The sequence below is a fragment of the Trichomycterus rosablanca genome, chromosome 4 (genome assembly GCF_030014385.1).
Source record: "Trichomycterus rosablanca isolate fTriRos1 chromosome 4, fTriRos1.hap1, whole genome shotgun sequence".
NCBI classification, from domain to species: domain Eukaryota; kingdom Metazoa; phylum Chordata; class Actinopteri; order Siluriformes; family Trichomycteridae; genus Trichomycterus; species Trichomycterus rosablanca.
Window position 1 is genome coordinate 46,687,256 of NC_085991.1, and position 136,347 is coordinate 46,823,602.

At 41.7% G+C, this 136,347-nt stretch overlaps 7 protein-coding genes across 14 annotated transcripts; 3 read left to right on the forward strand and 4 right to left on the reverse strand.

Moving 5' to 3' along the window:
• The first annotated feature begins 4,561 nt into the window (after positions 1-4,561).
• On the forward strand, positions 4,562-8,718 carry LOC134311964 (lactose-binding lectin l-2-like). Its single transcript, XM_062993616.1, has 5 exons — positions 4,562-4,568; positions 4,679-4,815; positions 7,395-7,529; positions 8,448-8,556; positions 8,648-8,718. The coding sequence occupies exons 1-5, from the start codon at positions 4,562-4,564 to the stop codon at positions 8,716-8,718; spliced, it is 459 nt and encodes a 152-aa protein (XP_062849686.1).
• A 2,570-nt stretch (positions 8,719-11,288) lies between these two features.
• On the forward strand, positions 11,289-38,786 carry gpaa1 (glycosylphosphatidylinositol anchor attachment 1). 2 transcript variants are annotated; one of them, XM_062994411.1, is made up of 13 exons: positions 11,289-11,358; positions 14,959-15,087; positions 16,849-17,028; positions 18,430-18,541; positions 19,970-20,117; positions 22,347-22,448; positions 22,597-22,793; positions 23,722-23,918; positions 25,692-25,845; positions 29,739-29,810; positions 30,793-30,989; positions 31,373-31,543; positions 34,975-38,786. In XM_062994411.1, exons 2-13 carry the CDS (start codon positions 15,014-15,016, stop codon positions 35,216-35,218), a joined length of 1,848 nt encoding a protein of 615 aa, XP_062850481.1. In that variant the 5' UTR covers positions 11,289-11,358; positions 14,959-15,013; the 3' UTR covers positions 35,219-38,786. The 2 variants fall into 2 exon arrangements, with proteins under 2 accessions (XP_062850481.1, XP_062850480.1); XM_062994410.1 differs by having other exon boundaries at positions 11,301-11,387.
• Positions 38,787-41,284: 2,498 nt separating this feature from the next.
• Positions 41,285-67,600, forward strand: sharpin (SHANK-associated RH domain interacting protein). 2 transcript variants are annotated; one of them, XM_062993398.1, is made up of 8 exons: positions 41,285-41,618; positions 46,237-46,441; positions 48,916-49,005; positions 52,423-52,564; positions 57,224-57,314; positions 60,359-60,656; positions 61,898-61,998; positions 65,793-67,600. In XM_062993398.1, exons 1-8 carry the CDS (start codon positions 41,388-41,390, stop codon positions 65,919-65,921), a joined length of 1,287 nt encoding a protein of 428 aa, XP_062849468.1. In that variant the 5' UTR covers positions 41,285-41,387; the 3' UTR covers positions 65,922-67,600. The 2 variants fall into 2 exon arrangements, with proteins under 2 accessions (XP_062849468.1, XP_062849469.1); XM_062993399.1 differs by having other exon boundaries at positions 46,237-46,411.
• A 3,892-nt stretch (positions 67,601-71,492) lies between these two features.
• Positions 71,493-75,766, reverse strand: LOC134311744 (retinitis pigmentosa 1-like 1 protein). Of its 2 annotated transcripts, none has more exons than XM_062993402.1 (13): positions 75,394-75,766; positions 74,357-75,058; positions 74,163-74,270; positions 73,836-74,051; positions 73,506-73,604; positions 73,313-73,423; positions 73,102-73,206; positions 72,888-72,992; positions 72,705-72,776; positions 72,528-72,629; positions 72,062-72,166; positions 71,807-71,986; positions 71,493-71,707 (listed from the first exon to the last, which is right to left on the reverse strand). In XM_062993402.1, exons 1-13 carry the CDS (start codon positions 75,743-75,745, stop codon positions 71,562-71,564), a joined length of 2,403 nt encoding a protein of 800 aa, XP_062849472.1. In that variant the 5' UTR covers positions 75,746-75,766; the 3' UTR covers positions 71,493-71,561. The 2 variants fall into 2 exon arrangements, with proteins under 2 accessions (XP_062849472.1, XP_062849470.1); XM_062993400.1 differs by having other exon boundaries at positions 73,313-73,426.
• Positions 75,767-80,681: 4,915 nt separating this feature from the next.
• LOC134311745 (myb-like protein X) lies at positions 80,682-84,985 on the reverse strand. 4 transcript variants are annotated; one of them, XM_062993405.1, is made up of 13 exons: positions 84,613-84,985; positions 83,596-84,276; positions 83,384-83,494; positions 83,051-83,278; positions 82,721-82,819; positions 82,528-82,641; positions 82,317-82,421; positions 82,103-82,207; positions 81,908-81,991; positions 81,731-81,832; positions 81,265-81,369; positions 81,010-81,189; positions 80,682-80,910 (listed from the first exon to the last, which is right to left on the reverse strand). In XM_062993405.1, the coding sequence occupies exons 1-13, from the start codon at positions 84,962-84,964 to the stop codon at positions 80,765-80,767; spliced, it is 2,412 nt and encodes an 803-aa protein (XP_062849475.1). In that variant the 5' UTR covers positions 84,965-84,985; the 3' UTR covers positions 80,682-80,764. The 4 variants fall into 4 exon arrangements, with proteins under 4 accessions (XP_062849475.1, XP_062849474.1, XP_062849473.1 ...); XM_062993404.1 differs by having other exon boundaries at positions 83,387-83,494; positions 83,581-84,276; XM_062993403.1 differs by having other exon boundaries at positions 83,581-84,276.
• Positions 84,986-89,584: 4,599 nt separating this feature from the next.
• exosc4 (exosome component 4) lies at positions 89,585-93,712 on the reverse strand. Its single transcript, XM_062993407.1, has 3 exons — positions 93,467-93,712; positions 91,489-91,695; positions 89,585-90,161 (listed from the first exon to the last, which is right to left on the reverse strand). Exons 1-3 carry the CDS (start codon positions 93,635-93,637, stop codon positions 89,802-89,804), a joined length of 738 nt encoding a protein of 245 aa, XP_062849477.1. The 5' UTR covers positions 93,638-93,712; the 3' UTR covers positions 89,585-89,801.
• A 6,903-nt stretch (positions 93,713-100,615) lies between these two features.
• prkacbb (protein kinase, cAMP-dependent, catalytic, beta b) lies at positions 100,616-129,243 on the reverse strand. 2 transcript variants are annotated; one of them, XM_062993408.1, is made up of 10 exons: positions 129,053-129,243; positions 109,936-109,997; positions 106,778-106,906; positions 106,592-106,690; positions 104,001-104,083; positions 103,781-103,907; positions 102,961-103,056; positions 102,756-102,878; positions 102,436-102,600; positions 100,616-101,062 (listed from the first exon to the last, which is right to left on the reverse strand). In XM_062993408.1, exons 1-10 carry the CDS (start codon positions 129,096-129,098, stop codon positions 100,937-100,939), a joined length of 1,056 nt encoding a protein of 351 aa, XP_062849478.1. In that variant the 5' UTR covers positions 129,099-129,243; the 3' UTR covers positions 100,616-100,936. The 2 variants fall into 2 exon arrangements, with proteins under 2 accessions (XP_062849478.1, XP_062849479.1); XM_062993409.1 differs by lacking the exon at positions 100,616-101,062 and adding an exon at positions 102,005-102,272.
• Positions 129,244-136,347: the final 7,104 nt, after the last annotated feature.

A 136,347-nucleotide genomic window follows, 5' to 3' on the forward strand; every position in this document is an offset into this window, starting at 1 on the left:
TGATCCTTCACTGCAGACAAGAATAAACCTCATTTCTACTTACAATCCAGACTTCAGGGTAATGAAGACCCACCGCTTTAAGACTCAAGCACTTTAATAGCAGATTTCACATCTGTGTTCTGCTTGCTGTACTAATGTAAGAAAATGTTCACTGAGAAAAACACAAAGCACTGTCTCTGGATAAAAGTGTGCGTTAATTACTCACTCACTTTCTAAATCGCTTATCCTAATTAGGGTCGCGGGGGTGCTGCCAGCTCTCAATGGGCGTAAGGCACACAGTAACACCCTGGACAGGGCACCAGTCCTTGGACTGTGGGAGGAAACTGGTAGAAAACTCCACACAGAAAGGAACCGGACCGCTCCACCTGGGAATCAAACCCAGGACCTTCTTACTGTGAGGCGACAGTGCTACCCACTTAGCCGCCGTTTATTTTGCATTAAATACTGTAAATGTAAATTAAATCTAAATTAATTTAGTTCCAGAACCCAGTCAGTCTTTTAATTACTAGTTCTGTACTTTATATATAGTACAGTTCTGGTAGCTGATTTGATCAGACCTTATACTGAACAAATCTTCATTTGGTAAATTTGCTCTTGAATGCTGGGAGTTTCCCCAGATCACCTCAGATAAACCGCTCTCTTCACACAGTTTCACAATAATGCACCACAGATACTTACCCAGCAGGTACGGCTTCATCTAATTCCACTACATTTTAGCATGTGACCTCTAACCTTGCATTTATCTGAAGTTTCTGCTTTTTACTGCAGGAATCTCCTAAATCAGTTACAAATTAAAATAGCAACTATGTCCTGCCTGATGTTTCTTATCTTCATGACTTTAACTGCTTTTGGTAAGTTTCATTTCATGAAGTTTTACTATAAAATAAAATGTAATGAATAGCCATAGATTTTAAAATGTGGTGGATTATTGTTAGTACCTTTAGTTTGTTGGGTCAAGAAATATTTTATGGATGGATATCAGCGTTTAGGAAAAAAAGATTTAAAAGACATTATTGAACAATGCTTCACCACCAAATTAATAATCTCTTAATTGCTTAGTTGCTCATTTTATGTGAGATTTTGATTCATTTTCTATTAAATCTTTAAAGGAACATGAAAGAAGAACACGAATGAAAGTGTTTCAAAGAAAAGTCGCAGAAATAATTGAAATGATCTCATGCATGTTCATATGCATCCATTCCAAAAACACAAATCTACAGCATTTAGGTGTTGAACAAATATTCTGCACAAATCTAATCATTTCTTTCTTTCGTTTTTTATTTTAAGCTCTTAATGAGACGTCTGTAACAGGTAATATTAAATATTAAGAACTTGCTGACACTAATTACTACCAATTATATGTAATGTATTTTTTGTTTATTGATTGATTTAACTTTCACTGATTATTTAGTTTGTTTATTAATTCTGGTTTGTGTGTTTATGGACTGTTTCTGACAAAACGAATGTATACAATAGCTATGTATAAAGTACTGTGTATAATAGTGATGTGATATTAGGTACAAATCTTTTGAAATAACATATTTTGGGCGGCATGGTGGCTAAGTGGGTAGCACTGTCGCCTCACAGCAAGAAGGTCCTGGGTTCGATCCCCAGGTGGGGCGGTCCGGGTCCTTTCTGTGTGGAGTTTGAATGTTCTCCCCGTGTCCGTGTGGGTTTACTCCGGGTGCTCCGGTTTCCTCCCATAATCCAAAAATGTGCAAGTGAGGTGAATTGGAGACACTAAATTGTCCAACACTGTGTTCGATATAACCTTGTGAACTGATGAATCTTGTGTAATGAGTAACTACCGTTCCTGTCATGAATGTAACCAAAGGTGTAAAACATGACGTTAAAATCCTAATAAACAAATAACATACTTTTGTAGGCATGTACATGTGCAAGTGTGTATGCATTCTTTGGCCCCTCTGTATAAATTGGTGAGAGAACTCTATCACATTTAAGCTCATCAAAAAAAGACATGACTTGAACTTTTGAAACTGGACCTAGACAAAATGTAACCTTTACTGATTATTTTTTGTTTATTGGTGTATTTTTATTCAATTTTGGTTTGTGTGTTTATGGACTGTTTCTGACAAAACAAAAGTATACAACAGTCATTTATATTGTACAATACTGACGTGATATTGTGTACAAATCTTTATAAATAACATATTTTGTCTAACCCATTTTGTCTTCAAGCTCTTAATGGGACAGCTGTAACAGGTAATGATGGACATTAAAACATTAAATGAACCTTGTGGATTGTATTCTGATTTTATGTTTTGTTTGCATTTAAATCATATAACAAATCATATAACTGAGTCTTTGTATGCATGTTTTTACCCTCTTTAAGCTCTTAATGAGACATCTGTAACAGGTAATAGTGGATATTAAGATCTACCTGACACTGCTTTTACAAATCTTGTTTACTGAATGTGTTTCAACTTTTCATTATTTATTGTATTTTGTTTTGTATATGAAAGTTTGCACTTATTCCACCTAAAATCATAAAGTTTAAAAATCTAATATATTAAGTAGATATTTTGCTAATTTTTTGGGAAAGGTTTAATCTTTTATAGGGTCGCCTGTAACGTCAATAAAAAAAAATCTTGTAAAGTTGAGTGTACATCAGATATTGTGTACAACTTAAGTTTACAACTTCATTTGTTTTTCTCATTTTTTCTAAGCTCCCAGTGAGACATCTCCAACAGGTAATACTGAAAATTAGGAGCTCTCTGATAGTTTATTTTGTTTTGTACAAATCTATGTTTATTTGATCTTTTGTTGTAATGTTTAATGCACTGGCTTGAGATGAGGGGGATGTTATGGTACTATAATGGTACCATCATCTATTTTTCAAAACTATATACAAAGAGGGCATCAATGTACACACACTTTAATAGGTGTCTATATTGTCTATATTATCTGTGGATTTTTTCAAAGTTAAATCGAGTACTGTAGTAATGTGTGGTAAAATGTTCAAAAGTAACTTATATTCATTCCTTAATGTTTGTATACATTTAGTATTAAAACTAACTCTCTGGGCTCCTCTGTAAGAATTGTAAATGTTGGTGATGGAGCTCTGTCAACTTTAAGCACATCACAGTTCATACATAGGGCAGTGGTAACCTGGTGGGTAGAGCTTTGGGCTGTCAATTCTAAAGGTTGCTAATCCAAAGGTTGCCATGCAGCCACTATTGGGCCCTTGAGCAAGGCCCTTAACCCTCTCGTTTCAAGGGGCGCCGTACAATTGCTGACCCTGCGCTTTGACCCCAGCTTTCAAAAAAATGAGCTGGGATACACGGAAATAGAATTTCGTTGTACTGTTCACCTGTACACTGATCAGCCATAACATTAAAACCACCTCCTTGTTTCTACACTCACTGTCCATTTTATCAGCTCCACTTACCATATAGAAGCACTTTGTAGTTCTACAATTACTGACTGTAGTCCATCTGTTTCTCTACATGCTTTGTTATCCCCTTTCACCCTGTTCTTCAATGGTCAGGACCACCACAGAGCAGGTATTATTTAGGTGGTCGATTGCTGCTGTTTGAGTTGGTCATCTTCAGACCTTCATCAGTAATCGCAGGACGCTGTCCACGGGGTGCTGTTGGCTGGATATTTTTGGTTGGTGGACTATTCTCAGTCCAGCAGTGACAGTGAGGTGTTTAAAAACTCCAGCAGCGCTGCTGTGTCTGATCCACTCATACCAGCACAACACACACTAACACACCACCATCATGTCAGTGTCACTGCAGTGCTGAGAATGATCCACCACCTAAATAATACCTGCTCTGTGGTGGTCCTGTGGGGGTCCTGACCATTGAAGAACAGGGTGAAAGGGGATAACAAAGCATGTAGAGAAACAGATGGACTACAGTCAGTAATTGTAGACAGGTAGTTACTCATTACACAAGTTTCATCAGTTCACAAGTTTATATCAAACACAGTGTTGGACAATTTAGTGCCTCTAATTCACCTCACTTGCATGTCTTTGGACTGTGGGAGGAAACCGGAGCACCCGGAGTAAACCCACGCAGACACGGGGAGAACATGCACACAGAGCTCCACACAGAAAGGACCCGGACCTCCCCACCTGGGGATCGAATCCAGGACCTTCTTGCTGTGAGGCGACAGTGCTACCCACTTAGCCACCATGCCGCCCCATTCATCAGAAATAGACAGCATTATAAATGCATTTCGCCACCATTTTCACCGCTATTAAAATCATTGGGTTGGTTCTATATTTTGGGAGACCTGAAAGCCACTGGGGTCTGTTGGAAAGCCTGTTGTATAGTATTCTGTTTTGTGCACATTTCTTAACAAGACTATTTTTTAAATATAAAAATAAATAACAGGTATTGTGTACAAATGTATGAACTAATATACCCCCACCTCTCTTTTGGTATTTTGTTTTGTTTAGCTATTAATGAGACATCTACAAAAGGTAATGATGGACATCAAGGGCTACATCAAGCTCACTTTGTTTAGCATTGACCTGTAAAAGCCTTAACAAGCTTCTTCTTTATATTTTTCAGTATCTAAATGGGACACATTTATGAGAGGTACAATTAAAAAAATGTAAAAAAAAAAATTAACAGTAGGATCTATAATGAGTTTTTTATTTTATTAACATTATGCTTGTTTTGTATTTTTTTTAATTATTATTTTGTAGAGTCCTTATCAGGTCGGCTTGAATATTTTGCTTTGGACAAACCAACATGCTTATCTGATCTCCACCTCGGGTGGGTGACTTACGAAAAACGCTCCTTTAAGTACGTTGCTGAAAGCATGAACTGGGCTTCCGCTGAGGTAAACCTCATTATTTACAACATTTTACTGTTAGCCATGGATATATACACTATATGGCCAAAAGTATGTGGACACTTCTCTTAATTATAGTTCAGGTGTTTCGGACACACGGTTAGCTAATAGGTGTATAAAATCATTGACAGAAAATTAATGTATTTTATGATTTTAACTCAATTGGCAGTTTAAAGGTTTAATCAGATAACATCAAATGTATTTAACACCCCTTATGGAACAGATTATTATCTCATCTACAGCAGGCTGTAAAAACCACAAAGATTTAACTGAAACTTTAAAAGTAGATATAAGAGTATTATGGGATGTAGCTGCTTGTATCTGAAAAAAATTTGTAAGAGATAAGCAGGAAGGTGTCAACTGCCCCAGTAGTGACCAATCTAAATTCTGGGACAAATAAATGCCCTGTATCAGAGGATTTAAGTGTTCGGGGAGGGCAGTAAGAGTGCAGGAGTTTAGCTACAGTGGATTCAAAAAGTATTCAGACCCACTGACTTTTCAATTTTCTCTTCTTGTACACTTTGGGATTATTTGTAAATATTTCTCAACATCACTTGTTGGAAAACTGCCTCAGTTAAACGCTGATGTGGAAACACTGCCATCCAGTGGCGGGATGCGGTCACTTTGCGCGTCACAAATCGGCATTCATTGTGGGAGATGCAGTTTCTGTACGATTTTACAGTGTATTCTAAGAAAATTGTACGTCTTTTAAGCTCTCGCGGGCCACATAAAATGGCGTGGCGGGCCGGATTTGGCCCGCAGGCCTCGAGTTTGACACATGTGATTTAGACCATTTACCTTTGGCAGCAATTACATCAAAAAATTTGGACCTTGACTGGACCACTGGACCATGGTTGGCTATGTCTGAGTTGGAGATGGCCAAACACTGTATATGGATTGGCGCCATGTGTATGGTATTCCTACTTGGCGTCTGGTGGAAACAAACTTGATAAACACAGAAGTTGATAAAAAAAAAAATTAAATAAATAAAAGCAAAATATCTAGGTTCTTTTTTACATTTACATTTTCAGCATTTAGCAGACGCTTTTATCCAAAGCAACTTACAGTACTTTTACAGTACATTGTCTAAGCAGTTGAAGGTTAAGGGCCTTGCTCAAGGGTCCAACAGTGGCATCCTGGCAGTGGTGGGGCTTAGACCAGCGACCTTTCGATTACTAGTCCAGTACCTTAACCACTAGGCTACAACTGCCTTTCAAGCTTTTAAATTTAAGCTTAAAGAACCTTACATTCAGAATGACAAAGATTGACAATTATTTCTTTACTTATTTTTTCCTAGATTAGAAAACATTAAGAGTTTTTCTCCTCCATGTGGAATAAATTATTACATTTATGCTAGAAGTCTACGAGGTTAAAATATTTTTTTTTCAGAAGAAGAACGCATCACCCCACTGCTGCGTTCTGTTCACTGGCTTCCTGTAGCTGCCCGCATTCAGTTTAAAACACTTATGTTCGCCTACAAAGCCAAAAATGGACCAGCCCCAAGCTACCTTCAAGGTCTAATAAAACCCCGCTTTGTACCACGCAACCTCCGAGCCACTAGTCTTGCTCGACTTGATCCTCCACCCAGGACTCGAGCTGGCACCCAAGTGGTGGAACGAACTTTCTCTGTCTGTCCGAACATCCGAGTCTCTTGCTGTCTTAAAAAAATTATTAAAAACCTTCATCACCTCTTTACTGAGCACTTAAGCTGACTTGTACTTACTTACTCCTATTCATCTCTTGCACACACAAAAAAAAACACTTTGGTGCTATCAGGTTTTCAGCAGATTTGTGTTCTCGTACAGTTGTCAACTTAAACTAGAGTAAGGTAATGTTCACTATGGAAGCACTTCTGTAAGTCACTCTGGGTAAGAGCGTCTGCTAAATGCCGAAAATGTAAAATGTAAATGTATTCGTCATGTATACATATACACATGTACAGTATATTACAATTCTTTTTCTGTGTATCCCAGCTTGTTTAGAAGCTAGGGTTAAGAACGTAGGGTCAGCCATTGTATGGCTCTTCTGGAGCAGAGAGGATAAAGGGCCTTGCTTAAGGGCCCAACAGTGATTGCATGGCAGAAAGTCCAGAATTCTAAACACTGAGCTACCACTGTCCCATTAGCCCTAAATGGATATACACCAACGAGGCATAACATTATGACCACTGCCAGGTGAAGTGAAAAACACTGATTATCCCTATATCACGGCACCTGTAAACATTTCATCCTCAATATTGATGTTAGATGCAGGAAAAATGGGCGAGCATAAGAATTTGAGTGAGTTTGACAAGGACCAAATTGTGATGGCTAGACGACTGGGTCAGAGCATCTCCAAAACTGCAGCTCTTGTGGGGTGTGTCCCGGTCTGCAGTGGTCAGTATCTTTCAAAAGTGGTCCAAGGAAGGAACAGTGGTAAACCGGGGACAGGGTCATGGGCATCCAAAGCTCGATGATGCACGTCACAGTTTGTTGCAGCAAAAAGGGGACCAACACAATATTAGGAAGGTGGTCATAATGCTGTGCCTGATCAATGTAATAAAAATACTCTTTTTGTCGTCTTTCCAGCGTCACTGTGTAAATCTTGGTGCTAACTTGATCTCAATACACAGTGAAGATGAGTATCAGCTTGTCAAGGCGCTCATCCGTGCTCACGACCCCAGTGAAAATCCAACATGGATTGGCCTTAGCGACTGTCAGGAGGTATGAAGCAACTTTAAATGTTTTTTTTCTCATGATCTTACGCACAAATCATCTGTTGATATATCTGATGCTTTCAAATATTGCTAAGTTTGTAGTATGTCCGTGTGGATTTGTGCTCATTTAGTCAAAAGTCTGAGGTCAGGCTTGTATACTGGACCGATGTTAGTCATGAATCCCAAAGATTTTTATTGTGGATTCTAATTTAATTCTTATTTTCTCTCCATTTAGTTATTTCCCATTCCCAATTATAACTACACCCACCTCACCCCCTGAAACATAGAGCCGCCCAACCAGGTTGATAGCACCAATGAGATTCAAACTCAAGAGACCCCAAGCTCTCATTGGTGTTGGGCTACTGCATAAAAATGCTGCACCACCCAAGACCCCAACATATACACTATATGGCCAAAAGTATTTGGACACCTGACCATGAGCCTGTCGGACATCCTATTAAAAAAAAACAAATGGTATTAAAATATAGTGACCTCCATGTGATCTTTACAGCTATAACAACAGTTCATTCCAGAGCTGTTCAGTGGGTCTCTGGAGTTTCTTTAAACTGAGATTTTTCATGTCTTTATAAAGCTTGCTTTGTGCACAGTCATGAAACGGAAACGCCTTCCCTAAACTGTTGCTGCAAAGTTAAAAGCACATCATTTCCAAATAAAATTGATTTATTACAGCTGTTAGCAACTGTGGTGGCTGAAACATATGAATTCAAAAATTAGAAGTAGTGTCCCAATACTTTTGTCTATATAGTGTATTTCTAACAACTATGCACATTGTGGCTTACATAAGTATTAGTTTCACACAGCAAACAAATGTTTCTCCCCAAGGACTAGATAATTTAAACTAAGCACCCTAGGAAGGGAGTCTAAAATTTAATAAATGGTCTAAATACATTTTTTAATGTTACAGCTTTATCAGTGGGTCTGGTCTGATGGAACCAAATTCAACTACACCAAATGGAACCCCAATGAGCCCAACGCCTTGAATAAGGAGTGCTGTGTGCATATGAACTTTGCTAGTGAGTATGAGTTAGAAGCATCGTATGTGTTCGCTGGTTTCTAGCATATCAATCTGGTCTAGCTTTCAAATAATCCTATATTTTTCTGCAGAGCAGAAAAACTGGAATGACATTCCATGTGAAATTAAGTATCCCTTCGTCTGTGTCAAGAAGCTTGCCTGAAATCCTGACAAACTCCAACAACTGGTATATACTATAAACTATACCACATAAAAAAGCACAGATCGGGTTTAATGTAAATGTATGTAGCTGGTAAGTGATAATGATACATATTTTTATTATGAATACTACTACCAATATTAATAATCATTGGAATAATGGATGCTTGGGTGGCCTTAGCAGTCTAGCCCGCTACCAAAGAGGTCTGGGTTTGAATCTCAATGGTGCTATTGGCAGGCTGGGCATCTGTATTTGCTCAAGCCCTGTCCAGGGTATTCCTGCCTGGTACCCTGGACTTGGATTAAGCAGATTAAAATGATAAAATATGATAATAATAATATTATTCAAAGTTTTTTGTCACATACATAGTCATATATGTTACAAATGGCAGTGAAATGCTTTCTTAACAGCTCAGCTGCACGAGTAATTAAGTAAAACCAAGTACATTAATGACTATATACAGTAGTTAAATGTAAAAAAAAAATGGAAAATTTAAAATAGAGTTTTAAATACAAGTAGAAAAACAGAAGCTCAGTGGTTAAGATATTGGACGTTTGATTCAAAGGTTGCTGATCAAGCTCCACAGACCACCACAGTTGCCACTGTTGGACCCCTCAGCAAGGCCCTTAACCCTCAAGGCCCTTTATCTCATTGTAAGTCAGGTTCAATTAAAGTATCTGCTAAATGCTGTGTAGGTAATTGTGTCATTATTTTGATGTACAAACAGTTATATATTTCAATTATTATTTTGATTTTCTATTTCTGATTTCTGTTTAGATTTAATTATATGTATGATCTAGTTTACATTATTTTGTTTTTATTTTACTATAGAGTTTAAAATAGAATTGGTTTTATGATTGCCTGTAGGTTTTCCTTCGATGTAAAGTTGTTTGTTTGCTGTACTGAGTTAATCTTATTAAATTGTATTATTTGACATTGTGTAATGTTCAGTTCAGTTGTTTTTTTATCCACATGTAAGAAACTAGTTCTAGTGATCGATGACTAAAAATAAATAAAAATATGTAGTAAACGATATCATCTACCATCACTGTCACTGTCACTGTATTCATAAAAACATGTTGGAAAAATATGATAATAACATTTAGCTGTAAATGTGCTTTATAAATAAAAAGATGTATTAACAGGTCACCTCGTGTTTTTGTGTTCTTTAGTGTAAATCAACAATGTAAAAAGTACATTTTTTACTTTTTACATTGTAAAAAGTAAAAAATACCCCCCCCCCTTCCCGATCAGGTTCAAACACCTATCCTGGAAACTTCAGCCCATTTTAGAACTTCATGCGTTCAATAATTGATTAACACTCAAGCTTTTGGTAATTAAAGCATTGCCAGTCAACTTACTGGCATGTTTTTGAGTAGTAACCAGGAGGAAACCTGTAAACATAAGAAGAAACTACCGAATTCCACACAGACATTTTAGAAAGATCAAACACAGGTCTTGGTAGATATGTGGAATTCAATAGCACAAATGTGCCACTAAATTGAAATGAAATATAATACTAAAATACTATTAAAAAAACGTAAAATAACAAAATTAGAAAAAATGTTAAAGAGAAATCAAGGTCAGCTCTGATTTAGGTTTCAGGAATTGAAAACATTTTTTTAAATACTGTCACATGTAGCGTGTTTTTACATTCATGTCTCAACATTATAAGCAAGAACAAGGCTTCCCTTCATTTTTAACTAAACTGTAAGAAAAAATAACAGCAACAGCAATATAAGTAAATAAAAAAACAACCAAAACCGCAAGAAGTATATAAACAAAACAAAATGTCAAATGAAAAATTAATTTAGAAACATAATAATAATAATAATACATTTTACATAAATTCTTTTTTATTAAGCATTAAAAACAAAACAAAATGTCAAAATGTCAAATAATAATAATACTTATTATTATTATTATTATACACATTATTTTATTATTATTAAGTATATAAAAACTAAATATCAAATGAAAAGTTAATTTAGAAACATAATAATAATAATAATTATTATTATTGTTATTATTATTATTATTATTGCTGTTTTTGTTATACTACTACTACTACTACTACTAATAATAATAATAACTACTACTACTACTACTATTAATAATAATAATAATAATAATAATAACTACTACTACTACTACTACTACTACTAATAATAATAATAATAATAATTATTATTATAATTACTACTACTACTACTACTACTACTACTACTAATAATAATAATAATAATAATAATTATTATTATTATTATAATTACTACTACTACTACTACTACTACTACTACTATTACTACTACTACTAATAATAATAATTATTATTATTATTATAATAATTATTATTATAATAATAACAATAACAATAAATAGTGTTTTTTAGAAAGCTATGAAACGTTTCGTCCCAAAATTACAAATTACAAACTTAATTGTTACGTTTAGTCGTGAACACCTCCCTGTCCGTCGCTCCTTGGGATTGCTGAATCTATAACTCATACTTTACCAGAATTACTTCCGCTTATGATTTGTTAATCTGCTAACCGGAAGTAACCGCACTTTTGTATCTCGGATGAAATCGGCTGAAAATGAATGTACCGCTCCTTCACATTGTTGGATTTTAAACTTTATACGGAGGTGAATAACGTGTACGCATTTGTATTAAGGTATAAAAGTGATAAATGTTGAAATAGAGTTAAAACTAAATGTAAAAATGGCTCTACGCTGTAATTCGAGTGCAATGTGACAGCTCTCAGTGTAGACATGCAAGGCTAGATGCTAAGCTAACAGCCATCAGCACATCAGATTGTGTTGATGGTGGAGATAATTATTACTGGTTTAATTAATCGATATTTAATCATGATCCCTCATTTATTCCGCCAGTAAAGCAGCAGAGCGTCCAGACTGTAGAAAATGAGCTTTACTAGGAGCAAAAATCCATTACATTCTACTACAATAGAGACTAGTGAGGAGTAGAACCACCAGTTTCCATCAGAACAGGTTTTGTTCTACTCCTACTGCTCTCATACAAGTCCTGAATGGTTTTTGGAGAGATTAAAGAGGGCATCCACCTCACAGTCTGCTGTCCAGACATTTCTGTTATAGCATTAAAATGTTCTGTTCCTGTAAACTCTCATATATGTTGGTAGTCCATAGATCAGTGCTAGCTCAATGTATTGAACCAGTAATCAGAAGGTTGCTGGCTCAGGCCCCATACATTTTACTGTTGGGCCCCTGAGCAAGGCCTCTAACCCTTGATTGTTTGCAGTGTATCTGCAGTTTTGTTGCTTGTTATACAGCATGCAGTTGCAGGGATGAATACTGTCCATTATATGCTGTCCATACCATTAGGGAGTTGTATTTTGTTTCTAGTGCCCAGTATGAAAAGTGCTACTCGTATACATTTTATTTGACCTGATTTACCATCATATTTACGCATCAGTCAGCAGCAGACATTGTGGGCTGAAGACATCCTTTGGACTACTTAAAATGAACTGTTAATTCCGTCAGTTTTTAAATCAAACAGTCATTTAGACATAAAGTCATGTGAAGAAGTTAGGACACCCCATGAGAACCTTTGTCTTTTTGGACATGTTTAAACATGTGAACATTTAAGCTTCATTTGAACAGTATTGAGAGATGGAGCTTATACCATTACTTTTAAACACAAGCTGTAAAATGTAATGAACAAAAATGGAACACATTTATTACTACTTAAAATGTCTAAAATTAGAATCCGGCTGCAATGATTAGACCATCGTTAGAGAAAGTTGGAGTTTCATTTAAACCTCAGACATGAGTTTGGTTTGCTCTTGATTGTTGAAGTGAGTGTTATCACCATGGTGGATTCTAAAGAGCTCTCTGAGGCCTTCAGAAATAAGGTTGTAGATGCATATGAGTCTGGGAGGGGATTTAAAACGATTTCAAAACAATTAGAAATCAGCCATTCCACTGTCCGGAAAATCATTTACAAGTGGAGAACATTTAAAACAACTGCAAATATGGCCAGGTCAGGTCCGTCCTAGCAAGTTCAGCCCAAGAGCAGACCGCAAGATGCGTAAAGAAATCTCCAATAATCCTACAATGTCATCACGGGACCTACAGGTAGCTCTTGCCACAGTTGATGTCAAGGTACATGCATCTACCATCAAAAAGAGACTGCACAAGTTTGATTTTCATGGGAGGTGAGCAAAGAGGAAACACTTGCTGTCAAAAAAAACCATCAGGACAAGACTAAAGATGACCAGAGAACACCTAGACATAGACCAGGACTTCTGGAACAATGTGCTTTGGACAGATGAATCCAAAGTTGGATTATTTGGGCACAATAACAGAAGACATGTTTGGTGCAAACCAAAAACAGCATTTGAGCACAAGAACCTCATACCAACTGTGAAGCATGGAGGTGGAAATGTCATGGTTTGGTTTGGGGCTGCTTTGCAGCAGCAAGGCCAGGCAAGCTCTCCATTATAGAATCACGAGGAAGTCTTCACTGTATCAGAGGGTGCTTGAGGAAAATGTAAGACCATCTGTCCAAAAACTGAAGCTGAAGCAGAGGTGGACCATGCAACATGAAAACATTCCAGTAAATCCACCAAGGAATGGCTCAAAAGAAAGAAATGGAGAGTTCTGGAATGGCCAAGTCAAAGCCCGGATCTTAATCCTATTGAGATGCTGTGGGGTGATTTGAAACGGGCTGTGCATGCAAGAAACCCATCAAACCTCACACAGCTGAAGAACTTCTGCATGGAGGAGTGGGAAAACTCTCTCCCAGTCGATGTCGGAGACTGGTAGATGGTTATAGGATACATCTAATTGAGGTTATTTCTAGAGATGGACCGATCGGGGTTTTTGGCGCCGATTCTGATCTCCGATCTCCTTTCAGGGACATCGGCCGATAGCCGATTCTGATCGGGGGGGGGGTAGCAGTAAATAAACTTAAAAAGAGCCTCACAGTAAAGATAAACCGGAGCAGCGCATGCGCGCGCGCGTGTGTGTGTGTGTGTGTGTGTGTGTGTGTGTGTGTGTGTGTGTGTGTGTGTTTGTGCCTTTAGAAGATACGCTTTGTTCACAGTATTGCTATAAGTGATTCATTGATTCATGAGTTGATTCGTTTTTATGTGAAGCGTAAGTTTCTCTTCTCAGTTATCTCTCCGTGTTTACTGTTATTAATTAAATGTCGTGGTTTTAAATAAACACCAGCTACTACAGAACATTTTGTGTGACTCTCTTACATTAAAAAGCTTCATTAAACTGCTATTACCACAGATCTGTAACCGAGTCAGACTTGTTCCGTCTAAGGAGCTAAAAGTTTTCTAAAAGTTCAGCAGATGATCCTGAACTAACGAATTTGGTAATGAATAAACTTTTGCCTCGGATTGGCTCTGTAACGTCTTCTGTTCTCATCTACATCACAAGTAAGAACCGCTTACGATTTACCAAAGTGAACCAGGAGTTTATATAACGTGCTGATAGAATCGACTCAGATGTGACCGGGTTGAATTATCTTTTTAAAGTAAATATTACAATCATCAAAATTACATCGTAAGAGCTTTCCCGATGGTTTCTGTACGATTGTTGATGAATGGTGATGTGATGGTTGGTGCTTCGTAGCTCAAAGTCTGGATCAATCCACTGAGCTGTTAACTTAACGTGATCTTTATATATCACACGATCGGATCGGCTACTTTTAGGAAATATCGCCGATCGCCGATAGCATATTTTGATTAAAAATCGGCCGATACCGATTCGTAGCCGATCGATCGTCCCATCTCTAGTTATTTCAGCCAAAGGAGGAAACACCAGCTATTAGGACATAGGGTGTTTTTAATTTTTTTACTCACAATAAATTTCCATTTTTCTTCATTACATTTTACAACTTGAGTTTAAAAGTCAGTTTTATTTGTTTAATGATACTCAGTACTGTTCAAATAAAGCTTAAATGTTCACATGACTGTATACAGGTGTACAGTACAACGAAATTCTTTTTTTCTCATTTGAAAGCTGTGGTCAAAGCACAGGGTCAACCATTGTACGATGCCTTGGAGCAGAGAGGATCCAACAGTGGCTGCATGGCAGAACTGAGATTCAAACTCTCAACCTTTGAAATTACAGTCCAAACTCTACCCACTAGGCTACCGGGTTTATTTAAATCAGTAGCACTTATTCACATGTCCTGATTTAATTTGTTGCTTACCTGCACTGTATCGTTGTCAAAGTAAAGCATTGTATTTACAGGTTTCATTTCATGGGTCTCTCCAGCTACCAGTGTGTGCAGTGATAGTGAGACAGCATGGGTCTGTTATCCGACCCGAACCGAAGGAAGGCCCTGACCAGTCTCCTCACCCGCCTTAACACACCGATATGGTAAGTGATTAGTCATCTGACCGAGTAAACTTCAGTCTGATTAGTGCTATGGATTGTTGGTCTGAACCTTTAGCATGAAAAGAAGGAAACCGAGCCTAAAATCATCCACCCAGCAGTGACAAACAAGCACTGATGTGCTGAATGTAATCTGCTTGGCCCAGGCTTCTAAATAGTACGTTGTGGATGCTGAACTGGTTCTGCTCTCGATGTTTTTATTCATCTTGTTGTTCTTCATTAATGCCATGTTCAGTAGATAGATAGATAAATAGATACTTTAATAATCCTGAAGGAAATTAATATGTAATATGTATTAATATTAGGGCTGTCGAAGTTAACGCGATAATAACGCATTAACGCAATCTCAATTTAACGCGATTATAAAAATTAGTGCCGTTAACGCAAATTCTAGTTCATGTTGAGACTTGACTGGTAGAACAAACGTTTTAATGTCGGACTTGCCACCGTTTTGTATTTGCGGTTTGTTAACATAATGTTACCGAGCGTGGTAGTGTCGTAGTAACGCACTTGCATAATAAAGAAGCTGCCAGTCCTCCATTCACGTAACGCTAGGACGGACACTTAAAAATCCTCCTTTTGGAGTGAACTGGTTTCATTTTTGATCAATATTATTTACCATTGGCTCAGGTACATGTCGAAACAAATGCTTTGTATATCATTGGTTTAACAGCCTCATTTGACTCCTTATAGAGCTACCACTGGCCAATCGGAGAAGGTCCGCCCTCTAAATGCTAGTCTGTGATTGGGTGGTTGAATTTCGCCCGCCCTCTCTGTTTTGTAAACACCGCGCTACCTGAGTCAATCACTCAGCTCTCATGATCAGGAACGCGGTGAAAATGCCAAAAAGTAAACTTTTGAGGCAGCGATGAACGGACCTAAATATGAAAAGACACAACATTTAGTGAGTAAAACAGTCATTTGTTATATGATTCTTGCTTAAATTGGTCAAAAACTCTGTTATATGGGTTCTGGATTCATTCTGTGTGTTGCAGTAGCATGTCCCTCTGTTCCTAATATGATGTCCGGCTTTTTGGGGTGTAATGTCCTCCTTTTTGTTACTATGAATCTGGCCACCCTAGTCTAAACACACTCAGTTCGTGTAGAAACGTCCATTAAACCACTGGATAGTATTACTGCCTAGTATGTGAGTGAATAAAACTCCCTTACAGTTTTCTCTTGTCCCAGCAGTTTTTAACATTAGTACATTTAGCATAAAATGTGTTCACCATTGTAATTGTAACATTTCACTTACAAATCCTTGTTTTCTATAACATTTACACAGATTTTTTTAAATGCGATTAATCGCGATTAACTATATGAAATTCTGAGATTAATCGCGATTAAAAATTTTAATCGTTTGACAGCCCTAATTAATATGTGTTGTGTTTTATACTTTGATGTGTTGCTATAAGCTTGTTGGTTATTAGTTAACAGAATTTGGTGAAATTCGCATCCATAATTAATACTGCATACAGTGCAAGCATTGAGGATTAAATGCATTGCTCAAAGATCCAACAGTGGTTAACTGCTGATAGTGGAGCTTGGACCAGTTCTATTTCTGATCACTTGTCCATTACCTTAACCAGTCAGCTACTACAGCCACCGTTAAATAAACACTCATGACAGTCAGTTATTGGGTAACAGAATTTGTCTGAATTTTCATGCCTTCGTTGATAACTTGCATTCTAAAAACAAACTCTTTTGTGTGTCCTATTAATGCTCTGTGTCTTCCTGTCGACCCAGTGTGGTGTGTTACTTTGCGAGCATCGCCTGGTTCATGGGCTTGGCTTTCGAACCGTTCACCTTGCGCACGTACATGTCAGAGAATGCAATGGGTTCCACCATGGTGGAGGAGAGGTTTGCTTCAGGTGAGAAAGCCATGGCCACTGCACGGGAGTTTGCAGGGCACAAAAAGAAGGTTGGGTAAGTAGAATCAAAAACGATGTACTTGTCATACACCGACGAGGCATAACATCATGACCACTGATAGGTGAAGTATAATAACACTGATTATCTCTTCATCACGGCACCTGTTAGTGGGGGGGGGGGGATATATTAGCATACCTGTCAAGTTTTGTATTTAAAAAATAAGGGAAATTTTCCGCCGCGCGCTTCGAGCCGTCCCACCAGCCCAACTGAGGTTCAGTATCCCTTACATTTTAAGACAGGTTTACAAGAAATCTTAAATAACCACCTGTGAACCACTTACAAACTGCAATTAGATGATCAGAATCTGATAGGCCTACCTTTGTTGACACTGAAATGCTGTGGACATTCCTACATATGTCATTCTTATAATACAGCCTAAATGAAAACACAAAAGGGAATTGAAGCACATTTATTTATTTTACATATTTTCAGCATATATACACATTGCTTGTCTTAAAGTGAAACACGTTTTATTTTCTTCTCCTCTTTAGAAAGGAAAATTCGTCGTCCCATTTCTCTAGATATTTACATGCAGTCTTTACTTTTTTGGCAGGAATGCCCTCTCTCTCCTTGCATCCATCCATCTCTCCCTGTTCCAGGTTTGTTCCCGCTGTCCACACTAACCTCGCGAGAACTGCCACTTGCAGCAGCCTGGGTGGCAGTTCTCACGAGGTTAGTGACATTTCAGTTTGAAGAGGCACAGGAATGTTTTTTAAAATTATAATATAATACGGGAAATTTACGGGAAAATACTAATACGGGAGGACGGCGGGAAAGAGGGGTAAAATACGGTAGTTTCCCGGCCAAAACGGGAGACTTGACAGGTATGTATTAGGCAGCAAGTGAACATTTTATCCTCAAAGTTGATGTTAGAAGCAGGAAAAATGGGCGAGCGTGAGGATTTGAGCGAGTTTGACGAGGACCAAATTGTGATGGCTAGACGACTGGGTCAGAGCATCTCCAAAACTGCAGCTCTTGTGGGGTGTTCCCGGTCTGCAGTGGTCAGTATCTATCAAAAGTGGTCCAAGAAAGGAACAGTGCTAAACCGGCGACAGGGTCATGGGCAGCCAAGGCTCATTGATGCACGTGGGGAGCGAAGGCTGGTCCGCGTGATCCAATCCAACAGTTGAGCTACTGTAGCTCAAATAGCTGAAGAAGTTAATGCTGGTTCTGATAGAAAGGTGGCAGACTCCATGTCTCGATGGGTCAGGGCTGTTTTGGCAGCAAAAGGGGGACCAACACAATATTAGGAAGGTGGTCATAATGTTATGCCTGATTTGTGTATATGATTATGATTTTTTGTGCATATTTTCTTATCTGTTAACCCCCCCCCCCCCCCCTCTCTCTCTCTCTCTCTCTCTCTCTCTCTCTCTCACTGTTACTGACTCGTTAAAGAGGCATGCCAGTAGACTGGTTGGTGGAGACCATGAAGGCCAGAGGGCTGGAGGTTTTCACTCAGAGCTTCTCACACACTCTGCCCTTCCCTGACGAGAACAAGGAGCGTTATGTGAGTTCATTTATCTATACACAAACACACTTACATCCATACTATGGCCGAAAGTAAGTGGACACTTGACTGTGGGTTTGTTGAACATCCCATTTCAAAACAATGGACATTATTATCTAGTTGCATCTATAACAGCGTCCTTTGGTTTTGGGAGTGATTCTAGGAGAATTTGTGCCCAATTAGTCAGAAGAAGGCCTACTCAAACTGATGTTGAAGGCCTGGTTTGCAGTCGACATTCTACTTTATCCCAAAGCTGTTTGGTGAAGGTCAGGGCTCTGTTTGTTGCCACACAACTGAAAGCATCTTGTTTATTTTCTATAAATGATTTTGTACACCTGTTAGCAGTGTGCCTAGTTGAAACTCCTGAACGCTGTAATTAGGAGCCATGTGTAGTGTGTGTGACAATTACAAAAGCACTATTAGAGAGAGGGGGAGAGGGGGGAGAGGGGGAGAGGGAGAGATGGATGGATGGATACTTCATTTATCCTGAGATAATTTCTTGAAATAATTAGGGCACTTATATCACAGAGGTATAATGTTTATTAACATTTATTAAAGCATTTTAACTAAGGCTGTCGATAATCGAGATTAAAATTTTAATTTAAATGATTTTATTGGGCTGTTTGTGCCTCTTTAAACATACGTCACTGTGGTAATTTGCGCTGCTTTAACACAGTAACATTGTGTTTATACTGTAAAGTTTATACTGTTTTTGGTCTTTTTCCAGTGAGTTACAAATTACTCGAGCTGCTGCTGCTACATATTGTGAAATATAGGGGTAATTTAAATGATCATTTTTGTTTTTAACAAGTGTTAAATCCTCACTATACAAAATGACAGTTATTCATTGACGTTTCAATATCATTTTTGGTCAGAGCAGCATTTGTCTCGTCAGGCGTCTGCGTGTACGAGTACTTGTTACAGGCTAAATAAGCTAAGACTCAGTCTAACTTTATTTCAGAGGAATTTGGATGGAAAGCCCTTAGTACCCTGAGCTCCTGTTTTCAGCGGCAGGGTTATGAACAGGAAAAGATCCTCACTTTTGTTAGATAATGTGAACAGACTTGTGTTTTAAATAACTGTCTGAAAGATGGGTGGCTGTTAACAACTCTATATAGGCATTGGCTGGCTTTCTAAAGATAATTTAAATGTAATAATTTTAAAATAATTGTATAATTTTTAATGTTTTTTAATGTTCTTGCAATAAAAATGTGCATAACTTCACATTTTGTTTAGTTATTTTTGCAGTCGATTAATCGCGATTAATTTGGTTCTTTAATTGCGATTAATCTCGCATGACAGCCCTAATTTTAACATAAATTGTGTTACAGTGGACAGGCAGCTCATGTGAATTTGCAGATCAAAATCCTATCACATAGCTGAGTGTATATCAAATCTTTGTCGCTTTTTTTTTTACTCTCTCTGCAGATGGTTCGAGGCACTAACGTGTACGGGATCTTGCGCGCTCCTCGAGCACCACGAACAGAAGCTTTGGTGCTCAGTGCCCCCTGCAGCCCAGACAACGAAAACAACCAGGCAGTGGGTCTTCTACTGGGCCTGGCCCAGTATTTTAGAAGTGAGATTTAACTTCTTTAACTTGGTGTATGTTGTTTAGAATCCAGCGTTTAAAATGTTCGTACAGATTAGATTAGTTTCTGCTTTCACATCAACCTGACAGTGTATAAAACCTTGGCTTTGTCCTGGTTGGCCAACTGTTCTTCTCGGCTCTTGTTGCTAAACTGACCTGATCATTCCTCTCTATGTCCACCATCAGACCCTTGTTACTGATTAGAAAGCCAAAATAGTGGGACTCCACGACGCATACCTATTTATTTATTAGGATTTTAACGTTATGTTTTACACACTTTGGTTACATTTACAGTGCCTTGCAAAAGTATTCAGCCCCCTTGAACTTTTCAACCTTTTGCCACATTTCAGGCTTTAAACATAAAGATATGAAATTGTAATTTTTTGTGAAGAATCAACAACAAGTGGGACACAATCGTGAAGTGGAACGAAATTTATTGGATATTTTAAACTTTTTTTAGAAATAAAAAACTGAAAAGTGGGGCGTGCAATATTATTCAGCCCCCTTGCGTTAATACTTTGTAGCGCCACCTTTTGCTGCGATTACAGCTGCAAGTCGCTTGGGGTATGTCTCTATCAGTTTTGCACATCGAGAGACAGAAATTTTTGCCCATTCTTCCTTGCAAAACAGCTCGAGCTCAGTGAGGTTGGATGGAGAGCGTTTGTGAACAGCAGTTTTCAGCTCTTTCCACAGATTCTCGATGGGATTCAGGTCTGGACTTTGACTTGGCCATTCTAACACCTGGATACGTTTATTTGTGAACCATTCCATTGTAGATTTTGCTTTATGTTTTGGATCATTGTCTTGTTGGAAGATAAATCTCCGTCCCAGTCTCAGGTCTTTTGCAGACTGCAACAGGTTTTCTTCCAGAATGGTCCTGTATTTGGCTCCATCCATCTTCCCATCAATTTTAACCATCTTCCCTGTCCCTGCTGAAGAAAAGCAGGCCCAAACCATGATGCTGCCACCACCATGTTTGACAGTGGGGATGGTGTGTTCAGGGTGATGAGCTGTGTTGCTTTTACGCCAAACATAACGTTTTGCATTGTGGCCAAAAAGTTCGATTTTGGTTTCATCTGACCAGAGCACCTTCTTCCACATGTTTGGTGTGTCTCCCAGGTGACTTTTTATAGATATCTTTGAGAAATGGCTTTCTTCTTGCCACTCTTCCATAAAGGCCAGATTTGTGCAGTGTACGACTGATTGTGTCCTATGGACAGAGTCTCCCACCTCAGCTGTAGATCTCTGCAGTTCATTCAGAGTGATCATGGGCCTCTTGGCTGCATCTCTGATCAGTCTTCTCCTTGTTTGAGCTGAAAGTTTAGAGGGACGGCCGGGTCTTGGTAGATTTGCAGTGGTCTGATACTCCTTCCATTTCAATATGATCGCTTGCACAGTGCTCCTTGAGATGTTTAAAGCTTGGGAAATCTTTTTGTATCCAAATCTGGCTTTAAACTTCTCCACAACAGTATCTCGGACCTGCCTGGTGTGTTCCTTGGTCTTCATGATGCTCTCTGCGCTTTAAACAGAACTCTGAGACTGTCACAGAGCAGGTGCATTTATACGGAGACTTGATTACACACAGGTGGATTCTATTTATCACCATCAGTCATTTAGGTCAACATTGGATCATTCAGAGATCCTCACTGAACTTCTGGAGTGAGTTTGCTGCACTGAAAGTAAAGGGGCTGAATAATATTGCACGCCCCACTTTTTAGTTTTTTATTTCTAAAAAAAGTTTAAAATATCCAATAAATTTCGTTCCACTTCACGATTGTGTCCCACTTGTTGTTGATTCTTCACAAAAAATTACAATTTCATATCGTTATGTTTGAAGCCTGAAATGTGGCAAAAGGTTGAAAAGTTCAAGGGGGCTGAATACTTTTGCAAGGCACTGTATGTTCATCACTTCAAGTTTTCAATGTCAAACACAGTCATGGACAATTTTGTATCTTTAATTCACCTGACTGAATGTTGGAGGGGGCGTGTGTTAGTCACGGCTCTCCTCATTGGTAGAGAGGAAGAGAAATGCAATTGGATGTGACTAGATTGGGGGAAAATTGGGCGGAAAATGTAAAAAAAATAATTAAAGCTTGTTGCTGCTGGTGTGAATGTGGGGTAACATGTATATTCAAGTGTGTGTGTGTGTTGTGTGTTGTGTGTTGTGTGTGTGTGTGTGTGTGTGTGTGTGTAAATACACATATATTCTTATTCCAGGTCAGATTTACTGGGCGAAAGACATCATATTTCTGGTGAATGAGCATGATCTCATTGGCATGCAGGCCTGGCTGGAAGGTTACCATCACACGAACATAACTGGTGTGTTTTATATAATTCTATCATCATTTTAATGGTTTGAAGTTTATTATTATTGACCTGAACAGATTCTGATGCTTCTGGTGCTAGTTCTGTGGAGTCTTGTGTATGTGAATATGTTCATGGCTCTTCTGTCCTGTGTGTTGTTAAGGTATGGAGTACTCACCGCTCCAGGGTCGAGCGGGCTCCATCCAGGCTGCTCTGTCACTGGAGCTCAGCAGTGACGTCGTCACCAGTTTGGACCTGGTACTGGAAGGCCTTAATGGGCAGCTCCCCAATCTAGACCTGGCCAACCTGTTTCACGCCTTCTGCCACAAACTGGGTGTCCTCTGTACAATCCAGGGAAAGGTAGGAGAAATATGAACGATTAGACTCCACCGAACCACATGAGCCATCATATCCAAATAACGGGGAACGAGGAAATAAAAGCAGTGGCCAAAATAACAGAAACCAGTAACTAAATGCAAGGCACAAAAACATCTGCAGCCTGCGACAGAGAAACTGGATAGAACAGGGATAGTGCAGAACTAAGAACTGGTTCTCACAATGTGACCGGCTGCTTAGTTGCACCTTTAAAAACCAAGTTCTCAGAAGAAGAGGAAAGAAAGGAAACCCAGAACAAGCCAGGGACGAAAATGCATGAACGGCACCCCACCAATGGGGGGATCAATGGGGTGACTGATGTCGCAGCCAGTTCGTCCTCATGCTCACGTCCAGAAATTGGCACCTCCCAGTCGGGGAATCGAACCCCGGTCTTCCGCGTGACAGGCGGAGATACTGTCCACTATACTAACGAGGATGTCTATACTGACCATGTCTGCCTCATCACACAACAGCTACCAATCTAAACGTGGCTCATGTCATCAAGGGGGGCAAAAACAACATTTAGGACTGCCACACAATAGGATAATGCTTTTTCTGTTGCCCCACCCATGAGCCATAATCACCATGTTGTATTGTACCACAAAAAGAACAAATAATGCAATTAATTTCACAAATTATGAAAAAATTGTGTACAAAAAAATGCTTCGCATCACCTTAAACATAACACAGAGCGGCACAGTGGCTCGGTGGGTAGCACTGTCGCCCAACAGCACGAAGGTCCTGGGTTTGATTTCCAGGTGGACTGGCTCGGGTCTTTTCTGTGTGGAGTTTGCATGTTCTCCGCGTGTCTGTGTGGGTTTCCTCCGGTCTCTTGGGGATCTGAAGTTAGGCGATTCTGCCATCATGGAAAACCAAAATCTCTTTTAGATTCACACATTTTTTCCCTCTGTAGCTCCAGAGGAGTGACTGGGACAGTGTCGAGGGCTACACCCACGCTGCCCAAACCATGATGCTGATGGTGCTGAAGCAGGCGAGCGGCCGGTCTTGGGGTGACCATGGTCTCTTCCTCCGCTACCACATCGAAGCTGCCACCGTCCGTGGCATTAACAGCTTCAGGCAGTACAAGACTGATGCCAACACGCTCGGCAGGTCTGATATGTTTTCATCACAGTCTGCAGGCTTAAGTATTAAACCAAGGGGCAACATAATACTGATCAGCCATAACATTAAAACCACCTCCTTGTTTCTACACTCACTCTCCATTTTATCAGCTCCACTTACCATATAGAAGCACTTTGTAGTTCTACAATTACTGACTGTAGTCCATCTGTTTTTCTACATGCTTTTTTTAACCTGATTTCACCCTGTTCTTCAATGGTCAGGACCCCCACAGGACCACCACAGAGCAGGTATTATTTAGGTGGTGGATCATTCTCAGCACTGCAGTGACACTGACATGGTGGTGGTGTGTTAGTGTGTGTTGTGCTGGTATGAGTGGATCAGACAAAGCAGCGCTGCTGGAGTTTTTAAATACTGTGTCCACTCACTGTCCACTCTATTAGACACTCCTACCTAGTTGGTCCACCTTGTAGATGTAAAGTCAGAGACGATCGCTCATCTATTGCTGCTGTTTGAGTCGGTCATCTTCTAGACTTTTATCAGTGGTCACAGGATGCTGCCCGTGGTGTGCTGTTGGCTGGAAATTTTTGGTAGGTGGACTATTCTCAGTCCAGCAGTGACAGTGAGGTGTTTAAAAACTCCAGCAGCACTGCTGTGTCTGATCCACTCATAGCAGCACAACACACACTAACACACCACCACCATGTCAGTGTCACTGCAGTGCTGAGAATCATCCACCACCTAAATAATACCTGCTCTGTGGGGGTCCTGTGGGGGTCCTGACCATTGAAGAACAGCATGAAAGGGGGCTAACAAAGCATGCAGAGAAACAGATGGACTACAGTCAGTAATTGTAGAACTACAAAGTGCTTCTATATGGTAAGTGGAGCTGATAAAATGGACAGTGAGTGTAGAAACAAGGAGGTGGTTTTAATGTTATGGCTGATCAGTGTATGGTCAAGTGAGACAAAATAGGTGAAAATCAGTGTGACCCCAAAAGCATATTTGTTTGTTTGTTTATAGACGTATACACTATACGGCCAGAAGTATTTGGACACCTGACCATGAGCTTGTTGGACTTCCCATTTCAAAAGCATGTTATTAAAATACAGTGACCTCTATTTTCTTTAGCTATTAGAAGGCTTCTCACAAGATTTTAAACTATGTCTGTGGGAATTGGTGCCCATTCAGTGAAAAGATGAGAGCATTTATATGGCTGGGCACTGATGTTGGTCATTAAAGCCTCAGTAGATGTTCCGGTTCATTCCGATGCTGTTTAGTGGGGCTGAGGTCAGGATTCTTTAAACTGAGCTTTTTAGAGTTTGGAAAGGGCCTTCCCTAAACTGTTAAGCAAAGTTGGAAGCATATAATGTCTTATTTATTGGTATTGGAGACGTTAAGAACTTTGAATACTTGGGTGGAGCAGCGCTCTATAACACTAGCCCACAACCTCAGAGATCTAAGTTTAAATCTCATCTGTGCTACACAGACATGGATGTGGCTGTGTCTGATGGGGTTGGGTGACCAAAGCCATTTTCATCAGCTGCTTTATTTTGGTCAGAGTCGTGTGGGTTACTGTTTCAATGGGAAACACTGGGTGCAAGGCAGGAATACTTTGGACAGAATGCCAATCCATTACAGGACTTTGGCCACCCCTCTCTTTCAGGCATTGCCACTGTATAGATGCCTGGTTGGTTGATAGTACCACTCAGATTCAAACCCAGATCTTAGCAGTGGGCTAGAGTAATAGACCGCCGCACCACCCGTGTGCCTGAATCTCTTCACTCTTTATGCTTTTTTCAGGTTGTCGGAGGGAATGTTCCGGAAGCTGAATAATCTCCTGGAGCGTCTTCACCAGTCCTACTTCTTTTACCTGATGCCCTCACTCTCTCGCTTCGTCTCTATTGGCTACTACATGCCCGCGTTTGGCCTGCTGGCGGTCATTCTTCTGCTCCGTGTATCCTCCCACTGCTAGTGACACGATTCTGTAGGCTTGCACTAATCGTGTAAATGAGTTTGTGTTCCCAACCGTTTCTGAGAAGGTTCCAGATAAATAGCTAATTCTTTAGATATTCAGTACTATTTATTCAGTCCAATTCGACAGTCCTGAACTTTTACTTTTTTTCAATATTCAGTAAGACACAAAAGTATGTAGACGCCTGAACATGAGCTTGAATTTGGAATCTGCTTTTCAGGCTGCTGTTTCAGTGTATCCCAAATGTGTCCTGTTATTACACGCCTGTTAGCAACTGTTGTGGCTAAAACAGCTGAGCTCAATAATTAGGAGAGTGTCTACATACTTTTCACCATGTAGTGTATATTCCTTGTTTTAATGGATTGTTTTTCTAGGGATGTAACAATACACTGTACCCGCGATATATATGGATGGATGGATGGATGGATGGATGGATGGATGGATGGATGGATGGATGGATGGATGGATCTATATTAGATAGATAGATAGATAGATAGATAGATAGATAGATAGATAGATAGATAGATAGATCTATATTAGATAGATAGATAGATAGATAGATAGATAGATAGATAGATAGATAGATAGATAGATAGATCTATATTAGATAGATAGATAGATAGATAGATAGATCTATATTAGATAGATAGATAGATAGATAGATAGATAGATAGATAGATAGATAGATAGATAGATAGATCTATATTAGATAGATAGATAGATAGATAGATAGATCTATATTAGATAGATAGATAGATAGATAGATAGATAGATAGATAGATAGATCTATATTAGATAGATAGATAGATAGATAGATAGATAGATAGATAGATAGATAGATAGATAGATAGATAGATAGATAGATCTATATTAGATAGATAGATAGATAGATAGATCTATATTAGATAGATAGATAGATAGATAGATAGATAGATAGATAGATAGATAGATAGATAGATAGATAGATAGATCTATATTAGATAGATAGATAGATAGATAGATCTATATTAGATAGATAGATAGATAGATAGATAGATAGATAGATAGATAGATAGATAGATAGATAGATAGATAGATAGATAGATCTATATTAGATAGATAGATAGATAGATAGATCTATATTAGGTAGATAGATAGATAGATAGATAGATAGATAGATAGATAGATAGATAGATAGATAGATAGATCTATATTAGATAGATAGATAGATAGATAGATAGATAGATAGATAGATAGATAGATAGATAGATAGATAGATAGATCTACTGGGTGGGCCATTTATATGGATACACCTAAATAAAATGGGAATGGTTAGTGATATTAACTTCCTGTTTGTGGCACATTAGTATATGGGAGGGGGGAAACTTTTCAAGATGGGTGGTGACCATGGCGGCCATTTTGAAGTCGGCCATTTTGGATCCAACTTTAGTTTTTTCAATGGGAAGAGGGTCATGTGACACATCAAACTTATTGAGAATTTCACAAGAAAAACAATGGTGTGCTTGGTTTTAACGTAACTTTATTCTTTCATGAGTTATTTACAAGCTTCTCTTTGTTTACAGCCATTGACATGTCGCAGAGGTTAACACGTGAGGAGCGGATAGAAATTGTGTTGATGTCTGGTGAACGCAGTACCCGGGTCATTGCAGCAGATTTCAATGCAAGACACCCTACGAGACCACCCATCTCCCATGCTACAGTTAGCAAACTGCTTGCCAAGTTTCGTGAAACTGGTTCAGTGTTGGATTTGCCAAAATGTGGACGCATGAAAACTGTCACTAATGAAGAAACATCAGTGGCTGTCCTAGCTTCATTCAGCAAGAGCCCACAGCGTAGCACTCGCCGCATGTCACTGGAGAGTGGCATCAGTCGAACATCCCTTCGGCGGATATTAGCTACTCACAAATGGCACCCTTACAAACTCCAGCTGCTGCAGCATCTCAACGAGGATGACCCAGATCGGCGCACTGAATTTGCAGAATGGGCAAAACTAAAATTGGAACAGGACCCTCAGTTTACACAGAACATTTTGTTCAGTGATGAGGCAAACTTTTATGTGAATGGTGAAGTTAACAAACAAAACCACCGCTATTGGTCTGACACTAACCCACATTGGATAGATCCCTCCAAGACTGTTGGAACACAAAAATTGATGGTATGGTGTGGTATATGAGGTACAAAGATAGTGGGGCCATTCTTCATCAATGGAAACCTCAAGGCCACTGGATATTTGAAATTGCTACATGATGATGTGTTTCCCTCTTTATGCATTGAAGCTGGCACGTTCCCTGAGTTTTTCCAGCAAGATGGTGCACCACCACATTATGGGTGTCAGGTCCGAGCATTCCTAGATGAACAGTTTCCTGGAAAGTGGATTAGTCGTCGTGGGCCAGTTGAATGGCCCCCAAGGTCTCCCGATCTGACCCCCTTAGACTTTTATCTTTGGAGTCATCTGAAGGCAATTGTCTATGCTGTGAAGATACGAGATGTGCAGCACCTGAAACTACGGATACTGGAAGCCTGTGCTAGCATTTCTTCTGCGGTGTTGCTATCAGTGTGTGAAGAGTGGGAGAAGAGGGTTGACAATCCAACACAATGGGCAGCACTTTGAACACATTTTATAAGTGGTCAGAAACTTGTAAATAACTCATGAAAGAATAAAGTTACGTTAAAACCAAGCACACCATTGTTTTTCTTGTGAAATTCTCAATAAGTTTGATGTGTCACATGACCCTCTTCCCATTGAAAAAACTAAAGTTGGATCCAAAATGGCCGACTTCAAAATGGCCGCCATGGTCACCACCCATCTTGAAAAGTTTCCCCCCCCTCCCATATACTAATGTGCCACAACCAGGAAGTTAATATCACCAACCATTCCCATTTTATTTAGGTGTATCCATATAAATGGCCCACCCTGTAGAATATATCAGACATAGGTATGGATGAGTATAATAGTGGTAATATACAGATTATAATAATAGCAATATATGTACATTAAATAATATAGATTATAACCGGTATATACATACAGTTATGAATACAAGAATTTAAATATCAAGGAGGAATATGTAGTCTTGGAAATGGCCGTACAAATGTGTGTTTGAGTTTGTTGATTCAGTTTAACGACCCCGTCATTGTGTGGTGTTAAACAGTCTGACTGCCTGGGGTACAAAAGACTTTCCCAGCCTGTCTGTAGAGCAGGACAGAGACAGCAGTCTATCACTGATTCACGATACTGGGTTCACAATACGATTTTTTTCTGATTTTTTAAACAAAATGAAATTGAAGACAAATTATGACAAATGATTAGTTTCATTTTATTATTTCACTTTTTAAAATAATGAATGTCCTTTTAATTCTGAGGTACAAACTATGCAAAACAATGCTGCACATTTCCTTTTTTGTGTAAAAAAAAATTTAAACAAATCCCACATAAATAAACTAAGACTTTGCCTGTTCTCCTTCCAAGCTTGGAATGTACATGTTTTTTAAAGGAATATTAGCATATCTACATTTTCAGGCAGAAGCAGAGATCTCTGAGCATTAACCACCCCGCAACCTTTAAATGTTCACCCATTTTGAATTAAGCCCAATTTGGCTGGAAAACCCCAGTGCTCTCTGCTGTTTAAAGTGAATATGGATTCCTTTTACATCTTAATCGATTTGAGTCGCGGCATATTTGCATTGATTATTACCTTGTGTCTTGTGGTGCATCGTTACATCCCTAGTTTTTTTTTATTCTGTCTTGCTGTCGCTGTTCTGAAAACATGATACATGTATAATCACCAGAAAATAAAGTTCAAGGCATCAGGAATAGTACAGAATCATTCAGGTTTCACTGCTGATGTGTGTTGGGATCCTTGACTGTATAACAGGCGTTGGATCTTTGGGTTCATATGGGGACTCCAACACCAATAACGGAGGATGGAGTCGGCGCTGTAGAACCGGTCAGTATCACTTCCAATTGACGCTCAGTGTTATATATTATGCTATATGCTCGTGACTGGCTTTGCATGTCTCAGAAGAAAACCTTAACCTTTCAAACTGGTATGTGTTAATGGTAAGTGTAATGAGGCATAAAAGACTGCTGCTCCACCCAAACGCATCGTCTATATTAAAATGTACACAAATGACTCAAAACAAAGCTGCACCAGACTCCATAGCAACACAGCAGCCGCCCTTCTGAGAAGGCTTACACAAGACGTAGAAGAAGCATGTCTGTGGGAATTTGTGCTCATTTAGAGCATTTTTATGGCTGGGAACACACTCCTGGGGGGGGCACACTCCTGAGGACTTTCTTTGATAGTGATGCCATTCTTTATGGAGTGGTATGCTGGGGAAGCAGCATCTCTACGGCAGACAAGAAGAGACTAACCAAACTCATTAAGAAGGCCGGCTCTGTCCTGGGGAGCCCCTTAGACCCAGTGCAGGTGGTGGGAGACAGGAGGATGTTAGCCAAGCTGGCGTCCATGCTGGAGAATGACTCCCACCCCATGCATGAGACTCTGGCAGCACTGGGCAGCGACAGGCTGCTTTATCCCTAATGTGTGAAGGAGCGGTATCGCAGGTCCTTCCTTCCTGCTGCTGTTAGACTTTACAACCAGCACTGATCCCAGCAGATCACGTACACACACACACACACACACACACACACACCTAAAACTATACCCACATTTTTCACTTTCCCATGTGCAATTTAAGAGTTCATGTGCAATCATTTGTACATAATATTTATCATGAATTTAATGATTAGAAGGGGTGTCCCAATACTTTTCTTCCATATAGTATATTTCTTGCTTCAAGAAATGACTGTTGTCATCAAAGTGTGTAACACTTTATGTTAAAGTCCTAATAAGTAAATAAATAAATTGGACTAAAATCTTATTCTTGTTCTCTTTGTCATTCGTCTGTTTATCTCTTTTTATCCAGCCATCCAGTCCGAGTGTCCTGTCAATACTGACCCCAATAGTGATCAGTCACTTGACTGGCGTGGCTTTGTACACCCTCCCCGTCCTGTCCCAGGAGACCGCGGTAGAGCACTTCCCTGTGTCCGAGACCGAGGCCGTGGTTCTCACCGTCATCGCCATCTACACCGCAGGCTTTGCGCTGCCACACAACACACACAGGTACGCACGCCTTCACGTACAGTGCAGACAGTTCTCTTAATGTTTGTCTTTAGTCACGGCAACGGTGGCTCGGTGGGTGGCACTGTCGCCTCACAGCAAGAAGGTCCTGGGTTTGATTCCCAGGTGGAGCGGTCCGGGTCCTTTCTGTGTGGAGTTTGCGTGGCCTTTCTCTCAGTCGTATCCCCCACATATTTTAAGCGACACTAGCAAATAATCAGCATTTGTATGTTTTATGTATGTTAGCGCTGTACAGGATCGCTGCTGTGACCTAACATGAGCTTCTGGTTTTGAAATAAGCATGACTTAATGTGTCTAGGGAAAGCACAATGAAGCAAAGTCATTAATATCTGGCCATTCTTTTTTCTTTCCCCTTCTGTTTTCAGGCTGATCAGTGGTGAGGGTACCGAGCAGGGCTGGAGGGTGCTGAAACTGGTGGCTCTGCTCTACCTGGCTCTGCTGCTGGGCTGCACGGCTCTCATCAACTTCTCCCTGGGCTTCATCCTGGCCGTCACGCTGGTCCCTGCAGCCGCCAGCGTCACACCACACGTGCCCAAGTAAATACAACGCACTTTTCACACTAGGGGAAATGTAGTGAGTATGTGCACAACACAGATCTGTGGTCTGTCTCAAAAACCTAGTGAGCTGCCTTGCTGACCACTGCTTACCTGGGCTGGTGCCTAATAAGCACTGGTTACTCTAATCTGACCACATTTTTCAGTAACGAGTAATCTAACGCGTTACCATTTCCAATCCAGTAATCAGATTAAAGTTACTTATCCAAGTTACTGTGTGTTACTATTTTTGTCATTTTCCTTAGTAAAAAGATATATATTTGCTTTCTTCTTGCGTCTCGGGGAGTGACGTCTGGCCTATGCGACAATTAAGTCACGGGCTGCGTCCGGAATCGCATACTTACAGAGTCTGTACTAGATTGGAGGAAGTATGCAAAAAAGGAAGTATGTAAAAAAGTACATCTTACCAACGTCAAGTGATGACGTGGGGACGTAATATCACCATAGTTACAGACTCATTACAAACCCCACTCGCCAAAATTTAGGATATTTATCGTCTTTTTGTTAATTATTTGTCTTTAAAAAATTTTATTTTATTTATCTTACTTACACTTGTGAAGAGAGGACTCCGTTTTCCGCTGTCTTTCTTGTTTCTTATTCCGCTTCAATCGCCTACGCAGCTCCAGTTGCATTATGGGATACATTAGCGGACCGCATTATATAACTAATAAAGTAACTTGTAATCTAACTTAGTTAAATCAAGTAATCCATAAAGCAACTAAGTTACTTTTTAAAGAAGTAATCAGTAATCAGATTACTTTTTCAAGGTAACTATGCCATCACTGCTAATAAGAGAGGTTTCTAACTGAGATAGAGTTTATACCTTGAGTCAATATACTTTTAGAAGGTTTTTGAAGCCTTCTTTCTCCACCGTAGTAATTAGGCATCATGTCTTTAGTCATGAAATAAGTGACAGCTGCTGTTATGTCATGGTCTCTCTTCGACTTGTTTTCGTATGGGGTAATGGCAGAAAAACACGCCACAACCGACTGTTTTAAAAGAAAGTGTACTGCCTGACGGCCGACTAACAGCACTGCTAGATGGCTGGTTAACAACACTTGAACGCCGTTTTATTATACTTTTTTGTGTGCTCGACTAGGTAGCATTTTTTCAATTGATGAAATAGATTGGTAGTTTTCCCCGACTTAGTTAGTACTGAATGGTGACATATTTTGTATTTTGGGGTTAACTGCGCTGTGTCAGAATTAAGAAATCCGAACCACCTTTCTTTGGAACAATGTCATCGAAATCAGACGTCTCGCCTTCACCTTCGCCCTGTCTATCTTCCCGTAGCTTGCTACTGTTTAAGCGCTATTTCTCGTCTCGTGCAATTCAGCGCGCAGTCTGATTGGCTATTGTGCCAACTTAATGCCTAGTTCACACTAGACGATTTTTGGTTGGCGCTAGATTTGCCGGCTCGGGAGCAAATCGGCGTTCACTCGGCGATGGAAACTCGACTCTCAGTCGCTGTGTGTGAACTACTCAACTCGATCCGAGCGGCTCGACCAAAGCGAGATTTCTATCATGTCAGATATCTGGATCAGAGTTGCCCGACTGGCAATGAGTGCTATGTCGAACAGCCAGACAGGGGCATAATATAGTTTATATCAGAATACATCAGCACACACACACGTTTTACAGTAGTTTTGACCTTATCAGTCTCTACAAAACACCCACGCTGCATTGCAACAAATATTTATTAACCTCCAACTCACTATAGAACAATCCCTGCTGGTCATGTAGCCAAATCCACTCAGATTCATTTATTTTTTCTCTTTGATTTTACGCTGCACATCAGCGCACAAACTTTGATCTCTCGCTACTTGTTGATGTGCATTTTTGGACGTGGTATCATTAAACCCCTCGTCACTTCTCGCGTGTGTTTTCGTGACAGAACGTAGTTTGGGAGACCAGAGAAGCTCGCCTGCGATTCCAGTTGGTGATAGATGGTGTAGTGTGAAACCCCCTATCACCGATCAGTCGTGTAGTGTGAAAGCCACACCGACTTGAAAGACTCCCGATTACAAGAGATCCAGTCGTGTAGTGTGAACTGTACAGCGACCTGACGACTTGGAAAGGCGTGTAGTGTGATTTTGGCATAGCCTACGTGCTGCGTGATTAGGCTGCTTTCTGTGCTGTTGTGCACTAGTGTGGAGGAAAAATAGAATCGATAATATGCCCAGCTCTACTTCTTCTAGTTTTTCCTCTTTTTGGACATTTTGTGATTATTTGTAGATAGTTCTCATTTCCACTTGTCGGAAAAGCACCTTAGTTAAACGCTTATGTGGAAACACTGCAATCTAGTGGTGGGATGCGGTCTCTTAATGGCTTGATTGACATGACTTGTGTGTAAGTCCAGGATTTGTTGTGTTTTTGTTAATTTAATTTGTAGGATTTGTTGTGTTTTAAACACTTATGCTGTTTTTTTTCTGGTTTTAGTCCAGGATTTGTTGTATTTTTAAAGTTTTTGCTGATTTAATTTTAGGATTTGTTGTATTTTTAACGTTTTTGCTGATTTAATTTTAGGATTTGTTGTATTTTTAACGTTTTTGCTGATTTAATTTTAGGATTTGTTGTGTTTTAAACGTTTTTGCTGATTTAATTTTAGGATTTGTTGTATTTTTAACGTTTTTGCTGATTTAATTTTAGGATTTGTTGTATTTTTAACGTTTTTGCTGATTTAATTTTAGGATTTGTTGTATTTTTAACGTTTTTGCTGATTTAATTTTAGGATTTGTTGTGTTTTAAACGTTTTTGCTGATTTAATTTTAGGATTTGTTGTGTTTTGAACGTTTTTGCTGATTTAATTTTAGGATTTGTTGTATTTTGAACGTTTTTGCTGATTTAATTTTAGGATTTGTTGTATTTTGAACGTTTTTGCTGATTTAATTTTTATGCTGGTTTGTGTTGATGTAATTTTAGGATTTGTTGTGTTTTGAAAGTTTATGCTGGTTTGTGTTGATGTAATTTTAGGATTTGTTGTGTTTTGAACGTTTATGCTGGTTTGTGTTGATGTAATTTTAGGATTTGTTGTGTTTTGAACGTTTATGCTGGTTTGTGTTGATGTAATTTTAGGATTTGTTGTGTTTTGAACATTTATGCTGGTTTGTGTTGATGTAATTTTAGGATTTGTTGTGTTGTGAACGTTTATGCTGGTTTGTGTTGATGTAATTTTAGGATTTGTTGTGTTTTGAATGTTTATGCTGGTTTGTGTTGATGTAATTTTAGGATTTGTTGTGTTTTGAACGTTTATGCATTTTTTTATCTGGTTTAACCCCGGGATTTGTTGTGTTGTGAACTATTTAGAGCCTGTCCAGTCTCTTAAGGAACTAAATTTGTTCAGCCATATCTAATGTAGCCACGATTTCACCCTGCATTAATTTGTTCTCTCTCTCTCTCTCTCTCTCTCTCAGACTTCTGGGTGCCTTGGCTCTGGTGCTTCTCAGTCCAGGCTGCGTACTCCTCTACTGCATCATCCTCTTCCAGAGCCTGCAGGAGGCGCCAGTTACGCTATCAGAGTGCTTCATGCTGTTCCTGTCGGTCATCTCTCAGGGCATCCTGGACCACGCCCTCTACGGCTCGCTGGTCTACCCCTTGCTGGCACTGCTCATTTACCCCTGCTGGCTGCTGTTCTGGAACGTCCTGTTCTGGAAGTAAAGGGGCGTGAACTGATCCCAGTGCCTACATGTGCCAGTCAGGAAGATCGATCAAAAGCTGCCGACTGGCCGGATCAGCCTGAATAGTGGTGCATTAAGAGGGGCGGGGCTCGGTGTAAGTCCATGGAGTGAGTGGTCAGAAATGTGCTCGGGGCTACTGAAACTAAGGACAGTTGAATTTAAGATGTAAGGGAATAAAAAAGGGGGGATGCTGGGGGTGATGTTTCCTCCTGAAGAGATTTCTTTCTGTTATCATATTTTGTTGGTAAAGCTGTTTGAAGTGGCACGATGTGCCCACAAGCAGGATATGATACCCAGTCTGTGAACCAAATTAGATTCACTTGGCCCAAAATGTCTAATATGCTACCAGTGCAGTGCCAGAATGGCAAATGGCATTTTCTTCTTTGTTTTTAGTCAATCTAGTCATATCCAATTCCCCAGTCTACAGCAGAACACTACCCTGCCCTAGCAGAGACACGTGTACAGGGTTCACACTGTCGGCCAGGTGGCGCCCAGGTGGTGCAGCAGGATATTCCGCTACAGTCCCCGGTTCGAATCTCAGCTCTGCTCCCGGTCGGCTGGGCGTCATCTAGCGTCATCAAATTGGCCATCGAGTCTGCTGGGTGGGAAAAAGGCCGGACTAAAGTGGGTGGGGTCTTCAAACGCTGTGTAAGGACCCTGGTTAGCAGACTGATCCGCCTGTACAGAAGTGGAGGAGCCTCATGGGTGAATGAGGAGGGTCGAGGGACTGCGCACGTGTCTGAGGGGGCGTGGGGCAGGCTAATGTGCCCTCCTCAAATGCAACTGGGATCTCCAGCAGGGGCGGACTAATTGGCTCTGCTAAATCGGGAGGAAAATGGAGAAAATGCATTACAAAAAACAGCCAGAAGAGGACGCCGTGGCAGCTGCAATGAGGAATCCGTTCCATCAGAATCATGTCTGTGTAAGTCGGCCGCTAGCAGAGCTAAGATTCGACCTCGAGAGCTTGAGAATTCGGCAGTGGTGGCAGGTGATAAGAAGGCCAGCGTGTTGTACCGTGGCACCACCCAATTGCTCGTAATATTGTTTTTTTAAACAGTGACATAGTTTGCATGTGATCCAAATAGCACCGACAGACAAACGTTCAGTCTCATCCGGATGGAAACCGCATATTGATGTCAGTGAAATTACACCACCGTATAGAACAGAGTCTTTCAAACCCTGGGCCCCGAAAAAAGTGAGAGAAATAGTCACAGAGAGAAATAATTATAATTAAATAAACAAATTTTTACCTACACACGAACACCTCCTTGTGGAGGCTTTATGTTTTAACTTGTAAACCACAGTGGGACTAGTTTGGTACCAGTTTCATTGATGAAGTATATTTCGTTCTGTGTTTTGTTTTGATACATTTTACTTGGTCACTTGAAAAAACCCTGGTATAGATCACTAAGGTCCACTTAACGCCTGGATCGTTTTGTGTGTTGCCTGGGTCGCGTAAGAAATCATGGACAGAATGTGGGTTGCTTGAAAAAAGGCATACGCTAGCACACCAGTGCTGGGATTTGGAATGTATTGTATCGAATCTCGGCTCTGCCATCCGGCTGGGCTGGGCGGCTATATGAGCAACGTTTGGCTGTTGTTCATCCAGGGAGCGAGCCGGATAGGGACCTCATAACTGATGCAATTACGACCTCTGCTGGCTGATTGATGGCGTCTGCACACAGTAGAGGAATAATGCTGATCAGGGTGTGGCTCTCCCCATGCACAAGGCTGTTCGGCATATAAACTCGCCTCGTGCAGGTGAAAAGATGCAGTCGGGTACTGCTCACATGTCGGAGGAGGCGTGTATCGGTTCGCTCTCCTCAATTGGGGCAGGGGTCAGCACCAGTAGAGAGGAAGCATGACGCAATTGGGTAAAAATTGGACGCGCTAAAATCGGGAGAAAAAGCATTTTAAAAAATAATAAAAGGAAATAATAATAATTAAATAAACAAATTTTAACTTGTACACGAACACCCCCTTGTGGAGGCTTTACGTTACACCTTGTAAACCACAGTGGAACCAGATTGGCACCAATTTAATTAATGAAGTATATTTCGTTCTGTGTTTTGTTTTGATAAATTTTACTTGGTCACTTGAAAATACCCTGGTATAGAACACTAAGGTCCACTTAACTCCCGGATCCTTTCTGTATGATAAACCATCAGTAGTGGTAATCCATCCGAAGATGTGAAAAAAAAAAAAAACTGCCGTTTGGATTTGTTTTCGGTAGGAAATGCAATGCCAGATGAAACTGAAAGTCCCTTTCTATGCTGCTGCAACAGCCACGTCTTTACACAACCTGGTGGAAGAAATACAGAATGCATAGCGTGTTCTTCTTTTTGTCTTAAAGCTTAATGTTGGAAATTCGAAACAGAAAAAACGGTCACGGCTTTACAGGCGTGTAAGACGTGTGCTGTCTTGCCGACTTTCTTGACCAGTGTGGGTGTGGTGCATGAGGTGGAGGTCACAAAGGTGGAAGTGCAATAGGGAATTTGAAATGACTAAATTTGGCGAAAAAGTGGAAATCTATAGCAAGTTAGCAACAAAAAAGTTAAACGTTATAATTCTAACACAGCAAGAGTAGTCAGGACTGAAACTGGAAGTGTGCGTCCTTGTTTACATTAAAAAATGACCAGGGGGATCCATACGGTTCCACTTTAAATCCCCTCATGGGGCTAGACCAAATCACTATGATTGTACACTGCAGACAGTATTTAAGCAATAGAACACAAGAGGTAATAACACACAACCAACCTCGAGTGTTCTGTTGCTTTTATTAAATTTTTTTTTTAAATAAAGAAACACAATAAATAAAAGAAGCTCTGACTTTCTCACTGAATTTGTCTTAATACTGACGAACCTTCAGTCAAAAAGTAGTTCCACAACACAACAATGACTTGTTTCTATGCAGCTGTAACACTTTGTTAGCTTGGGTTTAGTCACATGGAGCTTAGTATGGTTCTCTGTACACGATACAGCTCAGTGTGGGAACTTAACACTGGTAGGTGATGAGAAGCGGTCGCAGACTGGACACAATCAGATTCACAATCGGGTTTGGAAATGACTATATTGAGAGCTAGACCAAAATATAAAGACAAGATGAAATAAACAGACAGAAACATAATACCTGTTTGCCATTGTAAGCCACATACGTGTTAAACATGGTGTCAAAACCCAAATAAATAAATTAATTAATTGGGAGATTAAGGGAGAGGGGGTCCAGGAAAAATACCAAATAAGTGTATTATAATGGCATGTTTATACTATATAATATGCGTGCACACACAAACACTAAACAAACTTAATTATTTGGAGCATCTTCAGTAAATGAGGTTTGGGAGCAGGCGCACATCATGCCGGCTGTTAGAGTCGTGGTCGTGATGATCGAAGGTCGATCACGTCTCATATTGATGTGAATGTCCAGAACTGCTTACCAGGCCAGATGAACTAATTTTGCTAATTTTACTGATATTTTTACTAATTATTTATGTTGTCCTGTTACTAATGGATGAACTTTTTAGTTAATAAACTGATTAAAAACAAAATGTGTCTGGTCATCAATTGCTATTATTTTAAAACATTATCCTCTAAGCAGTGAAGCTTCTACACTGTTATTTCAATTCATTTTTATCAGTTTCAGGGTCATGGCAGGCCCAGTTGTACCTGGAAAGACTGGGAGCAAGGTCGAAATAGCCTAAACAGGGCGCCAACCCATTGCAGAAACCTCGGCCACATAACCCCTCTCCTTTCCAAAAGACATACAGTATCTGTGTAGATGGCCAGACATGAACCTGGGAACTGACGCGGGAACTTAACACTGGTAGGTGATGAGAAGTGGTCGCAGATTGGACAGAATCAGATTCACAATTGGGATTTGGAAATGACTAAATTGAAAGATAATCCAAAATATGGATTTTGCCACAATATCTATTTTGCCATTAAATGTCACGAGGTAAACATGGTGTTAAAACCCAAATAAATAAATTGGGAGATTAGGAAACATTTTAGTGTATTATAATGGCAGGTTCACACTTTATAATACACACACACGGACACTAAACAAACTTGAAGCATCTTCTTCTGGGAGCAGGCGCACATCAAGCCGGCTGTTGAAGCCGTGATCGTGATGATCGAAGGTCGATCACGTCTCGTATTGATGTGAATGTCCAGAACTGCTTACCAGGCCAGATGAACTAATTTTACTGATAATTTTACTAATTATTTATGTTGGCTTGTTACTAATGGATGAACGTTTTTAATTCTTCATTTAAAACATATTTTTAGTTTATAAACATTAAAAACAACATGTGTCTGGTCATTAGTTGCTGTTTTTTCAAAACATCATTTTCTAAGCAGTGAAGCTTCTACACTGTTATTTCAAGGTCAGGGTCATTGCAGGTCTTACCAGGAAAGACTAATAGCAGGGAAGGAATACCCTGGACACTAGAGCCGTAAATCATGTCTGTGTAGATGCCCGACTGGGTGACAGAACCACTGAGATTAAAACCTGGATCTCAGTGGGGGTGGGCTAGTGTAATAGACTGCTATGCCAATTGATTGAACTTGAGGGGGCGGCACAGTGGCTAAGTGAGTAGCACTGTCGCCTCACAGCAAGAAGGTCCTGGGTTCGATCCCCAGGTGGGGCAGTCTGGGTCCTTTCTGTGTGGAGTTTGCATGTTCTCCCCGTGTCTGTGTGGGTTTCCTCCCACAGTACAAAGACGTGCATGTGAGGTGAACTGAAGACACTAAATTGTCCATGACTGTATTTTATATTAAAACTTGAACTGATGAATCTTGTGTAATGAGTAACTACCGTTCCTGTCAAGAATGTAACCAAAGTGTAAAACATGACGTTAAAATCCTAATAAAATAAATTGTAAATAAGTAGTTACATCTCAAATGCCGAAGAGCTACCTCCTACGGGTAAAAGAGCAAAATGCTTCCTTCCTCCTTGTCGACGCCACAATAGTAAATAATGTGTTTGACATTTAAACCTGAACTGATGAATCTTGTGTAACCAGTAACTACCGTTTCTGTCATGAATGTAACCAAAGTGTAAAACATGACGTTAAAATCCTAATAAATAAATAAATACAGTATATACACTGATCAGCCATAACATTAAAACCACCTCCTTGTTTCTACACTCACTGTCCATTTTATCAGCTCCACTTACCATATAGAAGCACTTTGTAGTTCTACAATTACTGACTGTAGTCCATCTGTTTCTCTACATACTTTTTAACCAGCTTTCACCCTGTTCTTCACTGGTCAGGACCCCCACAGGACCCCCACAGAGCAGGTATTATTTGAGTGGTGGATCATTCTCAGCACTGCAGTGACACTGACATGGTGGTGGTGTGTTAGTGTGTGTTGTGCTGGTATGAGTGGATCAGACACAGCAGCACTGCTGGAGTTTTAAAATACCATGTCCACTCACTGTCCACTCTATTAGACCCTCCTACCTGGTTGGTCCACCTTGTAGATGTAAAGTCAGAGACGATCGCTCATCTATTGCTGCTGTTTGAGTTGGTCATCTTCTAGACCTTCATCAGTGGTCACAGGACGCTGCCCACGGGGCGCTGTTTGCTGGATATATTTGGTTGGTGGACTATTCTCAGTCCAGCAGTGACAGTGAGGTGTTTAAAAACTCCAGAAGAGCTGCTGTGTCTGATCCACTCATACCAGCACAACACACACTAACACACCACCACCATGTCAGTGTCACTGCAGTGCTGAGAATGATCCACCACCTAAATAATACCTGCTCTGTAGTGGTCCTGTGGGGGTCCTGACCATTGAAGAACAGGGTGAAAGGGAGTTAACAAAGTCAGTCAGTAATTGTAGAACTACAAAGTGGAGCTGATAAAATGGACAGTGAGTGTAGAAACAAGGAGGTGGTTTTAATGTTATGGCTGATCGGTGTATTTAAACACACACCGGTTTGTAACTGAGGTGAGGTGACAGACACGGTCACTTTATCTCTCCTGCACAGTTTTAAGGGGAAGTAAATATGGGACGGACGCGCTTCCTGTTTTGATGAGGCAGCGGTGTGTGAGATGATGGTGACAGCAGCTTGTTTGTTTATGTTCCTGTGATTTTATTGGGTTTATTTTAGCCGCTCGAGCCCGTTATAGAGCTTCATTATGGCTCTGAGTTCAGGGCTTTGGGCTCCGGCGGTACAGCCGGGCTCCGGTTCGGGCTGCGGCACTGTGCTGATGTCAGTGCGGGTGTCGGTCTCCTCTCTGCGGGCTCTGTTCCCTCCGTCAGCCGGACACGATGAAGCTGCTCTCCGCCTGCAGCTCAGCATGGACCCGCACTGCCCGGGAGAGTTCCGCCTCACCCTCAGAGACACCGGCACCAAGGGCCGGATCCTGGTACGAGCTCCGGTTCTATCACACACACACACACACACACACACACACATCTGGTGGCCCAGCAGGGAGTAATGTAACAGCACAACTTGTCTTCCGGTTTTTGGTTCAGTGAGTTTAGTATGTTCTCCTCGCACTGGATTCCTCTCGACCTTTTAAAGCATGTCAGTAGGTGTGCTGGGTACTGTTGCCCCTAGAAGTGAGTAAATAGATGATAGATAAGTGAATGAATGTGTGATGGGTAGATAGGTGAGTGAGTGAATGGATGTATAATAGATATGTGAGTGGGTGGATGGTAGATCAATGAGTGAGTGAGTTAGTTAGTGAGTGAGTGAGTGAGTGGAAAACTAATAGATAGGTGAGTGAGTTGGTGGATGATAGATAAGTGAGTGAGTTGGTGGATGATAGATAGGTGAGTGAGTGAGTTAGTGGATGATAGATAGGTGAGTGAGTGGTTGAGTGAATGACTAACAGATAGGTGAGTGAGTTAGTGGATGAGTGAGTGACTAATAGATAATTGAGTGAGTTGGTGGATGATAGATAGGTGAGTGAGTGAGTTAGTGGATGATAGATAGGTGAGTGAGTGGATGACTAATAGATAGGTGAGTGAGTGGATGACTAATAGATAGGTGAGTGAGTGAGTGGATGAGTGGATGACTAATAGATAGGTGAGTGAGTGAGTGAGTGGATGAGTGGATGACTAATAGATAGGTGAGTGAGTGAGTGAGTGAGTGGATGACTAATAGGTGAGTGAGTGGATGAGTGGATGATAGATAGGTGAGTGAATGAGTGGATGACTAATAGATAGGTGAGTGAGTGAGTGAGTGGATGACTAATAGGTGAATGGATGAGTGGATGAGTGGATGAGTGGATGACTAATAGGTGAGTGGATGACTAATAGGTGAGTGAGTGGGTGAGTGAGTGAGTTAGTGGATGATAGATAGGTGAGTGAATGAGTGGATGACTAATAGATAGGTGAGTGAGTGGATGAGTGGATGACTAATAGGTGAATGGATGAGTGGATGAGTGGATGACTAATAGGTGAGTGGATGACTAATAGGTGAGTGAGTGAGTGGATGACTAATAGGTGAGTGAGTGGGTGAGTGAGTGAGTGGATGACTAATAGATAGGTGAGTGAGTGAGTGGATGACTAATAGGTGAGTGAGTGGATGAGTGGATGACTAATAGATAGGTGAGTGAGTGAGTGGATGACTAATAGGTGAGTGAGTGAGTGAGTGAGTGGATGAGTGGATGACTAATAGGTGAATGGATGAGTGGATGAGTGGATGACTAATAGGTGAGTGGATGACTAATAGGTGAGTGAGTGAGTTAGTGGATGATAGATAAGTGAGTGAGTTAGTGAGTGGATGACTAATAGGTGAGTGAGTGGGTGAGTGAGTGAGTGAGTGGATGAGTGGATGACTAATAGATAGGTGAGTGAGTGAGTGGATGACTAATAGGTGAGTGAGTGAGTGGATGACTAATAGATAGGTGAGTGAGTGAGTGGGTGGCTGATAGGTAAGTGAGTGGGTGAGTGAGTGAGTGGATGAGTGGATGACTAATAGATGAGTGAGTGAGTGAGTTAGTGGATGATAGATAAGTGAGTGAGTGAGTGGATGACTAATAGGTGAGTGAGTGGGAGAGTGAGTAAGTGGATGACTAATAGATAAGTGAGTGAGTGAGTGGATGACTAATAGGTGAGTGAGTGGATGAGTGGATGACTAATAGATAGGTGAGTGAGTGAGTGGGTGGCTGATAGGTGGGTGAGTGAGTGGATGAGTGGATGACTAATAGATGAGTGAGTGAGTGGATGACTAATAGATAGGTGAGTGAGTGAGTGGATGACTAATAGATAGGTGAGTGAGGGAGTGAGTGGATGACTAATAGATATGTGAGTGAGTGAGTGAGTGAGTGGGTGGCTGATAGGTGAGTGAGTGAGTGGGTGAGTGAGTGAGTGGATGAGTGGATGACATAGATGAGTGAGTGAGTGGATGACTTATAGATAGGTGAGTGAGTGAGTGGGTGGCTGATAGGTGAGTGGGTGAGTGAGTGAGTGAGTGGATGAGTGGATGACAGATGAGTGAGTGAGTGGATGACTAATAGATATGTGCGTGAGTGAGTGGATGAGTGGGTGGCTGATAGGTGAGTGAGTGAGTGGGTGGCTGATATGTGATTGAGTGAATGGATGGATGAAAGATGAAAGTGAGTGGATTGGTGATAGATGAATGAGTGAGTTAATGAGTAAATAGATAATAGATAGATGAATGAGTGAATGGATGGATGGTAGATAGGTGAGTGAGTGATATATAGGTGAGTGAGTGATAGATAGGTGAGTGAGTGATAGATAGGTGAGTGAGTGAGTGGCTGATAGATAGGTGAGTGAGTGATAGATAGGTGAGTGATATATAGGTGAGTGAGTGAGTGGCTGATAGATAGGTGAGTGAGTGATAGATAGGTGAGTGATATATAGGTGAGTGAGTGAGTGATAGATAGGTGAGTGAGTGATAGATAGGTGAGTGAGTGAGTGATAGATAGGTGAGTGAGTGATAGATAGGTGAGTGATATATAGGTGAGTGAGTGAGTGATAGATAGGTGAGTGAGTGATAGATAGGTGAGTGATATATAGGTGAGTGAGTGAGTGATAGATAGGTGAGTGAGTGATAGATAGGTGAGTGAGTGAGTGGCTGATAGATAGGTGAGTGAGTGATAGATAGGTGAGTGATATATAGGTGAGTGAGTGAGTGGCTGATAGATAGGTGAGTGAGTGATAGATAGGTGAGTGATATATAGGTGAGTGAGTGGCTGATAGATAGGTGAGTGAGTGATATATAGGTGAGTGAGTGAGTGGCTGATAGATAGGTGAGTGAGTGATAGATAGGTGAGTGATAGATAGGTGAGTGAGTGAGTGATAGATAGGTGAGTGAGTGATAGATAGGTGAGTGATATATAGGTGAGTGAGTGAGTGGCTGATAGATAGGTGAGTGAGTGATAGATAGGTGAGTGATATATAGGTGAGTGAGTGAGTGATAGATAGGTGAGTGAGTGATAGATAGGTGAGTGATATATAGGTGAGTGAGTGAGTGGCTGATAGATAGGTGAGTGAGTGATATATAGGTGAGTGATATATAGGTGAGTGAGTGAGTGGCTGATAGATAGGTGAGTGAGTGATAGATAGGTGAGTGAGTGATAGATAGGTGAGTGATATATAGGTGAGTGAGTGAGTGGCTGATAGATAGGTGAGTGAGTGATATATAGGTGAGTGATATATAGGTGAGTGAGTGAGTGGCTGATAGATAGGTGAGTGAGTGATAGATAGGTGAGTGATATATAGGTGAGTGAGTGAGTGATAGATAGGTGAGTGAGTGATAGATAGGTGAGTGATATATAGGTGAGTGAGTGAGTGGCTGATAGATAGGTGAGTGAGTGATAGATAGGTGAGTGAGTGAGTGATAGATAGGTGAGTGAGTGAGTGATAGATAGGTGAGTGAGTGATAGATAGGTGAGTGATATATAGGTGAGTGAGTGAGTGATAGATAGGTGAGTGAGTGATAGATAGGTGAGTGATATATAGGTGAGTGAGTGATAGATAGGTGAGTGAGTGATAGATAGGTGAGTGATATATAGGTGAGTGAGTGAGTGATAGATAGGTGAGTGAGTGATAGATAGGTGAGTGATATATAAGTGAGTGAGTGATAGATAGGTGAGTGAGTGATAGATAGGTGAGTGATATATAGGTGAGTGAGTGATAGATAGGTGAGTGATATATAGGTGAGTGAGTGATAGATAGGTGAGTGAGTGATAGATAGGTGAGTGATATATGAGTGAGTGAGTGATAGATAGGTGAGTGAGTGATAGATAGGTGAGTGATATATAGGTGAGTGAGTGAGTGGCTGATAGATAGGTGAGTGAGTGATAGATAGGTGAGTGATATATAGGTGAGTGAGTGAGTGATAGATAGGTGAGTGAGTGATAGATAGGTGAGTGATATATAGGTGAGTGAGTGATAGATAGGTGAGTGATATATAGGTGAGTGAGTGATAGATAGGTGAGTGAGTGATAGATAGGTGAGTGATATATAGGTGAGTGAGTGAGTGATAGATAGGTGAGTGAGTGATAGATAGGTGAGTGATATATAGGTGAGTGAGTGAGTGATATATAGGTGAGTGAGTGATAGATAGGTGAGTGATATATAGGTGAGTGAGTGAGTGATATATAGGTGAGTGAGTGAGTGGATGATAGATAGGTGATTGAACGAGTGAGTGGATGATAGATAGGTGATTGAACGAGTGAGTGGATGGATGAATGATGAGTGAGTGAATGGCTGATAGGTGAGTGAGTGAGTGAGTGGAAGATAGATAGGTGAGTGAGTAATTGAGATGAATTGGAATGTCCACGTTGAGCCCGGCCTTGTCGTCCAACATCAGTGGCTGAGCTCACAAATACCCCAGTGACCAAACTTGCCTTTCCAGCTCCAACACTGTATTAATGCCTTTCCAGGCCCATGGTCAGGTGTCCACATACTTCTGGCTCCTTCTGTCTCTTACCGGTGGCTGTACGTAAGCTTGGCGATACGCTGATGCTAGATGCTAATGCTAACACGTAGGCGTGTCTCTGGTTTCAGACCCTGGCGGAGTTCGACCTGCGCTCGGTGAGGTACGAGATCAAGTCGCCCCGCTGTCACGAGCTCCGAGTCATCAAGGCTCCGCACGACACGCTCAGCTTCACCTTCCGCAGCGAGCAGGAGGCGCAGGAGTGGGCCACCGTGGTGATGTCATCGCTCAGGGAGGCCCACAGAGGTCAGAGTTCACTCTCAGTTCTGTATCACGGTCAGTTTTCCCATCTAACACTTCTGAAGAGGGACATTTAATTAATAACAGTAAACACGGAGAGATGACTGAGAAGAGAAACTTACGCTTCACATAAAAACGAATCAACTCATGAATCAATGAATCACTTATAGCGATACTGTGAACGAAGCGTCTCTTCTAAAGGCACAAACACAAACACACACACACACACACACACACACACACACACACACACACACACGCACACACGCACGCGCGCGCTGCTCCGGTTTATCTTTACTGTGAGGCTTTTTTTAAGTTTATTTACTGCTAATCACACCCCCCCCCGATCGGAATCGGCTATCGGCCATCGGCCGATGTCCCTGAAAGGAGATCGGAAATCGGAATCGGTGCCAAAAACCCCGATCGGTCCATCTCTAGTTTTTGCCAGATCGCGATATTGTTAGCAAACGCGTGTCACTCGCTCTCAAGCGCGAGTTAGTCCCTAAAAGCCGAGCTACATCACTAGTGTGGATGTTTTTCGGATAAAACGTGCAAAAATACTGAAGACAAACGGTGGCAACATCACATTTATTTCAGCACTCGAAGCAAAAGCACCGGCGTGAGTACGAGGAGTGTCGGTCACTGCGTGAGTCCGAGAATGATGTGAGGCCAAAAACTGTGTCAGTGAATGAACAGAATACACAGGTTACGATCTGAGAAGGTTTAAAACACTAAAGCGCTAAGCGGAACGCTTTCCTACGCGTATGAGCATGGAAACTGAATCACTGAGTCAATGAGTCAAAAACGACTCTTTTCAGACGAATTATTCACTGGAATCGAATCAGAAAACTGTGCTCTTATCTGTGGTAAAGATTCATTCGTGTTGCCGACTCTGTGGGAAAACAACTCCGGTTCAAGAGATTCAGATGTTTAAACCAATCAGAGCTTCGAATTCAGATTCTGGGTGGAATTTCAAGCTCTCTTTTCATTGGTCGCTGTATAATTGACAGATATTCATCTTGCAATGCTAGCAAAGCATGATCAAATATTATTCGGGATTTTTCGATGCTCATTTGTTTGAAGTAAAGCGGACAGTATAAATGTGATTGTGAGATTCAACTGGTTTGTTTTATATAAATATTGTCAATATGAATACAAATACAGCCTGTATTAATACAAAAAACATTATAAGGTAAAATACGGGCGGTGGCCTGCCATTGTACTTTAAGTTCACATTATATCGTATCTTATACAACAGGTAGTTCCGACCTTACAATCTGATTGGTTTAGAAGCGTTCTAACTGTGCTGATATTCGTGATAACAGCACGGTCTTTTCATGGTATTACTCCGCTGATGCGTTGCCATTAACGACAAGCTTCATGCACACAAACGCGCACGCAGGCGACACAGACTTTATTCCCGATCGCGTTTTAAATCCGTTATCTGATACACAATCTAGCGCACTGTGTAGGGAACATAAATCATCATCTAGTTATACTTTCTAGTGCACTATGTAGTGAACATGAATGCGTTATCTAATACACTATCTAGTGCACTGTGTAGGGAACATAAATCAATTGTCTAATATATTGTCTAGTGCACTATGTAGTGAACATGAATGCGTTATCTGATATACAATCAAGTGCACTGTGTAGGGAACATTAATGTGTTTGTAACGCGAACATTTAGCTTAATAGCCCAGATAGCAGCTCCTAAGAGTTCTGTTCTCACCCATAATCCTTTGGTGTGTGCAAGATGTTTTTTGTTTCTTTTTTTTCTCTTCGGAAGTTCTTGACTTTTTCTTCTTCTTGTTCTTACCTCCCTGAAATGAGTTTTTGCAACTTGGGATGTCTGCTTTGTAGAGTTAAACTTTATATTCGTTGTGGAACTACTTTTTGGCGGAAGGTATTGTCAATATTAAAGCATATTTATTATGAAATTCAGGGCTTTTTTGATTTATTTTCTTTCTTTATTTTGTAAAAACTGTTGTATAAAAGCAATAGAACACTTGAGGTCGTGTGTTCTCACGAATAACATCAGGCTGTGATGATCTACGGCGACCGAATCACAGCCGTGATGTTATTCGTGATAACACACGACCTCTCGTGTTCTATTGCTTAAGTATATCGCCACTTTTCAAAAGCATATCGAGATATGAGTTTTTTTTTAGCTATATCGCCCAGCCCTACTGGAAGTGATGCTTAATTTAATGTACATTTAGTAACATTTGTACCTTAGATTTCCTGACTGTCATTTCCTGAGTGTTTTTAAAATAACTTTTTTAAAAAGTGTTCTTATATATTGCTAGTGAATATCGTTTTCGCAAAAATATCCCAAAATATCGTGATATTATTTAAAGGCCATATCGCCCACCCCTAGTGCGGATTCAAATCCTAAACTACAAGGAAGGAACTACCTTCAGCCCGACATCACAGATCCACTAGAGATGGTCATTTCTTTACAGTCTGTATATTGAGCTCACAGATCTGTTTTTGTTTTTATTTTTTAGTTGCTGGCATTGACGTTTACCACACTGATACTGCATCACAGTGTCTGAATACTGCAGAACAAAACACAACCTTGTCGATATCAGCTAAAGGTAAGCGACGGTGGAAACCTGCTCTCTTTTTTAAATTACTGGTGGTGGTTGCTCAGCGGTTAATGCCTAGTTCACACTATTCGATTTTCGCCCTAATTTTCGCTCACCGACTGGTCGGTGCTAGATTTGCCGGCTCGGGAGCGACTCTGCATTCGCTCGGCGATCGAAACTCGGCTCTCAATCGCTATGTGTGCACTCAACAACTCGATCCGAGCGGCTTGACGAGAACAAGAAATCTTTACAGCATGTCAAATATCTGAATCTGAGTTGCCCAACTGGCAATAAGTGCTATATCGAACAGCCAATGAGAACGCAAGATACGGTATAAGGGGAAACGCAGGGGAGGAGTGTAAAAAGGTGGGACAGGGGCGTAATACAACCCCTGGCAAAAATTATGGAATCACCACTCTTGGAAGATGTTCTGTCAATTGTTTAATTTTGTAGAAAAAAAATAAATCACAGACATGCCACAAAACTATCATTTTTCAAAATGTCAACCTTCTGGCATTAAGAAACAATAAAAAAAAAGAAACAAATATAATAGTTGTGGTCAGTCACAATTGCTTTTTTTAGATCAAGTAGAGGAAAAAAATATGGAATCACTCAAATCTGAGGAAAAAATTATGGAATCACTCTGTAATTTGCAGTTTAAAAACAAAACATCTGCAGCAGATTAGATTTGCTAATTATTCTTCAGTTTAAAAAGAGTGCTCACACCTCGGAGAGCTGTTGCACAAAGCAGATTGTCATGAATCATAGTTCCAACACAAGATATGTCAGTTGAAACAAATGAGAGGATTATAAAACTCCTTCAAGAAGATAAATCATTGTGGAATGTCGCAAAAGATGTTGGTTGTTCCCAGTAAGCTGTGTTTAAAATCTGGACCAAGTACAAACAAAATGGGAAGGTTGTAAAAGGGAAGCATACTGGTAGACCAAGTAAGACATCAAAGCATCAAGATAGAAAACAAAGCAATATGTCTTGAAAACAGAAAATGCACAACAAAACAAATGAGAAACAAGTGGCCGGAAAGTGGAGTCAATGTCTGTGACTGAACTGTAAGAAATCACCTAAAAGAAATGGGATTTACATACAGAAAAGCCAAACAAAAGCCATCATTAACACCTAAAAAGAAAAGAACAAGGTTAAAGTAGGCTAAAGAAAAGCAATCGTGGACTGTGGGTGACTGGATAAAAGTGATCTTCAGTGATGAATCATGAATCTGCATTGGGCAAGGTGATGATGCTGGAACTTTTGTTTGGTGTCTGTCCAATGAAATTTATGAAGATAACTGCCTAAAGAAAACATGTTAATTTCCACAGTTGTTGATGATATGGGCCTGCATGTCGGGTAAAGGCACAGGGGAGATGGTCTTCAATAAATGCCAAAGTCCACATTGAAATTTTGGACGCTTTTCTTATTTCATCCGTTGAAAGGATGTTTGGTGATGATGACTTCATTTTTCAAGATGATAATGCATCTTGCCATAGGGCAAAGGACGTGAAAACTTTCCTTCAAGAAAACATATAATGTCAATGGCATGGCCTGCAAATAGTCCGGATCTCAATCCATTTGAAAATCTCTGGTGGAAATTGAAGAAAATGGTTAATGACAAGGTTCCAACCTGCAAAGCTGATCTGGCAACAGCAATAAGAGACAGTTGAAGGCAGATTGATGAAGAATACTGTTTGTCATTAGTTAACTCCATGCCTCAGAGAGTTTAAACCATTATAAAAGCCAGAGGTGGTGCAACAAAGTAATAATGGTGCAGTGTTTTCTAATGATTCCATAATTTTTTCCTCAGATTTGAGTGATTCCATATTTTTTCCCTCTACTTGATCTAAAAAAAAGCAATTGTGACTGACCACAACTATTATATTTGTTTCTTTTTTTATTGTTTCTTAATGCCAGAGGGTTGACAGTTTGAGAAATGATAGTTTTGTGGCATGTCTGTGATTTATTTTTTTTCTACAAAATTAAACAATTGAAAGAACATCTTCCAAGAGTGGTGATTCCATAATTTTTGCCAGGGGTTGTATAGTTTATATCAGAATACATCAGCACACACAAGTTTTTTTTAAATTTTTTTAATGCATTTTCTCCCCCTTTAGCGCGTCCAGTTGCCCGATTGCATCACGCTTCCTCTCCACCTATGCCGATCCCTGCTCTGACCGAGGAGATCGAAGCTAACCCACGCCCCTTCCGACATGCGGGCAGCAAGCCGTATGCATCTTATCACCCACACATTGACGAGTGTTGTACCACCTAGCGTTGTGTACGGAGAGACACACCCTAAGAGCACTCCTTCCTCATCTCTGTGCAGGCGCCTCTAATCAGCCAGCAGAGGTCGTAATTGCACCAGTCTGACAGAGAGAGACTCCATCCGGCTTAGTCCCGCCCATATCTGAACAACAATCGTTGTTCAAGTGGCCGCTCAGCCTCAGTCGGCAAGGCAGAGCCGAGGTTCGATACGATGTATTCGAGATCCAGCCCTGGTTGCAGCGTGTGTTTTTACCGCTGCGCCACCTGAGCAGCCACGCACAAGTTTTTCTGACCTTATCGTTCTCTACGAAAAAACACGACACCCACGCTGCATTGCAGAAAATATTTATTAACCTCCAACTCGCTATAGAAAAATCCATGCTGGTCGTGTTGCCAAATCCACTCAGATTCATTTATTTTTTCTCCTTGATTTTACGCTGCACGTCAGCGCACAAACTTTGATCGCTCACTACTTGTTGACGTGCATTTTTGGACGTGGTATCATTAAACCCCTCGTCACTTCTCACGTGTGTTTTCATGACAAAACGTAGTTTGGGAGACCAGAGAAGCTCACCTGTGATTCAAGGTAGTGATAGATGGTGTAGTGTGAAACCCCCTATCACCGATCAGTCGTGTAGAGTGAAATCCACACCGACTTGAAAGACTCCCGATTACAAGAGATCCAGTCGTGTAGTGTGAACTGTACAGCGACCTGACGACTTGGAAAGTCGGGTAGTGTGAACTTGGCATAAGGCACAGGACCAGTGATCAGGTTGCTGGTTCAAGCCTAATGGCCTGGAGAAAGAAGCTCCTCCTGGACTTCTCTGGGCTAAATAGGCAGTTACTGGGATGGTTTGAGTCGTTGATCATTTTTATAGCTCTGGTGCTGCATAGTCTTGTGTATATAGCACCTGAGCTTGGATGACCTGTAAGCCCAGGTCAGGTCCTCAGGTAGCCCTTCTTGACCAAAATAACTCTGGATTTTGAAAGTGGTTCCTTTCAGGCTTCTTAATACCTTGGTGCTATTTAGAGAAATGTCACACATTTGCACCAGCTTTTATTGAAATCAAGGATGTGTCATCAACGGAGGGCGCTGCTTTTTTGGCACCATTCCACCTCTGACTGATGTTTCTTGGTGTGTATCGTTTGTTTAGAGGAGTTGTGTATTGAGCTGGCTAGAGCCATAGAGGCTGGAGACACACGGGCTGCGGTGCAGAACGCCACAATGCTGGCACGCCACCAGATGGCGCTCACCATCCAGCCCACGTTAAAGGACTTTGAAGACAACGAGATCAGGTGAGTTTGTTACTAAGTAGTTGTTCTCGGGGGACTTCATATAGTACACTCTATTTTCTGGGATCTGACCCCAACCCTAGCGATGCCAGAGCTGATCCCAACCCTAGCGATGCCAGAGCTGATCCCAACCCTAGCGATGCCAGAGCTGATCCTAACCCTAGCGATGCCAGAGCTGATCCCAACCCTAGCGATGCCAGAGCTGATCCCAACCCTAGCGATGCCAGAGCTGATCCTAACCCTAGGGATGCCTGAGCTGACCCTAACCCTAGCGATGCCAGAGCTGATCCTAACCCTAGGGATGCCTGAGCTGACCCTAACCCTAGCGATGCCAGAGCTGATCCTAACCCTAGGGATGCCTGAGCTGACCCTAACCCTAGCGATGCCAGAGCTGATCCTAACCCTAGGGATGTCAGAGCTGACCCTAACCCTAGCGATGTCAGAGCTGACCCTAACCCTAGGGATGTCAGAGCTGACCCTAACCCTAGCGATGTCAGAGCTGACCCTAACCCTAGGGATGCCAGAGCTGACCCTAACACTAGGGACGCCAAAGCTGACCCTAACCCTACGGATGCCAGAGCTGACACTAACCCTAGGAATGCAAGAGCTGACCCTAACCCTAGGCATGCCAGAGCTGACCCTAACCCTAGGGATGCCAGAGCTGACCCCAACCCTAGGCATGCCAGAGCTGACCCTAACCCTAGCGATGTCAGAGCTGACCCTAACCCTAGGGATGCCAGAGCTGACACTAACCATAGGAATGCAAGAGCTGACCCTAACCCTAGGCATGCCAGAGCTGACCCTAACCCTAGGGATGCCAGAGCTGACCCCAACCCTAGGCATGCCAGAGCTGACCCTAACCCTAGCGATGTCAGAGCTGACCCTAACCCTAGCGAGAGGGGTTAGGGATGCCAGAGCTGACCCCAAACCTAGGCATGCCAGAGCTGACCCTAACCCTAGGAATGCCAGAGCTGACCCTAACCCTAGCGATGTCAGAGCTGACCCTAACCCTAGCGAGAGGGGTTAGGGATGCCAGAGCTGACCCCAACCCTAGGCATGCCAGAGCTGACCCTAACCCTAGCGATGCCAGAGCTGACCCTAACCCTAGCGATGTCAGGGCTGACCCTAACCCTAGCGAGAGGGGTTAGGGATGCCAGAGCTGACCCTTACCCTAGGAATGCCAGAGCTGACCCTAACCCTAGGCATGCCAGAGCTGACCCTAGGCATGCCAGAGCTGACCCTAGCCCTAGGCATGCCAGAGCTGACCCTAACACTAGGGATGCCAGAGCTGACCCTAACCCTAGCGATGTCAGGGCTGACCCTAACCCTAGGCATGCCAGAGCTGACCCTAACACTAGGGATGCCAGAGCTGACCCTAACCCTAGCGATGTCAGGGCTGACCCTAACCCTAGCGAGAGGGGTTAGGGATGCCAGAGCTGACCCCAACCCTAGGCATGCCAGAGCTGACCCTAACCCTAGCGATGCCAGGGCTTACCCTAACCCTAGCGAGAGGGGTTAGGGATGCCAGAGCTGACCCTTACCCTAGGAATGCCAGAGCTGACCCTAACCCTAGGCATGCCAGAGCTGACCCTAACCCTAGGGATGCCAAAGCTGACTCTAACCCTAAGGATGCCAGAGCTGACCCTAACCCTAGGCATGCCACAGCTGACCCTAACCCTAGGGATGTCAGAGCTGACCCTAACCCTAGCGATGCCAGAGCTCATCCTAACCCTAGGAATGCCAGAGCTGACCCTAACCCTAGGCATGCCAGAGCTGACCCTAACCCTAGGCATGCCACAGCTGACCCTAACCCTAGGGATGTCAGAGCTGACCCTAACCCTAGCGATGCCAGAGCTCATCCTAACCCTAGGAATGCCAGAGCTGACCCTAACCCTAGGGATGCCAGAGCTGACCCTAACCCTAGGCATGCCACAGCTGATCCTAACCCTAGGGATGTCAGAGCTGACCCTAACCCTAGCGATGCCAGAGCTCATCCTAACCCTAGGAATGCCAGAGCTGACCCTAACCCTAGGCATGCCAGAGCTGACCCTAACACTAGGGATGCCAAAGCTGACCCTAACCCTAGGGATGCCAGATCTGATCCTAACCCTAGGGATGCCTGAGCTGACCTAGAGAGGTCAGTTACCGACAACCGCCAAAAAGTCTTATTTGAACTACGAGCGGAGCTACACGTCTCTACAGAGTAAAGCTGTGTTCACATGATATCCAGCAAAATCATTGTTTCCTATGGAGTGAGGCAGCACTGTTTACCTTGCCACTGATTTGCTGCTTTGCCCCGCGTTTTTTGCCACTGCACTCAAAGTTCACTCTGGTGTGGTGACTAGAGAGCTGCCAACTGTGCCCGCTAGATGGGGCCCAGTCGGCTGGTAGCAGAGCCGAGATTCGAATTGGGGTGTTAAGAATCTCGCGGCTTCATAGTGCTTTAATAAGATTTAATCTCCGAATGACGACGCTGCAAAGCTATATATTGTGAAACTAAAATACATGTCCATTTTATACAAAACTGCATGTGAATAACCCCTCAGTACTGACGGTCACTTGTTTTTAAGTTTGCCGCTCAGTGGTACATCCGGCAGGAAGCTCGCAGGTTGTGACGCGCGTCTTGCGAAAGGTGTAATCGCTGCAGTGAGTGGCATTACGTGCCCAGCGCAAAATGCTCATCATAGGACGGCCCAGGTGGCACAACAGGCCATTTTGAACTCTTCGAGTTTGAATTTCAGCTCTGCTACCGGTTGTCTGGGCGCCCCCTAGCAGGCACAATTGGCAGTGCCTGCAGCTGACAAAATTGGCCACCGGTCTGCTGGCTGGGAAAAGACCGGAGCAAAACGAGTGGGTGGGGTCTTCGACGCTGTGTAAGGACCCTGGTTAATACACGAGGTGCTTGTACAGAGGTGGAGGAACGTGGAGATCAGTGTGCGACTCTCCATGCACAAGACTGGCCTCATGTGCGTATTAAGTGAAGTATGGCTGTATAAGAAGGGGTCAGTGGACTACACGTGTGTCAGAGGGAGCATGTGTCAGGCAAATTGATTTGATTGATTAATTACTTTATTGATCCCACAAACACAAACATCACACAACGACATTACAATGTAGTACAGGGGAAAAAACAGTATTACAGTAATACAGTAACAAATATATATATAATAATATAAAAAAAATAAGAATATAAGACATCTAACAGAACAAAAACTAAAGGGGGGGGGGTAGACTAAAAGGTGCAGTTATAGACATTGTGTGCAATTAAAGCTGTGCAAATAAAAACAGTACCATGTGCAAATTGCAAATCAAGTAGTACCATTTCCAGGGTTTATTGTACCAGGTTCTTCGTCCTTCTCTTGCACCAGTGAGAGTCATTATAGGTTGCCACAGCTGGACAGAATGACTTTCTGTAGCGCTCTTTGTTGCAGCGTAGTTGGCGGAACCTACTACTGAAAATATTCCCTCCTGCAACAGTTTTCTGGGAGAAGTGCAGGGGTGCCAGTATTTTTGGCAATGAGTGTAAACAAATGGAAATGGTCAGCAACATTCAACCAGTCAGCACAAAGGCACTGCATTTACATGTACATTTACATTTTCTGCATTTAGCAGATGCTCTTATCCAGAGCGACTTACAGAAGTGCTTCCATAGTAAACATTTCATTTCTCAAGTTTTAGTAAACAACAGTCAAAGAACACGAATCTGCTGAAACCTGTTAGAACCAAAGTGTTTTTTTTTGTTTTTTTTGTTTTTGAAATGGAAGAAAATGTTAGTAAATAAATACAAGTCAGCTTAAGTGTTTAGTTAAAAGGTGATGAAGGTTTTTAATCGTTTTTTAAAGACAGCGAGAGACTCAGATGTTCGGACAGGCAGAGGAAGTTCATTCCACCACTTGGGTGCTAGAACAGAGAAGAGCCTTGATGCTCGTCTTCCTTTAGTCCTGGGTGGAGGCTCAAGTCGAGTGAGACCAGAGGCTCGGAGGTTGCGTGGTACAGAGCGGGGTTTGATTAGACCACGAAGGTAGCTTGAGGCTGGTCCATTTTTGGCTTTGTAGGAGAGCATCAGTGTTTTAAACTGAATGCGTGCAGCTACAGGAAGCCAGTGAAGAGAACGCAGCAGTGGGGTGATATTGTAGCAGTGTTTGGGCTGGTTAAAAACCAGACGGGCAGCTGCATTTTGAATGAGTTGCAAGGGTTTAATAGTGGACATGGGAGCTCCTGCCAGGAGGGAGTTGCAGTAGTCCAACCGTGAGATTACAAGTGATTGGACCACTGCACTTGAGTGAACTTCATATTTGGATTTATGCCTTTTTGAATGGAACATTAAACAGAGGAAGTAGCATCAGCTAATGTTAGTTAGCGCAGGGTTTTTCAAATGCTGAATCAGAACCCTTAGGTGGGTCGAGAGCCGAAAAAAATGGGTCACAGAGAAAACTAATAATAATTAAATTAACTTGTATGTGAACCCCCCCCTTGTGGATGCTTTATGTTACATTTTGTAAACCACACAGAGTAAGATGCATTGCTTGTGTTGCCTGAGTCATGTAAAAGAATCATGGACAAAATGTGGGTCACTTAAAAAACAATTCTAAGTTCTCAAAAATCACTGAGCGTACCTTTAATCTGAATATCGTTAATCCTCTTTTTGTCGTGCACTTTCAGCTTGGCTGTGGCAGTTGAAGATGCCACATCGTCCTGTTGTGTCTCCGTCAGAGTCCTTCCCCATGCAACCGTGGGTGCTCTTAAACAGCAGGTAAGTGGACTCACAAAATCCACCAGAAGGAAGTGCTGCACATCCAAAGTGTAGCCAAAAGTATGTGGACACCAATTCCAAAGCATCAATTCCATATCAAACTCCAGGCATTAATAATTACTGGCTGCTACAACAGCCTCAACTTAGGCATCTCGGAATTGGCATGAGAATTTGAGCCTCAGAAGACTGGGCATTCTAGTTAGTTCTAGATTCTAGATAGTTGGCATTCTAGTTCATCCCAATTCAGACCTAGTTCAGACCTAACATAGGTAAACCATGGCCAGTATGCATTTGGGTGGACGGAGCACTCCTAAATGTGTCCACCAGATAGACACATGGTGAGTTATGATTTATCCATTAAGAGAAAGCTTTTCCACTGCTACAGAGTCCTATGCTATGTTGTGCTTTACACCTCTTGTGAGCTTGTATGGCTTGATAATAAAAGCTGAGGTCTGGGTGTCTGAATCACAGTCAATGCCGATTTGGGAGGGACTCACATCAGTACATCCTAAGTACTAGTCCTAATCCGAATAAACAAGAGGGTTGTGTCATGAAGGCTGTGCGGAAGAAAAAACATGGCAAATCAAATATACCGTCAAATGATCCGCTGTCATTGACCTCAGTGATTTATTCAGTCTAGGATTTTTATATGCTGCTCTTAAGGCTTCATGTGCAGCTGCTCGGACAGCAAAATGTAATTTATGAAGCTCTTAATAAACAGTTTTGTGCTGATGTTGCATCCAGATGTAGTTTAAAGCCCCGTGTTGAGGGTTGCAACCAAGAACCAAGATTATTTATCTTGAAACTCGACGTCTATTGGTTCTGGGAGTGGCGTTGAGTTTCAGGGTACTTTTTCCCATAAGGATGTTTGGGAAACCTGTTAATGCGTTCCATGGTTCCGTGGAACTGCATATATTTTAGGCTAATGTAAAATAATGGGGTTGTTTTTGACACTTATACACTGAAAATAACACAAATATAATATAAAAAACACTCACTCACTCACTTTCTTCACTGCTGGAGCCTATCCCAGCTTTTCAATGGGAGCAAGGCACACAGTAACACCCTGGACGGGGCCCAGGGACCAGTCCATCACAGGGCAGACACACATACACACACACACACACACATTCACCTATAGGGCAATTCAGTGTCTCCAATTAACCTGACTGCATGCTTTTGGACTGTGGGAGGAAACCGGAGCTCTCGGAGGAAACCAACACAGACACGGGGAGAACATGCAAACTCCGCACAGAAAGGACTCAGACCACTTCCCCTGGGGATCGAACCCAGGACCTTCTTGCTGTGAGGTGACAGTGCTACCCACCAAGCCACCGTGCCGCCCCAATATAAAAACACTAAAATACAATTGAAAACAGTAAACAATCAATAAGAAATACAATAAAAGCTGCACTTTATTGTTACTTCTTTATTGTTTCCTTATGCTTGTTAAACGTGGAGATGTTTGATCTTGGAATACCGTATTCCGTTCAGTAAAGGCGCATTCACCTGAGAAGTGACAATAGCTTTTGTGCTGCTGTGCCGTTATTTACTATGGAGTGTGACGGTGCACAAAACTTAACAAAACGTATTGTACTAAAACAGCGAGCGAGGAATTTCATTAGTGGAGACACTGATGAGCAGAAATAATTAAGAGAAGTTTAGTGTTTCTGTGTCGTTCTTTTAATACATTGTCACCTTAAGCTTTTTTTTAATGATAAGCACTTTAGACTAAAGCTAATTCTCACAATTTCTCAAAACCTCGAGCTGTAACACAAGTTTAAAAGTGAAACAGGAGGAAAATCCAGATAAACACAGATACATGTCGAGCTTTCAGAGCTTCTGTTGGTTATTCCACACAAATGCAGATTCGTCTCATATTCGCACTTTGATGAAGTTTTACCGCTCAAGCCGAACGCTGAACAAAATGTCTCACACAGGTCGAGTTTAAGGGTACAGATATCTCAATGAAGGTCAGGGTCAAAGTCCGAAAGCTGAAAAGAGGAGTGGACTTTTGATACAAGTGTACGCTCAGTGCTGTAAATGTAAAGTAGTTCTTGATTGACTTCTTGATTACAATTTTTGGAAATCGGACTATTAGATGGGTCCTGGTCTGTCACAAATCTAGTATTAGTCTTGGGTGGCGTGGCGTTCAAGTATGCTAGCCCACTGCCACTGAGATCCGGGGTCCAAATCTCAGCAGTGCTATCAACCGGTTGGGCGTCTGCACAGGCATGATTTGCTAATGTCTGGGAGCTCTGTATTTAGTTAGTATTAGTATTTAGTTTTTTTTAGTTTATTTAGTTTTTATTCTAAATGCACAGTGTTCTGTGAGCTGCTTGGCCTAATGGTTTGCGGCTAAGTAGCTGTTGCTTCTAGACTTTTCCGCATCACAATCAGCGTTCACCAGGGCAGCTTCTCAAGGGAGGAATTATAATAAACTGATAAACTTGTGGGCGGCATGATGGCTAAGTGGGTAGCACTGTCGCCTAACGGCAAGAAGGTCCTGGGGTCGATCCCCAGGCGGGGCAGTCCGGGTCCTTTCTGTGCAGAGTTTGCATGTTCTCCCCGTGTCTGCGTGAGTTTCCTCCGGGTGCTCTGGTTTCCTCCCACAGTCCAAAAACATGCAGTCAGGTTAATTGGAGACATTAAATTGCCCTATAGGTGAATGTGTGTGTGTGTGTGTGGACTGCGATGGACTGGCGCCCCGTCCAGGATGTTACCGTGTGCCTTGCGCCCATTGAAAAGCTGGGATAGGCTCCAGCACCTCCCTCCCCCCATGACCATAACTGGATAAGCGGGTAAGAAGGTGAGTGAGTGATTAACTTGTTGGGATTTGTTTCTTTAGATGATCTTTGTGTATGGAAGTTGCTTGTATACTAATGTTATGCCTGGTAAAATAGCCAAATCTATTCATCAGAACAGGGTGTCCATATACTTTTGGCCATGTAGTGTATAGTTCAATAAGTCAGGTGGCTAAGGAACCAAAAAATGCTGTAAATCAACAAAATGTGCTTATCATTCCCTCTGTTTCTCTCTGCCAGATGTTTGCGGAGTACGGTTTCCACCCCAGGGTCCAGCGCTGGGTCATCGGTCAGTGCTTGTGCTCCGAGCAGCGCACGCTGGCGTCGTACGGCGTGTGTCGGGACGGAGACACCGCGTTCCTTTACCTCCTCTCAGCACGCCACGCTCGCCTCAGCCGACTGCAGTGCCAGCAGGACCAGGAGAGCGCACTTCTTACAGCCACACCCACACCCAAACCAGCGCCGCCCCCGGCACCACTCGCTCATGACTGGAGGGGCTACAGCACTCTACCTCCCAGGCTCCATCACTCCAATACAGGTGTGGGTTTCCCTCCTAGACTGAAGTCTAAACGAATTAACCGGATTAAATGAATCAAATGTTTTGGATTCTACACCATGATTAACAGAGTTACAGTATCACCAGTTAACCTAGTTTTACACTCTTCAGCACAGTTTTAGCTTACTAAGCTAACACAGTTAGCCTCAGGCCATTCAAACCAGCAGGCTGAGGCAGCACAGCCTTCCTCTGTGTACCGAAAATGGTTAAACTGTCCCTGACGAGCCCGAATTTACAAATAAATGACACTTGTACACCTTTATACCTTTTAAGGCACACTAGTAGGCGCATTTTAAGACATGCCTTCTTCTTGGGAGTGTAGGATGACGTAAAATGCGTCTATATAGAAAGATCACGAGGTTTTCGGACAGATCCATATCCTCATCTGACAAAATATCAACAAATTTTAACATGTAGTCATGGGACAATTTATAAAACGCAATAAAAAGAAGAATCTGTAATGTGTTAATCCTCTTGAATATTTATGTAACAGATTCCTGCACTCCAAAAAAGTTGGGACAGAGGCGTGTTCATTATTGTGTTGCATTAGCTCTCCTTGCAATCCTGCGGCAATTCAGTTAGCAAACAGTTAGTCAAAAAAGATGTCGAAGTCTAAAGCAGCTAAAAACACTAGTCAGGTAACTTAGTTTTAAAAACTCCCAACCAGTTCTGTGGACACACGGGGTGGGCTGTCAAAACACAGACGAGAAATTTTGTCTTTGAGACAGAACGTGAAGCTTTGCACCGTCGCTGGATGTACTAGGTTTACATTCAGCTATTAAGGTAGCTGTGCTGTGTATTGTAGTCTCCATGATCACGCTTTAATGATCATGTCTTTGCACATTTAGTTGAATAGAGGACTTACAAAGCATTTCCATCTACGTGTATAATCATTTACATTTTTCCTGTTGTCCCAACTAATTTAGAGCTACATTTGTATTTAACGTTTTAGTTTGATCAGAGGTGGTGCTTTCAATTGTACTCTTTTAATTACCAAGTCGTTTTTGTCGTCCCGTGATGGATTGGCGTCCTGTCTGGTGTGTTAATGCAGTGACCCACCACAACCCTGACCGGGATAAAGCAGGTGGTAAAAGATGAAAATAAAATAAAATGGAAATGACATGGTTATGTCAGATCAGAATGGGACGAGCTGTGTAGGTTTTTTTTTGTCTCTGAATATCCTGTACATGAGGTAATCGTGTGTTTCTGTGTTGGTTAAACAGTGAGCGGTGGTGGAGGAGCTGAAAAACACAGCATCGGTGACATCATGCATCTGGAGAGGATAAACCTGGGCAGTCCAAGTCTGAGACCGGCTAACACACAGGTACCTCTAAACGTCCTATAGTACCAGATACCACAGGACTCATTCAGGTGTCTGGTGGAGTCAGGGCTGTTTTTACAGCAAAAAAAGCATTGTGGGTGGTGCGAATGATTTGGCTCATGGATGAATATGACCTACAAATTTCCTACGAATGCCATTCCACCGAATGGGTGCCATGTGTGTGTAGTAACTTGTTGAAATTAAACTTTATTTTTTATCTTTGTTTAACACTGAACATAGTAACACACACACTTAACTACTCTGAATGTGTATCAGTTAATCTCAGGCACCTTTGTTTAATTCTTACAAGGTTTTTTAGTGGAAGATGAGCTGTATATGAGTAACAGGACTGAAAGTAACAGGAATGAATTAGTACAGTGCCTTGCAAAAGTATTCAGCCCCCTTGAACTTTTCAACCTTTTGCCACATTTCAGGCTTCAAACATAACGATATGAAATTGTAATTTTTTGTGAAGAATCAACAACAAGTGGGACACAATCGTGAAGTGGAACGAAATTTATTGGATATTTTAAACTTTTTTTAGAAATAAAAAACTGAAAAGTGGGGCGTGCAATATTATTCGGCCCCCTTGCGTTAATACTTTGTAGCGCCACCTTTTGCTGCGATTACAGCTGCAAGTCGCTTGGGGTATGTCTCTATCAGTTTTGCACATCGAGAGACAGAAATGTTTGCCCATTCTTCCTTGCAAAACAGCTCGAGCTCAGTGAGGTTGGATGGAGAGCGTTTGTGAACAGCAGTTTTCAGCTCTTTCCACAGATTCTCGATGGGATTCAGGTCTGGACTTTGACTTGGCCATTCTAACACCTGGATACGTTTATTTGTGAACCATTCCATTGTAGATTTTGCTTTATGTTTTGGATCATTGTCTTGTTGGAAGATAAATCTCCGTCCCAGTCTCAGGTCTTTTGCAGACTGCAACAGGTTTTCTTCCAGAATGGTCCTGTATTTGGCTCCATCCATCTTCCCATCAATTTTAACCATCTTCCCTGTCCCTGCTGAAGAAAAGCAGGCCCAAACCATGATGCTGCCACCACCATGTTTGACAGTGGGGATGGTGTGTTCAGGGTGATGAGCTGTGTTGCTTTTATGCCAAACATAACGTTTTGCATTGTGGCCAAAAAGTTCGATTTTGGTTTCATCTGACCAGATCACCTTCTTCCACATGTTTGCTGTGTCTCCCAGGTGACTTTTTATAGATATCTTTGAGAAATGGCTTTCTTCTTGCCACTCTTCCATAAAGGCCAGATTTGTGCAGTGTACGACTGATTGTGTCCTATGGACAGATTCTCCCACCTCAGCTGTAGATCTCTGCAGTTCATTCAGAGTGATCATGGGCCTCTTGGCTGCATCTCTGATCAGTCTTCTCCTTGTTTGAGCTGAAAGTTTAGAGGGACGGCCGGGTCTTGGTAGATTTGCAGTGGTCTGATACTCCTTCCATTTCAATATGATCGCTTGCACAGTGCTCCTTGAGATGTTTAAAGCTTGGGAAATCTTTTTGTATCCAAATCCGGCTTTAAACTTCTCCACAACAGTATCTCGGACCTGCCTGGTGTGTTCCTTGGTCTTCATGATGCTATCTGCGCTTTAAACAGAACTCTGAGACTGTCACAGAGCAGGTGCATTTATACAGAGACTTGATTACACACAGGTGGATTCTATTTATCACCATCAGTCATTTAGGTCAACATTGGATCATTCAGAGATCCTCACTGAACTTCTGGAGTGAGTTTGCTGCACTGAAAGTAAAGGGGCTGAATAATATTGCACGCCCCACTTTTTAGTTTTTTATTTCTAAAAAAAGTTTAAAATATCCAATAAATTTCGTTCCACTTCACGATTGTGTCGCACTTGTTGTTGATTCTTCACAAAAAATTACAATTTCATATCGTTATGTTTGAAGCCTGAAATGTGGCAAAAGGTTGAAAAGTTCAAGGGGGCTGAATACTTTTGCAAGGCACTGTAAATGCATGAAATACAGCAGCATGAAGTTCATGCTAGAAGCACGAGAACACTGGGTACAGTCTAGTGATTTATCTTACTATATACACTGCCTGGCCCCCAAAAAAAAAGGTCACACGCACTAATATTTGGTTGGACCGCCTTTAGCTCTGATTACGACACGCATTCGCTGTGGCATCGTTTCCACAAGCTTCTGCAATGTCACAACATTTATTTCTGTCCAGAGTTGCATAAATTTTTCCCCAAGATCTTGTATTGATGATGGGAGATTTAGACCACTGTGCAAAGTCTTCTCCAGCACATCCCAAAGATTCTCAATGGAGTTCAGGTCTGGACTCTGTGGTGGCCAATCCATGTGTGAAAATGATGTCTCATGCTCCCTGAACCGCTCTTTCACAATCTGAGCCCGATGAATCCTGGCATTGTTATCTTGGAATATACCCGTGCCATCAGGGAAGAAAAAATCCATTGATGGAATAACCTGGTGGTTCAGTATATTCAGGTAGTCAGCTGACCTCATTCTTTGGGCACATAACGTTGCTGAACCTAGACCTGACCGACTGCAGCAACCCCCAGATCACAGCACTGCCCCCACAGGCTTGTACGGTAGGCACTAGGCATGATGGGTGCATCACTTCAGCCGCCTCTCTTCTTACCCTGATGCGCCCATCACTCTGGAACAGGGTAAATCTGGACTCATCAGACCACATGACCTTCTTCCATTGCTCCAGAGTCCAATCTTCATGCTCCCTAGCAAATTGAAGCCGCTTTTGCCTGTTAGCCTCACTGACAAGTGGTTTTCTTAAGGCTACACAGCTGTTTGGTCCCAATCCCTTGAGTTCCCTTCGCATTGTACGTGTGGAAATGCTCTTACTTTCACTATTAAACATCTCCCTGAGTTCTACTGGAGTTTTTCTACCATTTGATTTCACCAAACGTTTAAGTGATCGCCGATCACCATCATTCAAGATTTTTTCCGACCACATTCCTTCCTCAAAGATGATGTTTCCCCCCCCACTGTCCTTCCACTTTTTAATAATGCGTTGGACGGTTCTTAACCCGATTTTAGTAGTTTCAGCTTCTCCTTAGATGTTTTCTCTGCTTGATGCAGCCAATAATTTGACCCTTCTGAAACAGATGAACATCTTTTCCACGACCACAGGATGTGTCTTTCCACATGGTTGTTTAACAAATGAGAAGCTACTCACTGCATCAGTTAGGGTTAAATAACTTGTTGCCAGCTGAAACATAATCACCCATGCAGTAATTATCCAATGGGAGGCTCTTACCTATTTGCTTAGTTAAATCCAGGTGGTGACCTTTTTTTTGACCAGGCCGTGTATATACTGTATATGCTTTGTTAGCCACCTTTCATGTTGTTCTTCAGGACCACTACAGAGCAGGTATTATTTGGGTGGTGGATCTTTCTCAGCACTGCAGTGACACTGACATGATGGTGGTGTGTTAGTGTGTGTTGTGCTGGTATGAGTGGATCAGACACAGCAGCGCTGCTGGAGTTTTTAAATACCGTGTCCACTCACTGTCCACTCTATTAGACACTCCTACCTGGTTGGTCCACCTTGTAGATGTAAAGTCAGAGACGATCGCTCATCTATTGCTGCTGTTTGAGTCGGTCATCTTCTAGACCTTCATCAGTGGTCACAGGACGCTGCCCACAGGGCACTGTTGACTGGATATATTTTTGGTTGGTGGACTATTCTCAGTCCAGCAGTGACAATGAGGTGTTTAAAAACTCCAGTAGCGCTGCTGTGTCTATTATCAATCTATTATTAATCTCTATTTTCTGTCCTTTCTAGGTGGGCTGGTCGTGCCCCTCTTGTACATTCATAAACAAGTCAGCGAGGCCAGGCTGTGAAATCTGCAGCACCGAAAGACCCAACCCGCATGGCACGAGCCAAGCCGAGCAGGCAGCGCTTCTTCTATAAGAGCGTTTTTTTCTTCTCTCAGTTTTCACACTGTGAACTCGATCAGGCTGAACGTAGCCGACATGAACCTGTAAATTAATACGTGGAAGAAATGAGAAGACTGATCATTCAGCCTTGCACACACATTTAGTAAACAGAGGTGAAGTCCGACTCCCGAGCTCCGTAAGAACTACTCCATAAGATTTAAGAACCACCTAAAGGTTTATTTTGCATGTCAAGTGCCATCTGTCCCTGGTCAAACCATTGTTCATCTGTTTCAAAGACAACTACACCACGTCTTGATCTTTAAAAAAAAAACCAGCAGCTTTAAACTGAGATTTTGGGGAGGTGTTCCAGTAGGAACCTTTAATCTTTGGTTTGTTAGAGTCTTCAGTGAAAGATTATTTTTAAGTAAGCTCTTTTCACCTCTCGTAAATGCAGTTTTACACTCAGCCAGTGGCCGGAATCCATTTAGTGCTTCAAGATAATCTCGAGTGCAATGGCTAGGCCACCTGAAATGGAAAATGTGGGGTTCGCTACAAGTAAACTCCATGTTTGAGATTCAGTTTATCACTTATTTACCATAAATTACATTAAATAAACAGTCTTGGAAATAGCAGAAATTAGTTTAAATGCAACCTATAAAACTGGATTTATTATTATTTTTACCTTAACTGTTCATTGTTGGGGGTGGCATGGTGTCTCGGTGGGTAGCACTGTTGCCTCACAGCGAGAAGGTCCTGGGTTCGAACCCCAGGCGGAGCGGTCCGGGTCCTTTCTCTGTGGAGTTTGCATGTTCTCCCCGTGTCTGCGTGGGTTTTTGGGAGCTCCGGTTTCCTCCCACAGTCCAAAAACATGCAGCCAGGTTAATTGGAGACACTGAATTGCCCTATAGGTGAATGGGTGTGTGTGTGTGTGTGTGCCCTGCGATGGTCTGGTGCCCTGTCCAGGGTGTTACTGTGTGCCTTGCGCCCATTGAAAAGCTGGAATAGGCTCCAGCACTCCCCCGCGACCCTGATTGGATAAGTGGTTAAGAATGTGAGTGAGTGATTGATTGAGGGTTTATTGTTGGCCAACATTATTAAACTAATTTATTAGATGTACCGTGGCACAATGGCACAGTGGGTAGCACTGTCGCCTCACAGCAAGAAGGGCCTGGGTTCGATTCCCCGGCCGGACGGCCAGGGTCCTTTCTGTGTGGAGTTAGCATGTCAACCCAAGGGGGGTCGGCCAAAGCCCTGATGGATTGGTGAACTGTCTGGGTTGTGTTCAGTGTGTCCAGGCAAACCGGATCAGAAAAAAAGTGGTGGTAAATGAAATGTAATGAAAAAAATTACTAAATTATTAAGTAAACATAATAATAATAATTATAATAAATAGTAGTAGTATTGACACTGCAACGTCATTAGCTATCCATGAACCAAAGATAGCTAAACCCATGAAGCTGCACCGTTCTGACGCTTAAGTTTTTCTCCACTTCTCATGTAGCTTCATAGTCTGATAATAAATAAATGAAAGAACGAATTTGTGATGCCCTGTGATGAACCACTGCCCCAACAAGGTACTGTGGCAGTGTTCCTGGAATAAAACCCAGTGTGACGCTGATCAGTCTGTAGGTCCTGGATTCTGTAAAGACGCTTTGAGTCAAAGTTCATTGTAAAAAGTGCTATACAAACAAATAAATAAATAAATAAAATCGATCAGGATACAACTGTACTGTATATATACTGTACATTAAGTGTACATATACTGTACATTAAGTCTTATGCAAAAGTTTGGACCCCCCCCTCGTTAAACGTTACAGTTTGTTTGTTCTCTAGTTACGTTGGCACATCTAGAGTAAAGTAAGATGCAGTAATTGTGCCAGGTTTTACACATCCTAGTGCCATATTTCTGTTTATTTACTTGGGGTGGTGCAGCTGTTTTGCACTAGCCTACCACCACTCAGAGGTGCTATCGGCCAGCAGGTCATGATTGGCTGTGTCCAATGGGGTGACCAAAGCCCTGTGTCTAGTGTGTCTAGTGTTTTTCGTTGGGCCCGTACCTCATGTTGCGACCCAACCTGGATAAAGCGGTTGATCAATGTACTAAAACCAGCAAGGTTGTAAATTACATTTACAGCATTTAGCAGACGCTTTAATCCAAAGCGACTTACAGTACTGTGACAGTATGTACACTGATCAGCCATAACATTAAAACCACCTCCTTATTTCTACACTCACTGCCCATTTGATCAGCTCCACTTACCATATAGACAATTACTGACTGTAGTCCATCTGTTTCTCTACATACTTTTTTATCCTGCTTTCACTCTGTTCTTCAATGGTCAGGACCCCCACAGGACCACCAGAGCAGGTATTATTTAGGTGGTGAATCATTCTCAGCACTGCAGTGACACTGACATGGTGGTGGTGTGTTAGTGTGTGTTGTGCTGGTATGAGTGGATCAGACACAGCAACGCTGCTGGAGTTTTTAAATACTGTGTCCACTCACTGTCCACTCTATTAGACACTCCTACCTAGGTGGTTCACCTTGTAGATGTAAAGTCAGAGACGATCGCTCATCTGTTGCTGATGTTTAAGTTGGTCATCTTCTAGACCTTCATCATGGGGCGCTGTTGGCTGGATATTTTTGGTTGGTGGACTATTCTCAGTCCAGCAGTGACAGTGAGGTGTTTAAAAACTCCAGCAGCGCTGCTGTGTCTGATCCACTCATACCAGCACAACACACACTAACACACCACCACCATGTCAGTGTCACTGCAGTGCTGAGAATGATCCACCACCTAAATAATACCTGCTCTGTGGTGGTCCTGTGGGGGTCCTGACCATTGAAGAACAGGGTGAAAGGGGGCTAACAAAGCATGCAGAGAAACAGATGGACTACAGTCAGTAATTGTAGCTGATAAATTGAGCTGATAAAATGGACAGTGAGTATGTAAACAAGGAGGTGTTTTTAATATTATGGCTGATCTCTAATCGCTAGGCTACAACTGCCTCAGATATTGTACTTGATCTCAGTCTGCCTTCATACCAGATGAGCCTGATGTAGCACCTCAGAAAAACCTTCCTCACCAGATAAAACATGGAGCGAGTGCTGAACCTCTGACACTGTACTGCAGAATTCATTTTACTGTTCAACACCAGCTCATGATTGTTCAAACCGTCATTCCTGAGACGTGTGTGCAGGAAGTGAAACCCTGAACAACCCTGAAAAATTCTCTTTAACTTGTACTTAGATAAAAACTAAAACAAACACAATATTTCATGCTTTACTCTGTGGATGTAAATCTAGGTTTCTTTCAGATCTGATGCCTGTATCAGAAATGTTTTACCTCTGTGTTACAGCACTGATCTTTCAAACAAACCTCAAAAACCTTTTGTAGATTAAGGGCGACAATTTATTTAAGAAATAAAGTGACATTTAGTGCCATTCTTCTATTACACAAGTGTTGCTCAACCATACTGGACTTCACTGTCATTCTGCGCTTCAGAATGTCCAGCATATCTGAGTGGTAGTGCCGTTCAGGTGGCGCAGCGGTAAAAACACACGCTAGCGCAACAGAGCTGGGATCTCGAATACATCGTATCGAATCGGCCACATGAACAACGATTGGCCTGTTGTTCATATAGGGGTGGGGTATTAAGCCGGATAGGGACTCCTCGTAACTGTTGCACTACGACCTCTCCTGGCTGATTGATGGCGCCTGCACAGAGGCGGGGAAAGAGTGCGGATCAGGGTGTGTCTCTCTGTACACAAGGCTGATTTGCATATATGCACTCGCCTAGTGTGGGTGACAAAATGCATACGGCTGCTGCCCACGTGTCGGATGGGGCGTGGGTTAGCTTCATTCTCCTCAATCAGAGCGGGGATCGGCATTAGTGGAGAGGAAGCATGATGCAATCGGGCAATTGTACGTGCTAAAAAGTCGGGAAAAAACTCATAAACAAAATATATATCTGAGTGGTAGACAGGTCTGGACTGCTGTCATAAATTATGTAGACATGTTGTTGTAACACGTGCATCATGTGATTTGTCGTTATGTTAAAATAAGGATGGACGTTAACAAGACTTACACTGGTAACAACCTAGCTGGTTCTTTTCTTTTTCTGCCAAACGTGACATCAGAGCATCGGTCCATTTTAGCTGAGCTCAAGCCCAGAGACGTTTTAACAGTGGAACAGCATTCCAGAGTCCATGTGTTGATGTCCATCACAGAGGCATGCTGGTTTGTTCTGCAGTGCTATTTAATGTTTAAAGGTTGAGGTCTTTTTCTTCTATGCATAAAGAGTTTTCCAGATCTCCTGAATCATTTGATAATATTATGGACTGTAGAGGGTAAAACAGCTAAACACTGTATTTAGCAGATGCTTTAATTCAAAGTGACTTACAATTCTGACTGAATACAGTTTGAGCAATTGAGGATTAAGAGCCTTGATCAGGGGCCCAACAGTGGCAACCTGACAGTAGTGAGGATTGAACCTGCAACCTTCTGATTACTAATCCTTTACCTTAACCGCTGAGCTAACACTGTTGTGATTGTTTATTTGCTGAAACTGTTTCTTATAAAGCGACCAGTCTCGGTCCATCCTATCACTGACAGTTCTGGATCTTTTTTTAATACTCATCTGATCCCCAGCATGATATCACAATGATCCTGGTCTTAAACTGCTGCTGCACCCACTTTTTACAGGCATCAGTTTTAAAAGAAGCAGATATTTACAAACTTTATATTTACAAAAGATTAAAAAAATCAAGCTGAAAGGTGAGATGTTAAATATTTTTGTTTTGTATTGTTTTTATTTGAATGTATAAAATAAAGTTAGTGTTATTAAATCTATTACATTTAATCACATCATCACCGTATCCTGAACTCCTCTATCTGTTCTTAATCACCTCAGAACAGTTTTAATAATCTGATGTCATCTGTGTTTATCCAGCAATACAATTATCCTGATCTGTCTGTCTGTCTGTCTATGTATCTGTCTGTGTATCTATCTGTCTATCTGTCTGTATCTATCAATCTATCTGTCTGTCTGTCTGTCTGTCTATCTATCTGTCTGACTGTCCATATATTTGTATGTCTGTCTATAAGTCTATCTATCTATCTGTCTGTGTCTGTCTGTCTATCTGTCTGTCTATCCATCAGTCTGTCTGTCTTTCTATCTATCTATCTATCTATCTATCTATCTATCTATCTATCTATCTATCTATCTATCTATCTATCTGTCTGGTCTGTCTCTCGGTCTGTCTCTCTGTCTGTCTCTCTGTCTGTCTTTCTGTCTGTCTATCTATCTATCTATCTATCTATCTATCTATCTATCTATCTATCCATCTATCTGTTTGTGTATCTATCTGTGTATCTACCTTTCTACCTGTCTGTCTGTCTGTGTATCTATCTGTCTGTCTGTCTGTCTGTGTATCTGTCTGTTTGTCTGTCTGTCTGTGTATTGGTCTAACTATCTAAATAAAAAAGCTAATGCTAATGCTAACCCCTCTCTCCAGTTCTCTGAAACTCTTCCTGCATACAGCTGATTGACGTTCTGCAGACGGACGTTGTGTATGAAAGATCAACAGCAGCAATAATAAGGATTTTATTGAAGGTTTTTATTAGAGTTCTGGACAGATGTTCTTCAGAATAATCTCATCTCCCACTGTCCTTCACCAGCTCTTTATTTCTTCCAGTCCAGTGGGGTATTTTACTGCTGTCCTGCTGTTCCTCAGGAGCTCCGTTCCAGCGTGTCCAGCTCTCCAACATGTAGCTTCACTGGTTTTGGTCTGATCTTCTGGACCACCAGCGCTCGTCTCTGATTTAAAAGGTGAAATCAGTAAAAGTTAGCGTGCAGGTTCTTGATGGTTCTTCGTGTCTCTCATGCCGTTCTTACGTAATACTTTCTCATATTTACCTTGTTTGTTCTCTTTCTTATAGTTAATTTTACGTCCTTTTCCACGAGTTCCTCTCCTGATCTTTTTCCTCTGTATTGGTTGAGGTACAAGGTTCATCATTCTTGGAGCTTCAAAGCATCTGAGCTTCTGCTCTTCAGCAGCTTCCACTGGAGCTTCAGCTCTCGTCTCTACTTCTATTTCTATTTTAAAAGCATCAGAACTTCAGTGTCTGTGTTCTTGTTTTATAGTAAAAATGTTGTGTTTTCATTTCTTACTCAGAAGCTGCTTGATCTTCATGTCCAATCTTTTATTTTCCATCTGCTGATTTGAATCTTCAGCTCTGACTTGAGCGTCCATCACATTCAGGACCTCGTTACCTGCTGAAAAATGAAGAAACATTAATGATTAGCGTGCTGAATCGTTTCTGTTAGAACTTTTAATCTTTTTCCACCTTCATATTGTGTTTGTATTGTGGAATCTGATCTTCTCGACTGCAGAAGAACAACAAATGTTATAAAGATGCAGCAGAAAGAATCTCATGTTCCTGGTGCTCTACACAGATAAAATATGGTTACCTTGGTGGTGAGACCTGCACAGACCTGCTTCCACCAGAAACCATCAAGAATCTGAATCTGAACAGACTTTCACACGTCTATTATCATTTCAGTTAAACTAAAGTAGGTAATGACTTTTGGATTCGTCCTTCAGTTCTGATCTTGTGTTTCATGGTTCTGTATTTACCTGGAGGTACGAGGTTTATCATTCTCGGCTCTTCAAAGCATCTGAGCTTCTGCTCTTCAGCAGCTTCCACCGGAGCTTCATCTCTCGTCTCTACTTCTATTTCTATTTTAAAAGTATCAGGACTTCAGTGTCTGTGTTCTTGATTTATAGTCAAAATGTTGTGTTTTCATTTCTTACTCAGAAGCTGCTCCAACTCTTTCAGTTCAGCTCTGGCTTGAGCGTCCATCAAATTCGGGACCTCGTTACCTGCTGAAAAATGAAGAAACATCAACGATTAGCCTGCTGGATCATTTCTGTTAGAACTTTTAGTCTTTTTTCACCTTTATATTGTGTTTGTATTGTGGAATCTGATCTTCTCACCTGGAGGTTGGTTGATGTTTGCTTCAGGTTCATGCTGGTGGACGTTTTTAGACATTTCAGCCACTTCTACCTCCAGGTCCGACATGTTCAGCATTTCTTTTTCTTCTTTAACATAAATAAATATTGATATTTATGAAGCTGTAGCATTAATACAACGACGAAGGTTCAGTTTGTGGTTTTATTCTTAAATTTGATCCAGATGTGCGTCACTCACCCAGAGGTTGGTTGTTTATCACCTCGATTCCATCTAGATCCTCAAGAGCTTCAGAATCCGTCTTTGCGTCCTCCACCTTTACCATCGATTCTTCAACTTTAACATCTAAAAATACCAAAAACCTTTTAATCATTTAATTCTTGATGTTTGTTCTTGCTGAAATGCTGAACTGATCCTCACATCTAATGATCGTCTACAGTCCGTTACTCACCCAGAGGTTGACCTTCAGACCTCAGCATCAACTCTTCCAGCTGACACTTGGTGATCTGTGTGATGGTTTCAGTCTCCTCCTCACCATCCTTCTCTTTCATCACCTGGTTTCCTGCTTTAAAGAGGAAATTCTGACATGAGTTCACAGCTCGTTCTTCTGACCGTGACGTCCATCCATCGTTCCTGTTACTCACCCAGCGGTTCATCGTGTGAGTCCGTCTCATCCGAGCGGATGTTCATGATCTCCACAGTGGCTTCAGCTTCAGCTTCCACCATGGTCGTGATTTCAGACCCTGAAACAAGAGTAAAGAATGAAGAACAATGCAGTGTGAGGGGTTTTAAGTGTTAATGGATCTTCATGACTTTGAGAACGTTGGTGGTCACTCAGCAAACATGGACGAGATCAGAACATGAATAAATACTGAACATGTAAATATTTAAAGGTAAAATCAGTAAAATAAGCTGTGTGGGTTCATTCTGGTTCCTCGTGTCTCATGATGCTCTTATTACGATCTCCTGTTTACCTTGTTTCTTCTCCTTTTTGTAGTTGATTTTACGTCCTCGTCCACGAGTTCCTCTCCTGATCTTCTTCTTATTCTGCTTGGTTGGATCCACAGTGTTGTTACCAGGAATGTTTTTCTCACCCTGAACTCGCTCGTCAGCATTCTCACTCTCATTCTTGAGGACGTGGGTGAAATCTCCACCAGCTTCTCCCTCAATCACCTCCAGCGTCTGGTTTGCTGATGGAATAGAAAGATTATGAACATTTAGCAGCTGGATGGTTTTGATCAGATCTGCTGTAGAGGATCCAGTGCTGTTAATTGGATCTGATTTATAGATCATTTTATCACCATGAAGATGCTCGTGATGATCTTCAGCCTCTTCCAATACGGTGTTGTTAATCTCTTTGCTGGCTTCAACCTCATGTTCCACATCCATCACATCTCCAGTCTGGTTTCCTGTTTAGACGTGAAGGAATCATTGAGATGTGGTTTCTCCTGGTGGAGCTCGATTATATGAGCAGCTCTCAGTTTACTTTACTCACCCTGAATCTTATCACCAGATATTTCACGCTCCATCAGAGTCTGCGTGAACTCAGTACGGCCTTCAAACTCAATGTTATTGAAGGTCTGAAGATCCTCAGTGCCTGTCTCTTGCTTGTCCATGTCTGTATGGATCGGAACTTCAAGAGCTTCAGGCTCAGCTTGAGAATCTTTCTCATTCTCGCTCATGTTGGTGAGCTCAGTGATTGCTTCATTCTCAGCTTCACTCTTAGCTTCACTCTCAGCTTCACTCTCTCTCAGCTCCAGAAGCTCCACAGTGTTTTCCTCAATCCAGTACAAGTCGGCCTTCATTTGCTCTTCAATAGCTTCAGGCTCAGCTTGAGGATCTTTCACATTCTCGCTCACATTGGTGTTCGTGAGCTCAGCGAGCGCTTCACTCTCAGCTTCACTCTCTCTCAGCTCCAGAAGCTCCACAGTGTTTTCCTGAGTCCCATCCACATCCATGTCAGTCTTCATCTGCTCTTCAAGAGCTCCTGCTTCATCTTCCTCATTCGTCCCTAGATGGAGCTTCATCAGCTCGTTTAGTGCTTCAGCCCCAGCTTCATTCATCTCATCCAGCATCTGGTTCTCTCCATCACACCAGGAAATGCTTTCAGATGTACGGTTCAATACATCCATCAGACCTTCATCGTCCTTGTACTCAGCTTCAGCTTTAGAGCACGTCATCACTTTAACAGCTTCTCCTACAATAACAAACACAATTTTATACAAGCCAGATTAAAAAATCTGCACTAATGTTTGTGTGCAGTTTAATAGGTTAATTGAATCATTTTGGACGCAGGAATAAATACACTATACGGTCAAGAAGTATTTGGACTCCTGACCATGAGCTTGTTAGACATTTCTTAAACGAATGCTCTTAAAATAGAGTGATAATTAGAAGGCGTGTCCCAATACTTTTGCTCATATAGTGAAGCTCAGATCTTCAGCTTCTGGTCTCATGTGTAATTATGAATCAATATTTATGATTATTGTTCCAGCTGTGTGTTTATCTATCAGAATGCATTCATGTTCTCACCCTGATGCTGGCTAATCATCTTCTTATCATCTCCAACATGGTCAGAGATCTCCAGTCCACCAGCATCACTGTTCTCCCAGCTGCTTTCCTCAGGAACCACCAGCAGCTCCACAACATCACCGTTATCACCTGATCTCTGAGGATCTTCTCCCTCTTTAACCTCCTCCTGAAGCTTCCCTTCACCCTCTTCCTTACGCTTCTTTCTGAAGATCCTCCTCAGTTTCTTCATGCTCCACATCTTCTTACGTTTTTTGGGTTCATTAATCTCGGTCTGGTTCTCGGGCGTGGCCGGGTCGGACCGATCCGAAGAGCGGCGACGGAGCCTCGACCACCAGCTACGCAGACAGTTCATCACAGCGACTGTTCACATCGACGTCCAGACACAGAATGATCCAGAACACCTGAACACACTGAAGTACCTGCAGCTCCTCTATTGTGACATCACACATTCTAACCATGCTGAGATGTAGCAGGTTCAGGGGAACAGAGCTGAAACTGAACGTTACACACCATCATATTCATGTCTGTTTATCTGTCTGTTTATATTTTCATACTAATATTACACTTATGATCCTCTAATATCTCACTTTTACACTCAGTTCTAACTGAAATGTTGATTTACTCTAAATCTGATCTTTCATCTCATCCACACACTGATTATAGTTTATATCATATTTAATATCATTAGATTTGATATTATTTTATTAATTATTTCTCTTTTGTTTCTTTTTTATTTAATTTCTGGAAAATTTAATTTGCATTTAATGAACCTCTGAGCCTACCACCACTCAGAGGTGCTATCAACCGGCAGGTCATGATTGGCTGTGTCCAATGGGGTGACCAAAGCCCTGTGTCTAGTGTGTCTAGTGTTTTTCGTTGGGCCCGTACCCCCTGTTGCGACCCAACCTGGATAAACCGGTTAATCAAAATTAAATAATAAATAATAAATGAGCCCTGACCTTTGTACAAGCTGCATTTTAGTAGATGAACCTCACAGAACTGCTTCTTAAAAACGAACAAGGTTGTAAATTACATTAACATTTACAGCATTTAGCATCTAGGATGTGTTTTATCCAAAACAACTTACAGTACTGTGACAGTATGTACTGTATGTCTAAGCAATTAAGGGTTAGGGGCCTTGCTCAAGGGCTCAACAGTGGCAACCTGTCAGTGGTGGGGCATGAACCACTGACCTTTCGATTACTAGTTCAGTACCCTAATCGCTAGGCTACAACTGCCTCAGATATTGTACTTGATCTCGGTCTGCCTTCATACCAGATGAGCCTGATGTAGCACCTCAGTAAAACCTTCTTCACCAGATAAAACATGGAGCGAGTGCTGAACCTCTGACACTGTACTGCAGAATTCATTTTACTGTTCAACACCAGCTCATGATTGTTCAAACCGTCATTCCTGAGACGTCTGTGCAGGAAGTGAAACCCTGAACAACCCTGAAAAATTCTCTTTAACCTGTACTTAGATAAAAACGAAAACAAACACAATATTTCATGCTTTACTCTGGACGTTTAGTAAATCTAGGTTTCTTTCAGATCTGATGCCTGTATCAGAAATGTTTTACCTCTGTGTTACAGCACTGATCTTTAAAACAAACCTCAAAAACCTTTTGTAGATTAAGGGCGACAATTTTGAAATTTAGTGCCATTCTTCTGTTACACAAGTGTTGTTCAACCATACTGGACTTCACTGTCATTCTGCACTTCAGAATGTCCAGCATATCTGAGCGGTAGTGCTGCTCAGGTGGCGCAGCGGTAAAAACACACGCTAGCGCACCAGAGCTGGGATGCTGGTTTATACTGCAGTGCTATTTAATGTTTAAAGGTTGAGGTCTTTTTCTTCTATGCATAAAGGGTTTTCCAGATCTCCTGAATCCTTTGATAATATTATGGACTGTAGAGGGTAAAACAGCTAAACACTGTATTTAGCAGACTCTTTAATTCAAAGTGACTTACAATTCTGACTGAATACAGTTTGAGCAATTGAGGGTTAAGAGCCTTGATCAGGGGCCCAACAGTGGCAACCTGACAGTAGTGAGGCTTGAACCTGCAACCTTCTGATTACCTTAACCGCTGAGCTAACACTGTTGTGATTGTTTATTGATATTTCATCCTATCACTGAAAGTTCTGGATCTTTTTTTAATACTCATCTGATCCCCAGCATGATATCACAATGATCCTGGTCTTAAACTGCTGCTGCACCCACTTTTTACAGGCATCAGTTTTAAAAGAAGCAGATATTTACAAACTTTATATTTACAAAAGATTTTAAAAATCAAGCTGAAAGGTGAGATGTTAAATATTTTTGTTTTGTATTGTTTTTATTTGAATGTATAAAATAAAGTTAGTGTTATTAAATCTATTACATTTAATCACATCATCACCGTATCCTGAACTCCTCTATCTGTTCTTAATCACCTCAGAACAGTTTTAATAATCTGATGTCATCTGTGTTTATCCAGCAATACAATTATCCTGATCTGTCTGTCTGTCTGTGTATCTATCTGTCTGTCTGTCTATCTGTCTGACTGTGTATCTATCTGTCTGTCTATCTGTCTATCTATCTGTCTGACTGTCCATATATTTGTCTGTCTGTCTATAAGTCTATCTGTCTGACTGTCCATATATTTGTCTGTCTGTCTAAAAGTCTATCTGTCTGTCTGTCTGTGTGTCTGTGTATCTATCTGTCTGTCTATCTGTCTATCTATCTGTCTGACTGTCCATATATTTGTCTGTCTGTCTATCTGTCTATCTGTCTGTCTATCTGTCTGACTGTCCATATATTTGTCTGTCTGTCTATAAGTCTATCTGTCTGTCTGTCTGTGTATCTATCTGTCTGTCTATTTGTTTATCTGCCTATCTGTCTGTCTGTCTATCCATCAGTCTGTCTGTGTATCTGTCTGTCTTTCTATCTGCCTGTGTCTATCTGTCTGTCTATCCATCAGTCTCTCTGTCTTTCTATCTATCTGTCTGTGTCTATCTATCTATCTATCTATCTATCTATCTATCTATCTATCTATCTATCTATCTATCTATCTGTCTATCTAATTTAATCTAATCTAATGTAATCTATCTACAAACCGGATTCCAAAAAAGTTGGGACACTAAACAAATTGTGAATAAAAACTGAATGCAATGATGTTGAGGTGCCAACATCTAATATTTTATTCAGAATAGAACACAAATCACAGATCAAAAGTTTAAACTGAGAGAATGTATCATTTTAAGGGAAAAATATGTTGTTTCAAAATTTCATGGCATCAACAAATCCCAAAAAAGTTGGGACAAGGCCATTTTTACCACTGTGTGGCATCCCCCCTTCTTCTTACAACACTCAACAGACGTCTGGGGACAGAGGAGACCAGTTTCTCAAGTTTAGAAATAGGAATGCTCTCCCATTCATGTCTAATACAGGCCTCTAACTGTTCAATCGTCTTGGGCCTTCTTTGTCGCACCTTCCTCTTTATGATGCGCCAAATGTTCTCTATAGGTGAAAGATCTGGACTGCAGGCTGGCCATTTCAGTACCCGGATCCTTCTCCTACGTAGCCATGATGTTGTGATTGCTGCAGAATGTTGTCTGGCATTATCTTGTTGAAAAATGCAGGGTCTTCCCTGAAAGAGATGACGTCTAGATGGGAGCATATGTTGTTCTAGAACCTGAACATAGTTCTCTGCATTAATGGTGCCTTTCCAGACATGCAAGCTGCCCATGCCACAAGCACTCATGCAACCCCATACCATCAGTGATGCAGGCTTCTGAACGGAGCGTTAATAACAACTTGGGTTATCCTTGTCCTCTCTGGTCCGGATGACATGGCGTCCCAGTGTTCCATAAAGAACTTCAAATCGTGACTCATCTGACCACAGAACAGTCTTCCATTTTGCCACACTCCATTTTAAATAACCCCTGGCCCAGTGCAAACGTCTGAGCTTGTGGAGCTTGCTTAGAAATGGCTTCCTCTTTGCACTGTAGAGTTTCAGCTGGCAACGGCGGATGGCACGGTGGATTGTGTTCACTGACAATGCTTTCTGGAAGTATTCCTGAGCCCATTCTGTTATTTCCTTGACAGTGGCATTCCTGTTTGAGGTGCAGTGACGTTTAAGGGCCCGGAGATCACGAGCATCCAGTAGAGTTTTACGGCCTTGACCCTTACGCACAGCGATTGTTCCAGATTCTCTGAATCTTTTGATAATGTTATGCACGGTTGATGATGATAACTTAAAAGTCTTTGCTATTTTACGCTGGGTAACACCATTCTGGTATTGCTGCACTATCTTTTTGCGCAACAATGGTGGAATTGGTGATCCTCTTACCATCTTGGCTTCTGAGAGACACTGACACTCTGAAAAGCTCTTTTTATACCCAATCATGTTGTCAATTGACCTAATTAGTGTTAATTGGTCTTCCAGCTGTTCGTTATATGCTCAATTTCCTTTTTCCAGCCACTTATTGCTACTTGTCCCAACTGTTTTGGGATTTGTTGACACTGTGAAATTTTGAATCAACATATTTTTCCTTTAAAATGTTACATTTACTCAGATTAAACTTTTGATCTGTCATCTATGTTCTATTACGAATAAAATATTGACATTTGCCATCTCCTCATCATTGCATTCAGTTTTTATTCACAATTTGTTTAGTGTCCCAACTTTTTTGGAATCCGCTTTGTATCTATCTATCCATCTTTCTATCTATCTATCTATCTATCTATCTATCTATCTATCTATCTATCTATCTGTCTGTCTGTCTGTCTGTCTGTCTGTCTGTCTGTCTGTCTGTCTGTCTGTCTTTCTATCTATCTGTCTGTCTGTCTGTCTGTCCATTGGTCGGTCTATCTATCTGTCTGTCTGTCTGTCTGTCTGTCTGTCTGTCTGTCTGTCTAGCTTTCTATCGGTCTGTCTGTCTGTCTGTCTGTCTGTCTGTCTGTCCATTGGTCGGTCTATCTATCTATCTATCTATCTATCTATCTATCTATCTATCTATCTATCTATCTATCTATCTATCTATCTATTTTTCCATCTATCTATCTATCTTTCCATCTATCTATCTGTTTGTGTATTTATCTGTGTATCTACCTTTCTACCTGTCTGTCTGTCTGTGTATCTATCTGTCTGTCTGTCTGTGTATCTGTCTGTGTATTGGTCTAACTATCTATCTAAATAAAAAAGCTAATGCTAATGCTAACCCCTCTCTCCAGTTCTCTGAAACTCTTCCTGCATACAGCTGATTGACGTTCTGCAGACGGACGTTGTGTATGAAAGATCAACAGCAGCAATAATAAGGATTTTATTGAAGGTTTTTATTAGAGTTCTGGACAGATGTTCTTCTGAATAATCTCATCTCCCACTGTCCTTCACCAGCTCTTTATTTCTTCCAGTCCAGTGGGGTATTTTACTGCTGTCCTGCTGTTCCTCAGGAGCTCCGTTCCAGCGTGTCCAGCTCTCCAACATGTAGCTTCACTGGTTTTGGTCTGATCTTCTGGACCACCAGCGCTCGTCTCTGATTTAAAAGGTGAAATCAGTAAAAGTTAGCGTGCAGGTTCTTGATGGTTCTTCGTGTCTCTCATGTCGTTCTTACAAAATACTTTCTCATATTTACCTTGTTTGTTCTCCTTCTTATAGTTGATTTTACGTCCTTTTCCACGAGTTCCTCTCCTGATCTTTTTCCTCTGTATTGGTTGAGGTACGAGGTTCATCATTCTCGGCTCTTCAAAGCATCTGAGTTTCTGCTCTTCAGCAGCTTCCACCGGAGCTTCAGCTCTCGTCTCTACTTCTATTTCTATTTTAAAAGCATCAGAACTTCAGTGTCTGTGTTCTTGTTTTATAGTAAAAATGTTGTGTTTTCATTTCTTACTCAGAAGCTGCTTGATCTTCATCTCCAATCTTTTATTTTCCATCTGCTGATTTGAATCTTCAGCTCTGACTTGAGCGTCCATCATATTCAGGACCTCGTTACCTGCTGAAAAATGAAGAAATTTCAACGATTAGCCTGCTGGATCATTTCTGTTAGAACTTTTAGTCTTTTTCCACCATTTTATTGTGTTTGTATTGTGGAATCTGATCTTCTCGACTGCAGAAGAACAACAAATGTTATAAAGATGCAGCAGAAACAATCTCATGGGCCTGGTGCTCTACACAGATAAAAACTGGTTACCTTGGTGGTGAGACCTGCACAGACCTGCTTCCACCAGAAACCATCAAGAATCTGAATCTGAACAGACTTTCACACGTCTATTATCATTTCAGTTAAACTAAAGTAGGTAATGACTTTTGGATTCGTCCTTCAGTTCTGATCTTGTGTTTCATGGTTCTGTATTTACCTGGAGGTACGAGGTTCATCATTCTCGGCTCCTCAAAGCATCTGAGCTTCTGCTTCTCAGCAGCTTCCACTGGAGCTTCATCTCTCGTCTCTACTTCTATTTCTATTTTAAATGTATCAGGACTTCAGTGTCTGTGTTCTTGCTTTATAGTAAAAATGTTGTGTTTTCATTTCTTACTCAGAAGCTGCTTGATCTTCATCTCCAACTCTTTCAGTTCAGCTCTGGCTTGAGCGTCCATCAAATTCGGGACCTCGTTACCTGCTGAAGAATGAAGAAACATCAACGATTAGCCTGCTGGATCCTTCCTGTTAGAACTTTTAGTCTTTTTCCACTTTCATATTGTGTTTGTATTGTGGAATCTGATCTTCTAACCTGAAGGTTGGTTGATGTTTGCTTCAGGTTCATGCTGGTGGACGTTTTTAGACATTTCAGCCACTTCTACCTCCAGGTCCGACATGTTCAGCATTTCATTTTCTTCTTTAACATAAATAAATATTGATATTTATGAAGCTGTAGCATTAATACAACGACGAAGGTTCAGTTTGTGGTTTTATTCTTAAATTTGATCCAGATGTGCGTTACTCACCCAGAGGTTGGTTGTTCATCACCTCGATTCCATCTAGATCCTCAAGAGCTTCAGAATCCGTCTTTTCATCCTCCACCTTTACCATCGATTCTTCAACTTTAACATCTAAAAATACCAAAAACCTTTTAATCATTTAATTCTTGATGTTTGTTCTTGCTGAAATGCTGAACTGATCCTCACATCTAATGATCGTCTACAGTCCGTTACTCACCCAGTGGTTGACCTTCAGACCTCAGCATCAACTCTTCCAGCTGACACTTGGTGATCTGTGTGATGGTTTCAGTCTCCTCCTCACCATCCTTCTCTTTCATCACCTGGTTTCCTGCTTTAAAGAGAAAATTCTGACATGAGTTCACAGCTCGTTCTTCTGACCGTGACGTCCATCCATCGTTCCTGTTACTCACCCAGCGGTTCATCGTGTGAGTCCGTCTCATCCGAGCGGACGTTCATGATCTCCACAGTGGCTTCAGCTTCAGCTTCCACCATGGTCGTGATTTCAGACCCTGAAACAAGAGTAAAGAATGAAGAACAATGCAGTGTGAGGGGTTTTAAGTGTTAATGGATCTTCATGACTTTGAGAACGTTGGTGGTCACTCAGCAAACATGGACGAGATCAGAACATGAATCAATACTGAACATGTAAATATTTAAAGGTAAAATCAGTAAAATAAGCTGTGTGGGTTCATTCTGGTTCCTCGTGTCTCATGATGCTCTTATTATGATCTCCTGTTTACCTTGTTTCTTCTCCTTTTTATAGTTGATTTTACGTCCTCGTCCACGAGTTCCTCTCCTGATCTTCTTCTTCTTTTGCTTGGTTGGATCCACAGTGTTGTTACCAGGATCGTTTTTCTCACCCTGAACTCGCTCGTCAGCATTCTCAGTCTCATTCTGGAGGACGTGGGTGAAATCTCCACCAGCTTTGGACTGGGCTTCTCCCTCCATCACCTCCAGCATCTGGTTTGCTGATGGAATAGAAAGATTATGAACATTTAGCAGCTGGATGGTTTTGATCAGATCTGCTGTACAGGATCTGCTGTTAATTGGATCTGATTTATAGATCATTTCACCACCATGAAGATGCTCGTGATGATCTTCAGCCTCATCCATTACGGTGTTGTTAATCTCTTTGCTGGCTTCAATCTCAGCTTCCACATCCATCACATCTCCAGTCTGGTTTCCTGTTTAGACGTGAAGGAATCATTGAGATGTGGGTTCTCTTGGTGGGGCTCGATTATATGAGCAGCTCTCAGTTTACTTTACTCACCCTGAATCTTCTCACCAGATATTTCACGCTCCATCAGGGTCTGCATGAACTCAGTGCGGCCTTCAAACTCAATGTTATTGAAGGTCTGAAGATCCTCAGTGCCTGTCTCTTGCTTGTCCATGTCTGTATGGATCGGAACTTCAAGAGCTTCAGGCTCAGCTTGAGGATCTTTCACGTTCTCGCTCACGTTGGTGTCCGTGTGCTCAGCGAGAGCTTCAGTCTCAGCTTCACTCTCAGCTTCACTCTCTCTCAGCTCCAAAAGCTTCACAACGTTTTCCTCAATCCCATCCACATCCGTGTCAGCCTTCATTTGCTCTTTAAGAGCTTCAGGCTCAACTTGAGGATCTTTCACATTCTCGCTCACATTGATGTTCGTGAGCTCAGCAAGCGCTTCACTCTCAGCTTCACTCTCTCTCAGCTCCAGAAGCTCCACAGTGTTTTCCTCAGTCCCATCCATGTCAGCCTTCATCTGCTCTTCAAGAGCTCCTGCTTCATCTTCCTTATTCCTCTCTACATGGGGCTTCATTAGCTCGTTCAGTGCTTCAGCCCCAGCTTCGTTCATCTCATCCAGCATCTGGTTCTCTCCATCACACCAGGAGATGCTTTCAGATGTACGGTTCAATACATCCATCAGACCTTCATCGTCCTTGTACTCAGCTTCAGCTTCAGAGCACGTCATCACTTTAACAGCTTCTCCTACAATAACAAACACAATTTTATACAAGCCAGATTAAAAAATCTGCACTAATGTTTGTGTGCAGTTTAATAGGTTAAAATGAATCATTTTGAAAGCAGGAATAAATACACTATACGGTCAAGAAGTATTTGGACACCTGACCGTGAGCTTGTTAGACATTTCTTAAACGAATGCTCTTAAAATAGTGTGATAATTAGAAGGCGTGTCCTAATACTTTTGCTCATATAGTGAAGCTCAGATCTTCAGCTCCTGGTCTCATGTGTAATTATGAATCAATATTTATGATTATTGTTCCAGCTGTGTGTTTATCTATCAGAATACATTCATGTTCTCACCCTGATGCTGGCTAATCATCTTCTTATCGTCTCCAACATGGTCAGAGATCTCCAGTCCACCAGCATCAATGTTCTCCCAGCTGCTTTCCTCAGGAACCACCAGCGGCTCCACAACATCACCGTTATCACCTGACCTCTGAGGATCTTCTCCCTCTTTAACCTCCTCCTGAAGCTTCCCTTCACCCTCTTCCTTACGCTTCTTTCTGAAGATCCTCCTCAGTTTCTTCATGCTCCACATCTTCTTACGTTTTTTGGGTTTGTTACTCTCGGTCTGGTTCTTGGGCGTGGCCGGGTCGGACCGATCCGAAGAGCGGCGACGGAGCCTCGACCACCAGCTACGCAGACAGTTCATCACAGCGACTGTTCACATCGACGTCCAGACACAGAATGATCCAGAACACCTGAACACACTGAAGTACCTGCAGCTCCTCTATTGTGACATCACACATTCTAACCATGCTGAGATGTAGCAGGTTCAGGGGAACAGAGCTGAAACTGAACGTTACACACCATCATATTAATGTCTGTTTATCTGTCTGTTTATATTTTCATACTAATATTACACTTATGATCCTCTAATATCTCACTTTTACACTCAGTTCTTTTAACTGAAATGTTGATTTACTCTAAATCTGATCTTTCATCTCATCCACACACTGATTATAGTTCATATCATATTTAATATCATTAGATTTGATATTATTTTATTAAATGTTTCTGTTTTGTTTCTTTTTTAATTTTATTTCTGGAATCTGAACTGCATTAGAGCTATAAAACAGGAAGTGCAGCTCATCTCCTGCATTTAATGAACCTCTGAACACTTGATCCTGAAAATACTACACTTTCAATTCTAAATCAAAACATGAACAAATTTTAGCCAGTTTGTGTTAATCCTTTACAGAAAGTTAAGAAAAATGAATATTAGGCTTTTAAAAAAAATAGCAGTGCCAGCATTTTTCTTTAAAAACTCAAAAAATGTATCTATAAACTGAAAATGTTTGAGGTTTCACTTTACTTTAAATTACTGAACTAATATTCAGTGGCGTAACAATTGTTTCCGAGATCTGTGTTGCATGTAGTCGACCAACTTCTGGCACCTCTGCACAGGTATTCCAGTCCAGGATGATTAGATGACATTCCACAGTTCTTCTGCAGTTTTGGGTTTTGCCTCAAAAAAACGTGTTTCAGACGTCAGCCCACAAGTTCTCTATGGGATTGAAGTCAGGGGATTGGGCTGGCCACTCTATTACCTCAGTCTTGTTTGTCTGTAACCAAGATGTTTTGGGTCATTGTCATGTTGAAACACCCATTTTAAGGACATTTCTTCTTCGACATAGGGCAACATGATCTCCTCAAGTATTTTGTTATATTTAAACTGATCCATGACCCCTCGTATGTGATAAATAGACGTAACACCATGGTATGAAAAACATCCCATATCATCATTTTGTACCACCATGCTTTACTGTCTTCACAGTGAATTCAGTGCTTGGGGGTCGTCTGACATACTGTCTACGGCCACTAGACCCAAAAAAAAAATTTTGCTTTCACCAGTCCACAAATGTTGAGCCATTTCTCTTTGGACCAGTCAATGTGTTCTTTGGGAAATTTGAACCCATTCAGGACGTCTTTTTCTTAACAACGGAACTTTGCAAGGAGTTCTTGCTGGTAAATCGTCTTCACTTAATCATCTTCTGTACTCACTGGTAACTTCAGATGTTCCTAATCTTTCTGGTGGTGATCATTGGCTGAGTATTTGCCATTCTGGCTATTCTTTGATCCATTCGAACAGTAGTTTCATGCTTCCTTCTGCGTCTTTCAGGTTTTGGTTTTCACTTTTAGGCATTTGAGATCATTTTAGCTGAGCAGCCTAGAATTTGCTGCACTTCTCTGTATGTTTTTCCCTGTACTATCAACTTTTTAATCAAAGTACGCTGTTCATCAGAACAATGTCTGGAACAACCCATTTTACCCAGTATTTCAGAAGGAAATGCGCTATGACCAACATGTGCAACATTTGAACAACCCCCTTTCAATCAATGCTTCGATTACTCAGAATGAGTGGGATGCATGTCCTAATTGTTGGGTTTGTTTTGTTTTCATTACTCTACTACACTTTCAAGTCAATTATTTGCTATGTAGAAATATCACTTCTACTAAAAACAGTGATTCATCAGGTTAATGGTGTTGGACTGCTATATTTTTTGAACACCACTGTATATACAGTGTATCACAAAAGTGAGTACACCCCTCACATTTCTGCAAATATTTTATTATATCTTTTCATGGGACAACACATGTCCAAATTGTGCCCAAAGTGTCAATATTTTGTGTGACCACCATTATTATCCAGCACTGCCTTAACCCTCCTGGGCATGCAATTCACCAGAGCTGCACAGGTTGCTACATCACGGAGCTGGTGGATGTTAGACACCTTGAACTCCTCCACCTTCCACTTGAGGATGCGCCACAGGTGCTCAAATGGGTTTAGTCCATCACCTTTACCTTCAGCTTCCTCAGCAAGGCAGTTGTCATCTTGGAGGTTGTGTTTGGGGTCGTTATCCTGTTGGAAAACTGCCATAACCCAGTTTTCGAAGGGAGGGGATCATGTTCTGTTTCAGAATGTCACAGTACATGTTGGAATTCATGTTTCCCTCAATAAACTGCAGCTCCCCAGTGCCAGCAACACTCATGCAGCCCAAGACCATGATGCTACCACCACCATGCTTGACTGTAGGCAAGATACAGTTGTCTTGGTACTTCTCACCAGGGCGCCGCCACACATGCTGGACACCATCTGAGCCAAACAAGTTTATCTTGGTCTCGTCAGACCACAGGGCATTCCAGTAATCCATGTTCTTGGACTGCTTGTCTTCAGCAAACTGTTTGCGGGCTTTCTTGTGCGTCAGCTTCCTTCTGGGATGATGACCATGCAGACCGAGTTGATGCAGTGTGCAGCGTATGGTCTGAGCACTGACAGGCTGACCTCCCACGTCTTCAACCTCTGCAGCAATGCTGGCAGCACTCATGTGTCTATTTTTTAAAGCCAACCTCTGGATATGACGCCGAACACGTGGACTCAACTTCTTTGGTCGACCCTGGCGAAGCCTGTTCCGAGTGGAACCTGTCCTGGAAAACCGCTGTATGACCTTGGCCACCATGCTGTAGCTCAGTTTCAGGGTGTTAGCAATCTTCTTATAGCCCAGGCCATCTTTGTGGAGAGCAACAATTCTATTTCTCACATCCTCAGAGAGTTCTTTGCCATGAGGTGCCATGTTGAATATCCAGTGGCCAGTATGAGAGAATTGTACCCAAAACACCAAATTTAACAGCCCTGCTCCCCATTTACACCTGGGACCTTGACACATGACACCAGGGAGGGACAACGACACATTTGGGCACAATTTGGACATGTTCACTGTGGGGTGTACTCACTTATGTTGCCAGCTATTTAGACATTAATGGCTGTGTGTTGAGTTATTTTCAGAAGACAGTAAATCTACACTGCTATACAAGCTGTACACTGACTACTCTAAGTTATATCCAAGTTTCATGTCTATAGTGTTGTCCCATGAAAAGATATAATGAAATATTTGCAGAAATGTGAGGGGTGTACTCACTTTTGTGATACACTGTATGTATATGCAGATAATTTCCTGCATTTAATGAACCTCTGAGCCTACCACCACTCAGAGGTGCTATCAACTGGCAGGTCATGATTGGCTGTGTCCAATGGGGTGACCAAAGCCCTGTGTCTAGTGTGTCTAGTGTTTTTCGTTGGGCCCGTACCCCCTGTTGCAACCCAACCTGGATAAACCGGTTAATCAAAATAAAATAAAAAAATAGTAAATGAGCCATGACCTTTGAACAAGCTGCATTTTAGTAGATGTAGCTCACAGAACTGCTTCTTAAAAACCAGCAAAAAAAACCCGGCTGTGTACTGTGACAGTATACACCAATCAGCCATAACTTTAAAACCACCTCCTAATTTCTACACTCACTGTCCATTTTATCAGCTCCACTTACCATATAGAAGCCCTTTGTTGTTCTACAATTACTGACTGTAGTCCATTTGTTTCTCTGCATGCTTTTTTAACCTGCTTTCACCCTGTTCTTCAATGGTCAGGACCCCCACAGGACCACTCCAGCGCAGGTATAATGTAGGTGGTGGATCATTCTCAGCACTACAGTGAAACTGACATGGTGGTGGTGTGTCAGTGTGTGTTGTGCTGGTATGAGTGGATCAGACACAGCAGCGCTGCTGGAGTTTTTAAATACGGTGTCCACTCACTGTCCACTCTATTAGACACTCCTACCTAGTTGGTCCAGTCAGAGACGATCGATCATCTATTGCTGCTGTTTGAGTTGGTCATCTTCTAGACCTTCATCAGTGGTCACAGGACGCTGCCCACAGGGGCGGTGTTGGCTGGATGTTTTTGGTTGGTGGACGATTCTCAGTCCAGCAGTGACAGTGAAGTGTTTAAAAACTCCATCAGCGCTGCTGTGTCTGATCCACTCATACCAGCACAACACACACCACCACCATGTCAGTGTCACTGCAGTGCTGAGAATCATCCACCACCTAAATAATGCCTGCTCTGTGGTGGTCCTGACCATTGAAGAACAGCATGAAAGGGGGCTAACAAAGCATGCAGAGAAACAGATGGTCTACAGTCAGTAATTGTAGAACTACAAAGTGCTTCTATATGGTGAGTGGAGCTGATAAAATGGACAGTGAGTGTAGAAACAAGGAAGTGGTTTTAATGTTATGGCTGATCAGTGTATATTTATGTCCCATAATTTTGCTTTGTGACGGTTGGCTGCTTTAAGGGGAAGAAGATTTTCATGTGATGATGATGTGAAAGCAGCGGCGCATCAGTGGCTACGAGCTTAACCACATCATGTCGTTTGTTTTTGAAATTCTTAATAAATAGTTAAAAATGTGCTGAAACTTTTCAAAGAACCCTCGTAGTTTCTTTCATATAATGGATTTATTAAACCTGTTTGCAGTTGTTGTGGCAGAAACACATGAATTCAGTAATTACAATGAGTGTCCCAATACTTTTGTCCAAACAGTGTGTCATTTCTTAGTTCAGCTTTGCCTCAATACAAAAACATTCATAAAAATAAAAGCAGATTCAGTATTACACCAGTTTAATGTCCAGTCAACCTCCAGCTCAGATAACATCTCACTCTCTGGTCTGCACCGACACCTCCTGCAGATGTTGGCGCACCACACTGTCCAGCACTTTACTGAGACTCTTACAGGCCTCCGTGGCCGCCTCCATCAGCGCAGACAGGTGATCCTGGTGGAGCCGAGCGTCCATCTGCACCAGCGCGATGTTCTCACTGCGGGGCAGGATGGCCAGTGATAGTGTGGTGCCACCGCCACTCTCCTCAGCGTGGCACAGGTCTGCCAGGGGCGTGTCCTCTACGAATCCGGCGGTGCAGGCGCAGACGTAATCGCGCATGGGGATGCCGGCGTCCACCAGGGCCAAAGTAGCGGCGTTAACACACGCGCTGTAGTTTCCACCGTCTGACTGGAGGATCTGCATGGAAGAGTGGGACATCAGTAATACAGCAAGGTTAAAATACAATAGGACAGTTGTAGCATAGCAGTTAAGGAACTGGACAAGTACATTACATTACATTTACATTTTCGGCATTTAGCAGATGCTCTTATCCAGAGTGACGAACAGAAGAGCTTCCATAATAAACATTTCCTTACTCTAGTTTAAGTAAACAACAGTCCAAAAACACAAACCTGCTAAAACCTGTTAGAACCAAAGTGGGTTTTTTTTTTGCAAGAAATGAATTGGTATTAGTGAGTGTTAGTAAGTAAGTACAAGTCAGCTCAAGTGTTTAGTAAAGAGGTGATTAAAGTTTTTAATCATTTTTTAAAGACAGTGAGAGACTCAGATGTTCGGACAGACAGAGGAAGTTCGTTCCACCACTTGGGTGCCAGTACAGAGAAGATCTTTGATGCTCGTCTTCCTCGAGTTCTGGGTGGAGGCTCAAGTCGAGCGAGACTAGTGGCTCGGAGGTTGCGTGGTACAGAGCGGGGTTTGATTAGACCACGAAGGTAGCTTGGAGCTGGTCCATTTTTGGCTTTGTAGGCGAGCGTCAGTGTTTTAAACTGAATGCCTGCAGCTACAGGAAGCCAGTGAAGAGAACGCAGCAGTGGGGTGATGTGGCAGCGTTTAGGTTGGTTTAAAACCAGACGGGCAGCTGCATTTTGAATGAGCTGCAGGGGTTTAGTAGTAGACATGGGAGCTCCTGCCAGGAGGGAGTTGCAGTAGTCCAACCGTGAGATGACTGGACCAGAATCTGAGTGGCTTCCATGGAGAGAAATGGTCGAATCTTCCTGATGTTGTAGAGGAGGAACCGGCACGATCTCGTCATGTTGGCTATATGAGGAGAGAAGGTCAGCTGGTTATCCAGGACTACACCAAGGCTTCTTACATTATCAGATGGTCTGATGGTAATTAGAGAGTAATTAAAAGGTTGCTGGTTCAAGCCCCACCACTGCCAGGTTGTCACTGCTGGGCCCCTGAGCAAGGCCCTTAACCCTCAATTACTTAGTTGGTATAATGACATAGTACCGTAAGTCGCTTTAAACAGGTCGCCGCTCTGTGGCAAATCAGCATTTACTCAAGGCTCAAAAATCAGCCCATCTGCGATTCCTCCTGATGGTAGATGTAGGTGTGATGGTAGGTGTAGTGTGTGACCCCCTATTGCCGATGAGTCGTGTAGTGTGAAAACCTCACCGCTAATAGACCTCACAAAGGTTTCTGCTTTTTACAGGCTGCGAGATATCCGGGGTTATAAATTAGTATCAAGTATGTATTAAGCTGACAGTGTAGCTAATATTCACACCTTCACGTAGATGTCGATTTGGGAGCGTGGGTACAGCTGGGTGAGAACAGCAGCTTCGAACGTCTGTTTGAGGTGAAGACTCATCTCGCTGGATTTACGGTCGCCGTGCGGCCGCCGTTTCCTCTCCGCCGTGCTGAACGTCGCCATGCTGTACTGACAGTTGATGACTGCACGGTCGTGCAGGGTTTTACTCCTGGAGCCTCGAACCTGAAAGAAGAGTTTGATAAGTGACTGGTGTGAAGAAATGACAAGCATTCAATGTTTGTTTGTTTATTTATTAGGATTTTAACGTCATGTTTTACACTTTGGTTACATTCATGACAGGAACGGTAGTTACTCATTACACAAGATTCATCAGTTCACAAGGTTATATCATACACAGTCATGCTGTCGCCAATTCACCTCACTTGCACGTCTTTGGACTGTGGGAGGAAACCGGAGCACCCAGAGTAAACCCACATAGACATGGGGAGAACATGCAAACTCCAAACAGAAAGGACCCGGACCACCCCACCTGGGGACCGAACCTTAAAAATGTTTAATGCTCTAAATGAAATATACACTCTCCCAATATACACACGGGCACTCGGGTGGCGCAGCACTACGCCAACCCACTACTACTGCTGAGATCTGGGGATCCAGGGATCAAATCTGAACCGTGCTACCGGCCGGTCAGGAGTCTGCATAGACATGATTGGCTGATGTCTAAGGGGGGATGGCTGAAACAGCCTAACCACTGGGATGAGAACTTGTCAGTGCGCTCAAAGTTCTGGCATTTCAGCCTCTCGCATTCTTCTTCCAATGCCTTTGTCCCATTCGGTTGCGGGGTCGGCTCTCGGCGGCTCATGATCCGCATTGATTTGGCACAGTTTTTACACCGGATGCCCTTCCTGACACAACCCTCCCTATTTAATCCGGGCTTGGGACCGGCCCTATAATGCACTGGTTTGTGCATCTAGTGGCTAGGTATCTATAGGACAATTCAATGTCTCCAATTAGCCTGGTGGCATTTTTTTGGACTGTGGGAGGAAACCGGAGCACCCGGAGGAAACCCACGTGGAGAACATAAAAACTCCGCACAGAAAGGACCCGGACCGCCCCACCTGGGGATCGAACCCAGGACCTTCTTGCTGTGAGGCGACAGTGCTACCCACCGAGCCACCCCATTTCAGCCTCTCGCATTGCTATAGGAAATAGATTACACACTTCCAACCTGTTCCAGCATGACTGTGCCCTTGTATAAAGACATGGTTTGAGGAGTTTGGTTGTTGGAACCCCAGTGGTCAACTTCATTGAACACCTCTGGGATGAATCTGAACATTGTTAATTGTCCCACAAAACCTCATTTGAGCAGTGATAGCTCAGTGGTTAGGGTACTGGACTAGTAATCACTAGTAACCCCTTAGGGTAGGGGACTAGGGTAGCCTAGTGGGTAGAGCTTTGGCCTATCAATGGAAGATTGGCGGTTCAAATCCAGGCTCTGCTATGCAGCCACTGTTGGGTCCTTGAGCGAGGCCCTTAACCCTGTCTGCTCCAGGGGCGCCATAAGGTGGCTGACCCTGCGCTCTGACCCCAGTTTCCAAACAAGCTGTGAAGAAGACGGGATATGTGAAGAAAGAATTTCATTGTACTGTACATGTTTATATGTATATGTTTACATACTGTATATGTATAAATGACAAATATAGTATATCTTCTTCTTCTAATCAGAAGGTTGCCTGTTCAAGTTCCCACTATTGAGCCCCTGAGCAAGGCCCTTAACTCTCAATTGCTCAAAATTGTGTTCAGTCATAAGGCAGAAATGACCACATGCACACTCCAACATCCACCGTCAGATGTTCCAACACAGTGCAGATCTGATTAAGGTATGTGTACTGAGCACTGTGGACCAGTCTCACACATGAGAGATCTGATGTTGGTGGACCCTGATCTGGTCAGTGAGGGTATGAATGATCACATGCTGGTGTGTAACTGCTACCTCATGAGGTCCGTAAACCACCGCCAGAGCTTTAGTGTTTCCCTGCTCGATGTACGCAGATCCATCAGCCTGTCCAAACACCCCCATACTGGCCTGGACCTTCCTCAGCTCGGCCGCTTTACGCCCGTCCAGCCGGTAACCCTGATCCGATAAGAGCTCTAGTCCCGCCATGCTGTTTCCTTACTTAATGTTTACTGTGCTTCCGATCAAATCAACTCACCACCATCCGCCATGTGTTACTTTCTACTGACTGTGATCTTTTCTTATCCGTTTTCCGACAAAATCCCGCCTTCTAATCGAGGATTGGCTAGTTTGTAGGCATACCTGTTTTTAATTGGACAATGCAGAGTATTTGTAACATATCAGCCAATCAGCACTAAGAAGGCGGGCTTTATTGAAAACGGGTAGGAATAATAACTGAAGTAACCCAAGTTACGGGCTCTCATTAGGTCCAAATGTATATACCGATTAAAATGTGAGTTTATTTATTTATTACACACAAAATCAAATATAACTGATAGAATTACAGGGATGAGCTTAAAGCTTAATGTATTTTATAGATAAGCTATAGATAAGCAAATATTAAAACACCTTTATAAAACGGATAGTTCCGGTCCTAAAATCTGATTGGCTGAGCCGCGTTCGAAGCCGTTGTAAAATCCCCGATAAACGCACACCTAGGACCACCTCACATCTTTCCATATTAATACGCCACTGAATCGAAAAAGTTAACGTTATTTTCGCCCTCATGTTGCCTAGCAACACTGTTAATCGAACTATTTTGCGTCGCGGAAGAATGCTTTATTGTAAGTTTATACACGATAAATACATTTATGAATTAAACATTGTTGTATTTATTATATTTTCTGTTGACCGCGGTTTTATAAAAGCAATAAGCCACTCGAGACCGTGCATTACTGTTATGATTTTAGCACGGGGAAAGAAGTTTTAGGAAAGAAGTCAAAAACGTCATCCCCGTGCTAAAATCACAGTAACGCACGGCCTCTCGTGGCTTATTGCTTTAACAAAACCTACAACAACACAAATGTGAGGATTTTGTAAATACATCACAAGCACAACATGTATAATCGTTCATATAAGTGTCAGCAGATGATCTGTAGGAATCCCATCATGCCATACAGCTCTAGAGACTGCTGCATGTCTCATCTCAACAAAAATACTCCCTGGACAGTGGGCATGGTCTGTTGCAATGCTCTGCACATCACCTTAAACCTAAAATGATCTGTGAAGTATGGTGGAGGGTGCATCAGTATATAAGTTTAGGGACTGTTTGGCTTTCTCAATGCAAAGGCAACTTACAGTCATGGCTGCATGAAAAATGTTGACTGGATAATTAAAGGGTAGTGATGAGTTTTAGAGGTACAAGCACAGGTGGGCGGCACGGTGGCTAAGTGGGTAGCACTGTCGCCTCACAGCGAGAAGGTCCTGGGTTCCATTCCCAGGTGGGGCGGTCCGGGTCCTTTCTGTGCTGAGTGTGCATGTTCTCCCCGTGTCTGCGTGGGATTTCAATGGGTGTTCTGGTTTCCTCCCACAGTCCAAAAACATGCAGCCAGGCCAATTGGAGACACTGAATTGTCCTGTAGGTACCTAAGCGCTAGGATGTATAAACCAGTGCATTGTAGTGCCGGTCCCAAGCCCAGATAAATAGGGAGGGTCGTGTCAGGAAGGGCATCCGGTGTAAAAACTGTGCCAAATCAATGCCGGCGACCCCTAACGGGAGCAGCCGAGGAAATAGATAGATCACAAGCACAACATGTACTGTACAATCGTTAATATAAGTTTGGCAGGAGATGATCTGTAGGAATCACTGGAAATTAAAAGTCTCCCATCATGCCACACACAACAAAATAAATGTATTGGATAAAGTATTGGAACAGTCGGGTCAGAAGTCAGACTAAACTAACTCCAAAAGGGTGAAACTTCTTTGCCTGTGGAGAACAAATCAAAACAAGCGCGATGCAAATTTAAAAATAAAATTTATTAGCATCTCTAATGTGTATAAATAAAAACATATAAGAAACAATGCATATATGCATCATGAGCAGAACAAGAACTGAATTCTGTGATACAAAGGAGCCGAGGCTGACGGAGCCCGGTCTGATCATAATCCCTCTGTTCAAAACATATACTGTATGTGTGCCTGTGAGGACGTACATTAGAAATCCAGCTTTACAAACAATATCCTTACATACAAGTTGCAACTCTAACTTCTGTCATGAGAATGAAAGAAACGTGAGAACAGAAAACGAACAGGAGCAGGATCAGAGAGGGACAATAAAGTAATAAGACGATAAAGTCACATGATTTACTCTGCAGGGCTAAATTGAAATTTTAACAGCCGTAAAAGAAGGACAATAAAATAACAGGTTGGTCAAGTATTCAGTTTCCCAATTCTAACCATGATCAGGATTCGGCTTCCCCAGGAGAATCTAAATGTGGTCCAACATGATCAGGGACTCCGTTTAGACCCGGTGGTTTCATGAGTCTTGAGTATCAGGACTGTACTTGTAACATGTATTTTAGCCAGTAACATTACTAACAGTCACACAAAGACTTGCATCCAACTTTTAAGTAGTAGTTTTGGCTCCCACAGTGTTTCTTTTCAGTCCAGTTTTACAAACTGAATCTGGACAAAGCATTGATGTGTTAGACAGTTTTAACACTAAGTACACAAGTTTGAATCTCAGCTCTGCTATCGGCAGGCCAGGCGGTTACATGCAGATGAGTGGTCAGATGATTGGCCAGATGATTGGCCATCACTGCTGCAATTACGGCCTCTGCTGGCCGGTATACGATGCCTGCACAGAGACGGGGGATAACTCTGTAAGCAATACTGATCCCTGTGTGAATCCGCTTTGTGCAGGGGAAAAAAAGCGGCTCGCAACTGCACACATGTCGGAGGGGTAATTAAATGTGACTAGAATGGGGGAAAAGAGGGAACATGAATAGAATAAATAAAACCTAGTAAGTACAAGTAACAGTATGGTGTTTTTTCTACTTTTTTTTTTAAACGTTTCATTACTGTTTAACCTGGTTTTTCCTGGAATCACTGGACGCCAATCGATCGCACAATCAACCAAGACACCCCACATTTTTCAAGGCAGAAATCTTGGAAACATCATGATTAATAAACAAGCCGATGAATATTGTGATTAACTGATTAAACATGACTTCAATCAAAATGTGGTTTTTAAAATATTGCTTATGCAAAAGCCAGTTTTATTAAACAAACTGCTAGTCAATAATATAATGGATTAGATCAGTTAGTTAAAGACTTGTTTTAGCCCCCCTCGGCCATCCCCCTTCAGAGATAGCCAACCATGGCTGTGTTATAGGTGCCTGACCGGCTGATAGCACAGCTGAGGATTCAACCCCTGAATCCCAGTAGTAGTGGGCTGGCGTATTTTACCACTGCGCCACCTAAACACCTAAAGCTGGGCTAAATTTGCTAACATGATAGTTGTATGAGGAAATGAAGGAAAACCTTTCCAGCATCACACTAAACATTCTCACCAGATGTCTGATATAATCTGTGTATAATAAATAAATACAAGTTACTTTTGCATTCTGTGTATTATTACAAATCAATTAAAACATACTTTCATTTAAAATGCCTCTTCAAAATCTTTAAAATGATCTGTGTTGTTAATAAATCCAGTACAATGCAGAACACAGTATGGACATGGCTTATAATTCTAGTAACTCTGTCGAGGTTGTTTTCACACTTGCACTTTTCTTGTAAACCTTAAGTTGGTTCGGACCCCAAGTTTGACATGTTCATGTGTAAAAGCAGTTTATGACCTAGGTTGTGCATTACACCCTTGTCTGGGGATCAATAAGTGAGATAATTCGCTGTCAAGACCAGAAATACATTAATGTCATTGTTCAAACAGTTTATGTTACTGCCAAGAAACAGGGCGCTGTGATTAGTGGATTAAACACTGTCCATATATAAGACTACCTGATTACATGAGCTTAAAAAATGGTGCACTCTTGGAGAGGACTGAATGGACTGTGTTTGTGTAAACACAAACCTTTATTCCCCTGGATCAGCCCAGACAACCCCCCCCCCCCCCCCCCTCCCCCTCCCCCTCGTGCTGGTCATTTGCAAATCATGATAGTGAATCTGCTGCCAACTGCACAACCCCTGGTCTTATAAAGAAGAGCCGGATCACCACGTGCCCCTTTTGGACAGTGTTATCACGGAGAGCCGTATTGCGCATGGAGAGCCATGCTAAGCATCAAGTGGAACATACTCCCTCACAGGTGAATGGAACAGTCCTGGAGATCGCATATCCCAACGACATATCCCGACCTTTCCTATTAAACATGGCCAAGTCAATGGCTCTGCTGACTCCACAGAGGTGTGCTAGTACAGCAGCCTGTGAGCACAATCCTTTGATAACAAGGCCCTCCCACAGAAAAGCCCACAATCAATCCTGGGTTTACACCAAGTGTGAAAACAACCCTACTCACATTTAGCAGGTGGAAGCTTTCATAGGCAAAACTAAGGAACCGCCAGCAACAATGCTGTGTCCTTGTTTAAAAATATGCTACACTTTATTAATAGACTTTATTCTATACAGAGCAGGTTAAATCATCCACGGTCTAGTGACATTGATGGTCGTTACTCAGTGGTCTATCCGGTGCGGGTGCTTTTAAGCAGATCAGAACTGCCATGTAAAAGTCCCGTTTGTACATTCTGTACCTTTTGCATAAGACTAGAAAATAAGCGAGAGGACTAAAGCATGCATGAGAAAACAAAGTGTAATCAGGGTCAGTATCATGCTGTTGGAAAACCAGAGTCACATCAGTTTCACACTGGCAGAAATGAAGTCTTGCTACATTATTGAAGTATTCAGTACTCTTCTATTTCGAGTGATCTGAACCTAATTGTACTGATGTAACAGTGACTTTAAAACGACCACCATTGAGTAAATAAAATACATGAAGACGATAAAAACATAAATATATTACGCATTGGTAAAAAAAGTCAGAACTATGTCGGTATATTTGGACATTTTAGCAACGTTGATTTCTGTAACGGTGTTGCATGTTTAAAGTAAAACCCTTTTAACATGAACACATACACCAATCCCACATAACATTACAACCATTACAATCAGCTCCACTGACCATATAGAAGCACTTTGTAGTTCTACAATTACTGACTGTAATCCATCTGTCTCTCTGCATGCTTTGTTAGCCCCCTCTTATGCTGTTCTTCAATGGTCAGGACTCTCCCAGGACCACTACAGAGCAGGTATTATTTAGGTGGTGGATCATCCTCAGCACTGCAGTGACGCTGACATGGTGGTGGTGTTAGTGTGTGTTGTGCTGGTATGCTGATGGAGTTTTTAAACACCTCACTGTCACTGCTGGACTGAGAATAGTCCACCAACCAAAAATATATCCAGCCAACAGCGCCCGGGGGCAGCGTCCTGTGACCACTGATGAAGGACTAGAAGATGACCGACTCAAACAGCAGCAATAGATGAGCGATCGTCTCTGACTTTACATCTACAAGCTGGACCAACTAGGTAGGAGTGTCTAATAGTGTGGACAGTGAGTGGACACGGTATTTAAAAACTCCAGCAGCACTGCTGTGTCTGATCCACTCATACCAGCACAACACACACTAACACACCACCACCATGTCAGTGTCACTGCAGTGCTGAGAATCATCCACCACTCAAATAATACCTGCTCTGTGGTGGTCCTGACCATTGTAGAACAGCATGAAAGCAGGCTAAAAAGGTATGTAGAGAAACACATGGACTACATGAAGTAATTGTAGAACTACAAAGTGCTTCTATATGGTAAGTGGAGCTGATAATATAATGTTATGGCTGAGCAAAGCTGGATGGAGAAAGTGCTCAGAGGTCTGGATCTGAGGTATGAAGACTGCTGCCATTATTAAACAAAAAAACTAACAAAAAAAAGGCTTAAAATGATAAGCATGTAACAGACAAAACAGTTAGGTGCTAGACGCCTAGGCGGATCCTTCAAACGACATCTAGAACCTAGATAGCTGCTGGTATCGCTACTGGCATTAAACCTACTGTGAGGACACACTGCAATGTCGCACTGAGTTGCAAGTTTGTTAGGTTGACCTACTTGGTATTTCCACTTACGAGCCATTTAAAGATATGAATAAAGGAGTGGAGTGTGTACGGCATGATAGCAGCACTGTGGCATGTTGAGCAAATGTTAAAGAACTGATGGCAGGAGCTTCAGTCACAAATACAGCTCGACTTGGTAGCATTTCTTGGCATGTGTGTTGTACACTAAGGGGAAAAAGTACAGGTCTGAATGCATGATGCCAACAGTAAGGGGGTCCCCCCCCCCCATTTTCCTCCCAATCTAGTCATATCCAATTACCTAATTGCACTGTACCACCTCCACTCTGACTAAAGAGAGCCGTGACTAACACACGCCCCCTCCGACGTGTGTGCAGTGGCCGACTGCATCTTTTCACCTGCGTGAGGCGAGTTCATATGTGAATCAGTTTTGTTTACGGAGAGACACACCCTGATCACATTATCCCTTGTCTCTGTACAGACACCATCAATTAACCATCAGAGATCACAGTTGCATCATTTAAGGAATCCCCTTCGGGACCCTCCCTATGAACAACAAAACCAATCGCGTTTTTGTGTAGGCACCCAGCCTGCCGGTAGCAGAGCTGAGATTCGAAATGACGAGTCGGCTCTGGTGTGCTACCCGAGCGCCAGGTTCACTCCAAATCTGACCTGATTGTCGACAGATTCTGTCTTTTTGATGCGAGTGGTCTTTTAGAGGATTGCGATTCATCTGCTCTCCAGGGCACGAGGGACGTCTGGATGATTTGATACATGTATGAACATGATGTTCGGGCCTTGACAGAAATTAGAATGTTACCTAATTGAGCACATGTGGATGTATTACACAGCACTCTGTACCAATATAAAGGAAAAAGGTTTGTAAGGTATTGTGCCCCTTCCCTTTGGTACCACTCCCGAGAACTGTGTCCGTCTGGCAATGCAAAATGAAGACGTTCTGGTGGATCATCCACTTGTAAGTGTACCTAGTAAACTCAACTTGGTGTGTACTGGTGTTTGCTTTCTAGTAAAGTCCTGAACACTGCTGTTCTTCTCAGTCACCTTTAAAAACCAACAGGGGAAACAAACACCAAAGCATCTGTCCAAATAAAAATGACTACTTGTATGAATGGGTAAAACGTCCGACGTGGTTTTAGTTAAGTGCTGATGAAGCACAGGGGCTTCGTTGGCTTCTGAATGTACTAGACGGAATGAAGGAACTATGCTGATCGGTACTGCGGTCTCTGCTCCGTCTCCATGTCTTTAGAGTGCAAAGATCCCCTTATTTCATTGGCTGTGTGGTTATACACACAGCCGCACGCATTCAGTCACACACACACACGCTATATATAACTCTGATGTGTCCAGGCTAAAACTCGGCAAACTCTTTTGCACATTTTTCTGTAACAGATACGCGGATGTCCTCCTCTTCGTAGTCGTCGAAGTTGCTTGTGTCTCCAGGGCCTCTGCATTTCGGGATGAACGGAGCCTCCACCTGTGGGGTGAAAAACACTCACTGAGATGGAATAGCCACTGAAAATATTCAATATAAATACTACTACTTTATATAACCATTTTATTCCAATGATTCATCGTCGACTAATAATTCCAAGTTCCACCTTTAGTCCACAGAATATTATGCCAAAAGACTTGGGGGTCATCTACAAGATTTTTGAAAATGGGAGACAAGCATTTGTGTTCTAAATCAAACTAAACACAAACTAAGACACACATTTACACCACCATATCTATATAAATGAAGTATTGGGATGAATAAAGTATATCTATCTATCTATTTGGTTGGCAGTGATTTGCACTTTGCAGCTCTCCCTTGGATGCCATTTTTTATCTTAACTGATGAAAGTAAGGCCTGCAGATGTTAGACGTTTCCTGGGGTCTGTTCTGGCCTCCTGGATCAGTCGTGGATGCTTTTTTGGTAGGCCGGTCACTTCGGGGAAGGTTCACCACTGTTCCAACTTCCTTGATTTGTAGAGAATGGCTTTTACTGTGATTCGCTGGAGTCCCAGAGCCCTAGCATTGGCTTTGTAACTCTTCCAGACAGGTAGATGAGTTTGTTTGGCATCTGTATTTTTGAATATCTGTAAAACTGGACATCATAGCCTGCTTTATTACTAGACAGGATCTATTTAAGTGATGTTTAGGGTCAACAGGTCTGGCAGTAATCATGCCTGGGTGTGGCTGGTGAAATTGAACCCAACTGACTTCATCATTGACTTCGCTTAATTGGTATATTAAGTATCTAAGAGGGCAATTACTATTTCACACAGAGCCAGGTAGGGCTGAACAGCGTTTTTTTTTGTAGTAATACAAGTAGTGTAATGATCTAACACATAGAAGTGTGACAATTTATTTATTTATTTAAGTTTTAACGCCATGTTTAACACATTGGTGTAATTTAATGGCAGTAATAGGTAGGTATGTATGTGTCTTTATATTTTGGTCCATATTATATGTTCATTTTCATTTTTATGGTTGCACGGTAGGTTAAAAGTCTTCTTGTGTTGTCTTGTGTGAGAGTCTCTTTGATAGTTTCTGGCATGTGTGCTTGTTCTCTTTCTTTAGTGTATCTTGGGCATTCTATCAAGATGTGTTTTATTGATATAGGTGTTTGGCAGGTTTCACAGGTTGGGGGGTTTTCTCCTTTTATCAGGTGTTGGTGGGTTATTCTGGAGTGGCCGATTCGGCTAGAAGTGTGACAAACATGCAAAAATAAAAAGAAATTGGGAAAGAGGCAACATGCTGTTCAACTGGTACAAAGAAGGTATCATTTTCAGGTATTTTTAAAAATTGGCAAAGCTAGGTGTTAATCATGACGCTATGGCTAAACCAAAGTCGTCATTGTCCCACCTTTCTTTCATAGATGGCGATCCAATCTGTCGTGGCAAACCATTTGTGGTTTTTGATGTCGTTGACGCCGTTCTTTAGGTTGCCGTACCGCTTTGTCAAGTCGACTTGAAGCAGATTCCGTAACAGATCCTTCAGATCTGAACTGAAGTGTGAGGGGAATCGTACCTGCAGGAAAGACAAAAGAATAATGCGTTGCAGCTGAGAATCATGGCTGTCTGTGGATATTGTAGCTATTTCCTAATAACCAAATTCACCCCGACAGTCGTTTGTATGCTAGCAAACCTCCCAAGTATACAAACCACAGGAGCGACTTTCTTTACCTTTCCAGACACGATCTTCTCATAGATCTGAATGGGCTGATCTGCAAAGAACGGAGGATAACCAGCAGCCATTTCATATATGAGCACTCCCAGTGCCCACCAGTCCACTGCCTTGTTGTAGCCCTGAACAGAAAAGAAACAGGCAACCGGTTCAGCCTCAGGTTCACAGCAACACGGTAAGTATAAAATAGCATTAAAGTCTTACCTTGCTGAGAATAATCTCTGGAGCCAGGTACTCTGGGGTACCACACAACGTCCAGGTCCGACCCTTGACTCTTTTTGCAAAGCCAAAGTCGGTGACCTGTAATAAAACAGATCTCTCTTGATAAAAATACATGTACAAACAGATACAAAAAATAAAGTAAATAATACATAGTTTTAGGATTTCTGTATCATTACTAGAACCCTACTAAGTTCACCGGAAAATGTGCTTAATTTTGTAGATATGTGAACTAACTACATTTTGGAATATAAACAACACAGGAGCATAAATAATTAGTTTTTTTTTTTTTTATTATTATTTCCATCAACCCCTTTATCCTGGTCAGGGTCATGGCGGGCCTGGTTTGACCGGGAAACACTGGACACAGGCAGAAATAACCTGGCCAATCCTGGCCAAGTCTGTGTAGACGCCCGGCCGGCCGATAGCTGAGATACGAGCCCAGCTTTCAGCGGTGGTGGGCTAATCTAATCTAATTGCCCTGTTGCAATGCATTGCCCCTCGCACCACTCCTGCGCTGGTTGCGGAAAGCTGAGACTATCACACTCACTCTTCAACATGCACAGTCGCCAACCACAGCTTTTCACCAGCCAGTGACCGATTCTTACAAAGAGCCGATTTGCAAATGGAAAACCTCAGCAAATCATTTACCATTAATAGAATGCGAGTGAATTAATCAAACAGCCGAGGTCGCTGTTGAACAGCGGCAAAAACTCAAATCGGGAGAATACCCCTGTTGCAATTCAGTGCTGCCTGAGGAGAGCTGAGACCATCATAAGACTATTGAAGAAGAGCTGCTGGTTACCTGTATGTAGCCGTGCTGATCGATGAGGAGGTTTTCAGGCTTCAGGTCTCTGTAGATAAGGTCTAGTGAGTGGAGGTATTCAAAAGTGAGGACTATCTGCGCTGCATAGAAGCGTGCGTGGGGTTCACTAAAGGAAAAACACAAACAAGCTGAGCACAAACGACTTGGAGGAGGAATGCTGCGAGCAGCTTTTCAGTGGCGGAGGCTTTGACCAGCTCACCTGAACCTCCCGATTCTTCTTAAATGTGAGAACATCTCGCCGCCTGGTACGTACTCCATCACCATGTACAAGTTGGAATTATCCTGTGAAGACAGAAAAATGTCTTCAGCTTTTGTAGCAAGACGTCATTCGACATTTTTTAGAACTTTTCCATGCTTGCATTTACATTTTTGGCATTAAGCAGATGCTTTTATCTAAAGCGACTTACAGTACTGTGACAGTTATATGTTGTCTAAGCAATTGAAGGTTAAAGGCCTTGCTCAAGTGTCCAACAGTGGCAACCTGGCAGTGGTGGGGCTTGAACCAGCGACTTTTCGATTACTAGTCCAGTACCTTAACCTCTAGGCTACAACTGTCTGGTTTCCTTATATATTTACATTACATTTATATTTTTGGCATTTAGCAGAGGTTTTTATCCAAAGTACTGTGACATTATACTGTCTAAGCAATTAAGGTTTAGGGGCCTTGCTCAAGGGCCCAACAGTGGCAACCTGGAATTGGTGGGGCTTGAACCAGTGACCTTTCAATTACTAGCCCAGCACCTTAACTGCCAAGCTACATTTACAGCATTTATCCAAATCGACTAACAACCATGACTGAATACAATTTCAGCAATTAAAAGTTAGGGGCCTTGCTTAGGGGCCCAACAGAGGCAACTCGTTGGTGGTGGGACTTGAACCGGCAACCTTCTGATTACTAGTCCAGTACCTTGACATCTGACCTACCACTGCCTGCCATATATAATTTTAATAATGAATTGAAATGTAAACAAAAACACTCAATTCTGATTAACTGGCTAATGTGAAGGCAGTTGTAGCCTAGCAGTTAAGGTACTGGACTAGTAATCAGATGGTCACTGGTTCCACTACTGCCACGTTGCTGCTGTTGGGCCCTTGAGCAAGGGCCTTAACCCTCAATTGATCAGACTGTATACTGTCACAGTAATGTACAGGGGTTGGACAAAATAATTGAAACACCTGTCATTTAAGTGTGGTAGGTTTCATGGCTAAATTGGACCAGTCTGGTGGCCAATCTTCATTAATTGCACATTGCACCAGTAAGAGCAGAGTGTGAAGGTTCAATTAGCAGGGTAAGAGCACAGTTTTGCTCAAAATATTGCAATGCACACAACATTATGGGTGACATACCAGAGTTCAAAAGAGGACAAATTGTTGGTGCACGTCTTGCTGGCGCATCTGTGACCAAGACAGCAAGTCTTTGTGATGTATCAAGAGCCACGGTATCCAGGGTAATGTCAGCATACCACCAAGAAGGACAAACCACATCCAACAGGATTAACTGTGGATGCAAGAGGAAGCTGTCTGAAAGGGATGTTCGGGTGCTAACCCGGATTGTATCCAAAAAACATAAAACCACGGCTGCCCAAATCACGGCAGAATTAAATGTGCACCTCAACTCTCCTGTTTCCACCAGAACTGTCCGTCGGGAGCTCCACAGGGTCAATATACACGGCCGGGCTGCTATAGCCAAACCTTTGGTCACTCGTGCCAATGCCAAACGTCGGTTTCAATGGTGCAAGGAGCGCAAATCTTGGGCTGTGGACAATGTGAAACATGTATTGTTCTCTGATGAGTCCACCTTTACTGTTTTCCCCACATCCGGGAGAGTTACGGTGTGGAGAAGCCACCCAGACTGTTGCATGCCCAGACTGTTGCATGCCCAGAGTGAAGCATGGGGGTGGATCTGTGATGGTTTGGGCTGCCATATCATGGCATTCCCTTGGCCCAATACTTGTGCTAGATGGGCGCGTCACTGCCAAGGACTACCGAACCATTCTGGAGGACCATGTGCATCCAATGGCGGTGCCGTGTATCAGGATGACAATGCACCAATACACACAGCAAGACTGGTGAAAGATTGGTTTGATGAACATGAAAGTGAAGTTGAACATCTCCCATGGCCTGCACAGTCACCAGATCTAAATATTATTGAGCCACTTTGGGGTGTTTTGGAGAAGCGAGTCAGGAAACGTTTTCCTCCACCAGCATCACGTAGTGACCTGGCCACTATCCTGCAAGAAGAATGGCTTAAAATCCCTCTGACCACTGTGCAGGACTTGTATATGTCATTTCCAAGACGAATTGACGCTGTATTGGCCGCAAAAGGAGGCCCTACACCATACTAATAAATTATTGTGGTCTAAAACCAGGTGTTTCAGTTATTTTGTCCAACCCCTGTAAGTCGCTTTCAATAAAGGCGTGTGCTGAATGCCGAAAGTGTAAATGTGAATCAATTCTTTATTACCAGACACATCTATATTAGATTAGGTAGGACTGATCCGCACTGACACCCAGAATCAATGGGCCTAATGCAGCAACACACCCCGAACAGGAAGCCAATCCATTTTGGGGGCTGCACCAATATCTTAGCATTGCATTAACATTGTTCCCTTAATCCTGAGACAGTTTATTGCCAGGATCTCTATAAAAACATTCTTTATAGTCTAGTATGTGCCATCTCACTATTAAAATCTGAACGTCAAAGCCTGAATTTAGAGGAATCACTACTTACTATTAACGTCATACAAATAAAACAAAGCAAAACCCTCCAAAAACAGAAGAAAACCAAACCTTAAAGGCATATTCCAGTCTGACGAGGAAGGGGAACAAGACTGCCTGTAATATTCTCTTCTCGTTTAGCGTGTGTTCTATTTGCTTTAATTTCACCACCTGTAACGAACAACATGAACATTTAGGACACGAGAGTGTAAAGCTATCTGAAGCTGATCATCTGACGTCATGTGCTGTTAAACGTACCTTTTGTTTATCCAGAATTTTCATGGCATAAAACTGCTCTGTTCCTTTGTGTTTTACCAGCATGACTCTCCCGAAAGAGCCGGTGCCGAGGGTCTTCAGTCTGTCAAAGTCATCTAGGCATGTTGTGCTCTGGAGGACAAAACAAGACATGCTTTTGTTATTTATTTATTAGGATTTTAACGTCATGTTTTACACTCTTTGGTTACATTCATGACAGAAACAGTATTTACTCATTACACATTTACATTTTCGGCATATAGCAGACGCTTTTACCCAAAGCGACTTACAGTACTGTGACAGTATACTGTCTAAGCAAATGAGGGTTAGGGCCTTGCTCGAGGGCCCAACAGTGGCAACCTGGCAGGGATAGGACTTGAACCGGCAGCCTTTTGATTACTAGTCCAGTACCTTAACTGCTAGGCTACAACTGCCCATTACACAATGTTTATCAGTTCACAAGGTTATATCGAACAGTCATGGACAATTTAGTATCTCCACTTCACCTCACTTGCATGTCTTTGGACTGTGGAAGGAAACCGGAGCACCCGGAGGAAACCCCCGCAGACACGGGGAGAACATGCAAACTCCACATAGAAAGGACCCAGACGGCCCCACCTAAGGGATCGAACCCAGGACCTTCTTGCTGTGAGGCGACAGTGCTACCCACTGAGCCAACGTGCCGCCCCTGACAAGACAGGTAGTTACTGGTTACATGAGATTCAACAGTTGAAGTTTTTAATATCAAACACAGTCATGGACAATTTAGTATCTCCTATAAACCTGACTGCACATCTTTGGACTGTGGGTGGAAACCGGAGCACCCGGAGGAAACCCCCGCAGACACGGGGAGAACATGCACAACTCCACACAGAAAGGACCCGGACCGCTCCAGCTGGGAATCGAACCCAGGAAATTCTTGCCACCGTGCCACCCTCCATGCTTTGTTATACATACATAGACATAACCCAGAGCTACAGCTGCTAAATCATTTTATTTTACAAACGGTATTTAATACTAGAATTGGCCGTGTTCATTTGAATAGGACCGTGCCAAAACAGGCACTTCGTGTATCTGTTATTTCAATACTGCAAAAGCATGTACTCCAGTATATGACACACATTCATCACAACACACGCTGCACTAGATAATCTGCTGCTTTAAAATAGAATAGAATGCCATATGTATACAAATATACACAGTACAATTAAAGTCTTCTTCGGCATTTTCCAGCTGTTTTGGAAGCTGGGGTCAGAGCACAGGGTCAGCCATCGTACGACATCGCTGGAGCCGAGAGGATTAAATTGAAATAGCTCAATTTAACCAAAATGTGTGATGTTATAACCAGTGATAACCAGTAATTAGTATTTTGTACAACAGCAGTTACAACAACCTACAGTTACAGAATTATTTTTACACATAGGTTTGACATGACTACAAGGTACATTGCAGCTCTCAGTTGTACTTCAACCCATTTCAATTGCACATCTTTTCTGAGAAACATTTCTTTTTTTTAATGCATCCCCCCCCTCCAGACTGGTGGCCAATTGTGTCTTCTGCAGGCATTAGCCAGCAGAGCTGATATTCAAACCCAGGAGCTCGGAATCTCAAATCAAATCAAATCAAATCAAATCAAGGTTTATTTGTCACATACATATTATTTAAGCAATAGAACACGAGAGGGAGTGTGTTATCGCGAATAACACACTCCCTTTCGTGTTCTATTGCTTTTATACAACAGTTTTTACAAAATAAAGAAAGAAAATAAATAAAAGAAGCCCTGAATTTCATAATAAATATGCTTTAATATTGACAATACCTTCCGGCAAAAAGTAGTTCCACAACCAATATAAAGTTTAACACTACAAAGCAGACATCCCAAGTTGCAAAAACTCATTTCAGGGAGGTAAGAACAACAACAAGAAGAAAACAAAAATAAAAAAACCTCTCGCACACACCAAAGGCTATGGATGAAAACAGAACTACTAGGAGCTGCTAACTGGCTTAACTAACTGTTCGCGTTACAAACACATTAATGTTCCCTACATAGTGCACTAGATTGTGTATCAGATCACGGATATATGTTCCCTACATAGTGCACTAGATAGTGAATTAGACAATTGATTTATGTTCCCTACACAGTGCACTAGATTGTATATCAGATAACGGATTTAAAACGCGGCCGGGAAAAAAAGTCTGTGTTGCTTGCGTGCGCGTTTGTGTGCATGAAGCTTGTCGTTAATGGCAACGCGTCAGCGGAGTAATACAGTTGTGGTGTGAAAAGACCACAACTGTATTACTAGCCTAAAGACTAGAACGCTTCTCAACCAATCAGATTGTAAGGTCGGAACTACCTGTTGTATGTGCTGTATGTGTCAATGAACTACTCCTGAAGACCCGGACGTCTCCTGGCTCTTGTTTTGCTGAATTTCTAACAATAGTCATACACAGTACAACTGGCAGTGAAATGCTTTAGAGACTGCTCAGCCACAGTAATTACAAAAACTACAAATAGTCAAAATATATATTATACAAAAAAATATAGAAATGTTTTTTAAATGTAAAGTGTAAATTAGAAAAATTAACAATATAATTTAAAAAGAGCAATTTAAAGTGAACAAGTGCTAAACCTCTCGGCGCTGAGGTGCTAGTGGATTATCCTGCTGTGCCACATGGGCCCTGAAGAATAATTCTAAGAACAATGAGAGGCCACATCATGTCCAGGTCCTCCCTTGGATTTATGTCTGATCTGCAGTAAACAGACCGCAGATCTAATAGAATATAATAGACTGCCTTTATTTGTCATATATACATATACAGATGTACAGTACAATGAAATTCCTTCTTCGCGTATCCCAGCTTGTTTGGAAGCTGGGGTCAGAGCGCAGGGTCAGCTATCGTACGGCGCCGCTGGAGCAGAGAGGGTTAGGGGCCTTGGTCAAGGGCCCAACAGTGGCTACATGGCAGAGCTTGGATTCGAACTCTCAACCTTTCGATTGATAGTCCAAAGCTCTACACACTAGGCTACCACTGATCCACAAAGATTTCTAAATGCAGTCATCACATGACTGCACCCCCCCCAGTTTAAAAAAATAGTGGGCTCTCATATGAACATATACAACTGCTGTTAACCATGGAAAAAAATCGATTTTGGAACTGACCTGTGGTGGACATTCCCACTTTCTGAGGAAATCTTCTTTGGCTTTGGCTAAAAACTCTTTTACTGCAAAAAACAAAGGGACAGAAATTTTAAGAATGTAAAAAAACAAACCCAAACCACTTACACGACTAAAATAGACACCAATAGGGGGTAGTTAGCAAAATGCAAGTAAGACCATGCTGAGGCTCTTCTGTAAATTAAATGTATTCTATATAATAGGGGTTTAACAACACACTTAAGTATGATCATTTACACGTGGGCAGCAGCCATGTGCAGAGCTGAGATCGATACGGTGTACACTTACCATATAGAAGCACTTTGTAGTTCTACAATTACTGACTGTAGTCCATCTGTTTCTCTGTATGCTTTGTTACCCCCCTTTCACCCTGTTCTTCAATGGTCAGGACCCCCACAGGACCACCACAGAGCAGGTATTAGTTAGGTGGTGGATCATTCTCAGCACTGCAGTGACACTGACATGGTGGTGGTGTGTTAGTGTGTGTTGTGCTGGTATGAGTGGATCAGACACAGCAGCGCTGCTGGAGTTTTTAAACACCTCACTGTCACTGCTGGACTGAGAATAGTCCACCAACCAAAAATATATTCAGCCAACAGTGCCCGGTGGGCAGCGTCCTGTGACCGGTGATGAAGGTCTAGAAGATGACCGACTCAAACAGCAGCAATAGATGAGCGATCGTCTCTGACTTTACATCTACAAGGTGGACCAACTAGGTAGGAGTGTCTAACAGAGTGGACAGTGAGTGGACACGGTATTTAAAAACTCCAGCAGTGCTGCTGTGTCTGATCTACTCATACCAGCACAACACACACTAACACACCACCACCATGTCAGTGTCACTGCAGTGCTGAGAATGATCCACCACCTAAATAATACCTGCTCTGTGGTGGTCCTGTGGGGGTCCTGACCATTGAAGAACAGGGTGAAAGCAGGTTAAAAAAGTATGTAAACTACAAAGTGCTTCTATATGGTAAGTGGAGCTGATAAAATGGAGAGTGAGTGTAGAAACAAGGAGGTGGTTTTAATGTTATGGCTGATCGGTGTATGTTGTCAGTCTTATATTATTAAGGAATTTGAGGATTGTCTATGTATTATCTTGGGTGAGTATTTCTTTTAATGGATTGGGCATATGTAAAAATAAGAAATATAATAAACCTGTCTGTTATAGATAAAGCAGTTGAAGCTTGATATTTTAATTGTGTAGCTCTACTTTAAACATATCATGGTGTGGAAATAGCCAATGGCCAATGTCATATCACACAGTTTGTGTTTCGTGATACCCCCATTATATCTTTAAATACGTTGCAAATTGCATAAATCAACTGAAACTTAATCTTAATAACTTAAACTTAAAACTGAATCTTAACAAATGTTTTTATAAACTACATCTACACAGCAAACTCCAGCACTTTCATGTTATCATGAGTGAAAGCAGGAGGAAGCATGTGAGAAATCTCTCCATGCATGCAAATGCAAAACAAACCCACATCACACAGAATAAACTGCAGACTTTAGATGACCCAATGATGGACAAAAAAGATTACAGGCAGTCCTGTGGCTTGGCTTTACAACTAAAAAAACAATCTTGTGCTTCGTACTGTGGTGGTTACTGAAGCTGAAAGGGCCAATTTGAACGTTTTCGGTCATTGTGATCATCTAATGAAATAATGTTCATACCAAACGTCTCTATAAATCACCGGGAATTTGCAGGAGCGTTCAGCCAGACGGATGGGATGATTGAGAGACAGACGGGGGAAGAGAGACAGGGACAAAAGAGAAAGACAGGGAGAGAAAGAGCAAGTTTATGAAACAATTACAATATTTGTACAAGACATGGACAGTTTTGGTTAGACAAAGAATGACAAGAATAAACAGATGATTAGGTGAAAAGCTGCAACTGAAAACACAACAAACTCGATTTTTCAACCTATCAGTTAAGCAAAAACAATTAGCAGAAAATGTATACATTAACTTTACATGGTCAAGGTCAATGTGGGCCCGATTTCCCCAGAATCACTGGACACATTTCAGTAAAACACCCCGGACAGGTCACATTTATATTTAGATTTTACATTTTTAGTACCGTGACTGTGTCAATCTGTGGGGTACTTTCAATCTCAGAGTACTTGTCTGGGGGGGCGCGAGTGCCTGACCGGGGGGGGCGTGGCATTACGAGATTTTTTTACTTCTAAAATTAAAGCAATTAATTTTTCACCCACGGGAGACATATTTGATTAGTCTCACTGACCACGCACTCAAGCACGTTTAATGTTATTCAGTTCCGTCTGGAAAAAACCTTCAAAATAGAGCTATCAGCGAAGATAACCGGTGTCAAAAGCAACGACCGCTGTTATAGGACGTGTTTGTGTCTTTAAGAGAGGAGACGCTCTGTTCACAGTATCGATTATAAGTGAGTCGGGAGTCGATTCATTTTAAGCGCAGCGTAAGTTTCTTTTCTCGGTCATCTCTCCGTGTTTACTGTTATAATAAATGTTGCGGTTGTAAATAAACACCAACTACTACAGAACATTCTGTGTGACTCGCTTACCTTAAAAAGCTCAGGCTTAATTATACTGAGTATTACCACAGAGTCAGAGTCGATCTGCCTGTGGAGCTAAACGTTTCAGTCAGAGCAGATGATCCCGAACTAACCAACTTAGTAATTGATGAACTTTTGTCTATGCTCTGTGAAGTAACGTTTTCTGCTCTCATCTACATCAAAAAGCAAGAACCGCTTATGATTTACCAAAATGAACCACGAATTTATATAATGTGCTGATAGAATCGGCTCAGACGGGGTCGGACTGTATTATCTTTTTAAAGTAATATTTTCAATCAGCAAAATTGCATCGTATGTATGATGTGCACAACGTTAATGACGTTATTTTAGCTTGTCAGAAGCTTTCTCGATGATTTCTGTGCGGTGGTTGACGAAGGGGAGGGGGGGGGGGGGGGGCGTTTCGCGGTTGCCACACGAAGGGGGGTGCATGTCCAAAAAGGTTGAAAACCCCTGGTCTAAGCAACTGAGGGTTAAGGGCATCGCTCAGGGGGGCTCAACAGTAGCAACCTGGCAGTGGTGGGGCTTGAGCCTTGACCGCTAGGCTACAACTGCCCTAGTCACAATCCAATGTGGGGACTCGACCGCTCCAATACATTCACATTTACAACATTTAGCAGATGCTTTTATGCAAAGCGACTTACAATTATCACTAAACACAATTCAAGCGATTGAGAGTTAATTAAGGTCCTTGTTCAAGGGTCCAACAGTGGAAACTTGGTGATAATTGGGCTTAAACCAGCAATGTCATGATTACTAGTCCAGTACCCTAAACACTGAACTACCATTGCCCCCCAAGCCAATCATGTCTGCATGTACACGCCCAACCGGCCGAAAGCACCACTGGGGATTTGAACCCTGAATCCCAGCTGTAATGGACTAGGATAATTTACCCCTGTACTATCGAGTGCCCCATTATACATGAGCATAATCCAATTCTTTTCCCTTTTTTCTCCCACTATAGCGCATCAATCATCCTCACGCTAATGCTGGTCCCTGCTCCTGATTGGGGAGGACGAGGCTGCTCCACGCCCCCTCCGACACGTGCACAGCAATCGAACATCGTATCACCTACACTTGACGAGTGCGGTGCAGTACAGCGCTGTGTACGGAGAGCCACACCCTCTACCGCGCTCCTTCCCCATCTCTGTGCAGGCGCCACCAACCAGGTGGTCGTAATCGCACTAGTCTGAGAGAGAGTCCCCATCCGGCTTAATCCCGCCCCTATCTGAACAACAGGCCAATCGGTGTTCAAGTGGCCGCTCAGCCTCAGCCGGCAAGGCAGAGCCGAGATTCGATACGATGTATTCGAGATCTCAGCTCTGGTGAGCAGCGCGTGTTTTTACCGCTGCGCCACCCGAGTGACATATAATCCAATTTTTAAAACATGATTTTACATTTTATTTTAGTTTCAGCTGCTTTATTTTTGGTCAGAGTCATGGCAGGTGTGGTTTTAACCAGAACACAGAGGGCACCTGTTCATCGCAGAGCTCCACCCATCACCCTCCCTCAGACACAGCCGATCGTGTCTGTGTAGACAACCAGTCAGCTGATTCGAACCTGCATCTTAGTGGTGGTAGGCTAGCATAATAGTCCCACACATACACGTGTTCTGTGAGGTAGGGGAAACATACTAAAAGCTAATTCACTTAAGTGTATGTATACACACATTTACTACAGGGCCGTCAACCTGTCTCAGGACATTTCCTGTAAATGTAAAGGTTATCTTATAGAAATACTCTCACTTCTGGTACGTTCGTGACCTTATGACATGTGGTGTTTGGGTTTGGTATAAATAACATTTTAATGGCACTGATGATCCTCTTAATGAAAATCTGGAGTAAACTCGGTTCCTTTCACTGAACATCTGCAGGATGATTCGTTTCACAGTCGCCTCCTTTTATGGTTCTGTGTGTCTGTCTGTAAAAAGTGGATCGAGTCGGATCTTCAGCGCTACAGCTCAGTACTCACACACACACACAGCATACTGCTGGTGGGCTGACAAACTTTTTCATTCATTGCGAGTGCAAATGAACATTTTACCTTGTAATGATTCACTGTCATGCTGCTAATCAAAATGAACTAATTTAATTAATTGATTTTACTTCATAACTGAAGAACACCACATCCCATACAGACACCTGAGGTATTTTAGACCACCCGCCACCACCAAGCTGCCACTGTTAGGTTCCTGAGCAAGCTCTTTAACCATCCTTGCACTGTAACTGGTAACAGTTGTAAGACACATTGAATTATTTAGTTATTTATCAGGATTTTAACGTCATGTTTTACACACTTTGGTTACACTCATGACAGGAACGGTAGTTACTGGTTACACAAGATTCAGTTCAAGTTTTTAAATGTCAAACACAGTCATGGACAATTTTGTATCTTCAATTAACCTGACTGCACGTCTTTGTACTGTGGGAGGAAACCGGAGCTCCCGGGAGGACATGCAAACTCCACACGGAAAGGACCCGGACCGCTCCACCTGGGAATCGACCCCAGGACCTTCTTGCTGTGAGGCGACAGTGCTACCCACTTAGCCACCGTGCCCCCCCCAGTTCAAGTTTTTAATGTCAAACACAGTCATGGACAATTTTGTATCTCCTGTTCACCTCACTTGCACGTCTTTGGACTGTGGGAGGAAACCGGAGCTTCCCAGACACGGGGAGAACATGCAAACTCCACACGGAAAGGACCCGGACCGCTCCACCTGGGAATCGAACCCAGGACCTTCTTTCTGTGAGATGACAGTGCTACCCACCGAGCCACTGTGCCATGCGACACATAGGATAAAGGCATCTGCTACATGCCATGAATGTAAATGTGAAGTAAATGATCTTTAAATAGTCATCAGCTGGACGGTTCTTAAAAAAATTCAACATAAAAGTGCTGCAACCTTTGAAGGTTAATCTTTAATATTGTATCATTAAAATAATCTACACCAAATGTGTGTTTACATAGCTATGAATTTTCCATTTACCCGCACAATATCCTTTCACCTTCAGGTATTGACATACAGAAACGGTCCTGCACAAGAAAAGCTCAGCTGATACTGAAAGGCCTGATGTGGGACTCAAATGCCCGATAGCTACATGGTTGATTAAACTGAACACAGAACAAAAAACGTCATCAGTAGAAGCTAATCAGGTATTTGGTCGTGCAGCTAGAAATTTAGATCGTCATTGCAACAGCAGCACCAACATTCAGTCCTTTTTTCACATGTACGTGTCAGCAGCACACTGAACATGTCGGTGCGAGATGCCGGAAGGTTCCAACAGCGTGGTTTAAATATACCGACATGTTTCTGGCTCTGCTTTCTAAAGTGATGCCGTAAAGAAATTGTACTGTATTGGGAACATTATTTTTCCCACTGGAATTCGGGAGTAACCTCAGGAGTGACGTCACCCGTGCATAGACAGTTCATACACATTTCTCATCAAGACCAGCCGTGATATTTTAACTGAGTAATAAAAATCGGGAATGTACACATCATTCAATATCATATTAATACCAATATACAGTTAAATTATTATTTCTGTATACTTATTCTTTCATTGGCATGAAGCAGGGGTCACCAACCTTTTAAAACTAAGAGTTACTTCAAGGGTACTGAGTAATACGAAGGGTTACTTGTTTAATACAAACTTCCTGAATAACAAAGTTGCACGATTCACCTTAAAATGATAATATTATTATTCTTATAAACATTCATATATGTATATACCGATCAGCCATAACATTAAAACCACCTCCTTGTTTCTACACTCACTGTCCATTTCATCAGCTCCACTTACCATATAGAAGCACTTTGTAGTTCTACAATTACTGACTGTAGTCTATCTGTTTCTCTGCATGCTTTGTTACCCCCCTTTCATGCTGTTCTTCAATGGTCAGGACCCCCACAGGACCACTACAGAGCAGGTATTATTTGGGTGGTGGGTCATTCTCAGCACTGCAGTGACACTGACATGGTGGTGGTGTGTTAGTGTGTGTTGTGCTGGTATGAGCTGCTGGAGTTTTTAAACACCTCACTGTCACTGCTGGACCGAGAATAGTCCACCAACCAAAATATATCCAGCCAACAGCACCCCGTGGGCAGCGTCCTGTGACCACTGATGAAGGTCTAGAAGATGACCGACTCAAACAGCAGCAATAGATGAGCGATCGTCTCTGACTTTACATCTACAAGGTGGACCAACTAGGTAGGAGTGTCTAATAGAGTGGACAGTGAGTGGACACGGTATTTAAAAACTCTGATCCACTCATACCAGCACAACACACACTAACACACCACCACCATGTCAGTGTCACTGCAGTGCTGAGAATGATCCACCACCTAAATAATACCTGCTCTGTGGTGGTCCTGACCATTGAAGAACAGCATGAAAGGGGGGTAACAAAGCATGCAGAGAAACAGATGGACTACAGTCAGTAATTGTAGAACTACAAAGTCCTTCTATATGGTAAGTGGAGCTGATAAAATGGACAGTGAGTGTAGAAACAAGGAGGTGGTTTTAATGTTATGGCTGATCAGTGTATATCATCCAGATCCTGAACATAGCCAACACTCTTCTATCCATCATACTCATCGGAGACGATGGAGATTAACATCAGGACCATTCTTCTTGTGAACCGTGTTTGCTATTATCATCATTGCTCCCCAACTGAAAAGGCTTTCTTATTCTTTATAAAAAAATCGCTCGCTTGGTTGTCTCAGCAAAGAGTGAGATGGACGTTTGTCTTGTTCATGATATAGAACTTTGCCCCCAGACAAGATCAGAGTTCATATAAACATAAAGCGTTTTTGTTTTTAAAATTTTATATTTAGAGTTGTCATTTTCAAATCTACATCAATGCTAGTATTAATGATCCAACAGTAAGACAAATAAAATTTTTAGACGGAGCTCTATGGTCACCGGTGCTATTTTTAGAACATGCCCTGCGGGCGACTCACGTGGTCCCCGCGGGTGACCAGGTGCCGGTGGGCACCGTGTTGGTGACCCATGGCATGAAAGGTTTTAGTCTGACGCTAATATGACAATCGTGTCAGCAGCTTTTGAAAATGAAATTAGAATCCTGTTGTGGTTTGTTCTAGGCAAGCAACACACATCACATGTGCTCATTTTGAAATGGACTACATTTCCAAGCCCCTGCAAATCAGGGATGTCCCGATCACGGTTTTTTTGTTCCCAATCCTGATAATTAATTTTGATCCCGATCCGATACCGAGTCTCAAACCGATACTTGTATTTTCTAGATATTGTCTAGATTAGAGATGCATGAGTACCGATACTGGTATCGGGTATTTGCCTTGTACACCTCCGTGAAGCTGGCCCCCCATGTGGTCAGAAATGGAATATAAATATTATTATTCGTTTGTGCTGCGTTTGTGCTGGTTTGTGCCGTAGGAATCATCGTTTGTGCTGGCACCGTTTTAGAGAAATTAAGTATTATATTTCATTACCCGTGACGTCACTCAGCCCCCCATCAGAGCCCAAATTGCACCAAAACCATCTCATTCGTTTGTGCTACGTTTGTGCTGGTTTGTGCTGCTAAAAGAAACATTTGTGCTGTTTTAATTCTTAAGTTATTACGCTATAAATATTACACCCGTGACGTCACCAGCCCCCCATTAACGTCCAAATTGCATCAAAAGCATCTCATTCGTTTGTGCTACGTTTGTGCTGGTTTGTGCTGCTAAAAGAAACATTTGTGCTCTTTTAATTTTCAAGTTATAGGCTAAATTCTCTCTTTTTTTTTTATTAAGTGAGGACACTTAGCCCCTAACAATGTTAAAATTGCATCACAGAGTGAAATTTATTATAATCAAATTACCTTTAAAAACCTTTAACATTTTAAATGTTAAAATGTTATCCATAACATTATCCATACACATGTTACACAGCTAAATTGATTTGTGAATTCCAAATGTTAATGTTATTTCAAAGGTTTTAAATGCTTGTGGGCCGTCAACAAGTATATTCTACCTACAGACTCACCAAATAATCAAAATGTAACATAGCTTGAAAAAGTTTAGTCACAGCAAAATTCCATGGTTTGTGTTATAGCTCTGATGTCTTTGTTATTCTATTTATATAGGTCTTCAAACCAGAGTAAGAAGTAAAGGCTTTAACAAGACCACCCAGTAATGCAAGAGAGAAATCAGAAACAACTTCTTTTGGTACAGATGCTCCTCCTCTAAGCCATTCAGAGACCCAGTTTGATATGGCGTTAATGTCATGCCGCTCAGACAGCATTTGCACCACTGGGATGTGAATAGAAGTATCTCCATGTGAGGACAGAACTCCTTGATATGGAAATACATGTGCGGATGTGAGCCTTTTGACTACTGTACCTGTAGCATCAAAACTTACACTTGAGTCTTTACTAGTATTTTGTAGACTAGTAGTTGAGAGGGGGTCCAATAGTGGCATAAAAAATTTGTCAAGGCCGATGTCATGAATACTGCCCCTATGAGGCACACTGTATTTTATTAGATGAGGGGGAAAGGATGGGGTGTTTGTGTTCTACCTCCCTATCCCCTCTCTCTTGTTTGGCTTTTCTTAATGTACTCAGGCTTGGTAGGTGGGTAGGCTCTGGGTTACCGAGTAGCATTATCTTGTAAGCCTCTGTGGCTCGCCACACATGTAGCAGTTTTTTACCCTGCCAGAGTTCTTCAGAGACCGGCAGTCTTTTCTCTCCAGATAGCATGTGCTTTGCCTTTCCAGTATGAAGACTGTCATCAATGTAATCAATTCTGCATTTTAGCACTGCTGGTGTGCTCACCTCTGGTAGACTCTCACTGGAAATGGACAATTTTGCAGTACAGTGGCCAGTGATGTCAATGCACTTAGATGCACTGTGTGGGTACACTTTTGCTCTCTTGAAACTAAGTATGCAGGCTAATCTGGTCATGTTCCAGATCTCTTCATTTAGGACATGAGACCATGTGCCAGAATTAGAGCTGTCACTGTCTTAATCTACCTTTACCTTCATCTATGTTTTTGATGCAATCATTTTCAATTTCAGTTGATTTGTCTTTCACTTGCCTTTTAATGTGTATGTACAGCATATGTTTGTTTTATATTTTTCACAGAACTGTCCAATCTTGTTTTAAATGTCATTAATATGATTAAAATTCTCAGAGGACTATTACAGGGTTTTATTAGAAGCAATAAATTACTTTAAAATGAGAATTATGTGTTTATGCGCTATGAAAACTCTTTCCTGGAATGTCTCTTCCAACAGTTGCCTGAGGAGAGGACAAAAGAAAAGTATGCTCAGACCTTAGTCAAACGTGACTACCAACTTTTTGTTGCTAGGACAATGGTCTTTCTCATATGTGTTTTTTTTTTTTTTTTTTAAATAAAGCTTGCATAAAAATAATGTTTTATCATGCCATGCCTTGGGTTGTTGAAGCCCAATTTACTGGCCAGTGAGCATAATTGAAAGGTAGGTCTTTATAATAACGTGGTAATGTGGTGTATAGTGGAGCAGAATGACATTCTGCCAAGGTTTTGGTGCAGCGTGCTATCTAGTGAAAGGGAAAGTACAAACAAAATGAATGAGTGCAGTGTAATTAGACAAGGCAGTGCATCTTAATACAATAAATATGCAGGGCAGCATGATGGAAAGTATAAATGTGTAAAGTATGCAGATTTGTGAAGACCTAACAGAACTGACAGCAAGTTGCACAGGGAGATGGATAAACAAGTATAACCTTAATGACTAATATGACGTTATATGGTGAGGGTTATATATTTTTGTGTTTTGTAAGTGGATGCTGCAGTAGATTCTTGCAAACAATGTTAATGAGCCGAGGATGCTTTGGGGTTACTTCTTTACAGTGTCATTACAGTGATACACATATGGGAATCCATTGCCCCAACCATGAAAACCATAAATTTCCCACAGTCTAGCGAACCATTTGCTGATCACCAGTAAACTGCATGTCAAATTAGACATGCATTGCATTCTTCATAAAATACTTGTATTCATACAACAAACAATCCAACTCTGCCTCAGTATTTTATTACTGATGTTGAGTCTACTTAGACACTTTTCTCTTCATAAAGTGACAATAAAGTACAAAATATTGAAAATACAGGGGTTGGACAAAATAACTGAAACACCTGGTTTTAGACCACAATAATTTATTAGTATGGTGTAGGGCCTCCTTTTGCGGCCAATACAGCGTCAATTCGTCTTGGAAATGACATATACAAGTCCTGCACAGTGGTCAGAGGGATTTTAAGCCATTCTTCTTGCAGGATAGTGGCCAGGTCACTACGTGATGCTGGTGGAGGAAAACGTTTCCTGACTCGCTTCTCCAAAACACCCCAAAGTGGCTCAATAATATTTAGATCTGGTGACTGTGCAGGCCATGGGAGATGTTCAACTTCACTTTCATGTTCATCAAACCAATCTTTCACCAGTCTTGCTGTGTGTATTGATGCATTGTCATCCTGATACACGGCACCGCCATTGGATGCACATGGTCCTCCAGAATGGTTCGGTAGTCCTTGGCAGTGACGCGCCCATCTAGCACAAGTATTGGGCCAAGGGAATGCCATGATATGGCAGCCCAAACCATCACTGATCCACCCCCATGCTTCACTCTGGGCATGCAACAGTCTGGGTGGTACGCTTCTTTGGGGCTTCTCCACACCGTAACTCTCCCGGATGTGGGGAAAACAGTAAAGGTGGACTCATCAGAGAACAATACATGTTTCACATTGTCCACAGCCCAAGATTTGCGCTCCTTGCACCATTGAAACCGACGTTTGGCATTGGCACGAGTGACCAAAGGTTTGGCTATAGCAGCCCGGCCGTGTATATTGACCCTGTGGAGCTCCCGACGGACAGTTCTGGTGGAAACAGGAGAGTTGAGGTGCACATTTAATTCTGCCGTGATTTGGGCAGCCGTGGTTTTATGTTTTTTGGATACAATCCGGGTTAGCACCCGAACATCCCTTTCAGACAGCTTCCTCTTGCGTCCACAGTTAATCCTGTTGGATGTGGTTTGTCCTTCTTGGTGGTATGCTGACATTACCCTGGATTCCGTGGCTCTTGATACATCACAAAGACTTGCTGTCTTGGTCACAGATGCGCCAGCAAGACGTGCACCAACAATTTGTCCTCTTTTGAACTCTGGTATGTCACCCATAATGTTGTGTGCATTGCAATATTTTGAGCAAAACTGTGCTCTTACCCTGCTAATTGAACCTTCACACTCTGCTCTTACTGGTGCAATGTGCAATTAATGAAGATTGGCCACCAGACTGGTCCAATTTAGCCATGAAACCTCCCACACTAAAATGACAGGTGTTTCAGTTATTTTGTCCAACCCCTGTAGGTCATCTTACTGTTATTTTAGTCACATTTGTACCTGGAAAAGAAATTTTAGGGGGTTAAGTTTAAGTTGTGCTGTCTGAAAATGACTGCTTACAGTCAAACAGGTCCCCACCCTGTATCTCAGACTTTGGTCCTCATGGAAACATGGCTTAAAATAAAGATTCCCACCGTTAAGAAGTCACATAAGGACAATTGGTTTATTTATCAAAGGACTTTTGACATTAAAATTATTGATGCGACTAAATAAGAATGAATAGAGAGAAAGCCATGTAAAACCTATACTTTTGTAGTGTATATTTCTGTAGTGTTAAGTGATTCACAGTTTACAAACGTCTGGTAAGTTATGTTCTGCCATAAGTTGTGTATATTGCAGGAATATCAATTAAAACATGAAAACCATTTAAAACTGCGTGTTTAGTTTCAAGAGGATATTGAAGAGGATATGCAGTATGGCTGAGTGCTTTGACATATCTGTGCAAAGTGGAATCCCCATCCAATGACGTCACCCAGATGAGATGACGTCAAACAAAATGATGTCAAACAAATGAGATGGTTTTGATGCAATTTGAAAATTTTATTGGGCTAAATGTCCTCAATTTATATAAAAAAATATTATTTAGCCTATAACTTGAGAAATAAAAGAGCACAAATGTTTCTTTTAGCAGCACAAACCAGCACAAACGTAGCACAAACGAATGAGATGGTTTTGGTGCAATTTGGACGTTAATGGGGGGCTGATGACGTCACGGGTGTAATATTTATAGCGTAATAACTTGAGAAATAAAAGAGCACAAATGTTTCTTTTAGCAGCACAAACCAGCACAAACGTAGCACAAACGAATGAGATGGTTTTGGTGCAATTTGGGCTCTGATGGGGGGCTGGTGACGTCACGGGTAATAAAATATAATACTTAATTTCTCTAAAACGGTGCCAGCACAAACGATGATTCCTACGGCACAAACCAGCACAAACGCAGCACAAACGAATAATAATATTTATATTCCATTTCTGACCACATGGGGGGCCAGCTTCACGGAGGTGCCTTGTACTCGTACTCGCAAACGAGGCTCCGATACTAAACATCCGATACCGTGTGCCTAGTGCACGTTGCTGCGTTATGCCCGGTTCACACTACACGATTCTTGCCCTGATTTTCGCTCGGCGGCTGGTCTGCGCTAGATTCGCCGGCTCGGGAGCAACTCGGCGTTCGCTCGGCGATCAAAACTCGGCTCTCGATCGCCGAGTGTGAACTATCCAACAACTCGATCCGACCGGCTCGCCGAGCGCTCGAGTTTTCTAGCACGTCAGATATCTGATCTCAGATGTGCGACTGGGAATGAGTGACATGTCGAACAGCCAATGAGAACGCAGGATACGGTGTGAGGGGAAACGCAGGAGAGGAGTGTAAACAGGTGGGACAGGGGGATAATATAGTTTATATCAGAATACATCAGCACACACACACGTTTTACAGTATTTCTGACCTGATCGTTCTCTACAAAACATAACAACAAAACACCAACACTGCAAAAATATTTATTACCCTCCAACTCACTACAGAACAACCCATGCTGCTCGTGTTGCCAAATCCACTCAGATTCATTTATTTTTCCTCCTTGATTTCATCACATCAGCGCACAAACACTTTGATCACTCGCTACTTGTTGACGTGCATTTTTGGACGTGGTATCATCAAACTTCTCGTCACTTCTCACGTGTGTTTTTGTTTAAAAAAAAAAAACGGTATTCTAAATAGGTATTGGTATCGGCAAGTACAAAAATACATGTACTTGTACTCGTACTCGGTTGGGAAAAAATGGTATTGATGCTTTCCTAGTCTAGATAAGAACTAGATAACACTGTTCACACGGTGCACACTTCAAGTACATTACAGTTATTTAAATTAATCCAATGTATATGTTTAACAACTAAATAGCTCTGCAGTGCTGAAGGGAAAAAATGCTGCATCCAAGCTATTGCTTAATGTTCTTTTATTTTTACAAAATAAAAGTAAACAAACTCAGTGCAGCATTGTAGAAGTGAAACTAGAACACTCAAAATGAGTGAGATAATTACAGTTTCACTTTGAACTTTACATTCAAAGAACATAATTCTGTTTAATGCAGTGACACACTAAAATGAACAGAAATCTCCACTCAGAAGTGGTGTAGCAGCTTAACTTGAATATAAAAAAACAAATAAGTTACTTAACAGCATTACAGTAAAACCTGAATACCAAAATAAAATGGAAAGGCTCTTTTGTTATGAAGGAAAGCCAGTTCTTAAAGTGCTTGTATTGTGACAGTGGTTTGATGGACGTTTATACTCGAAGTGAGTGTGTTTTGACCCTTTGGGGCTTCCATAGTGCATGGAATAGCGTGCTTGGCTCTAGCTGTTCGCTATTCGGTACCGTAACAGAAGAAGTTAATAAAGTGTTAAATGCTCCCGACAATTTGTGAATACACCGTGTATTTTATTTCTTTATTAAGCGAGTGCATCACTACCACGCTCGGTTACATAACTAAGCCAATCAGAGTGCTTGATACTGAGATGTCGTTCAGTCTTGTAACACGTGAACTCGTAAAAGCTGTATGTTATGGTCCTGAAGTTTTCATACTGGGATTAAAAGTTATTGTTTTGTAAACCGGAGTGATCCTCGACTCACACACACCATATAAACAGTAAAATTCTACAGTAATGAACGCAGCTCTGCTCCCACCGCCTCGTGAAGCGCTCACAGTGCAGACGTTACACCGCTGATGGACTTGTTTTACTTTCCAATTCAAACTATTTCCACACAGCGGACATGCTGACGTAAAACAAAAGATCGGGATTACGATCGGGTTTAGCAAAGCCGATACCGATTAGTTAAAAAATGCCTTGATCGGCCCCGATTCCGATCTTTGAGATCGGATCAGGACATCCCTACTCCAATTTAAAAGTACATTTAAATGTACAACTTCCTGGGTTGGGACAGAAACCCATGAGCTTTATCTACCAAGCAAAAAAAACAACAACAATTAATAGAGCTGTGGAACATCTTAACCAAACACTCAATCATGTTTATGTAGATCTGACCCAGCGCTATCTTAGTTTGCTGTGTGTATCCATTATCAGCACATGCCAACACGTCACACTCAAACCAACTCGATCTCTGAACCGTTTGCGTCAAGCCTTTCAAAGCTCGTAATTACACTTATCCTCTGACGAAGATCTGATGACAAGCACGGTCAATGACAAACCCTGTGTGTGTGTGTATGCAGGTTTTTTTTTATAGAATTAAGATTAAGATGGGTGACATACACTGAGACAAAACAACTCACACCAGCCCCGGGATTTAGTCTGGTGAATGTTTATGAATGGGCATCAGTCATTTCTTCACCATATTCGGGCAGAGCACAGCTGTGCCCCGGTTCAACTCGGCACTGTTTACAGAACACGATGAGGATTTAAGATGGTGTGTGTCGCTGTAAATGGACTTCCATTGCTTATTAAATCTGGGAAATTTGTTTTAAGATCGTTTTCTTGTTTCCCAGGAGGCTCTGCATACAAGCAACAGGTCAAATTACCAAAGATGAGACTCAGTCAGCTTCATAACAAGAGAACAAATCAATACAAAAAAACACAACCCCAAATCAGAAAAAGTTGGGATAGTATGAAAAATGCAAATAAAATAAAAATGCAGCGTTCCTTACGTTTACTTTTATCTGATTGCAGACAGGATGAACCTGAGATATTTCATGTTTTGTCTGCTTGACTTCATTTCATCTATTAATAAACATAAAATAAAAGGACCCTCCAGACTGTTATCAGCTACAAGTCCAAAAGCCAGGGTCTGTCATGGTATGGGGGCGTGTCAGTGTCCTTGGTAAAGGTCATTTACACTTCTGTGATGGCAGCATTAATGCAGAAAAGTAGGGATGCATCGATACCATTTTTTCCCAACCGAGTACAAGTATTTTTGTACTTGCCGATACCAATACCTATTTAGAATACCGTTTTTTTTTTAAAACAAAAACACACGTGAGAAGTGACGAGAAGTTTGATGATACCACGTCCAAAAATGCACGTCAACAAGTAGCGAGTGATCAAAGTGTTTGTGCGCTGATGTGATGAAATCAAGGAGGAAAAATAAATGAATCTGAGTGGATTTGGCAACACGAGCAGCATGGATTGTTCTGTAGTGAGTTGGAAGTTAATAAATATTTTTGCAATGTTGGTGTTTTGTTGTTATGTTTTGTAGAGAACGATCAGGTCAGAAATACTGTAAAACGTGTGTGTGTGCTGATGTATTCTGATATAAACTATATCATCCCCCTGTCCCACCTGTTTACACTCCTCTCCTGCGTTTCCCCTCACACCGTATCCTGCGTTCTCATTGGCTGTTCGACATGTCACTCATTCCCAGTCGCACATCTGAGATCAGATATCTGACGTGCTAGAAAACTCGAGCGCTCGGCGAGCCGGTCGGATCGAGTTGTTGGATAGTTCACACTCGGCGATCGAGAGCCGAGTTTTGATCGCCGAGCGAACGCCGAGTTGCTCCCGAGCCGGCGAATCTAGCGCAGACCAGCCGGCGAGCGAAAATCAGGGCAAAAGTCGTGTAGTGTGAACCGGGCATAACGCAGCAACGTGCACTAGGCACACGGTATCGGATGTTTAGTATCGGAGCCTCGTTCGCGAGTACGAGTACAAGTTAATGAGCGCGGTATCGGGCAAATAGTCCCGATGCATCGGTAGTCATGCATCTCTACAGAAAAGTACATTGAGATCTTAGAGCAACATGTGCTGCCTTCTTTTCCAGGGACGTCCAGCATTTTTCAACAAGACAATGCAAAACCTCTTCCATGGCTGTGGAAGAAGAGGGTACAGGTACTGGACTGGCCTGCCTCTGGCCTTTCCTTTTAAAAGGAAAAATGCGACAATGACGACCCCGAACTGTTACACATCTTAAGACGTGTTTGCAGGAAGAATGGGACAAAATAAAAGCTGAAACACTAAATCACTTGGTCTCCTCGGTGCCAAAACCTCTTTAAGTGGTGAAAAGGAACGGCAACATTACAAAGTGGTAAATGCTTTACTGTGCTATCTGACGACTGGGCTTCTGCACATACAATCAGCTATGTCTAAGGGAAAAAGGACTGGCATACTGTCTGCAGGGTTCCTGCCTTGTGGTCAGTGTTTTCAGGTGAACCAGACCAACTGCAACACTGATTTCATTATTCCTCCCTGCTGTCACACTACATTCAGATATGTATACAGCAAACCGAGACCCCAGTCCAATTCTCCAAACGCAGCATAAAATCAAGGAGAAAAAAATTTATGAATCTGAGTGGATCATTGCCAGTCGGGCGACTCATATCCAGATATTTGACAAGCTAGATCTCTCTCTTCAGCTCGGGTCGAGTCGTTGAACAGTTCACACATAGCGATTGAGAGCTGAGTTAAAAATAATGAAAATAAGGATTTATGCTAACTCTAAACTATTCTGCATTGCAATATATTGCTTAAAATCTTTAAACTTTAAAGTCTTTTATCAGTTATACGATTTAGCAAATGAACAAAGAAAATGATATTTTGTTAATACGACCACGTCACAATTATTCAACCCCTACATTATATGCTGATGTTTAAACCTACTACTAGTCTGTATGACTTAAAGTTGGATTACGACATGCTTAAACTATTGGAAACTAATTACTGAGCCTTTATTTGCTTCAGCACAGATGTGCAAAATGGTGAAACCTCGGGAGCTGTCACAAACGCGCAAGCCTTAGCAATGTCATCAGGACAATCAGGGCCCTTACACAGTGTATGAAGATCCCACCCCACACACAGTCCGGTCCCCACCCTGCAGATACGGTGGCCAATCAGTATCTGCTGCAGGCACTGCCAATTAAGTCTGCCAGATGACGCCCGGCCGACCGGTGGCAGCACCGAGTTTCGAACCGAGGAGTTCAGAAACCCGGTGCTGGTGTGCTAGCGGAATATCCCGCTGCGCCACCTGGGCGCGGAACTGACCATTTTGACCGTGTGATTGACAACATGGATTCACAGAAACACCAGGACATTTTGAGGACGAATGGTCTGCCTTCTGTGGTCAAACTAAACTATCCAGTAGGACAAAATCCAAGGTCCTAAGCCAAGCAAGCTTAGCTAAGGAGTCAGTCCTGAAATATCCTGGCGTGCTGAAAGCTTTTGCACAAGAAGAGAGGTTAAGAAGCTAAAATCGCTTCTTCTTGTTCCTCAGCCTTCGTCCCGTTCTTCGGCTACGGGGTCGGCATTTCCGGCTTCTTCCCGTTAGGGGTCGCCGGCGAGATTTGGCACAGTTTTTTACACCGGATGCGCTTCCTGACACGACCCTCCCTATTTAATCCGGGCTTGGGACCGGCACTACAATGCACTGGTCTGTGCATCTAGCGACTAGGTACCTATAAGACAATTCAGTGTTTCCAATTAGCCTGGTGGCATGTCTTTGGTCTGTGGGAGGAAACCGGAGCACCCGGAGGAAACCGACACGGGGAGAACATGCAAACTCCACACAGAAAGGACCTGCTTATTAAAGCATATAAAGGCAAAAAGAGACTGGGGTTGAATAAGAGTGCACAAGAACATGTTTTGTATGTATTCATTAACATCATTTCTTTGTTTATTGTATATTTTCATTCTTTTAACGTGAGGGGGGTTGAATATTTCATTATGCAAGTGTAAACACACACAACACTTGTAGTTCAGCACACTAATTGAGCTGAATGTGGTTTAGGACGCGGCCTTTGATTCATCAACTTGGCTGTGTTCCAAACCACACACTAAGTGCCGACGAGTGTGCCAAATTTAGTGACTTAAGAAATGATGCGGGTGTTCTTTTAACACTCTATTTAGTAAACCAGAGTGCGTTTTAAGACAACGTGTACTTTTTTCCACTCTTGTGCACAGTCGGGCTACATAACATGTTCGTCTAACTTCGGTTAGCGATTCAAACATAAACAACAACTGACACTTTAGCTCCGAGGCTACCGCCGTTAGCGTGCTAGGCTAGCAAGCTACAATGCAAAACGCGAGCTGAATTATGAATGCAGCAGAAGAGAAAGGTGTCGCTTTTAATTATAAACACGGAACATTTTCTATTACGTGATTATAAGAGTTATATGAACGTGTTATAATAGTTTAGGGAACATTACCGCTCTCCAGCTCGTTTCCTTTCTTGGCGGCCGCTGCGTTTCCCATCCTGAAAATAAAACCCTTTTCTCAGTGTAGCACCACAAATGCTCAGCTGAACCCGTTCGTTTATTATTTTTAGCTTTAAAAATGGGGGTATTTACTCAATTGTGTGGTATTAAAATGCGCTCCGGCGCACTAATTCCCCCCTGTGTTTTTATCACTGATCTACAGTGAGCTTAATCTTCCCTTCACTACACAGTAGTGGAAAACACACCGCCTTCGTGTCCCCACCCGTTTTTCGACAAACCCCGCCCCCGCTCTGCTCTGATTGGCTGATGAGAAGCTACTGACATTATTCTAAAGCAAGGCGGTATTTTTGGTAGGTTATACTGTTGATATAGCAAGAAGGTCCTGGGTTCGATTCCCTGTGTGGAGTTTGCATGTTCTCCCCGTGTCTGTGTGGGTTTGCTCCGAGAGCTCTGGTTTCCTCCTACAGTCCAAAGACATTCAAGTGAGGTGAATTGGAGATACAAAATCGTCCATGACTGTGTTTGACATTAAACTTAAACTGATTAATCTTGTGTAATCAGTAACTACCTGTCCTGTCATAAATGGAAACATGGAGCCGGACAGGGATGTAACATCTGTCTGTCTGTCTGTCTGTCTGTCTGTCTGTCTGTCTGTCTATCTATCTATCTATCTATCTATCTATCTATCTATCTATGTTTATATCTATCTGTCTGTCTGTCTGTCTGTCTGTCTGTCTATCTATCTATCTATCTATCTATCTATCTATCTATCTATCTATGTTTATATCTGTCTGTCTGTCTGTCTGTCTATCTATCTATCTATCTATCTATCTATCTATCTATCTATCTATCTATCTATCTATCTATCTATCTATCTAATATAGATCTATCTATCTATCTATCTATCTATCTATCTATCTATCTATCTAATATAGATCTATCTATCTATCTATCTATCTATCTATCTATCTATCTATCTATCTATCTATCTATCTATCTATCTATCTATCTATCTATCTATCTATCTATCTATCTATCTATCTATCTATCTATCTATCTATCTATCTATCTATCTATCTTAGAGGACAAGTGATGAAAATAGTGCTACAATGGTTTGCCAGAGGTTTCAGAATTGGTGTATTTTCTTTATTTATTTATTAGGATTTTAACGTCATGTTTCACACACTTTGGTTACATTAATGACAGGACAGATAGTTACTGGTTACATAAGATTCATCATTTCACAAGTTCAATGTGGACAATTTTGTATCTCCAATTCACCTCACTTGAATGTCTTTGGTCTCTCGGAGGAAACCGGAGTTCCTGGAGAAAACCCACACAGACACAGGGAGAACATGCATGTTCTACACAGAAAGGACCCGGACCGCTCAACCTGGGAATTCAAACCAGGACCTTCTTGCTGTGAGGCGACAGTGCTACCCACTGAGCTACTGTGCCGCCATGCATTGGTAGAAAGACTATTATTATCTTTTAGCAATCTCTGGGGTGCTAAGGACATTGTGTTTTTGGTAGAACCCTAAATTCATGAGAAAAACAAATTTCACAGATTTTTTTTTACTGAAAAGTACCACATTTCACAACAGTCATTAAATTAAATTAAATTAAATTAAAGAGAATAAATAGAAGCTACAATACACAGCACAGCTACCTAAATAGATTAATGTAAACCTAGAACATCCAGCAACAGTCTCAAAGATGAAAATTCTCTTCCGTTGTAGTTGTAGCCTAGTGGTTGTAGCCTAGTGGTTGTAGCCTAGTGGTTGTAGCCTAGTGGTTGTAGCCTAGTGGTTGTAGCCTAGTGGTTGTAGCCTAGTGGTTAAGGTCCTGCACTAGTAATCAGAAGGTTGCTGGTTCAAGCCTCACCTATGCCAGGTTGCAACTGCTGGGTCCTTGAGCAAGGCCCTTAACACTCAATTGCTTAGATTGTATACTTTTACAGTACTGTAAGTCGATTTGAACGAAAGCGTCTGCTAAATGCCGAAAATGTAAATGTTCCGCAGTTCCGGCCAGCTGGAGGACTGTGTCTCAATCTGCAAACAATATTCTAAAGGTTTCTAAAAGGTATTCTAAAAGTAGACTCCCTGTTGGTTAAAATCTGATTACAGTTTTTCTCAGTCGCTTTGGTGCATTTCTCACTTCACTATTAACATTTGCACAACAGTAAGTGCATTTCTCAAAACAATTAGTACAAACTGCAAAACCTAGTTGATAACCTGCAAAAGCGTGTCACTTGCTCAAAATGGAGAGTTTATTCCTCAAAAGCAAGTATTCATGTCAATGAAAGTGTCAGTGTCATCAAAATAAGAAGTCCTGACTTGACATGTTTTCATTATGACAGTTCACTCTGTAAGTGTTTTCCAATGCAAAAAAGTCAGATCATGGTGACACTACCTGAAAATGCTCAAGACAGCACTAAACACTATTAGCACACACATCTGAAATCTACAGTTAAGTTACACATTACTGTATTTAGTGAGGTAAATGAGTACAAGACAATCAATACGTATGTTTCACATTTTTACTGCATATGCTCTTTGCAATTCTAATTTGTTCACAGCATTGTGCTAAAGCAAAGTACAAACTTATTTACAACAAACATAAGAAACACCCTTTGGGTAGAGCTGTGCACAACTGTAAACAATATTGCAGTACATATTGGAACTGAATTGGAACATACAACATGCTGATTTTTACAACTAGTTCAACGTTTTTGTATGTAATGATTCAAGCAATGAAATGAGGACTATTAGTTTCATGTGGAATGACTATTCAGCATTCATAAGTATGCTTCATTTTGACTGACATGACATAAGCAAATGATAATGTTATAAAACAGCAGAGAATTGTATGGAAGCAATTGATGCATGTCCAAAAGCATTTGCAGTTTGTTGGAAGGAATGAGAAAATGCTACTATGATGTGCACAAATGACTAAATCTTGTGGAGGTTGAACTAACAGTCATGAGAATTTTAATTCTGATCAGAGAAATGCACCAAAGCAATTGAGAAACACTGTAAACACACTATTTAGTATATAGGATGGTATTTGAAACACAACAACTCAGTGTGCAGCCTGATGCAACGACTTTCATGCTGATATATTACATGCACTTTGTGATGCTCTTCATCCATTTCATCTGTTATATATTTCTGTTCTTATTTTTTCTCACTTTCTTTATTTACTTATGTTTTAGAGGTGCCCATGCTGAGTAATTGTTTAAGAAGGTATAGAATAAAGTCAAAAACCTTACATACACTGAAAAAGAGACATGTTGGTTTGAAAATGTTAGTTATTTCTGAACTGTACAGTTGGTATATGATTGTAACTCAGTATTCTTGTCCACTTTAAGTTATTTATTTAATAAAAAACACTAATTTTATTTATATAGCTTTATTAAAAATCTAATGATAATTGATGAAACATGTAGCACGGTTTTCAAGGTCATCTGGAGCACCACTGGGGGAAGCTGAAAGCACCACTGGTACTCGAACCACGGTTAGTTGTGTAATTGAATGTGTAGTTGTGTGATTAATAAAGGATTATTTAACAGACTGTGGAGGTGTACACCGGACCCACCGTGAAACTGACCAAGATAAAGCGGTTTCAATGAAATGACATGCAGGATACGCAATTCCATTTTTAACCAGCAGATAGCGCCAGACACAACGATAACATTATAAACTACATTCCTTCTCATTTTTGAAATCATGTGTTGTAGCAACAACAATTGCCAAGAGAAGTAATAAGTCGGTCGTATGAAGAAAATGTACTTCCAACCTTGCAGCAACAGTTTAGGGAAGGCTATTTCCTGTTCCGTCATGACTGTACCCCTCTATAAAACATGAAGAACGCCGATGGCCTGCATAGATCCCCCTGAACAGCTCTGGAATGAACTGGAACACTGGATTCTTTTCTGATAAACATCAGTGTCCAGTCATACACGTACTGGCATCTTTTGACTGAATGGGCACAAATTACCACAGAAATGCATCAAAGGCTTCTCAGAAGAGTGACTGCTGTTTTAGCTGAAAAGATCACAGAGGTCATTTTACAGTGTTTTTCAATTGCTTTGGTGCATTTCTCTGATCAGAATTAAAATTCTCATGACTGTTAGTTCAACCTCCACAAGATTTAGTCATTTGTGCACATCATAGTAGCACTTTCTCATTCCTTCCAACAAATTGCAAATGCTTCTCTGCTGTTTTATAACATTATCATTTGCTTATGTCATGTCAGTCAAAATGAACTATACTTATGAATGCTGAATAGTCGTTCCCTATGAAACTAATAGTCCTCATTTCATTGCTTGAATCGTTACATACAAAAATGTTGAACTAGTTGTCAAAATCAGCATGTTGTATGTTCCAATTCAGTTCCAATATGCACTGCAATATTGTTTCCAGTTGTGCACAGCTCTACCCAAAGGTGTCTTATGTTTGTTGTAAATAAGTTTGTACTTTGCTTTAGCACAATGCTGTGAACAAATTAGAATTGCAAAGAGCAAATGCAGTAAAAATGTGAAACATACGTATTGATTGTCTTGTACTCATTTACCTCACTAAATACAGTAATGTGTAACTTAACTGTAGATTTCAGGTTTTGCAGTTTGTACTAATTGTTTTGAGAAATGCACTTGTTAATAGTGATGTGAGAAATGCACCAAAGCGACTAAAAAAAACTGTAATACCATTGTTTTTGAAATGGGATGTCCATAAGCTCATCGTCAGGTGTCCAACTACCAAATACTAGTGTTGTTTAGCTGTTTTAAGGACGAGATTAAATTACAAAAATTGTTGACTTTAAATAGTGTTGAACACGACCACAATATGTTTAATTATAAATAAAAACTATTCCAAACATACTATATCGTTAACTGCAGTATTAGCATATTCCTGATTGCTGTAATTTATACAAATTTGTCAGACTTGATTATTTAAGATGTGAAAACCATAATATAAATATAAGACAACCTGGGTATACAGTATATGATATAGAGCTAAAGTTTTTTAAATTATCAACTGGCCCTGCATACAAAAAGTAATTACTAGATCAACCAATTTACCCAATGTAGGTAGTTTTATTTAGACTAAACCCATCCAGGTTTAATTACTGTTAGTCATGTTGAGTCTATGTAAAGTATGACAAGAAAGAAGATAGATAGATAGATAGATAGATAGATAGATAGATAGATAGATAGACAGACAGACAGACAGACAGACAGACAGACAGACAGACAGACAGACAGACAGACAGATATTTTATTGATCCCGGAGGAAATTAAAGCAATGTATGTTACTAATGGCTAAAACACCCAAACATGATAATTACAACCTTGTTGTGTATCTGGCGCTCGTAATTATTAATTATGCTTGTAATTATTACCTCATAATTATTATATTTGGGTGTTTTAGTCAAATACTGAAGCTGTTTATAAGGCCAGAGTTATTATAAAGAGCCATTCTCTCCAAATACCCCTGAGGAGCACAACAACGACTCGACTGACATGGTATCAAAAATGGTATCATTTACCAGACACCTTTTATCCAAAGCGACTTACAGTAGTGTGATAATATACACCCTTGCTCAAGGGCCCAACAGCACTAACCTGGCAGAGGTGGGGCTTGAACCAGTGACCTTTTGATTACTAGTCCAGTACCTTAACCACTAGGCTACAACTGTAATATCCACTAGTATCCACTGTCAAATGGGTTTCTTTTGATTGAATCAAGTAAATCCTCTACATTAATGTGCCACACTTTTACAACCAGCCACTACTTTTCTCTTCCAGAACATTTTAATTTCGTCACAATCACAAATCCGAATTAAGGTCGAACATCAAAATCAGGTTATACTGCAGAAAAGAATCAATCCCACACTTAACCAACAGAGGGCGCCAGATATTCACATTCTGCTGGAACTTTATACTGGGTTGTAAAACTGTGGACGCCGCCTCCTAATTATTATGTTCGGGTGTTTTAACCATTGCTATCATATATTTAAAAGCAGTAATATTAGGTAAATGATATGCTTCCAGCTTTGTGAGAACAATTTAACAAAAGACCCTTTCATGTTTCGGCATGACTGTCCTGTGCAAATTGCACGTTCCATTAATTCCATTATTTATTTATTAGGATTTTAATGTCATGTTGTACACTTTACACTTTGGTTACATTCATGACAGGACAGGTAGATACTGGTTACACAAGATTAGTGTTGGCAACTTTCAGAACTGGAAATAAGGAACACCCTGTTTACCTGGGGGGGGGGGGGGGGGGGGGGGAATAATGTTGATTAAACATTATCAAAATGTTTAATTTAAGCTGTTTAATATATATTATTATCATTCTTTAATAATAAATCAGAACCATATTTTAGGTAAAACAACATAAACAACATCATGTAACATTTTTTCTCAATAGTGAAAACAACATTTTTACATAATCCATCTTCACACTGACATGCAGCCCCGGTTCTGGACTGTGTTGCTTAGGGGGGCAGTAAGAAAATTGGGGGAGGGTTGGAGCAATGCCCACCCCAGCGCTCCCATAGCGCCGGCCCTGCTTGTGTTACTGTAGTTTCACCCTAAGCCGGATTCGAACCGGGCAGAAGAACGTGCGTGATGCGCTCTGCCCACTGCGCTACTCAAACAGCGGAGTATTTACAGTGGTGGTAAATTCGGTTCATTTTATGGACTCAGGTTAATCTGAGTCACTCAGTAATGTGATCCGGTTCACTTGGGTCACTTGGGTCAGTTGAGTCACTTGTACTGACATTCTGATTGCGATTGATTTACTGCATTAAAATGCATCCAAATATCTCTTGTGTTCTGTGCTCTCATCTTCTGTAAATAAATCCTTCTCTCTTCATTCTCCTGGCACCTCACACTTCTCTTATCAGTGACAAGTTGACCAGTGACAAGTTGACAAGTCAGCCACATAACGAACACCAGAGTGTTTAACCGCTTGTTTATTGGATATTTAACTTATTACTTAGATTCACAGACTGGAGTGAAGTCGGTTCGGCCAAATCAGGTGTTTCCAGTGAGTCGGCTGACTCGCTTTGTGTACTTAGCAGCAGCCAGTCAGACTCATAGGATCCGGGTTAATTGAGATTTCAGACTCGTGATTCCTGATTCAGTACAAAGATTCGAATCATTAACCCGGGTGATTCAGGAACCGCCCAGCTCTAGTACTGAACAGTCTAATTTGCAGCATTTCTCTCCCATTGATAAAAATACGGAACAAAGCGTCCAGTATCAGTTCAAT

Coding starts and splice junctions, on each gene's coding strand:
- LOC134311964 (XM_062993616.1), top strand. Junction 7,530..8,447: donor GCCTTAGCGACTGTCAGGAG/GTATGAAGCAAC, acceptor TTAATGTTACAG/CTTTATCAGTGGGTCTGGTC. Junction 8,557..8,647: donor TGTGCATATGAACTTTGCTA/GTGAGTATGAGT, acceptor ATTTTTCTGCAG/AGCAGAAAAACTGGAATGAC.
- gpaa1 (XM_062994411.1), top strand. CDS start 15,014: ATGGGTCTGTTATCCGACCCGAACCGAAGGAAGGCCCTGACCAGTCTC. Junction 23,919..25,691: donor GATGCCAACACGCTCGGCAG/GTCTGATATGTT, acceptor TGCTTTTTTCAG/GTTGTCGGAGGGAATGTTCC. Junction 25,846..29,738: donor CGGTCATTCTTCTGCTCCGT/GTATCCTCCCAC, acceptor ACTGTATAACAG/GCGTTGGATCTTTGGGTTCA.
- sharpin (XM_062993398.1), top strand. CDS start 41,388: ATGGCTCTGAGTTCAGGGCTTTGGGCTCCGGCGGTACAGCCGGGCTCC. Junction 41,619..46,236: donor GCACCAAGGGCCGGATCCTG/GTACGAGCTCCG, acceptor CTCTGGTTTCAG/ACCCTGGCGGAGTTCGACCT. Junction 46,442..48,915: donor ACTCTCAGTTCTGTATCACG/GTCAGTTTTCCC, acceptor TTTATTTTTTAG/TTGCTGGCATTGACGTTTAC.
- LOC134311744 (XM_062993400.1), bottom strand. CDS start 75,745: ATGAACTGTCTGCGTAGCTGGTGGTCGAGGCTCCGTCGCCGCTCTTCG. Junction 72,630..72,704: donor AGAGTTGGAGCAGCTTCTGA/GTAAGAAATGAA, acceptor CTTTTAAAATAG/AAATAGAAGTAGAGACGAGA. Junction 72,167..72,527: donor GATAAACCTCGTACCTCCAG/GTAAATACAGAA, acceptor TTCATTTTTCAG/CAGGTAACGAGGTCCTGAAT.
- LOC134311745 (XM_062993403.1), bottom strand. CDS start 84,964: ATGAACTGTCTGCGTAGCTGGTGGTCGAGGCTCCGTCGCCGCTCTTCG. Junction 81,833..81,907: donor GAAGATCAAGCAGCTTCTGA/GTAAGAAATGAA, acceptor CATTTAAAATAG/AAATAGAAGTAGAGACGAGA. Junction 81,190..81,264: donor GAAGATCAAGCAGCTTCTGA/GTAAGAAATGAA, acceptor CTTTTAAAATAG/AAATAGAAGTAGAGACGAGA.
- exosc4 (XM_062993407.1), bottom strand. CDS start 93,637: ATGGCGGGACTAGAGCTCTTATCGGATCAGGGTTACCGGCTGGACGGG. Junction 91,696..93,466: donor TGGTTTACGGACCTCATGAG/GTAGCAGTTACA, acceptor CTCTTCTTTCAG/GTTCGAGGCTCCAGGAGTAA. Junction 90,162..91,488: donor AAATCGACATCTACGTGAAG/GTGTGAATATTA, acceptor TCTTCCATGCAG/ATCCTCCAGTCAGACGGTGG.
- prkacbb (XM_062993408.1), bottom strand. CDS start 129,098: ATGGGAAACGCAGCGGCCGCCAAGAAAGGAAACGAGCTGGAGAGCG. Junction 103,057..103,780: donor ATCAGCACGGCTACATACAG/GTAACCAGCAGC, acceptor GTTTTATTACAG/GTCACCGACTTTGGCTTTGC. Junction 101,063..102,435: donor TCGCCATCTATGAAAGAAAG/GTGGGACAATGA, acceptor TTCACCCCACAG/GTGGAGGCTCCGTTCATCCC.